At 43.3% G+C, this 113,935-nt stretch overlaps 2 protein-coding genes and 2 long non-coding RNA genes across 9 annotated transcripts; 2 read left to right on the forward strand and 2 right to left on the reverse strand.

Moving 5' to 3' along the window:
• Nucleotides 1-5,199: 5,199 nt before the first annotated feature.
• OTUD6B (OTU deubiquitinase 6B) lies at nt 5,200-22,684 on the reverse strand. Of its 2 annotated transcripts, none has more exons than XM_048841192.2 (7): nt 22,387-22,684; nt 20,167-20,321; nt 16,213-16,308; nt 13,443-13,755; nt 9,782-9,843; nt 8,825-8,931; nt 5,200-7,660 (listed from the first exon to the last, which is right to left on the reverse strand). In XM_048841192.2, exons 1-7 carry the CDS (start codon nt 22,667-22,669, stop codon nt 7,576-7,578), a joined length of 1,101 nt encoding a protein of 366 aa, XP_048697149.2. In that variant the 5' UTR covers nt 22,670-22,684; the 3' UTR covers nt 5,200-7,575. The 2 variants fall into 2 exon arrangements, with proteins under 2 accessions (XP_048697149.2, XP_074981165.1); XM_075125064.1 differs by having other exon boundaries at nt 20,167-20,359; nt 22,387-22,519.
• A 9,453-nt stretch (nt 22,685-32,137) lies between these two features.
• LOC125632656 (uncharacterized) lies at nt 32,138-43,693 on the forward strand. Its single transcript, XR_007355384.2, has 3 exons — nt 32,138-33,163; nt 41,702-41,811; nt 42,656-43,693. It is a non-coding gene; the product is annotated as an uncharacterized LOC125632656 (long non-coding RNA).
• A 7,715-nt stretch (nt 43,694-51,408) lies between these two features.
• Nucleotides 51,409-52,338, reverse strand: LOC125632654 (uncharacterized). Of its 2 annotated transcripts, none has more exons than XR_007355381.2 (2): nt 52,179-52,338; nt 51,409-51,706 (listed from the first exon to the last, which is right to left on the reverse strand). It is a non-coding gene; the product is annotated as an uncharacterized LOC125632654 (long non-coding RNA). The 2 variants fall into 2 exon arrangements; XR_007355382.2 differs by having other exon boundaries at nt 52,116-52,338.
• PIP4P2 (phosphatidylinositol-4,5-bisphosphate 4-phosphatase 2) lies at nt 51,872-113,279 on the forward strand. 4 transcript variants are annotated; one of them, XM_075125067.1, is made up of 8 exons: nt 51,872-52,133; nt 68,582-68,727; nt 70,697-70,803; nt 73,025-73,148; nt 84,826-84,878; nt 103,324-103,414; nt 111,705-111,818; nt 112,575-113,279. In XM_075125067.1, the coding sequence occupies exons 1-8, from the start codon at nt 52,028-52,030 to the stop codon at nt 112,629-112,631; spliced, it is 798 nt and encodes a 265-aa protein (XP_074981168.1). In that variant the 5' UTR covers nt 51,872-52,027; the 3' UTR covers nt 112,632-113,279. The 4 variants fall into 4 exon arrangements, with proteins under 4 accessions (XP_074981168.1, XP_074981169.1, XP_074981167.1 ...); XM_075125066.1 differs by having other exon boundaries at nt 51,874-52,133; nt 68,579-68,727; XM_075125068.1 differs by lacking the exon at nt 84,826-84,878 and having other exon boundaries at nt 68,579-68,727.
• The last annotated feature ends 656 nt before the right edge of the window (nt 113,280-113,935 follow it).

The raw sequence follows: 113,935 nt of genomic DNA on the forward strand, positions 1-113,935 counted from the left end.
TAAGCCCCAGAGTGATCACGAACCAGGAAAAATATGCAGGCAAATGCCTACCTTGAAAGTGGGGCCTGATCTGGTAGGCATGCTCAGAAGCCACCGACTGGATTGGGTTCCATTCATAATCTGGCCAGAGGAAGATAGTGTTACCATCCACCTTATAAATACCACTTTACAAACCAGTATTAGAGCAGATGCCTGGCATGTTGGAGACTAAGATTCAATTCTCCCTACAAGCAGAGAGAAAGAAGGGATTTGAACAGGGATTTCCCACATCCCAGGTGAATGCTTTAATACTGGGCTAGAAGTTATAAAGTGGACATCTCATCCAGCTGTTTTGTTTGGAGTCAGGCATCTGCCTAGCTCCTTCTCACAAGAAACAGCTTACATACCTATGCCATTTGACTCCAGGAGGGGTTCCCATTCATGGATCACTAGGCAGAGCTAGGCACCTACCTGCAGTGGGTATTTAGGCACTGAACTCTGAAGAGGGACAGGACTTTGAAGACACCGCTCTAGTTGGCATCTCCCATTAATTAGTTGAGGCAATTCCCCACTGAGGATGTAGGCTTTTGTGGACCACATTCTAAAGCACTTTTCTCTCTATATTCATTGTAAAGGGAGCCTAGGCACCTAATTCAGGCTTTGTGGATCACAGTGATGTTCCTATGACTTTCTAGGCAGCTAAAAGGCATTGTGATGCTCAGTATCACAGTGCCCAAGTCTCTTTATGAATCTATCCTTTAGGGCTTTTCCTCACAGCTTAAAATGGTGATTTTTTTTTTAAAACCGTTGGATAACTAAGGTGCAAGAGCTATTCTGAGGTAAAAAATACAGTGAGGCTGAAACTCTTGCATTTCAGCACTCAGGAAAAGATCCGAGACAACGTTTCTGAAATAAAATCAGAGGGCAATGAACGTGTGTGCGCGCGCACCAAAGTACAGATTTAGTGTTGAAAATAGGGCTGTCGATTAATTGCAGTTAACTCGTGATTAACACAAAAAAATTGTGATTAATCACAGTTTTAATCGCACTGTTAAACAATAGCATACCAATTGAAGTGTATTAAATATTTGGGTTGTTTTTCTGCATTCTCAAATATTTGATTTTAATTTACAACAGAATACAAAGTGTATAGTGCTCACTTTATTTTTTTATTACAAATATTTGCACTGTAAAAATGATAAAAGAAATAGTATTTTTCAATTCACCTCATACAAGTACTGTAGTGCAATCTCTTTCGTGAAAGTGCAATTTACAAATGTAGATTTTGTTACATAACTGCATTCAAAAACAAAATGATGTAAAACTTCAGACCCAAGAAATCCACTCAGTCCTACTTCTTGTTCAGACAATCACTAAAACAAACAAGTTTGTTTACATTTACGGGAAATAATACTGCCAGCTTCTTATTTACAATGTCACCTGAATATGAGAACAGGTATTCGCATGGCATTGTTGTAGCTGGCATTGTTAGGTATTTACATGCCAGGTCTCCTAAACATCCATATGCCCCTTCATGCTTTGGCCACCGTTCCGGAGGACACTGAAAACAAGAAGCAGACAGCATTATCTCCTGAAAAGGTAATTAAACTTGTTTGTCTGTGTGACTGACTGAACAAGAAGTAAGATTGAGTGGACTTTTAGGCTCTAAAGTTTTACATTATTTTCACTTGAGTGCATTAAATGTTTATTATAGAAACTGTATGGCCTAATATACAATGGAAAGAGACTAAAAGAAACAACACTTTCATTCAGGGCTTTACATACAATAGGCCTGAGGTTTAACTCTGTAGAAAGTTTTTCTAGATTACCAAAATACTGTTTTGTGTGTCCAAATCCGAGAGAGATATTTCACAATGGTAGCAAATTGTAGTGAGATGTCTCCCCATCTGTCACAATTTGTTACCCCTGCATCAGAGGATTGGGAAAGATGAGAGAGAGTAAATTGTGACAGATGGATCCCCACCCATCACCACTTACTATCCCTGGACTAGATAATGGGAAAGGGAGAGGCTGCAAGTTGTGACAGGCCAGTAAAAGAACACCTAGATGTCAGTAACTGCTACCACTAGCAAACTGTGCCAATAGCAGTTTGTAACTACGCTGGGCAGGGATCCCCTCACCGTGCAGACAGTGGCAGGACCCAGCCCCATCCCAGACCTTGGAGACCCCTCACATGACCATGGGAACAGCCACAGTGCAATGCTATGGATGTGGCCAGGGAAGCACTAGTGGGGGGCTCAGGAGGAGCCCCCACCTCCCAAAGGAAAAGGGTGCATCTGGGGGAGCAGCAGAGCCTAGTAGTCAGTGTCCTCTACCACATCTAAGCAAACCAAACACGGGAACAGCATAACAATGTGCAGTACTAGCCACGCTGGCTACTACTGAAGATAGTGTAAGGAGTTGCAGTGTTAAGGGGAAGGTGAGGGATGTGCGGCTGTGACATGGTGGTCTGGTGCTGTATGGAGTTACCTTAATGACAAGTTAAGCAGAAGAGACTTGCTGAGCCAGTAAGTGAAGTGCACATGCCACCCTGGACATTTAAAGCCATACGGACCAATGTTTTCAAATTACTGTAATTTTCCCAATATTCCCAAATGCAAACCTCACCCCCTCCAGTCCCATAACATCCCCACTGCCCTCCAATACCTCCACTGCCATCCACAGTTGTTAACTTTCACATGGTAAATAAGCACCCCGACTTTCACAATAAACCAAAAATCAAGCTAATTCCATTTCAAAACAAGGCCAAAACAGGCCAATCCCTAAGAACCCCAACACTCTATGTGACTAGATCTCCCCGGCGTGCCGTCTGGGACTGTGGTGAGCCCTCTGTGCACCCCTGATTCTCTTCCCCCGCCTCTTGCCCCTGCTTGCCACGAGCCGATCAAAAAAAGAAGCAACAAGCCAAACAAGCTACAAGCCAAAAACCAGCCAACAAGCAATTTACAAGCCAATTAAGCCAAAAACAAGCCCAATTTCTGTAGGGTTTTTTTTTTGTTTGTTTGGTTTTTTTTTGCAGGTTTAGCATGTCTTCTGCCATCTCTTTCCCCCACTAATACCCAGTTCAGTCTCCCTGCCCACCCTCCACACCTTGTACTCCACAGAACACTTATCAAGGAGAGCAGAGGTTAGGCCCCACACAGCAGGGCTATGATAAGCTTCCATTTGTGGAAATAGGGCTGCAACACCACCTGGGGAAGCAGAGACAAGACATTTGCTCTCAGCAGGTGGTTTGCAGAACAGAACCATGCAGGCCCACCATCTCCCTTATGTGCCAAGTCTGAGGAGAGGAGCGGGCACATTATCCCCCCTGCAATACTCTCCCACTGCACCCATAGGTTGGGGGAGAAAGGAGCATGAACCCACTGCCTGCTCCACAAACCCTCCCTGCTGCAGAGTCCTGGGGTAAAAGGGGCTGTTCCTTGCTCCCTGCTGCAGCCACAGCCTGTGGAAAATGGGGCATGGCTGGTATGTCAAGGTCATCACCCACTCACACCCCCTGCCTCCATCTCATGCTAGCAAGACTCTGTGTTATCTCAGCTCTGCACTTCTAATCTACCCCCATCCTGCCATTAGCTGCTGAGCCTTTGGCTGACCCCGCCTCTCCCACACTCCATTGGCAGAACCAAAGCAGAGGGCAACTATCACCACCTCAAATGTTGGGCATCAACAGCCACACATGTGCATCAGTCTGTCTCAGACTATGTCTACAATGGGGGGAAAAAAACCCACAGCAGCAAGTTTAAGAGCCCAGGTAAACTGAATCAGGCTCGTGTCACAAGGCTAAAAGGCACAGACATTCCGCCACTCAGACCCACATTCCCCGTCCCACCCATTGTGACTCCGCTATACAGACTACAAACTCCTCAGGCAGATCCTGGTTGTGCAGTGTCTAAGACAATGGGGCCCTAATCTCGGCAGAGCGCTCTCAAACATAACCCAAGGCCTACACCTTGGTTAAGAACATTACAAACCCAAAGTTTATATTTGATCTGCCCCTTAAAGTACACGATGTAAAGAGAGAACATGGCTGTAATGACCAGAGCATTTTACATACCAATAGTCAAGTCACCCTATTTGCATCAAGTAACAAAGATGAACAGCAATAGGAAGCACAGGTCATTGGTAACATGCCAACAATGTAGCAAGAGGAGGTTTGGAGCCAGATAGCATTGAAATGCCTTGTTTGATGAGCTGACTGTGAATTTCATTAATGTTCTGTTCACTCTGTTTTTCAGTGATAATACCTGTAATAAAGAGATTAATGTCCCATGTTTAGTATCCCACTGACCATCTCTCCCCACTGCAGTTTTATAATCTTGTAGCCAGTTTTCAACACATATGAATGCGCAGCCTGAACCAAGTCAGCCTGAATTAATTCTGGGAAAGTTTGATATGATGTTTCATTGAAATGCTTCACTAAAGTTCAGATGTATGGCAACCCCTTCAGCCACTAATTCTGTAACTTTATCAAAAACAAAAAAATGTTTGCCTGGAAAGAACAGGAATAATCTAAAAGCACTGATTTATGCGAATGTTTACAGCTTGGCTAAACATGGCAAAAAGGGGACATGATTAGAGCCCTTCAAATCCATGGATATTCGCAGACCATTTTTGGGAACCGCGGCTCAGATGCGGCTATAAATTGCATATCCGCATAGGGTTCTAGATATAACTTTCTATGAGTATTTGAAGGGTGAAACACCAATCAGAAAGTGCAGGAATATTTTGTGGCACAAGGGACATAACTATAATAATGGGATAAAATGGAGACATTAAATATGTGAACTGAATAGCAAGAAAGATCTGCGTTGAAGTCTATAATTTTAGAAGCGTCAATGGAAATCATGTAAGCCATGCTTTAATATGCAGCAAAAAGTTAAAACGCAAAGTGAAACAGGGAGTTTTTGTAGTATCTAGCTGACCACATTTCACGTAAGATGGGAAAATTCTATAATATGCTGGAGTGGATGCTACTGAAAAAGGCCATGGCAAGTACAACTGGTGACATTAAGAGATAACATTGGTTTAAAAACAGGAGAAAAATGAGCTTTTGGATCTCTATTTCTTTAATAGAGAGTTGTCTTCTTGAATGGAACTTGTGGTTGACTAAGACATGACGATGTTGTAGGATCATGACAAACGTGAAAATCATTAAGTTCACTAGTTTCAGAGGGAACAGGAAGTACTGCAGAGAAATTCTGTGATAGATAATCTATTTCAGGACAAACTGATAAGTGGAAATCTTATCCAATTCAATAAATACAAATAAGTTTCTAACTTCTTAATTCAAGGCCCATACAGCATAAGCAAAGGTCCTTTGCTCACTATAATTAAATATTCTTTTGCTTTGTACAAGTTGAAAACATCTTAAATTGGACAAATTGTTGGATACAGACATATTCCAGAATTCCAATATCATCTTTTTCCCCTTTCAATTAGTGACCCAGGAATAAATTCTGATGAAGCCTCAATTAACTGACCATTATTCAGCTACATAAATCAGCAAGTGCACGCCTAATACATCAATTTTAGGTAACACTAAAAACAGTATATTATTATATTATGGTGAAAATCTTTATGGCATTGAAGAAGATTTCTATATTAACTCTCTCTCACTAATGCATCCATTTCGAGTAACAGGCATTGCAAAAAAAGTCTGACTCCTGCAATAAAGACATCAATTGGGTTCATCCAGTTATTACAATAAATACCAAACAAATAAAGATTGCCAAATGATGTTATACCTGGTTAACACTTGTTTTGCCTGGCAAGCTCCACGCTGTGAAATTCATAATCAAACATTCTTTATGTGGGAAGACTGACTATAAAACAAATAAATATGGCATTTGTAAAGTCCTCATTTGCATCTCTTTCACAAGACCACAAAGTGCTTTCATTAAATGACCCACAGAAGAAAAATAGTTGGGTTTGTGTCTTACTTTTTTGAGATATATAAAGAAGGTATGAAGAAATACCAGGAATGTAAATTTGTTTTCTGGTTTTACTGTACAATTCAGATGTCTTGGATGTGGACTATAAACTCTCTCAGCCCTCAGCTGAGGGGCAGCACTGTTACATCTTTAACAACTGCATTTTTCCCAAACTGTTTATGCAGCCAGTTAAAAAAAATCAGTGTAAAAAAGTTTTAAACAGTCGATATAAAAAAATAATTTCCTGGTATTAGCAGGCTTTCCTTATATATTTCAGTCTTCTCTGTGTGTCATAAAGAAGCAAAACAGACAATGCAAACCCAAATTTCTTTGCAGGTCATCTTTAAAGTTACTTACAAGAATTAAGTGATCACAATTTTTACAACTGTTTGCAAATGGCTATATAAGGCAGCGTCTACACTACAGGGACTATAGTGGCGTAACTACAGCGCCATAGTTTTGCCGGTATAACCCCATAACATAGATGTAACCTACGACAGAAGAGTTTTCTCCATTGCTGTAAGAACACCATCTCCTCGAACAACATAAGTAGGTTGATGGAAGCATTCTTCCAGCGATCTAGCTACATCTACACCAGGGATCAGGTCAGGATGGCTATGGTGCTCAGGAGTGTGGATTTTTCACACTGCTGAGCACCATAAGTACATTGACCTAAATTTAAGTACAGACCACACCTGAGTATTGTTAACGGCATTCCAAACTGCAGATCTGATGGAATGGCAGTACTATAAACAGTATGTTTGGATTAGTTCACTAAGTCTTCATCTGAAATGACAACATTGTAAAGAAAAATAAATTACAAAGGAACGAAAAGTTGAATGTCCCCTGTTCTACAGGTGGGACTAAGTGGACCGGCAGTCCCATTATCAATTCTCACCCCTGTTCTGTCATCTATGGCCATAAGCAGAAATGCCAGTGGCAGAAGACAAGGCAGTTTTCGAAACCTGATTAAAAAATTAAGAGGAGAATCCATAAAAACAGAAGTTAGGTTTGCGAAGTTTTGAGTCAGATAAGGATAAGATATTCAGCATCACTGGCTTTGCCTCTGGCTCTTATGTAACTAAAGTATTAGGAGGGTCCTTACTATTGTTTAACTATGTTTTAGCTATGCCTTGTTGGGACTATTAAAGCAGTATCTTTACGGTCACTCCAGTCTAGAATATTATTTAACAGTCATTTAAATGCCTTAATAAAATCTCCATGATCACCACAATCTACTTGAAATGACCTATAAGAGCCTGCAAATCATGTCAATTCTTCAGTAGAAATGCACAGAAGCAGGAAATTAAAAAAAAAACCCCACAAGCTACCTGAAACATATACTATTGATCTTTTCACTGTGGCAGAGTATGCTATGTAAACCAAAATACACAAACTATGCAAGTTACTCTGGCTTACACAGCCAACATTTTATAGAATATTTTCTAAAACATGATCTAAATCAGCAAAGTCTAGGTACTGTTTTAAACTGCTATTTCTAATACGTAGCCAAATCTTTTGTCTCTCTTAAAAGTTCCTTCCCGTTACTTTTGTTTTCCAGTCTGCTTGGGAACCGTCCACAGATGAAGAGCCCAAAGTGTCAAGCAGCACCCATTATCCATGTGGACTTATGACTTGTATACTAGCTACCATTTTCTGGAGCAGTGTCTGTTAGCAGTTTTACAGAATTATAATGCTCTCCTAATCCATATGCATGTCTCATATACCTAAAATCAAAACAAAAAAGCCATTTAAAAAAATTAATATTTAACTAAAATTAAAACATACATAATACACATGTATACACATACCTACTTTCTACTCTCAAATAGTTTAAAGACATTCAATTAAAGTTAAAGACAGCATGGAAAAATGTATTATCCTGGAAACCATGGAAGTTTGACTGCATGTTTTCATGAGGAAGGAGTGTTTCTTTAGTTTTGCTAATAATGATAAAACCTACATCATTAATGGAGCTTTTATATAAAATAATACGTTAAATCCATTTATAATTGTGACTAAAATAGCTTTTCTTGCATAACTGAAGGCTGCTAATGAATCAGTCAACTGACAGAAAAGTGACAGACGTCTAATTTCCCTCTAAGCTGTGTAGCTGCACAGCTGCCTATTAAGCCTTGCACAGGGGCTCAGGGCTGCAGTGGGGAGATGCGCCCCTCCCCACCGGCCCAAACATGGACTTGCAGTAGCGGGGAGAGGCACCCTTCCCCGCCGGCCCCAGTACGGACTTGCCGTGGCTGGGGGAGAGGTGTCCCTCTCCGCCAGCCCCAGCATCGACCTGCCCTGGACTTGCTGCAGCCAGGGGAGAGGAGCCCCTCCCTCAGCCCCAAGCTGCTGTGGCGAGAGAGGGCTGGGGGGAGCCTGCATCCCGAGGCAGCCTGCACCCCAAACCTGTCATCCCCGGCCCTACCCCAGAACCCACACCTCCCGCATCCCAACCCTCTGCCCAGCCCTGACCCCCGTCCCACATCCCAACCCTCTCCTCTCCAGCCCCAATCCAGAGCCCTCCCCCCCACACCCCAGCCCTGAGCCCCCTCCCACACCTCGAACTCCTTGGCCCCACCCCCATCACATGAATTTTGTTATGTGCACCAATATGAAGGTGATGTGTCACACATCACCTTCATATTGGTGCACATGACATTCATTCTGCACATGGATGTAAAAAATTAGAGGGAACACTGACAATAAGCTTCTTTAGTTTCCTAACCTGATTTATTGATGGCTATTTTGCATTTTCAAGCCAACTCATTCTGTAAAATTCTCTAGTCAGACAAGCTAGATGAAGTTTTGCAATCACTTACTATCAGTCCTTAAATACTCTCCTGTGGGAAAAACAAGATTAAAAAATAGGAATAAAAATATCTACTTACACTAGTATTAATGGTTTGCTTGAATATTCTTCACCAACAATGATGGGAGGAGAATCCATTTGCACTACTTCAATTGGTTTTTGCAAAATGTGTGATAGAGCCCTTAGCTTTAAGACAGGAAAACAATATACTGAGAAGTATAATTAAATACCATGAAAAACACTTAGTTCTAACACACATACCATTAGGTCAGTTTAAGCCTGAAATTTAGGGGTTTTTTTAGAAGTGAGATTTTACAAAAATCTTCCTGTGGTTAGTTTTTAAATTCCTACGAAAAGTTTCTATGAACCATCTCCTGCTTTGTTGATAAAAGCAATGCAGCACAGTGCTAGTTCTCAAGAACTTGAGAGAGCAACTAGTCTATTTTCAATGCTGAAGGGGAATGAAATGCAAAAACAGAGCAGAAGTGCTAAAAAGTTTTTTATTTCAGTATTAATTATAAATCTCACTAACTACACTTTGCTGTATGATAGCTTGCTGTGCTGTGAAGTATGTTGACCCTGTTTAAACAAAGAAAATAAAACCAACTTTCTGTCTCTATTTTTTATTCTTTCCCTCCATGTTGTCAACCATCATATGTAGAACAGGTGTTTCTAAAGTTTTAAAGACTTAAGCTGCTGCGAGCAATACAGACACAGACAAAACTGGTAATGCTCTGAGAAAATATATGACCACAATGTAAAGTTTGTCAAGAGGTTAAAAAGGGGAATAATGATACTTACTTACTTTCTTTGTAAAGTGCTTTGAGATATACTGATAAAACACACTATATAAGAGTAGGTATTGTTATATTTCTTTACAACCATGCTTGATTAGGCCTCCAGAAATTTCTCTATTACAGAAAATCCCCTTCTTTGAACTGGAGAAGGGGCATTTCTAAGAATTTGCATCTAAAAATCCATTAGTTTTCAATCACTTCAGAGTTTCATCAACAAAAATAAACAGTACCATACTTACTTCCAGCTGACCACCCCATGCAGCTGTGTTGACTATATCATCACAGTACTTTTCAAACTCCCCTGCAGGAAAAAAATAAATGGAGTAAACCTCTCAGTAAATCTCTTTCCTGGATGTGGGTGGGTGAGGAAGATATTGATGGGATAAATTAAAAATAAATTTTGGCCTGGAAAAGTAGAACACAATGTAGGGGAATAAGAATATGTAACTGCGGGGAAAGAGAAAACAAATAGCAAACAGACACCTACGACAAAGGAAGAAGTATAGTATGATCTCTTGTTGACAAGAAAAGAGGGAAAAGGAGAGCAAAGACAGGAAAGATAATGTAATAAAAATACAGGAAACAGCAAGTTATATTTTAAGTACTTCTTGAATACATTTTATGGACAATATAATCTAATTAAATATTGTACCCAATAAGTGGTACATAATAGCTTTAAACTGCAGGAGTCATAGCTTTGGGACACAGCATGCAGTGGAAGTATCTTTCTATCTAATTAGTAGGCTTGGCTCTTGTGCAATATAGATGTCAGATAAATTTTTCAGGTCCTGTAACTAGCTGCAGTTCTACTATGTTTTTCTCCAGACTGACTTTTATTTTTCAGTAAACTGAAATATTTAGAATCCAGAGAACATTCCCTTCTATGCATGTCTCCAGAAGACAGTTTTAAGGCAATCCCCAATCTTACTTGCAAGTAAGATCTGTGCTCTTATAAATTAAAAGAATAATATTAGCTGACCTCTTCATAAAAAACACTAATAAATATGTTCTGGGTGAAGAATAAACTGAACAAAATTACACACTGCAAGACAAAAAGCATTTCTTGGAGAAATCACCCGTCTCAACAATGAAAGAAAATCAGTTTGGATTTCAAAAAGGCTATCACGGTTAAAGATTTAATGAGGCAAACTGAAGGTTTATCTATTTTGATACCCAGGAAATAAACCTACCAATAAAATCATAGAATCATAGACTTTAAGGTCAGAAGGGACCATTGTGATCGTCTAGTCCGACCTCCTGTACAACGCAAGCCACAGAATCTCACCCACCCTCTCCTGTAACAAACCTCTAACCTATGTCTGAGCTACTGAAGTCCTCAAATCATGGTTTAAAGACTTCGAGATGCAGAGAATCCTCCAGCAAGTGACCCGTGCCCCACGCTGCAGAGGAAGGTGAAAAACCCCCCAGGGTCTCTGCCAATCTGCCCTGGAGGAAAATTCTTTCCCGACCCCAAATATGGTGATCAGCTAAACCCTGAGCATGTGGGCAAGACTCACCAGCCAGACACCCAGGAAAGAATTCTCTGTAGTAACTCAGATCCCACCCCATCTAACATCCCATCCATCACAGGCCATTGGGCATATCTACCACTAACAGTTGAAGATCAATTAAGTGCCAAATTAGGCTATCCCATCATATCATCCCTTCCATAAACTTATCAAGCTTAGTCTTGAAGCCAGATAGGTCTTTTGCCCTCACTGCTTCCCTTGGAAGGCTGTTCCAGAACTTCACTCCTCTGATAGTTAGAAACCTTTGTCTAATTTCAAGTCTAAACTTCCTGATGGCCAGTTTATATCCATTTGTTCTTGTCTCCACACTGGTACTGAGCTTAAATAATTCTTCTCCCTCCATGGTATTTGTCCCTCGGATATATTTATAGAGAGCAATCATATCTCCCCTCAGCCTTCTTTTGGTTAGGCTAAACAAGCCAAGCTCTTTGAGTCTCCTTTCATAAGACAGGTTTTCCATTCCTCGGATCATCCTAGTAGCCCTTCTCTGTAACTGTTCCAGTTTGAATTCATCTTTCTTAAACATGGGAGACCAGAACTGCACACAATATTCCAGATGAGGTCTCACCAGTGCCTTGTATAATGGTACTAACACCTCCTTATCTCTACTGGAAATACCTCGCCTGATGCATCCCAAGACTGCATTAGCTTTTTTCACGGCCATATCACATTGGCGGCTCAGTCATCCTGTGATCAACCAATACTCCGAGGTCCTTCTCCTCCTCTGTTACTTCCAAATGATGCGTCCCCAGTTTATAACAAAAATTCTTGTTATTAATCCCTAAATGCATGACCTTGCACTTTTCACTATTAAATTTCATCATATTACTATTACTCCAGTTTAGAAGGTCATCCAGATCTTCCTGTATGATATCCTGGTCCTTCTCTGTATTGGCAATACCTCCCAGCTTTGTGTCATCCACAAACTTTATTGGCACATTCCCGCTTTTTGTGCCAAGGTCAGTAATAAAAAGATTAAATAAGATTGGTCCCGAAACCAGTCCCTGAAGAACTCCACTAGTAACCTCCTTCCAGCCTGACAGTTCACCTTTTAATGTGACCCATTGTAATCTCCCCTTTAACCAGTTTCTTTTCCACCTTTCAATTTTCATATTGATCCCCATCTTTTCTAATTTAGCTAATAATTCCCCACGTGGAACTGTATTAAATGCCTTACTGAAACAGAGGTAAATTAGATCCACTGCGTTTCCTTTGTCTAAAAAATCTGTTACCTTCTCAAAGAAGGATATCAGGTTGGTTTGACATGATCTACCTTTTGTAAAACCATGTTGTATTTTGTCCCAATTACCATTGACCTCAAAATAGAAAGGTAATTTAAATTTAAGAAAGGAAGTTTAGCCTAAGACAAGACAAGACAGAGCCGGCCAGAAGTGCTACCGTGCTGCTAACAACACTGCAGCAGTACCTGTAACACTGTCTCTCTCTCAGGGAGCTAATATGAAGAGGCAGGGAATATGAGGATGCTAGCATCACAAGAGGTGAACATGAAGACTAGCTAATTTTCACAATACTGTTCTAATACTCAGCTCTACAGTACATGTGGTAACTATGTGAATAACACTTGACTCTGGACTCTCTAACGGCCATGTTAATAGGAACAGCAAAACATACCACACTTTCCTTTATCCTGGTTCCACGGAAGCTTAAGCTTTAATTGAAAAATTTTTTGTAGAGTGATTTTTTGGGCTATTGAAACATGCTTAAAGGCTCCCTTCTGCTAAATGCCTATTCTTGATACAGGATATGAACAGTACCACTGAGCATCTTTAAAGAAAGAGCTATTTTGCTTTTGAGGCATAGATGGACTTGAAAGCCATTGTCCAACTAAATCTTCTTCATTATTTCATGCCAAGGTCAATTTACAATGTATGTCTCCCAGACAGCTTAATCAAAGGCATATTTTTTTCCAAAACAAAATTCAACAGAGAGAATAGTAACATTGATCCCTGCAGGATTTCAACTGTAAACAAGATTATCCTTATGTTAGAGGTCCTATCTACATTACAATTTCAGCTCACTCATGGAACACGATTACCGCACCATTGTTACCTGGTCAAGCTGTAACAGAGTTCCATTTTATATCATAGATGAGGTTAACTGTGTTACATAACCAGGCTGAAGTTACCTTTCCTACATGTAGACAAACATCTTCAAGACATTTGCTTAGTTACAGAGGACATTACGATCCTGTCTACACTACCAAACAGAAGTATGACATACAGATCAGTGGACACCCATGCTGTAACTGGTCACAAGTCAGCTATAACTAATACTGATAAGCTCCAGAACTACTGGTAACATTTGTAAAAAGACACTTTTTAAGAACCATTTATTAAACTATAATTCTTACCTCGGCTATACATGTCTCCTGTGTTGGGATTTGTTAGAAACGGCAGGAAATCATCAACATGACTTTGCATATACTCTGCAGTTTGACTTCTCAGAGTTGCAACAGTCCAGGAGTTTTGCTGATTCTTGAGCTGGTCTTCAATAGCTCGGTACATGCAGTGGCCATCTGATGGAATCTGTTTCATCTCTAACTGCCTTGTTGCCAATATCTGGGCAAGCGTTTGACTTTCAAGATGTCTGGCTCCTGTTAAATTTTCTATCTCAGCTTCAGCTATCCTTTCTTCTCTTTCCTTCTCCAATGCAGCTTTCTTTTCCTTGGATGGAAAACACAATAAAGAATGCTACAAGAGGATGTTCATTTCAAATGAAAGTTATATGAAAAATAATGTTCAAGCTTACAAGAGGTCCCAAGTGTCTGTGCAACTGTTGGTTTGCTGCTCAGATCTATGAAATTCAGAATTTTGTTGCTCAGATTTAGGTCTGTGTGTTCATTACCACTGTGCCACCGAAGGAAGGTCAGAATCTTTCCAGTTAATAAATATACTGAAATTCACCCTTTAGGAAATAATAACCTTTGTATAGTATATTAGCAAATTAGACTAACATTTTCCAAGTTGGTGCCTAAAGTTAAGTGTCTAAATCCAAAAACAGCTAATCTCTTGTTTATATAGGTGCCTAACTTTAGGCATACATTTGAAAATTATGGCCTATGAGTTTATCTTGAAGCCATGCTATACTGAAGCATCATATGGATATGAGTCAACAGTGTGCCATTGTTGCCAAGAAGGCCAATGGCATTTTGGGATGTATAAGTAGGGGCATTGCCAGCAGATCGAGGGACGTGATCGTCCCCCTCTCTTGGACATTGGGTGAGGCCTCATCTGGAGTACTGTGTCCAGTTTTGGGCCCCACACTACAAGAAGGATGTGGAAAAACTGGAAAACTTCCAGCGGAGGGCAACAAAAATGATTAGGGGACTGGAACACATGACTTATGAGGAGAGGCTGAGGGAACTGGGATTGTTTAGTCTGCAGAAGAGAAGAATGAGGGGGGATTTGATAGCTGCTTTCAACTACCTGAAAGGGGGTTCCAAAGAGGATGGATCTAGACTGTTCTCAATGGTAGCAGATGACAGAACGAGGAGCAATGGTCTCAAGTTGCAGTGGGGGAGGTTTAGGTTGGATATTAGGGAAAACTTTTTCACTAGGAGGGTGGTGAAACGCTAGAGTGTGTTACCTAGGGAGGTGGCGGAATCTCCTTCCTTAGAAGTTTTTAAGGTCAGGCTTGACAAAGCCCTGGCTGGGATGATTTAACTGGGAATTGGTCCTGCTTCGAGCAGGGGGTTGGACTAGATGACCTCCTGAGGTCCCTTCCAACCCTGATATTCTATGATTCTACGATCAGTTCATGAAGCCAAATTGCAGGAACATAAGAATTTTGTAGAGCAAATACTGTGAGACACATTGCCTGTTTCACTTTGTTTCACTAGAGGACTTATTTTTGTGTGTGGTATTTCCAAGATTTTCATTTTACCATCTGATCTCAAGTTAAGTGGGCTCAGAAGTTAGTACTTTGATGGAAGACCTTCAGAAGAACTGCAGAAAGAAGCACTGGCAATTCAGTAGATAGCACTCTCCTAAGTCATTCATCTTTTGGAAGAGTTATAAAATGGGAGCTCTGAATACCTGTAGTCCTTAAAAATCTCAAAATATTTTTTGTGTGAAAAGAAAGATGGATAAACTTCAGTGTCCTGGCCAATTCCAGCTAAGATAATATACTGGCTACCCAAGTGTTGCCTCTGCATATTCATTCTTGTGGGGTACTTCCTTTTCTCAGAACTACTGAGCTTTAAGAACTATGCAGGTAACCTACCAATTAGAGTTGGCTAAAACTCAGGAATTCTGGTTTGTGGGAAATTTTGATATTTAGTTTCATTCCAAATCAGAATGAAACAAAATTTTTCGAAGTTTCCCACAAATCAGAAATTCTGAAAAATTTCATTTCGGAAACATCAAAATGTGGTGTTTCTGAAATAGAGTCTGTTCACTGGGACTCTGGCAGGTTGAAACTGACAAGAATTGTTCATTTCAGTCAGCAGCTGCCAACTGGCTCCCATGACCCCACTGAGGAGTCATCAGCTGGATTTCCCAGGACTTCCAGGCTCCCTACTGCAGAACCAGAAGCTGAGAAGCCCAGAGAGTCCTGGCTCAAGTAGAAGCTCTCAGGGCTTCCTTGTTCTCTGCAACAGACCAGAGTACAGATTGGCTAGAGCCAGGGCTTCCAGGCTTCTAGCTCCATGGTAGTAAGACTGGGAGCCCTGATGATCCTCAGGGTTTCCAGACTCCTGGCTCCAACATAGGGACCCTGGAAGCTTTGGCATGGCATAGCTGCCCTGGAACCACTGCCCCTGGATGTGCTGGGGTCCCTGACAGAGATGCCCTTAAATCACAAACCCTAGAATACTGGGGTCCCCCAGCAGCCTGCCAGGAAACCAACTTGTGGTTCAATTAAAGTTTGCCAAATCCAAGATGGGTTTCTTGAATTAGCATTTTCTGATGGGAATTTTCTGACAAAAGTTTCAAGCAGCTCTACCACCAAAGCTGTGTTAGACTTGGTAGAGCCCATTGGGAAGATGCCTGCATTTCTTTAGAGATTTAAGTAAACTTAATGGAACTAGCAGATGTTGAGCCTAGACATAAGTTAGTAAATGTATACTCTGGTGTGAAAACGCCAGCACTTCTTCGCAGAAAATATTGAAACTGGTGTCATACCCGCCTTTTCTGTGCTTTTGATATTCGAGGTTGCTGTATCTGTTGCTCTCTTTCCTCAAGCTGAAAACTTGCAATACTATCAGCCACAGAATCTAGCTAGAGGGAAACAAAATTTTAAACATTTTAGTTAATATGAGTGAGAATGGAGAATTACAACAGATCCTTGGAAATGTCTCTTAAATACGTTTCAATCAATACCAGGTTACACTTTTAAATATTGAACAGTATTATCAACGTTTAAAATATTTTAAGAGAAACCATTTTAGCTTACTTTTATTTGTAGGAAGGCAGCCAATACTTTATTCTATTATCTATTAACTTACCATATTTACTCCTTGACCTAGACACCCTCCCCCCCAACCTTTTATTCTTTACTATCAGGAATGTTAAGCCAATCCACTTAAGAACACTTTGATTGAGAACCATATAGCATAATGTGTAGTGAAAATTACACTAAAGACAACCTCCAACAGTAGACTCAGTCTTAAGGCATAAATGGAGCCTTTACCTGATCACCTGAACTGCAAACCTTAAAATCCAATATCACAAAACTTTAGAATTTGAGACAGTTAGTCAACATAATTAAATCTGCCAATGTCACAAAAAGATACGGTTACATACAAGTTATGCATCCAACTTTCCTGAATGTTAACCATGCGATCCAACAGTCTCTTAAGACTCTTTTAAATAAAATCTCATCATTAGGACATATTAGGCCAGATGGAACTGTAATGTTTTTGCCACACTTTGCAAGGTCCTCTGAACTGAGCTATACCCCTGTATATATTAAAAGGTGCGGGCTTTACCTTCTCTCTACAGCCCTAGCTCATTTACTGCACAATTGCTAAATTTTTCAGTATTGTATGCAGTGTTGTGGTAGCCATGCTGGTCCCAGGATATTAGAGAGACAAGGTGAGTGAGGTATTATTGGACCAATAACCGGCAGGGGAGACAGCAGGCTGACTGACCTATCCTTAGGTAGTGCGGGAGGAGGACACCCTTCCCCCCACATCAGCCTCCAACTCAGACATGACAAACTCACAAAAAAAACGCAAAAATTGGGCTTGTTTTTGGCTAATTGGCTTGCGAGTTGCTTGTTGGCTATTTTTGGCTTGTAGCTTGTTGCTTTTTTTTTTTTTGGATCGGCTCTTGGCAAGCAGGGGCAAGGGGGACAAGCAGGGGGGGAAAGAGTCAGGAGGGCACAGTGGGCCCACCACAGTCCCAGACTGCATGCCAGGGGAATCTAGTCACATAGAGAGTTGGGGTTCTTAGGGATTGGCTTGCTTTGGCCTTGTTTTGAAATGGAATTAGCTTGATTTTTGCTTACTGTGAAAGTCGGGGGGTTTATTTACCATGTGAAAGCTGGCAACTGTGCATCCCGCTCTGCTCGGCACAGCAGTCTCTCCTGAAGCAGCCCTCTCTGGCTGCCTATGGTTCTGCGATTCCCTCCAAATTCTCCCACAGCCTCCTCACTTACTCCGAGCAGCATCCTGAGCAGCTCTGTGAGCTCTCAGTGCTGAGGAATGTCAAAGTAGCACAGCAGTCACACACACACACACTCCCTACAGCAGCAGTCTGCCTGCCCCTGTGTTCCTAGTGAAGGGCAGAACAGGAGCATTCCACGTTAATGATTTGCTCTCTGTTCCCCAAAAGGAGCATGCTCATCTGTCAGATACTTCCAGGAGCTTTGAAAGGAAGGGAGGTGTGCATGCCTGCAGGGCAGCAGAGATCAAAACAGTGAGTCCAGAGGTCATGGCAGGCATTGTGGGATACTGGTGGAAGCCAGTTATGTTGACAAAACCAACAGCAGTGTCTACACTGATGTTTTTTCGCTTTAATTTTGCCACAAAAGCTTTATGCCTCTCATTAAGGTGGTTTTGTTTTGTCAGCAAAACAGCATAGTTTTGCCGCCAAAAATAGCTTTGTAGAGCATACACTACCCCTGTTTTGTCAGCAAAAGACAGCTTTTAACGATAAAACTTTGTCGTGTAGACAAGGCCTTCACATCCACTACTTTTATTTCCCTCTTCTGGCATTCAAAAAATGGGATAAGGCCTTCTGCAGGTTCTTATCCATGAGTGGATAGGGCAATTAACAAGACTTATCTTACAATGGCCCACTTAATTTTTGATAGTCCTTCTGGTTGCGGGTGATGATTCCCATGCCTGGGTTCACACTTCAGATCAGCGGCACTGCTATGGGTACCCGCATGGCCTCACAGCATGCCAACATTTTTATGGCTGACTTAGAACAACACTTCCTCGGCTCTCGTCCCCTAACACCCCTACTTTACTTGCACTATATTGATGACATCTTCATCATCTGGACCCATGGAAAAGAAGCCCTTGAGGAATTCCACCATGATTTCAACAATTTCCATCCCACCATCAACCTCAGCCTGGACCAGTCCACACAAGAGATCCACTTCCTGGACACTACAGTGCTAATAAACGATGGTCACATAAACACACCCTATACTGGAAACCTACTGACCGCTATTCCTACCTACATGCCTCCAGCTTTCACCCTGACCACACCACACGATCCATTGTCTACAGACAAGCTCTGCGATACAACCGCACTTGCTCCAACCCCTCAGACAGAGACAAACACCTACAAGATCTCTATCAAGCATTCTTACAACTACAATACCCACCTGCAGAAGTGAAGAAACAGATTGATAGAGCCAGAAGAGTTCCCAGAAGTCACCTACTACAGGACAGGCCTAACAAAGAAAATAACAGAACGCCACTAGCCGTCACCTTCAGCCCCCAACTAAAATCCCTCCAACGCATTATCAAGGATCTACAACCTATCCTGAAGAAGGACCCAACACTCTCACAAACCTTGGGAAACAGGCCAGTCCTTGCCTACAGACAGCCCCCCAAACTGAAGCGAATACTCACCAGCAACCACATACCACACAACAGAACCACTAACCCAGGAACCTATCCTTGCAACAAAGCCCATTGCCAACTGTGCCCACATATCTATTCAGGGGACACCATCACAGGGCCTAATAACATCAGCCACACTATCAGAGGCTCTTATGCGGCGGCGGAGCCAGGTGGGTCTGTGTGCTGCCCCGTGGCTCTGTGTGCTGCCCCATCCGCAGGTGTTACCCCTGCAGTTCCCACTGGCCGTGGCTCCCGGCCAATTGGAGCTGCGGGCGTGGCGCTTGGGGCAGCGGCAGCATGCGGAGCCCCCTGGCTGCCACTATGTGTAGGAGCCGGATGGAGGACATGCCGCTGCTTCCAGGAGCCGCGCAGAGCCACAGCATGCATGGAGTGGGGTAAGCCCTCAACCCTGCTCCCTGGCTGGAGAGTCAGAGCGGGGCAAGCCCTGGACCCTGCTCCCTGGTGGGATCTCAAGGGCCAGATTAAAATGTCTGAAGGGCTGGATGCAGCCCCCAGGCCGTAGTTTGCCCACCCCGATATAGGAAGTGCTCAGAGTTCAGGCACAAATTCTTGACAAGAATCACAATACAAGAACCACATCACTGAACCTCTCACAAAAGCAGCATCAATAAACTGACACACAACTAGATTAGGTATTGAGCATGAAGACATACTATGGGAGCTAAAAGTTAATTTTTTTTTTAAAAGCAAAGACAGACAAGAATGAGCTGCTAACACTCTTAATTGGACATATGATTTTGCTCTTAAAACTCTCTCAAAAATAATTTGTTGATATGGTTTTTTCTATAGCACTCATTACCCTCAGTATCTGAACACCACACAAGCTTTATTATCACCATAATCCTGATAGAGCGGCAGCGGGGGGCGCGACGACGACGACTGGGTTCAGACCTGAAATCTATTAATCTATGATTAAACCCTTTAATAGTTCTATCCTCAGTTACATATATATACAATTACTCAATTTCAATGAAAGCTGATTGAAGTTCATATTTGCTCCCAAAACCTTACAGATAAGACTAAACATGACTAGTACCTTATTCTGCTCAGGTAAAGTTTCCTTTAGCTGCTTCAGTTCTTCCTTGTGCTTCTGTTCCATTTCTGCCTCCAGTTTGGCAACATCATCAATCAATTGTTTTCTTCTCTTTTTGTCATTCTTAGGAACAGCATTTTTCATACCTTGAATTTTCGCTGTAGGAACACCCAGTAGAATGATCAATGGTTTACCTCTAATAAATGAAATATGCTAAATTTATTGGTGCAACTGTGACTAAAATTGGGCTATATAAATAAGGTAATCAAGATTTGACATACTAGTATGTCATAACAGTTAGGTTATGAGACTGCCTAGCAGGATTACTACATTTTAAAATAACTATACATTCTGAAAGATACAATTATCAACCCCAGGGAAAGCAAGAAAATATTCCAGCCCCATCATTATTAAAGTATTTGCTACCTGTATGGAACTCAGCCATAGCCTTCTCAAAATTATATGGGGCTAAAATTTTCCATACTTTGCCTCAGCAAACTGTTTATTTTGAAAAGCTAGTGAAAAGTCTGTTGAAATTTGTTTGCATAACTCAAATGTCTGGAACCAAAAACTCTGAATTTGGATTGTTTTACAATCTCTATTGAAGAACATAAATATTCAAGACTTATGAAAGTTAGTTCAGTATTTTTAAGATAATGAACTATGGGTCCGATTCTGAAAATACAGACCATTCAACATCACACATCTGAGAAGCCCCACTGAATCCAATCAGAACTTAAAATATGTACATGTTTGCAGGACTGGGGGTCTACAGATGGGCTCAAATCAAAACCCTGCATTCCATTACCCCCATACTTCAAGGATGCGCAAAATTAAAATTATGCAGATAGATTCAGAGCACTATAATGAGTGGGGCTGAGATTTTGAACAAATCTTGGAGTTTTGAAATCTAGATGTGAATCCTACTATCTGAGCCACTCTGTTATTAATATTTAAATGGAAATCAACTTAGAAAAATCACACATCTGTGATTTGTTTTAATATACCTATTATAACAATAAATTACTATAAATGAACAGTTTTGGTTTGTTTGGGGGTTTATTTAAGTATTGACTTTGGTCCTTTGACAGTACTTTGTGTATGGTCAGCTACCTCGTTTCCTCTTTGGTTTGGGTGGTCTTTCACACAATAAGATATGACTGTAAAAATCACTGGGAGATGTAGTACCCTATAACTCTTTTTAAATTGATTAGCTTTGCGGGAATAAGATTTTAAGATTGGCATGTTTGCAAGTGGACATTAGAACTTTTTTTGTAACTCCCTTTACCCTAGAATAGCGTAGAAGACCAGACATCCTCAGTTTCTCTTTTTTTAAAATTAAAAACAGAAATGAAGTGCAGGGGTAGCAAGCAGGGAAATTGCCTGGGTCCTGATACTTGTGGGTTTCATTGTTCATAACTGCACCAGTAGTAGTTTTTGTACCTTTTATTCAAGTTAAGTGTTGTCCATAATGCAGTAAAAAAGCTACACAGAGATATAGACTGGGAGACAAATTCCTGGGCCCTAACCCTGCCTCTCAAAATGATTCACCAAGTGGGGAAATCACTTCACCACTCTGCTTCTCTTTCTTCGTCTGTAAAAAGAATTATTTCCTACTTCCCAGAAGGGTCTTAACGTTTAGTTAACACTCATGAACTGCTTTGAAGTGCGACGTACATGCTGCACTGCTACCTGCAGAGAAAGCTAGCTCTGGCAGCAGCACAGCCTAGGGTCCCAGCACAGACGTGGTGCCCCCCACCACTGTTTCCTTCTAAGCCGTGCACGTGCGCACACGCACACAGATCCTAAACCCCACAAACACGGCAAAACACCATGCGCACAGAAATTTGCACAGAACCATAACAATCTGCACAGAAGAAATTGTTTGCGCACATGGCCTGTCAAAAATTACAGGCAACACTGCCCGCCACCCTTCCCAGGCCAGACCATGAGCTCTCATCTGCCCTCTCTGACTCCATGTCCGGCACACACCCCCTCTTCCCTTCCACCCCCTTTCTACCGCCCCTGCCCCAACACCCCGCACACACCCCTCCGCGACTCCCGCAACCCCACGCCCTGCATTCACCCCTCCCTCCATCCCCCCCGCCCCGCACAGACACCCCCGCCCGGCTGCGCCCCCACGCCCCGCACACGCGCCCCTGCCCTTGGGCCCTCCCTCTCCTCAAGCCCCGCGCCCGCCCGGACCCCACGGCCGCTCCTCGCCTTGCAGCTCCCGCTTCTCCCTGCGCTGATTCCTCACGAGCAGCTCGAAGTCGCCCGCCGCCGGCTCCTCCCCCCCGTGCTCCTCCATGACCCCGAGCTCGAGCCGGGCGGCGGCCCCGCACAGCGCCACACCGCGCCCCCAGGCCCCAGCACCGCACCCGACGTGAGAGGGAGACCGCCCCGCTCGCGCGCAGCCGGGAGCGCGCACGCAGCCCGCTCCTCCCCGGCCGCGCCTCTCAGGCGTTCGGAGGCTGCCCGTGGGACGCGCGCCCGGGAGAGCCATGGGCAGGGATCGTTCCCAGGCGGTCCTAGCGCCGCCGAATGCCGGGGCTCAGTGCAGCGGGGGTTCCTTTGCCCCTAGGGGCGGCTCCATCGGGCTCCCGCCGCGCCGGGCGCCAGGCTGTGCCGCTTGGTCTGCCCGGGCGCGGAGCCTGGGGTCGGTCGCTCAGAGCGGGAGAGACCCGACCCGCCTCTGTTTGACAGGCCAGTGAGACTCGTTCGGGGTTTGTTGGGTCTGTCTCCCCCCCCCCGCCCCCTGGCCGCTGATATCGGGGGTGCGGGGGAGAAACGCATTATAATCAACGCCCCTAGCAAGTGCTGGGAAGTGTCAGAGCCACGATTTCCCCCCCCCCCAAAAAAATTTCTGTTTGCCAGCAAGGGCCGTTTTTCTCGGGGGGGAACCCTTCATTTTGTTTGTAACAGTTCAACCAGTTCTAGAACAGTGGTTCCCAGCCAGGGCTCTGGGGGGACCGCGATCGTGTTTCAGGGGGTCCGCCAAAATGAACCAGAGATTAGGGCCACCATTAGACTCGTTGGGGCCCCAGGCAGAAAGCCCAAGGCTCATGGCCGGGGCCTGAAACAGAAGCCGGAGTAACAAGGCCCCAGGCAATTTCCCTGCTTGCTACCCCTGCCCTGGCTTTTAATCTACTGGCTATACAGAAGTTGTTGCGGCACAGGTGGGCCCTGAAGTTTTTATAGCATGTTGGGGGGCCTGGGGACTCCAAAAGGAAACAGTTAAGAAGAGAAAGTTACTCACCTTGCAGTAACTGAGGTTCTTCGAGATGTGTGTCCCTGTGGGTGCTCCACTCTAGGTGACGGTGCGTCCTGGCGCCATTGATCGGAGATCTTCCGTAGCAGTGCCTGGTCTGGACACATGCACTGAGTTGGTATCTCCCGTCTCGTTGGAATCTTCCTGAGCGCGTGCGTCCTGCACTCTCCTCAGTTCCTTCTCTACAGTGGAGAAATCGTACTAGTACTCCAAAGTAGAGGGGTGGAGGGCGGGGAGTGGAGCACCCACAGGGGGACACATCTCTAAGAACCTCAGTTATTGCAAGGTGAGTAACTTTCTCTTCTTCTTTGAGTGCTGTCCCTGTGGGTGCTCCACTGTAGGTGAATGTGAAGCAGTACCCACTATGGTTGGTGGGATTTTGGAGTTGTATGAGGGACAACGGTAGACAGTACCGTATGACCAACTATGGTGTCTGCTATGGTATCCTGTGTGATAGCACAATGTTTGGCAAATGTGTGGCAAATGTGTAGTTGTCCACGTGGCCACCTTGCATATGTCTGTAACAGGTCCGTTTTGGAGGAAGGCAATGGATGTTGACATTGCTCTAGTAAAATGAGTCCTAACACCCTCTGGTGGTTGAACATTCTGACTCTGATAGCAGGATCTGATGCAGACTGAGATCCACTTGGAGAGTCTTTGCTTAGAGATAGCATCACCCTTTGATCTCTCGGTTGTAGAAACAAATAGCCTAGGGGATTCACAAAATGGTTTAGTTCTGTCAAGATAGAATGCAAGAGCCTGTCGGACGTTGAAGGTATGTAATGCAGCTTCCTGTGGAGTCGTGTGAGGCTTGGGATGGAATACAGGTAAATGTATTGACTGGTTAAGGTGGAAGGTAGATGCCACCTTGGGGAGGAATTTGGAGCGGGTTCGTATAGTAAGCTTGTGTTTAGAGAAAATGGTGTAGGGAGGGTAGGCCATCAGGGCACTTATTTCACCAACCCTTCTCGTTCACGTTATGACAACCAAGAAAGCCACTTTCATGGACATGTGGAGCAGGGATGAGGTGGCCAGGGGCTTGAAAGGGGGTTTCATAACAGCGCAGAGAACTAGGTTGAGACTCCAGGAGGCTACTGGTGAATGAATCTCAGGGTAGAGATTCTGCAGGCCTGTGAGGAAGCGTTTCATGGTGGGGTGGGTGAAAGTGAATAGCCGTCCAGAATGTCATGGAAGGTGGTAAGGGCTGTGAGGTGTACTCTGATAGAACTGAGCGAAAGCCCATCCTGTTTAGTTCAAAAAGATAGTCTAAGATGTCAGGGAGGGTTGCAGTCTGGGATATTAGGCTTCTGTGGAAGCACCAGATGGAGAAGCGTTTTCACTTTTGCGGGTAAGTCTTAGGAGTGGAGTCGCTTCTACTGTGCAGGAGAACATGCTGGACCTGTTCCAAGCAGGCTAATTCGTGGGATTGAAACCACGAAGGAACGACGCCGTCAGATGAAGTTTCCAGAGCTGCAGATGAAGAAGCCGACCGGAGTTCTGGGAGAGGAGATCTGGTCTGTTGGGGAGAGTCCGGGGAGGACGGATGGACATGCGTAGCAGGTAAGGATAACATGTCTGCTTGGGCCAAGCTGGGGCAATAAGTATGACCTGGGCCTTGTCCTCTGTGATGTTGTGTAGAACCCTGTGTATGAGTGGAATCAGTGAAAAAGCGTACATGAGGGAGTTGTTTCAAGGAATGAGGAATGCATCCCCTAGAGATGCATTTTTGAGTCCCGTTCTGGAGTAAAATAGATGGCATTTGCAGTTTTGAGGAGTGGCAAACAGGTCTATCAACAGAGTGCCCCAGTGGGAGGAGAGCTGTCAGAGTAACGTGGGATGTAATTCCCATTCGTGTTCCTCCGAGAAGTGTCTGCTGAGTGTGTCTGTGGTAGTGTTGTGACACGCGGGCAGGTAGGAAGCGGTGACTTGTATGTGGTGTTGTATGCACCAATTCCATAGTTTAATGGCTGCTGTGCATAGGGAGTGATATTGTGCCTCCCTGCCTGACAGCTCTGAGTTCTAGGAGATTGATGTGCAGACGCGTCTCTGATAGGGACCAGCAGCCCCAAGCCTTGTGGTCGCCTAAGTGCACGCCGCAATCTATCTGGGAAGCGTCCGTGCTAAGCATGAGTCCTGGGGAGTGTGGATGGAGGGGAACACCCATGCATAGGTTCTCTGGTTTTGTCCACCAATGTAGGGAGGCCAATGCATTCGGTGATGGAGTCAGTGTTATGCAGAAACTATGTCTGCTGGGTTGGATGAATGGATATATGGAAATAGGCGTCTTGTAGGACGAGGTCTGTGAACCAGTGCCCTTGTTCCAGCATGGGTATTATTGTGTCCAATGTGACCATCTTAAATTTTTGTACATGTACCAACTTGTTCAGTCTGCATAGGTCCAATATAGATCTCCAGCCCCCGCCTTTCTTTTGGGTTAGAAAGTAGTGGGAGTAGAATCCTTTTCCCCGATGTTGCAGTGGTACATGTTCGACTGCACTTAGGTGGAGAAGATGAGCCACCTCCACGTAGAGAAGGTGCTCATGAGAGGGGTCCCGAAGGGGAAGAGGAAAGGGTGGGCGGGGAAGATAGGAAAGGGATGGAGTAACCTAATTGAGCTATTTCCAGGACCCAGCAGTCCTGTGTGATCAGTTGCCAGACATGGTGGAAAGCTTGGAGGCGGTAGCCAAATGGGCAAATAGGCGGCGGAGTCAAGGGGTGGTCGCACAGACCCCTGACCAGCACTTCAAAATTATTTGTTACCCGATGGTGGGAAGTAATTGGTTTTGCCTGTGCCTAGGAGGTCTGTTGCGGTTTTCCCCAGTGTCATACAGTCTGGACCGTGTCGGTGATATTGTTGTGCACTGGGACTCTGATAAGGTTGATACCGTGGTCTCCTGGGGATGAATAGGTATAGGCCCAGTGTGCGCAAAGTGGCTCTAGAGTCTTTCATAGTGTGAAGGACTTCATCATTTTTTTGTTTGTTTGTTTTTTGAAAAGAGTTTATCTTTGTCAAAGGGGAGATCCTCCACTTTGGACTGCAAATCTTTGGGGATACCGGATGCCGAGAGCCAGGAAGAGCGGCACATCACCACGGCAGTGGTGCGGACTGCTGCATCAGCCATGTCCATGGACACTTGTAGTGCCGTCCTAGACACCAATTGACCTTCGACGAGGACTAACTTGAAGTCCGCTCTCCTGTCCGGTATATGGGAGGCAAATCAAAGAGCTTGTTGTAGTTGTCATGGTCATAGCTTGCAAGGAGGGCGGAATAATTTGTAATTCTAAATTGTAGAGTAGAAGAGGTATAAACCTTGCGGTCCAGGAGGTCAAGGCGTTTGAGTCCTTGTCCTGCGGAGTGGGCCGGTAGTGTGGCTGCTTTGTTCTCTGCGTCGCTGCATCCACCACAATAGAATTGAGTTGTGGGTGGGAAAATAAGAAATTGATGTCCCTTGCGGTCATGTCGTATTTATGTTCAGCTTTCTTGCATGTTGGTGGAATGGAGGCGGGGTCTGCCAGAGAGAACCAGCTGGTTCTAGGAGAGCTTCCTTTATGGGTAGTGCTATCTTCGAAGGTGCAGAGGGTTGGAGGATTTTGAGAAGACTATGTTCTGTCTCCTGGACTTCCTCCAAAGGGATGTCCTGGCTGAGTGCTGTTCTCTTAAAAAGTTCCTGGAATTGCTTAAAGTCGTTCACGTTTTGTGGAGGTGGAGGCATGAGGGCGACTTCTGCGGCTGATGGTGAGGCAGGAGCCGGTAAAACCAGGAAGGGTTCATATCCCATGTCTTCAGGAGGGGGTTCAGGAGCTCTAGATGTTGATAGAGCTGGGGATATAGGCGTAGTACGAGCTTGCGGTCTGGTAGAAGGGGCGCAAGGAGGAGTGGTGGCAGGAGCCAACCATGGGTACCACTGAGGCCAGGGCACCGGGCAGGAAAAAGTTGGGTCCCGGCCATGGGGCACAAAGTAGGGAAACTGAGGCTGATTGTTATGATGCCCCATGTCTTGGGGTATGTATGGCTCCAGTGGAGGGGAAGGCTCAGGCAGGGAAAACTCTGCCTGCTGCTGTGTGCCGTTCTCACGATCAGTGAAAGTATCCAGGTAAGGTGGTGAGAGCTGCTGTTCAAACAGTGAGTGCTCCATGTCTAGGAGCGGAGTCAGGCTTAGGGGCCACAGAGATATCCTGCTGATGCAGGAATTGTTGCTGTTCCCTAGGCTGGTGTGCTGCAGAGCATGAAGCGTGAGCTGGAGCCTGGAGTGATTTTAGTTTCACTGTTGCAGGAGCGGAGAGCCGTTTGTCAGAGCCCCGCAGGGGGTCTGAGTCTGCTCCGGGGCTGGCAGGCAGGCTCGCTGCCGACATGCTTGTCGGCACTGGGTCAATTGTCAGTGCGGAGAGAACCGGTGCCGAGGAGAGCTTCCCGCTGCGGGAAGTCGGGTCCCTGCTTTTGAGCCCTGTGTGAGTTGCTTGTGAAGTGCAGGGGCGGTCAGAGTTGCCTGCTCTCAGCGCTGACAGCCCCAAGGGTAAAGACCCTGCGGGAGATCCTTTACCCTCTTGAGTGTCTCTGAGAGGAGACGTTAGGGCTTCTTGCCTCTTCACCTGAGAGGATGAAGCCGGGCTCCCGGTGGGTTCTGACCTGGCAGGGGAGCCTGAGGGAGAGGGTTTATTGCCCTGCTCCGTAGGCAGCTGCAGAGCTTCTTGCCTCTGCTCCAGAGAGGGTGAAGCCGGGCTCCCAGTCCGTTCGGACCTGGCCGGGGAGCGTGAGAGAGGGGGTTTGCCATTGCCCGTCTCCAGAGGCAGCTGCAGGGATTTCTGCATGAGAAGCATTTTCAGCCGCAGGTCCCTGTCACGACGAGCCCTGGTTGTGAGGCTCGTGCAGTGGACACACTTGGCAGGGACGTGTGTCTCGCTGAGGCACTTCACACAACATGAGTGTCCATTGGACCTTGGCATAAAATTCTGACTGGAAGTGCATTTCTTGAATCCTGAAGCCCCTGGCATTATTCCACTAATAATGCCAGGGGAGAGTGTCTCAGAGGAAGACAAACTTGAAGAAAAAAGTTGTTGTTTTTTTAAACTAAGTAACTATCCTAAAGAAAAGGAAACAACTGGGATGTTACTAACTAACTATTTCAATGTTCTTCCTAATTGTTCCCTTCAGAAACCAGGGAAGAGGATCAGCACTGCCCCAAGTCCCGTCTTCAGCCGAGGACAGTTGTGAAGGAACTGAGGAGGGTGCACGACGCACACACTCAGGAAGATTCCAAGAAGATGGGAGATGCTTGCGTCCCGACCAGTCACTGTTAGCGAAGATCTCTGATCAACGGCGCCGGGATGCACCATCACCTAGCCCTGGTCTACACTAGGACTTTAGGTCGAATTTAGCAGCTTTAAATCGATGTAAACCTGCACCTGTCCACACGATGAAGCCCTTTATTTCGACTTAAAGGGCTCTTAAAATCGATTTCCTTACTCCACCCGACAAGTGGATTAGCGCTTAAATCGGCCTTGCCAGGTCGAATTTGGGGTACTGTGGACACAATTCGACGGTATTGGCTTCTGGGAGCTATCCCAGAGTGCTCCATTGTGACTGCTCTGGATAGCACTCTCAACTCAGATGCACGATTGTTTGCTGTTGCTCTGATGCAGGGAGGGGCGACTGACGACACGGCTTACAGGGTTGGCTTACAGGGAGCTAAAATCAACAAAGGGGGTGGCTTTACATCAAGGAGTATTTCAGGCAGGACTTCACGGAGGGTTCCAATAAGAAATGGTGCACCTAAGTAATTGTTCTTATTGGAACAAACAGGTTGGTCTGGCCTCTGGTTGATACATGGCTAGATTTACCTCGCTGCACCTTCTCTGTGAGTGACTGCAGTGTGACCTAGAGGAATGAGTCCCCTAGACGGGGGGCAAAGGGGGGGGGTTGCAAATGAGTACAAAACAGATCTGGTCTATTTCTTGTTTTGATACACTCCATCTATCTTTTACATCTTTGACTGGCAGCAGACGGTGCAGAAGGACTGCATGCCATCCACATCTCATGGCTGCTCGGCAGAAGATGGTACAATAGGACTGCTAGCCATCCTCATCTCTTGCCTGCCCAGCAGAAGATGATGCAATAGGACTGCTAGCAATCTGTATCACCTGCCTGCTCACCATAAGATGGTTCAATAGGACTGACTGCAGGACTAAAGAGAATGACTTGATCAAGTCACTCCAAATTTAGTCCCTGTGCCCATGTCTGCCCAGGTGCTCCTGATCGACCTCACACAGGCGACTAGGAGCACCTCGGACATGACGATGACTGCTATCAGTCCTATTGCACCGTCTGCTGCCACAAGGCAATGGGTTGCTGCTGCTGTGTAGCAATGCAGTACCACGTCTGCCAGCACCCAGGAGACATACGGAGACGGTTACCTGAGCGGGCTCCATGCTTGCCGTGGTATGGCGTCTGCACAAGTAACTCAGGAAAAAAGGCGCGAAACGATTGTCTGCCCTTGCTTTCACGGAGGGAGGGAGGGAACGGGGGCCTGACGATATGTACCCAGAACCACCCGCGACAATGTTTTAGCCCCATCAGGGATTGGGATCTCAACCCAGAATTCCAATGGGCAGTGGAGACTGCGGGAACTGTGGGATAGCTACCCACAGTGCAACGCTCCGGAAGTCGACTCTAGCCTCGGTACTGTGGAAGCACTCCGCCGAGTTAATGCACTTAATGCACTTAGAGCATTTTCTGTGGGGACACACACACTCGAATATATAAAACCGATTTCTAAAAAAATGACTTCTATAAATTTGACCTAATTTCATAGTGTAGACATACCCCTAGAGTGGAGCACCTATAGGGACAGCACTTGAAGAAGAATCCATTCTAGAATAAATCAACAGCATCATTTGTTAACCTTCTTGCTCAGTCCACTCATGTCCATGGGTTTATCTTCACTAGGGAAAAAAATGTGTCTTTAACTTGACTTACCTGACTGGAGGTAAAAGCCTAGTGAAGATAGGGTAGCTTGTAGTTTTCACACGTATCATAAGCAAGCACTGAACTCATCCTGCTAAAACATGTGAAAACTACAAATTGCCTTGTCTTTTCTAGGATTTTATTTCAAGTTTGCTAACTCAGTTTAAGAATACACCTTTTTTCCTAGTGAAGGCAAGTCCCAAGTGTCTTGAGTCCTCAGGTGGTGGGATATGGTACTGTGTGTCACTCCAGAGCAGTTATGTGATTGTGTGATCAAAGTCCTTAGGATAAAGGCCCTATCATGCTAGTTGCTCAGTCTCTGTCCTGAAGAGAATGGAAACCCATTTATAGACATTCATTTGAGTATAAGTGCACTTTGCCAACAAATTCCTTGGTGCTATCACTAAAATTCTTCTTTGGAATATCACCATAGATGGGCAGAATACAATCAGTGAATTTTGATAGTTTCAGTTGTTTTTAAAATGTTTTCAAATTTGGCAAAGGTTATACAGTAGAGAAGTTTATTTCATACTTAACTGTCATGGCAGTACTATAACCAACAAATTTCCTACGGGGTGAGCTAAAATGTATAATGCAAACAAAAATGACAGAAACCTTTAAAAAACATTAGTCCAGATCTTCCGATCCTCACATGGCAAAATATGCCTATGTACCAGCAGCACATTTCCAATTAGACACAGTAGGCACATAGGGTTGCTGGTGTTCTAGGAGAACAAGTTGCTAAGCATGCAATTTTCTAGCCCAATTGGGCTATTTTTAGCTGCCAGCTGCCGGGGGTATTAGCAGTTGCCTGTTACAGTATTTGGGGCTATTTTGCTGCTGCTGGTGGCAGTGATTAGTTCTCCAGAGGAAGAGAGCCTCCTGATCTGTCCCACCCCCTGCCTAGACGCCTCACAAGCCTCTAGTCTCATCCGATGAAGTGAGCTGTAGCTCACAAAAGCTTATGCTCAAATACATTTATTAGTCTCTAAGGTGCCACAAGTACTCCTTTTCTTTTTGCGGATACAGACTAACACAGCTGTTAGTCTGAAACTAGTCTCACGTTGTGCCCCCTCCTCTTAAGTGACGTTTGCAGCATGCACAGAATTCTTGAGGGAGGGAAGCAGATTTTTTCCTGCAAAAAATTTGCTACAGTTCTGCCTTTTGCCCACGAGGGGCCGCTGCGGTGCCAGAACAGCCTGAGCTGAGCTAACGGTCTGCAGCAAACAGCTAGCTGTGCCTAGGGGCACGTAAGGTGTAAATCTGGCCCTGCTAGATACATTAACTTCAACGGAGCTATGCCAATCTATAACAGCTGCAAAGGTAGCCCAGTGTCTACAAATATTAAAGTACAAAATTATGATGTTATGGACTGTACCACTTGGTAATTGACTATGAGATAGGCTAAATGACCCATGATATAGGAGAGCACAATGTGAATATGTAGGTCCATGTAAGAAGCCTGTAGTTATGAGAACATACCATTAAAAATTGAGCATTTGGTAACTGCTTCTTTCTCCAACACAGCTGTTAGTCTAGGACCTATAATTGAGATGTTAGGTCAATATTTTCAAAAGTAACCATTTATTCTGAGAGGTTTCAGAGTAGCAGCTGTGTTAATCTGTATCTGCAAAAAGAAACGGAGGACTTGTGGCACCTTAGAGATGAACAAATTTATTTGAGCATAAGCTTTCGTGAGCTACAGCTCACTTCATCTGTAGCTTATGCTCAAACAAATTTGTTCATCTCTAAGGTGCCACAAGTCCTCCTTTTCTTTTTGCATTTATTTTGAGTGCCTCAATGTTTCAGTGCCCAACTTGAGAAATATTGGGCCCTTTGAGCTTGATATTTAACAAATGTGGAATACTGAGTAAGGACTGGGAAGAAAGCTAATAGTGTTTCAATATTTTAAGAGGATAAATGAGATAACTTGGGTAACGGGGAATCAGTTAGACTGACATTGTTCCTGGACAAAATCAACAATTTAGGAAAAAATAATTTTTTTGTTTGTTTGTTTTTTCTTTGCCTTCTGGTTTCGGAGCCTTGATGGGTCATTTGAGTCATATTTTGTCATGTTTGGGTCTCAATTGTAAAGGCTAGAAACTTAAAAAAATTCTCACATAACCACTTGACTCCAGAAACTGGAGCTTTAAGAACCCCAATTATTGCAAGACTCACAGTAAATTTGTGAAAGCTGGCAACACTAAGCTCATCTCAGTCTTCTGAAATCAATGCCTATGGTTTTTCTAGAGCACTCAAAGCCCAGTTGTGGGTGGCTCTAAGGAAGTTGTGAACATGTGGAAAAAGCAGGAACCCCTTTAGGAAAAAGCAGTCTGGGTGGCGAGTTGTGTAGGCCCGTGGTGCCCGTGCTTCACCAATATGAGAGCACGGGGACCCAGCTCCACCAAAATTAGGGGCTGGGTCTCTCCTCCGGCCCCGCCTGCCACCCTCACGTGCCTCCCCCAGAAAGTTCCCCCCCAGCCCTGCCTGCTGCCCCTAGACAATTTAAAAGGGCCCGGGAGGGCCGCCACTACCACCGGCAGTGCAACAGGGCTAAGGCAGCTTCCTGCCCACCCACTCCATTTCTGGAAGCAGCCGGCATGTCCCGCGGGGGGGGTGTCTCCACACGCTGCCTCCGTCCTGAGCTGTGCCCAATGGGAGCTGCGGGGATGGTACCTGCAGGCAGCGGCATGTGGAGACCCCTCCGGCTCCCCACCTAGGAGCTGCTGCCAGAGGGGGGTGCAGGTCACTTCCGGGAGCCACCCAAGGTAAGCACTGCACCCCTCACCCTTTCCCACACCCCAACCTCCTGCCCAGCTCAGACTCAACACCCTAACTCCCTCCCAGAGCCCGACCCTGGCACCTCCTCCCGCACCCCAACCCCCAGCCTAGACCCTGCACCCAAACTGCGTCCCAGAACCTGACCCCTCCCACACCCAAACTCCCTCCCAGAGACTGGGGGGAGGACTTGGACCCATTCTGGGCACCACTAAAAATTATATAAATCTGCCACCCCTGAAAGCAGTGACAAGCTTTCTACCTTAATGACCAGTGCACATCTGTTTACATTTTTAAAATTATGTTTAAGGCTCAGAAACCAGAAGTCAAACAAAAAAATATTATTTTTTTCTAAATCCTATGATTTTTAAGTTAGTCTTGTGCTTTTTTGGAGCATGTTTTTTGTATTTTGGGATTAGCAATATTGTAAAAAATTTGTCATCTTTAATTTTGTCGTTGCAGCCCTGAGCAAGATATTTGGCCCACAGTCCATCCCCTCCCAGACCCGTGAGGCTGCAATAACTTTCACTAGGCTAAATTTTCCTCTGCTTGCCCCCCTGAGTTAGGGGAGTGGCAAGCTGTTCTGCTATAAAGAAGCAGGTTGGTGCAGACAGACACGTATTCCCATTACTTAATAATCTTTTCTGATTGCATGTTAGAGAATGGGAGCAAACCCTAAATACTCAATAAACTGCCACTGAAATATGCTGCAATTAACCCATTTGAGCATTAGCTAGTTACTGCAGTCCCCAGTCCAGAAATAATTATCACTCTGCAATTACTCCTGACAGATAAGCACTTGGGAGCTGCAAGAGTTGTATTTTACTCAGATATACAACAGTTAAGGATCCGATCACTAACATAAAACCTACATATAACTAAACATGTTAACATTGGGAACTTTAACATAGCTTATATCATACACATGTAAAAGGATGGTTATATTTCATATTCTAGGTCACAACAGAGGGGATAATTCTCTTTCCATTTTGGGGGAGGCTGAAATTTTCCCTTTAAAAATCCATTAGCATGGGGGGGGGGAATGCTAATAATTAAATCAATACATTTAAAAAGCTAAGACTACAAAAACAGCATGTAACTAACTTTTACTACCAGACTTATTGATTGGGAGAGCCAGCACCATATGCAGGGAAGTACAGATCTCCCAAGGCTGCTCAAGTACCCTCAGACACACGAGTGCAGACCTCTCCATTTCAAAGGATAGAATGTCTTATGAGACCTTTGCTGTTTCCAGCACATAGCAGGGAAAAAAGCCCCATCTGCACTAACTGTGCAGCTGTTAAGGCCCCAATTCTGCGAATGACCTCTGTACCTATGCTCAGGAAGAGAGCTGAAGAGTATGAACTCATTCAAAGTAAGTTAATTCTTTACTATGGTTACCATCAGTAACATAATAAAATGGAGACTGCTGGATTAGATCCACAGCTTCAAGGTGAGAGTCTCTGATATGGAGAGAATGATGATTACAATCCTATTATCCTGGATTTACTCAAGGACAATCAGAAGGTGTTTCTCCAAAAAGTCAGTAAAATGGAGAAAGGTTATTTTCACCTCAGTAGAATCCCTGAGATAAAGAGAGTCAGGTGAGGAAATACTGGGGAGTCAAAGGTATACTGAGTTGCTGAGATTCTTATTAGCCTATAGCTCTAGTCTGTTTGAAGACTCACAGATGAAAGGAATCTGTGAGGTCATTTACTAGTAGATGTGTCCAGTTGTTCTGGAAATAAAAATATTAGGAATAAAATCTATAGATGTTAGTGGGAGGTTGAAAATATTAGGTTTGATAGTGGAAGGACTGGAATCTTTTCATATTTTCAGAAAATTATTTGTTTAATAAAAAAGATTCGTGATGGAGCTTCCCCATACAAAAAGGAATTCAATCAATACATAAAGTGTTTGTCATTTGTACTGTACCAGCTTAGTGACAAAAAAAGAAACCTTATCCATGTGTTGGATGTGGTAAGAGGAAGAAAGAGCAGCAGATTTAAGTCTGTAGGCAGTTGAAGTATAGGTATGGAGCAGAGGTGGATTAGGGGTTTGTGGGGCCCTGGGCCAGAGCAAGTGGGGGCCCCTCCTCACCCTTTCCACCTGTACTTCCTCCCCCCCACCCCCCAGCGCTCCTGCTAGAGAAATGGGGTCAGGGTGCAGGGGCTGGAGCAAGAGTGGAGTGGAGAAAGCCCCTGCACCTCAACCCCACTCCCTGGCAGGAGCACCGGAGTGGGTCAGGGCATGAGGGTGCCCCAATTGGCTGGGCCCCTGGGCATGGGCCCTGTTGGCCCAGTGGCTAATCCACCACTGGTAAGGAGGAGCAATGCAAATAGGATGGGGCTAAGTGCCAGGATATGGCCCATTATATATATTTTTGTCCATCTAGTGCTCTTGAAAGAGGGAGAACACTGCCACTCTATAATAAAATAGATCCTTGTCAAGCTAGGATTTCACAAACATTATTATGCGGGGGAGAGGGCTGGTAGCATTGCCTATTATTAATGTTGAGCTATACTTCCCATTATAAGCACCTTTTTTCAGTTGCTTATTACTTTTCCATACCTGAACTATTTGGACTGAAATTTTCCATGCCAGGTGTCTCCTCAAGCTGAATTTTTTAGGAAAGTTTCCACCACAATAGTTGAGCCATTTACAACAAGGATAGAGAAAAATACATTTTGCCATGTTAAAACAAATTCTGGCAACCTTTCCTTTGAACAGCCCTAGCACCCCTATGCATTGGAGAAGGCATAGGCACCAACTCCGTGGGTACTCCAGGGTTAGAGCACCCACAGAAAAAAAACAGGGATGGGGAGGAGCAGAGATGGGAAGAGGCAGGGCGGGGAAGTGGGTGGGGGTGAGGCCTCGGACGGAGTGGAGGTCGAGCACCCCTGGCACAAGGAGAAAGCCAGCGCTTGTGGGAGCAGGGACTTGAGGTTTGGTGAGGGGCTGGAAGTCAAGGGTGGCCTTTGCATCTGGGATGTACCTTGTGCAGTCCCTGAGAAAATCCACCAAAATGTGGCCAAGTTATAAGCCAAGGAAAAATCTGTAGAGACTTCTTCGAAAGTAGTGCTAAAATTCCTGAAGATTTCATCCTTGTTAAGTGAGCCGTAGTGCCATAGCTCCTAGTGCTAACCAGACTGAGCATGCATCATCCTCGGCGTGACTGAGCATGCTCCATCCTCTCAAAGCTCCCGCCCGTAACTGGGCTCTCAAGAGCGGCAGAAGTTCCCTAAAAGTGGGGGGCCACTGGTGCCCTCCCCGCCGCAGCGCCCCTTCCCCCCGAGGCCCCGCCCCCGTGCCACCCCTTCTCCCTGAGCTTCTGCCCTCGCGCCACCCATTCCTCCCATGGCCCTGCCCTCATGCCACCCATTCTCCCTAAGACCCCACCCTTGTGCCACCCCGTTCTCCAAGGCCCGGCCGCTGCACCGCCTCTTCCCCAAGGACCCACTCCTGCGCCACCTCTTCCCACCCCCAAGACCCTGCCTCCCACTCGCTCCTCTTTGCCCCTCCCCACCCCGTTGCTCACCCTTATGGCGGGTAAAAATTGATGGAGCCATGGCCCCCTGCCCCCATTCCAGTACCCCTGACTGGACTGTGCATGCACCCTTCGTACAGAGCGACTGACTATGCTCCAGCCCCTCACAGCTCCTAGCATAGAGCAGAATGCACATGCACCATCCTCAGAGTGACTGAGCATGTTGCAGCCTTGGGTTGAGAAGCCAAGTGGGAATTTCCTAGAAATGGCAGTCTCTGGCTGCTCTGGACCAGGGTGGCACCAGGCACTGGAGCTGAGTGTAGAGAGCCTGACTCTCCTGTGCTCTCATTAACACCCCAGCTGGCACCAAGGAAGCATGGAGAAAGAAACCATCTGCCTCAAATGCAGAGGGGACAAGAACCAGACCAGGGAATGAAACAAGAGAAGATTGGGACAAGGAACCTGTTTGGACTGGGACTGGTTGGACATGGAGAACAGGACTGGGAGCCAAAGTGCGGAAGAGGAGGCTGTGAATGATTGGGCAAGGAGATGGAAATTGGAAGTCAGGGGGGTAGGGCAGAGGAGGCTTGAAATGATTTGTCAAGAATACTGGGAGCTGGTGAGGAAAATGCAGGTGACTGAAAGACAGTTGGCAGGAGGAAGGGAACATTGAGATCAGATGAGGAACTGGGGAAAGAGGAAAAACTGAGTCTGGGAGCAGTGGGAGGAGAGACAAATCTCACAAGGAGTTGGGGTATGAGGAGACAACTGAGGCTAGCTCAGCAAAGAGACTGGAACAAGAAGCCGGAGAGAAGGGAGAGTAGAGCAAGGAGCCAAGGAGGTTGGGGGAATTATCAGGAAAATGGAGATGATGGGTTGGGGGCATACAGAGAAACCGGATGAAGAGCTGGGAGGTGGGAAACTGGGGCTGGCTGGGCAAGGATACTGGGGACAAGGGGTCAACGGAGGGGGCAACTGGGACTAGCTGCACTAAGAAAGTGGGAGTGGGGAGAGACACTGGGCCTTAGGTGGGGAGTCTGGAGCGGGAGAGACTAGGACTCGCTGGGCAAGGTGATTCGGACTAAAATGAGGAGCCTGGAGAGTAGAGACTAGGACTGGGTAGGCAGGAAGGATGGGATAGGTACGAGGAGCCAGGGGTGAGGGAGAGACAGGACTGGGACAGCTTGGAGGGATGGGGAGAAAGGGTCAATCTTTGGTGTATCAGGCAAAAGTGTCTGTGACCACTAGAGCACATTTCCTTACAGAACCTGGAATGGAACCAAAGATTCCTAAGTCCCAAAATTCTTCTGCTGACACCAAATATCTGTGAAAAATCCGCTGCGAAGTGTGTGTTTCATCCCCCTCTAATGCTAGTCCACATAGAGGATCACAACCTACTATTACTATCATTTACTCCTTTAGTTCTAGAGGTAGAGATCTGTGCAGGTTATCTAAAGGCTCATGATGAACCATATTGATGTCAATATGATGCCACACAATGAACAGAACAGGTAATCATCAAGTGATCCATCCACTGTCGCCCATTCCCAGCTTCTGACAAACAGAGGCTAGGAACACCATCCCTACCCATCCTAGCTAATAGGTTCACCAATAGCTATCCTCCATGAATTTATCTAGTTCATTTTTGAACCCTGTTGTAGTTTTGGCCTTCACAACATCCTCTGGAAAAGCATTCCACAGGTTGACTATGTTTTGTGTGAACAAGTACTTCCTTTTATTTGTTTTAAACCTGCTGCATATTAATTTCAATTGGTGACCCCTAGTTCTTGTGTTATGAGAAGGCATAAATAACACTTCCTTATTTACTTTCTCCACTCCAGTCATGATTTTATAGGCCTCTATCATATCCCCCCTTAGTTGTCTCTTTTCCAAACTGAAAAGTCAGTTTTATTCATTTATTCTCATACAAAAGTTGTTCCATATGCCTAATCATTTTTGTTGCTCTTTTCTGTACCTTTTCCAATTCCAACATATCTTTTTTGAGATGGGGCAACCACATCTGCATGTAGTATTCAAGATGTGGGCGTATCATGGATTTATATAGAGTTAATATGATATTTTCTGTCTTATTATCTGTTCCTTTCTTAATGATTCCCAACATTCCTTTCACTTTTTTGACTGCCGCTGCACATTGAGTGGATGTTTTCAGAGAAATATCCACAATGACTCCAAGATCTCTTTCTTGAGTGGTAATGACTAATTTAGACCACATCATTTTATATGTATAGTTGAGATTATGTTTTCCAATGTGCATTGCTTTGCATTTATCAACATTGAATTTCATCTGCCCTTTTGTTGCCCAGTCACCCAGTTTTGTGAGATCCCTTTGTAACTCTTCGCAGTCTGCTTAGGACTTAGCTATCTTGAGTAGTTTTGTATCCTCTGCAAATTTTGCCACCTCACTGTTTACCCCTTTTTCCAGATCATTTATGAATAAGTTGAATAGGACTGGTCCCAGTACAGCTCCTGGGGGACACCACTATTTACCTTTCTCCATTCTGAAAACTTACCATTTATTTCTACTCTTTGTTTCCTATCTTTTAACCAGTTACCAATCCGTAAGAGGACCTTGCCCTCTTATCCCATGACAGCTTACTTTGCTTAAGAGCCTTTGGTGAGGGACCTTGTCAGAGGTTCTCTGAAAATCAAAGTACACTATATCCACTGGATCACCCTTGTCCACATGCTTGTTGACCCTCTCAAGGAATTCTAGTAGACTGCTAAGGTGTGATTTCCCTTTACAATAACCATGTTGACTCTTCCCCAACAAATCCTGTTCATCTGTATGTCTGATAATTCTGGTCTTTACTATAGTTTTGACCAGTTTGCCAGGTACTGAAGTTAGGCTTACTGGCCTATAATTGCCAGGATTACCTGAAGGGGGTAAATATTCTTTGTGGGTTCCATGCATAAGGGTCAGCAATGATGAAGATACAAAAGTACTTGTGGAAGGAATGAACAAGCTCGTTATGGAGGCTAACATCACTGGCAGGGGTAGGGGGGAAGGCGGTGAGACATGACATAGTAAAATATAAGAGCAGATAAGTTTGGAGGGAGTAGGTTGTGGAGGGCCTTACAGGTAAGGACCAGAAGTTTGTGCTTGATGTGGTGGAGGAAGAGGAGATAGTAGAGAGACTCAAAAATGAGTGATATGGTCAAACCAAGGGCCAACAATGTGATCTTAGCAGTCGTGTTTGAATGGATATGAATGGGGCACGTGTGTTAGGAAGGCCAGAGAGGAGAAGGTAAGGATCCAGATGAGATTTTTAGTAAAGTGTACAGCGTGGTAAAACATGCTCTACCCAAGAAAAAACATTGCAAAGAGGGAAAAAAATATTACCAGACTGCACTTAGCCAACCTGAAGTGACCCGTGCCCATGTTTGCAGTAGATGCAATCCGTGACCCTGAAACCTGCGTAGATATGGAAAAGATCTGCTCTGCCATAAAGAAACTGAAGTGGGCATGCTGCTGGACCCAACTATATAAAACCTGAACTTCTCAGGTGCTCCATAGAGACCATAATGCAAACATTACACCAACTTTTTGTCTGGCTTGGACTACTGGGAAGGCACCAGCAGAGTGAAAGGAAGGGATCATCATCCTGCTTTATAAAGGGAAAGTTCCACGCACTGAGAGCAGCAGCTAAAGGGCAATAATTCTGTTTTCTGTTCTTGGAAGAGTTTTTAAACACGACCTACTTGCCCAGCTCCAGCATCTCCTTGTGAAAAACCATCCAGAAAAATCGGGCTTCACTGCTGGGTGATCTGCCATGGATGCTATACTTACTCTTCATTTTTTTACCTGAGATCTATCAGATAATTCAATTGCCCTTTGACAGCAGCATACGTAGACTTGAAGGCAGCCTTTGATTCTGTCAGTAGAGCTGCCCTGTGGACAGGGCTGGCTCTAGATACCAGCAGAACAAGCAGGTGCTTGTGGCGGCACGTTTCTAGGGGCGGCATTCCGGCACCGGCCATGACATCCCTAGAAATGTGCCCCAGCCGCCCCAGCTCGCCTCCGCTCCACCTCCGCCTGCTCCCCTGAGCGCGCGACTGCCCTTCCGCTTCTCCCCGCTTCCTCCCTCCCTCCCAGGCTTGCCGCGTGCCAAACAGCTGTTTCACACTGCAAGCCTGGGAGGGAGAAGCCGAGCGGCAGCGTGCTCGGCGGCAGCGGTGGAGCAGAGGTGAGCTGAGGCGGGGAGTGGTTCCTCTACCCCCCCCCCCGTTACTTCCTGCATTCCCCACCCACCCTCGCTCGCCTCCGCTCCACCCGATTCCCCTGAACGCGCTGCCTCTCCCTTGCCTGAGAGGGAGGGGGGAGAAGCAGAGCGGTGGCGTGTTCAGGGGAGCAGGCGGAGCGGAGGTGAGCAAGGGCATGGAGTTGCTGGGGGGAGCCGCAGGAAACAATGGGGGGGGGGGGGAAATGTGGCACACCCGGGGGAGGAGGCGGGGCCAGGGATTTGGGGAAGGGGCGGAGTGGGGGCGGGCACAAAAAAAAGCAGGGATGGCCAAAATTTTTTTTGTTTGGGGTGGCAAAAATTTTAGAGCCGGCCCTGCCTGTGGAAGGCCCTATGAGGCACTGGTGGTCATAACATCTTTCTGAGGTTAATCCAAGATCTACGTAATGACTCAGTGGCCTGGGTGCAATGGAGAACTGTAACGGGACTCCCTCTCAGGTTCAGAGGGAGTAGGGATGCCAGGTGTCTGTTTTTCAACTAGAACATCTGATTGAAATGGGAAACTGGCAGCAGCCGGTCAGCACAACTTCCCGGACGATGGAAGTCAGGTTATCTGCAGTAGCTGGCTTCTGCCAGCAGGGGGTGGAAAGAGCAGCAGCTGCTGTAGCCCAGAGGAGCAGCTCTGCTTAGCAGCTGCTGTTCTTCTGGCCCCCCAGCCTGATGGGGAGAACTGGCTGTCTCCTGGACTGGGCTCCAAAGTAGGTACCAGTGCCATCCGGAGGGGGTGAGGGGTAACCTGTCTGCACCCCCCACCTCACTGTGTTCTGATTACTCCACTGCAGCCCCTCACTCCAGGGATCAACCCCACTGTATCCCAGCCCCTTGTTCCAGCGCTCCCACTCCACTCCTGCTGTACCCCGCTGTGCTCCAAGCCTGGCTCTGCAGGTGTCAGGTGAGTCGCGGAGGATGAGGAAGCAAGTGGCAAGGGTGGGGGTGGAGAGCTAGCAACAGAGGAGGGGACAGGTCGGGCCGGGGCTGGGCAGGGGTGTTTGGTTTTCAGGGGTTAGAAAGTTGGCAACCCAAGAGGGAAGCCATGCCGCCGCACTACATTGCGGTTAGCAGAGTTGGGTCCTGGGCCTTGGGGTGGGGCAGAGCAAGTAAAGCAGTCTGTAGCTATCAGCCTCCTGGCTGGACCAGTGGTAACAGTCTGGCACAGGCCTTAGGGCTTAGTAAGCAGCCAGCTCCAGCTGTGGGGCGGCAGCAGGGGGATGCTGCCTGATTTACTCCACTGGGTCTCAGCCCTGGGCCCAAATAGCCATGGGCAGTCCCACCACTGGGTAAACGGTGAAACACAAACTCGCTGCCTTGCGTCCCTACAGCACAACTGGAGCAATGTCTGGTTTCCCTGGGCTACTTCCTACCCCACTCTGCTGGCATTGGTCCTTCAGCACTGGGCTCCATCTTCCCGCTTCACAGTTGGGCTGCGTCCCCTCCAGTCACTCCCCAGGCCTTCTGCTGCCTTGGTCATTAGGGACTGGTCTGCTCAGTTACTGGTCCAAGATCAGACAGAGGGCTCAGCTTCCTAGCAGCAACATCTGCCTCCTTCCCTGGTCCATCACCAACTGAGCTTCAAAATTCCCTTTATAATTCCTGTCCTTCCCTGTACTTCCTGAGAGGGGGCAGGGAGGACTTAGCTCCACTCACCAAGGGGAAGGTAAAGCGCCCTCACTCTCGGGTCCAGAGAGGCCACTCTGCCTCACTACAAGAACTCATAGGTCCACCATGTTTTTCACTAGAACCAGGGTGAAGAAGGGATGTATCCTGGCCCCAGCCCTGTTTTGCCACACACGGCATTGGCTCCTTGAACATGTCTCTGCAAATATTGGTGTAACTGTTTGGTTCGACTTCTTTTACTGACCTGGATTATATGGATGATCTTGTCCTTTTTGGCCAGGATGCAAACAACCTTAAAGACACACTAGAGAACCTTGAGCACGTGACTGCTGCTTTGGGCTAAGGATTTCTTGGACAAAAACCAAGTGTGGTACAAAAGTTGATAGAAAACATCTGTGCTGCCAGAAAAATTGTGGAAGTACTGGATGATTTCATCTATCCATGCAGTAAATTGTCATCAAGTGGGTGCAGCCAGTCAGATATCTTAAGGAGAATTAATTTAGTAGCCTGCAGTCAAGGCAGCATGCGGAGCCCCCTGGCTACCCCTACGTGTAGGAGCCAGAGGGAGGACATGCCGCTGCTTCCGGGAGCTGCTTGAGGTAAGCACCTCCTGGAGCCTGCACTCCTGACCCCCAACCCCCTGCCCTAGCCCTGATCCCCGTCCTGCCCTCTCAGCCCCTTGGTCCCAGCCCAGATCACCCTCCTGCACCCCAAACCCCTCATCCTCAGACCCAGCCCAGAGCTCGCATCCCTAGCTGGAGCCCTCACCCCCTTGCCACACCCCAACTCCCTGCCCCAGTCCAGAGCCCTTTCCCACACCCTGAACTCTCAATTTCTGGCCCCACTCCAGAGCCCTCACCCCCTCCAGCACCCCAACGCCCAATTTCATGAGCATTCATGGCCTGCCATACAATTTCCATACCCGGATGCGGCCCTTGGGCCAAAAAGTTTGCCCACCCGTGCTCTAAAGTATTACATTGTTTTGTTTTTGAGTGCACTTATGTAACAAAACTATATTTGTAAGTTTCACTCATGATGAAGAGATTGCATTACACTACTTGTATGAGGTGAATTGAAAAATACTATTTCTTTATCATTTTTACAGTGCAAATATTTGTAATAAAATATTAAGTGAGCTCTGTACACTTTGTATTCTATGTTGCACTTGAAATAAATATATTTGAAAATGTGGAAAACATCCAAAAATATTTAAATAAATGGTATCCTATTGTTTAACAGTGCAATTAATTGTGCAATTAATCACAATTTTTTTAATTGCTTGACAGCCCTAAAAATCATGTAAATGGAATTATTACAACAGAATTGTAGAGAGGATTGTAAGTGATGAGATGGGGTAAAACAATAAGTTACTACACAATAAGCACAATTTTGTTCTTTAAAAAATGTGTAAGAGACCCCAAGGAGAGCAGCAGAAACTGCAAACAAAAAGATCATCAGATATGAGGTTGAAGGAACCAAAACAAGCTGTAAATTACAAGTGTGGAGTTAAAAATGTAAATCCTCAGTTCAAAAGGATTTAAAATTGAATCATGGACTATATGGCACCATATGTCTTTCAGTATACCTCTCAACATGCTTTACGAGGTCCTCTATTTAGATTTATACAGTGCATTAAAAAGCACCTACCCAAAGCTCTAGATATCTTGCTATATATTAAAAATGCAGTAACATTAGTGAAAACAAAAGCAAACCCAGTAGCTTCCCCCAAACCAAAAAAAAAAAAAAAAGGAAAAAAAAATCTGACCTCAGCTACAAGTTCCAGCCCTTTAAAATATGGCTTAGCTTTAAGGGCCCAATACTGATCCTATTGAAGTGAGTGGAAATTTTACCACTCATTTCAAGCAGCAGCTTAATCAGGTATGAGGCAAGATTGGATAGGAGCATAAGTAGGCGTACACACACACAGCTGAATAATATCATTCTAAACTAAAAAAACAAAACATTGTGCATTGGTCACCTGTAGCCAGGTTTCTCCAAACCCAGCATCAGACTCTGACTCTGCCTCAGTTTCCCATTCATTCTTCAGAGCTGTTAGGTCACTTCAGTGACTTAACCCTCCAGTTAATCCCCTTAAAGGGCCAACTCACCATGTGAGATCACCACAAGAAACTCCCTCCAGATGAAAGAATCCAAGGGTGAGACCCAAAGATAAAACAGTCATTATATATTTGAGTTTTATACATTGTAGCAGAAACAAGACAGACGAGCACCACTACCTTTTTACTCCCTAGTATGCCAATAGTCCACCTCTTCCAGGATTTAATTCAAAGTCCATCATAAACCCACAGCTAAGTCTTCCACCCTAGACTCTTCCAGTAGCCACAGCCCCTTCCTCTGAATGACTAACCTCTTCCACCTTTCTCCTGGGCTCAGTTGTCAGTCCGACTCTAATCAGTTACTCTTCCTCGAGTATGCAGGTGTTGCTGCACCCTTTCACAGGGTGGCAGTATAGAGGGACCTCCTCCCAATCCACTATGTTTTGTCAACCCTGGAACTCTTAAACCACTAGGCTATTTGCCCCAAAGGCTAAATTTTCCTCATCTTTCTGTCTAGCTCTTCTTCCAAAACACTCCCAGCTGATGGACCACTCATTCCTTGGTCTGCTCTCACTGGAATGCCTGTCTCATATCCATTCCTATTTAAAGCATAGGCTGCATTTATATCTGAGGCCTGGTTTTTAATCATATGGGTCCAGTCCTCAAAGGCATTTAGGCTCCTAACTCCCATTGATTTCACTAGAAGTTAGGAGTCTAAATACTTCTAAAGGCCTGGGCCTCTATATCTGAGTTTTATACATGGTAGCCAAAACCATAGTAGGAGAGTATCACCACCTTCCCCCTCCCACAATCTGACCCTGTGACAGAGTGCTAAGTATGAGTCAGAACTGTGTTCACAGCAGCTCCAATCAGGCAATGCAGGTTGGAGCTAAGGAGAGCTGTGCCTAATTTGTGGGTGGGGCAGGGTAGAAAGGCGAGGGGCAACAAAAATGATTAGGGGACTAGAACACATGAGTTATGAGGAGAGGTCGAGGGAACTGGGATTGTTTAGTCTACGGAAGCGAAGAATGAGGGGGGATTTGATAGCTGCTTTTAACTACCTGAAAGGTGGATCCAGAGAGGATGGATCTAGACTATTCTCAGTGATAGCAGATGACAGGACAAGGAGTAATGGTCTCAAGTTGCAGTGGGGGAGGTTTAGATTGGATATTAGGAAAAACTTTTTCACTAGGAGGCTGGTGAAACACTGGAATGCGTTACCTAGGGAGGTGGTAGAATCTCTTCCTTAGAAGTTTTTAAGGTCAGGCTTGACAAAGCCCTGGCTGGGATGATTTAGTTGGGATTGGTCCTGCTCTAGGCAGGGGGTTGGACTAGATGGCCTCCAGAGGTCCCTTCCAACGCTGTTATTCTATGATTCTATGATAAGGCTAATTAAGCCATTAGCCAGAGCTCACAAATAGGCATAGGAAGAAAGTAAAAAGGGGGAAAGCAGTGACAGGGAGAGAGAGATTGCTTGCTCTCCCCTGCTTGTTAAAGGTGCTATGTATGTTGTGAAGGTGGTGGGACTCATTTATAAATAAACTGCACAAGGTGTTGGACCAGCACAAAGGTCTCTGCGTAGTTTGTTGACCGAGATAGAAGCAGGACCAAGGAGGCCCTGTTACAGACCCCAAATATTAAAATTAATGGCATTTTCTAGATTGCCACCAAAATGAATGTTTGGCAAGTTGTATTTGACATATAAGAATGGCCATACTGGGTCAGACCAAAGGTACATCCAACCCAGTATCCTGTCTGCTGACAGTGGCCAATGCCAGGTGCCCCAGAGGGAGTGAACCTAACAGGTAACGATCAAATGATCTCTCTCCTGTCATCCATCTCCACCTTCTGACAAACAGAGGCTAGGGACACCATTCCTTGAGACTCTTGTTAGTAATTCAAGCCAAAGAGAACTGCACCTTTACTATCTATACTGAAATATCTACAAAGGACAGTACTGAATAGAGAATCTGGAGAATTGCACAAGATCTTCTCTGGGAGTTATGCACACAAAGAGATGCAATAACAGGCCCTATTATTTTTTATGCTGTTGGCTAGATTTAATCACACCAATATCAAAGATAAAACATTTTATTAGTCTCTCTCTAAAGAAATGTATAGCTAAATTGCAGGGAATTTGTTTCTATCATTACATTTTTTAGTGTGGAATCAAAGCCCACAGTAAATTGTCTGATTTCCATTTAATTTTACAACACTAATCCCTGTGGATATTAGTGTCCCATAGGGCCTGATCCTGCAATGGATTCTGTGGAGTCACTTACTTCGATGGGGCTTTGTGTGGGAACAGGGGTCAGCCTGCAGAACCCCAGTTGCAGGACTGGATGCTTTGTTTGAACTCTGAAGATCTTATTTTTACTAAGTTTTCCTAGATCATTTAGCTCAATAATACCTCTAAATTCCCATGCAGCGGATAAAGTGTTTGCATTAAATTGCAAAGGCAGCATGTTGAAATAACAGTGTAATGTTATATTTATGTAATGCATTTCACACAGCAGGAATCCAGAGAACTTTACAAACATTTGTACCTGTACATGAATTGTTTCATCCACCGGTGAAATGTGGCAACTGTTTAATGAACACATTGCACTAAACAGCAGTTTCAGCCAGAAAGTGAAGAAGGATGGTCATTCAAATTGAAATGACAAAGGAAATTTAAGTAGGCAGAATAATTATCCAAACTGGAATTTGGCCAAGATGCTGCTATGCTTGTGATAAGTGCCATGGGATCTTTAATGATCAAAAGCTGTCAGGACCTCTGTTTTAATTCTCATTAAAATGATGTCAACTCACTCCTTTTCACAGTCCCCTCATAGCACCATTCTGGTGCATTGGCTCATTCCTTAGGACTTGGCTACACTTGCGAGTTACAGCGCAATAAAGGAGCCCTGGGTGCACTAGCTCACTACCTGTCCACACTGGCAAGGCACGTAGAGCGCTCTGACTCCGCAGCTACAGCGCTGCTGGTACTCCACCTCAGCGAGTGGAATAACCTTTGCTGCGCCCCCGCTGGAGCGCCACGGCACCAATGTGGACGAGGTGTTGCATTACTGCGCTCTGATCAGACTCCGGAAACATCCCATAATCCCCTTAAGTCAAGTGGCCACTCTTGTCATTGTTTTTGAATCACTGTAGGAATGCGGATATGACCTTTGGAAGCTCTGTTTCTGACAGCCGACATGCTTATCTGTTCCGAGACAAAGCAATCATTAGTGTGAAATGCTGTGTGTGAGAGAGAGAGAGGCTGGAGGGGAGGGGGGGGGTCTGCTGCTACCTGAACTTACAAGACAGCATGCTGACATGCTCTCAGCCCCCCAAAAACCCACTCTCTCTCCCCGCACATACACACAACACACTCCCTGTCACACTCCAGCCCACTCACCCCCATTTGAAAAGCATGTTGCAGTCACTTGCATGCTAGGATAGCTGCCCATAATGTACCACGACCAATGCTGCTGCAAGTGCCGCAAATGTGGCCACGCCAGTGCGCTTGAAGCTGTCAGTGTGGACAGACTGCAGCCCTTTCCCTACTGCGCTCTACAAAGGCTGGTTTAACTCAAAGCGCTCAACATCTGCAAGCGTAGCCAACTCAGAGAGAAGAGTGCCACCTAGCGAAGTGCCAGAACCAACCTTGGATCACCCTGGGTTTTTCTTGAACATCTTTCATCTAAGAACTAACATTATTTCATTTTTTAGATCAAAGACCAAGAGGGCTTAAATGATAAACAGGTAACTTAAATCCAAACTGCTGTGCTCAAAATAACTGTGTAATGTTGAAAAAAAACAACCCGGAGATGTAACTAGAAATCAGAGATCAAATAAAAAAATCTAGGATGCCAAAACATAGAAGATACATCTAAAAACCAAGGATCAAATGAAATTCATCTAGCTAGACAGATGTAACAGAAAAGAAGAAAGCAGAAAATTGCTCAGAAACAGCTAGTATAGTAACGTTTGACTGAAGTTACTAAATGAATTGAATGTTTTTACAGCAGGAAAGGATATACATACATATTTATTGAGTTGTGAACTCAGATACAAAGAAAAAGAGGAATCTTGAGAACCTGTAATGTGATTAGGTGGAGATGAAGCAATTAAATTATGTTTTTGAAAGGAACTAGTACTTTCCAGGGGAACAGGGAAGGGTTCACTGTGCTCAAAATAACTATGTAGTGTTGAACACTCCCCCATCCTACCCCCCGAAGATGTAACTAGAAATCAGGGATCAAATACAGTGTTTGTAATACACTGACTAATACAAAGCTAGACTAGAAAAAAATGTACATCGTGTAAGCAGTTTTCCTGCCAATCAAGGTTACAGTTTCCAATGAGAATTATTTCAGATTTGGGACTGTGTGTTACTTTTATACTTACTTAATAGGCAATTATTTAGACACCAATCATTCTCCAGGTATAGGTCAGTATAATGAGATGCTTAGCTACAATAATTGTTGCCCATATACCCAGAGTTCAACTAATTAACAGATCTGAATTGTAATGTAGTTTTCCATTTAGGCAATTGGCAGTGATATTAGGGTTTTTAAGTCTTTCTCTGAGGCATGGAAAAATGCAGTGGATGGGTCTCACACAATCAATTTCCTGTAACTGCAGTGCACTGGGCATTGGTGAACCTGCCTATCTTCTACCTCTTTTTATTTATCCTTTCTAGCTATTGTATCTTTCACAGTACAGCAGAAATGGTAAAGGTGTGTGGCTGGAAATGTCAGTTCCTTTATTAGAAATCCGTATATTTATTGAAAACTGGGTACTTGATAGCAGGGCCACAGTAGGAAGCTGCGCTGGAGGTACATTTCAACTATAAATATTGAAGACCTATTATTGAGATTCTGATATTAGCCTAACACTATCTTAGAACACCAACGAGAGTTGGGGTTAAGCAGCATGTTAGCCCAGATCCTCAAAGGTATTTAGGCATCTAATCAATGGGAGTTTAAAGGGTCCTTGCAGGAAAAGGCTCTAAAGTCTACCCTGATCCTGAGCAGTGCTGAGAACCACCAGCTCTTATTTAAATCTATGGGAATTTGGGTTGCTCAGCACCTCTCAGGATCAGTCTAATTTAATGAAAGGACAAAAACAAAATCACATGGTTCAGAACTATGTAGCCTTGAAGTTTGCCTCTTGAAAAGTCAGTTATAGCATTTTCAGAGGGGAACAGAACACTCCAGAGAGCACAGTGTTTGGAGACGACAAGAGGGCACTTGCTGGGTGAGGGAAAAACTTGGCCTTCAGCCTGGTTCCTTGCCAATATGCACCTAACCACCAGGTTCCCTGTCAGGTATTATTCTTCACATGGCAACATTAGAGCTGGTCAAATATCAGAATTTCCATTCTGCAGGAAATGCCAACATTTCAAAATTATTTTTCATCCTGAATCAAAACGATTAGTTGAAATTTCTCGTGAAAGGACAATCCTGAAATACTTCATTTCAGAAATGTCAAAATGTTTCAATAAGGTTGAAATGTTTTGTTATGTTTGAATTGTTTCATTTAAATTTATAATTGGCTATCGTATCATATTAACGAGTCAAATGATAAATTCAAAATGAAACACATCATCCTTATTGAAATGAAACATTTCAATCTCAGTTAAGTGGAAATGTTTTGATAACTTCTCATCTAAAATTTTGACAAAATCAATATGTTCCTGTGAAATGTTTCTATTTCCTTGAATCAGCATTTTCCAATGGAAAACTGTTCTGTCAGAATTTTTTTGGCCAGTTCTAAGTAATAAATCTTATAAAATAAAATTAAGAGGGAAGGAATCTACTAGCTAATGAAATCGCTGTGTGTGCATCCAACTTCAAAGTTCAGGATCAGGACTTATTATCCTGTTGTTACAAAAATGTAAGAGCATTTTCCCAATTCACACTTCAGGAAGTTCAATTGTCCTAGATAACCACACTTCTGGGATGGCTGATGATACTTGGCAATCCACCTAATGCCTCAGGCATATGATATTATCCAGAATAACTGCACACCTTCTTGTGTTATCACTTACATGCCACACATTAGGAGGGCCTTGAAATCTCTAATCTGTGGGTAATGTATCAAGATGACACAGTGTGACAAGCATACGTCTCTTTGCAATCTAGGGCAAAAAATACAATAGGAAAGATTATCCCCAGTTCTTCAGTTGGGATTTCCAGCTGGTGCCTGAGTGGGATTTCAGGCAGGGACAGTATTAAGTGGTGCCTTGTGTCCTCAGGGAGTTCACTGACACCAGAAGAGGAGACCCTTCCCAGATGAGCAGCAGACTCAAATGACAAAAAGAGTATGAATTTCCTTACGCATATTTAAAACTGTAATAAAGGTCACTGATTTGCTATCATCTTCATAAGCACATCAGTATTTACAATCACAGGGAGGAAACATCTGCCTCCTCATCAGGTTTTTGAAAGATGCAATTGAAAAAGTAGTAACAAGGCCAGCTACTACATGGATCAACTCCCTTTGCTTTTTGTTATTTACTCTATCTTTATCTCTTTTTTTTAGTTTATTTTTAAAAACATTATTTTTTTCATGGGATCTTTAATTTTGTGCAGACACCCCCCTGCAAACTGTCATATAAAAACCTTGAGAGTGAGCGAGAGAGACATAACAGATCAAACCACTAGTAAAAAAGCAGAGAGTGAGAAAATACTAATTTTTCCTCCTTTGTTTAGTAAACTTCCAGATGAAAAAGCAAAATGTACCCATCTCTTTATCTCCCCATGCTAATGGTGTCTGCATAGAATTCTGGAATGAAAATCTTATTTATAATGTTAGAGAGACAAAGTGGGTGAGGTGCTATATTTTATTGGACCAACTTTGGTTGGTGCAAGAGACAGCTCTTGACTAGTGACAGGACAGTGAGAGAACAGGTGTAGCAAGCAAGGAGGAGGGGGGTCCTGTGTGTGTGTGCGGGCACCTCATGACAAAATCCCAGGTGCCAGGGCTGTCCTCTCCTGCTGCAGTGGTGGCCTGGGCAACCATAGGCTTCTGGCTCCTGCTCATGTCCCAGTTTCTCCCGGGAGAAGAGCCTGCACACCAGTTGCTCCTTCCTGCAATCCTCATCTTAAGGCTCAGGCATCAGCTACCCTGGAAAACAAAAACAGCTGCCACATAAGTTATCCCCCTCACCCCCATCAACTCCGGCCGAGGCTGCAGGGAGTGGAAGCTCTGCCCTTCCCCATCCTCCGCCTCTTTAGCTTGTGACATAGAGAGGGCCAGCTAGTCCCACCCCCTCCCCTTCAGGTCCCGCTCCCTCTCCTGGGCCCGCTCCCAGTCCCTCCCCCGTCTTCTAGCGCTGCTGGTCCCGCTCCCCTCCCCCCCGCTCCGGCGCCGTGTGACACGCTCGCGCGCCGGCCGAGCGAGGAGAGCGCTTCCCCGGGCTGAGCCTGCCCTGCTGCCGCAGTAGTCATGGCTGCTGACGGGGTGGACGAGCGCTCCCCGCTGCTGTCCGCGCCCAGCTCCGGCAATGTCACCCCCACCGCGCCGCCCTATTTACCGGAGAGCAGCCCCAGAGGTAAGTCCCTACTGCCCCCCCCGCTCTCCGGCCAGCCTTTCCAACCTGCGCGGCGGCGGGGGGCCCCTGCGGGGGCTTCTCGGCGTGCCCCGGGGGCGGGGGTATTGTCTTGGCGGGGGTGGGAAAGGCGGCACGATGAGTTTGCAACGTGCCGCATTCCCGGCTCCCCCGCAGCAGCCATCAGTGCATTGTTGCCGGCGGCGAGTCAGACCTGCAGAGCCGAACGCGCATCGCTCAGCAGCCTCTGCTTGGCCGAGGCAGGGGCAGGGTGTGTTTGGTGCACACGTTGCTCCCGTGCCCTTGAGAGGCTGTTGCTTAAAAAAACAAACAAGAAAAACCATGCAATCTGTCTTGATCTTCATTGAAAGCCTCCTCCACCGCCCCCCTCCCCCGGGCCCATCTGCTGACTTGGGGGTTCCCTGTTTCTACGACCCACCAGCAAGTCATATTTTTTAACCTCCGTTCAGATCTCAGTAATTATGGTTATACTGAAAATCGTTTTTTTTTTTTTTTTTAAATCTGGGTGGGATATTGCATATTTAATTGGTCTTCATTTAAAAATCCACGCACCTTTTGGTGCTGCTTGTGAAGCACCTCTTAGTGAAAAGTGACACCAAACTTCTTGTGGAGCTGACAGTACCTTTCAATATCTTCTGCTTCAGTTGTCTTGACAGGAAATAATGCTTGCATTATTATTAGGCTTCGAGAAAATCGCGTCTGATTTGTGCCTGATTGCTGACAGCTGCTTTTGATGGGACTGCCTGGCCTTGAGGAGGGGGACGGGCCCTTGTTGGGCCTTGAGACAAGCAGGCATGTGTATAGTTTATTGAACAATAGGCTGAAGGAGGAAAGGAATAAACAAATGGCAGTTTCTCAGGTAAAAAAGCAATCTCACTTTCTTTATTGCATGGACATTTGGGCAGCAAAGAAAAAACTGAGAAACAATGGATAATGCTTTAAAAAAGGTAGGGTAGAGCATGTTTCTGGCAACACTGTTCACATTTGAACTTTTTTTTTAAGCTAATTGTTCACAACTTCAGAGCAGGCTTGAACAGGTATAGTTATAATAGCAGATTCACACGTTAGAGTTTGAAAAGTAAATTATTGGACTTTAGTCCTTCCATTAATTAGAGGTGGGATTAAACCAAAGGATATTTTAACTGCGAATAACTAAATTCAGTATGGTTAACTGTTGGAGACAGAATCTTACCGGCAAGCATATCTTAAAGAATCAAACCGGAACAAATGGAAAAAAGACATAAAAAGACCCCATTTAATTCCCAACGGTCATTGAAGCCTTGTACCAGTAGGCACCAGGTGGTGGAATTCTAGTCTGGTGGGCAAACTGGTACCAGAGAGTAGCTCTCTGTACAGTAGCATCTATACCGAATAAAGCAGGGTGGATTTGATTTAAATCATGATTTAAATCACTAGTCAGGAAGACCTGATTTAATCATGGATTTCTGCATAAAAGTGCATTCTTGTTGGTTGTTATAACCTTAATACATATTCTTCACAACTCAGAGATAGATGTAGGTTTCATTTTTAGAAGGTGCATGCAATACATTTTTAAAGTGATTTATTTTGAAAACTTTTCAGATTAGTTTAACAGCTATATCAGAAAATGAATGATTGTTTGGTTATTTAATTTACCAAACGTAAATGAAGCAGATAGTTCACGTCCCAATGACTTCATAAATATCTCCAATTCAACAGGTTAATCATTAATATTTGGAGGATTTTCTCGCCATGCTTTATTAGGAGGAGAACATTACCAGACACATTTAAATTGTTTTATTTAACTAAAACAACAGTTATATATTCTGGATTTTTTTTCTTCAACAGCAAACATTTAATACTTTAACAAAGCAAGCATATGTTTTTTTGAATTTAGTTAAACATTCAAGTTTTTTAAAATCAGGTTTGTTTTTGTTAAAATTGTTTTTAACTAAAATAGTTAAATGAAATATTTAAAAAACAAATCAAAAATTAAATCAACTATGTCAGCCAGGTCAACATGAGAAACTTAAAATATTGGCTTCTGCAGGTAACTCGGTCGTCTTCACCTTCATTTTCCTCTTTCTTCATAATCTGGAAAAGAAAAACAAGCTTTCCTGCTTTTTCAGGTCCCAAACGATTTCTCAATTTGGAATGAATTAGTCCAAAGGAAGAAAATATTCTTTCTACACTGGCAGAAGAAGCTTCTTCTGTTAAAAGTGAGATTATCACTTCAACAGTCTCTGAATCTAAGTGCTTAAGTGACTTTCACCAGTTCACTGGTCTGACTTTCTTTGAAACATCATCAGCAAACATATATTTCTTGAATGGTTCACCCTTAGCTCTGAAGTTTATTATAGTTGGCATTATGGAGGGATGATTGCTGGAAGTCCATGCCATAGCCAACTTCTCTTCTTCAGCAGTTAAGGTTTGACCCTGATACCAAGTATTGAGAATATTTGCAAGAAAATGAACTGGAGATAGTGCTTGTCCCATTCGTTTTTTTAATGCTTGTAATTTAACTCTGAAGTCTTTGGCTAGGAGGTGCATCAATGAGCACTGCAACCGTATGTTATTAGCTTGGGACTCTCTTCTAAATTTCTTCTAGTCTTGGATACATTTGCAGCATTGTCTGTGACCAAGCTGGGTACTAGACATTTGAATTTTTTTTCACAGTTTGTTATAGCTTTTACTGCTACTTCTTGTAAGTATTCTGCTGTGTGTGCATTTCCTGATGTATCAATTGTTTCTGTAAGGAAGACATTCCCTTCTTCTGTTGTCACATAAGCACATGCAACAGGACATTGCTCCACCCATTAAGACTCAGGTTAAGGATTTCACCCTCTAGATCTTTTGCATACTGCTAAATTTCTCTTTCATACACTTTATCCAGCAATTTGCCTGCGACATCTGCTCTGTTGGGTGGACTGTTGGGTAGACTTTTGGGTGGACTGCTCTGTTGGATGGTCTTAATGACTGTACCATGTTAATGAAGTGTGGGTTCTCAATCATACGGAAAGGAGAGTTTGTTGCATAAACAAACAGGGCAATTTTTTCTTCAATTACCTCTTTTTGTAATTTGCTGATTCTTATCACAAACTTATATATGGTTGTTTCTGGATGATAGAGATTTTTTTTTTCTTTTTGCTACAGGTGATATACTGTGGCTGTGTGACATACATGATGTGATTGAAACACTGTCATTGGCAGATAACTCTGAAACTATAGAAAATGATGGTGATCTTGAAGGGGGATAGTCTTCAGAATCCTGTATGTTTAGGATGGATTTTCCTAAACAAAATAAGTCAATGCAGTTATTTAATTATTATTACCATACTGCTCATTTAGTATTACTCATTGCATTCGCTGACACTCAGTACTACTTTAAAGGTGAAATTGTAAAAGGAAGATCTGCCTATTTCAGCTATTTTTTATCACAACTGCATCTAAAATGATAGTACCGCAGAGTAACAACTATTTTTTTGCTCAAACATGAGAATTCAGGAATAGTCCAGAAGGAAGACAGGCAGTCCTTAAGAAAGAAGTATGAAATAAAAAAGTTTACCAACCTGAAGATCCTGCATGTTCACACATGTTCCTTTCATCATCACCAACGCAGCTTCCTCCTGAGAATGAGCACTCCTCTTGATGTTTCATTTGGGCAACCAGGCCTTGCATTTATTTGTTGCACTGTTTGCATTTTGCACGCATGCCTGTCTTACCCTCAGGTAGAGGAACTTCATTAAAATATTCCCAAACTGTATCTCTTTTATGGCCTGCTGCCATTATAGGTTTTCCCTTGTAGTAAGAGAATGATATGGTAGATCTCAAATTAATGAAGGCTACTCTCAGAAAGACCTCAAGACTTCTGTGATATGCTGCTCAGTTTCACTTCTGTTTCTACTGCCTGTCCCTCCCTTCTCACATTTATCTCCAGACTTCTTCTCCTTGTCCAGATCTATTCCGCCCCCAACAATCTTCTATTCATTGAACTTTTTGAAACTTTGCACTTTTAGAGAGAGGTAAGGGATTGATTCTGGGTACACAAATTTGCAGAGGGACAATAGGGTCTGTTATTTCTCACCTCTATATATCATTTATTTATTTAAAAACATTTTTGCTGTTAAAAAAGCATGTTATCTCTGGAGACACAAATCCGCAGTTTGAGAACTGCAAAACTAAGCATCTCTGATGCTTTTACTAAGTGTCTTCTTGACTGAGCACTGAGTCTCATTGGGTAGATAGAAAGATTAACCTAAATAATCTATGCAGAAGCCCCTGGAACCCCATAAAATTGGATCCCGAATCCATGAACTGTTGGAACTCATTTACAAAACTTTTCTTAAACGTTGTATGAATATATTGTCTCATACTGTAGAATTAGAATTTATAATCCCAATTCCATGATGAGATATCTTTGAGCTATAATGTATCTTTATCTTTAGATAGATTTTTTTTTTTCCCCTCAAAAATCAGATTGTTTTATTTAAATTGGATTTTTTTGATAATCTGATTTTTTAAATTTATTTTTTATTTTTTTTAAAAAATCATTGATTTTTATCCACCCTGGAATAAAGTGACTAACACATCATTGCGAGTTTGGTTTTGCAGGCCACACCCAAAAAAAGAAAGTTTGATACAGTAGGTCATTGACTTGTGAATCTGGGATCCAGATTAATGCTGTGTTGTTAAACTCTCTTCCATAGGAGTAATAAAATTGGCCTGTTGGTAAAGGTTGAATGTGCAGTAAGAGGGAGTTAATTTTTACTTAAGAAAGTAACTTAGATTTGGAGCTAGGAATAGTAATAAATTTGATCTAAAATTTAAATGTAATTATGAATCTATGGTTTGCAAAATCATTGGTATAGATGTTTTTTAAACTGGTTAAACCTCTTGAATGAAACAGAATGTTAGAAAAAGCTCAGACTGTCTAAACTAAATGAGATTAGTTCAGTGTTAGTGGCAGCATTTAAAGTATGAGGTTCCAGTCCTACTCAGGCTGGCTTTAATAGGAGCAGATTTGGGTCTCTATTTTTACCAGGTTTGTTACAAATTAGGATCTCCAGTTTTCAGGTACAGATTAAACAGTAACTAAATATAAACCAAAAAGTGATTTATGTGAGAATACACTCTAGATGGGAGTACTAAAGAAAGTGGACAAATGCTGCAGGTGAGCAAATATATATTTTGTATACTGTAATCTTTAAACTGTCAGAAAATCAGGGCTGGATATGAAAATGTAGCTCTGCTGTGCTCTTGGTTAACATTAACCATCATCTACCATTCTTAATTGCACAAACCAGTAACAGAGGTCATGGAGATTGCATTTTCTTTCCCTGGGATCTAATTATGCCTTCACTCCTTATATTTGTAACCTCCTTAGCTTTAAAGTATATAGGTTTTCAGGCATTTTGAATTCTCATATTCAGTTACTTTTTTCCTAGGAGTCTTTGTTTTGTAACTATTACTCTATGTACAGTTCAGAGTACTATGTACAGTTCTATGTACAGTTCAGAGTACTCTATGTACAGTTCAGAGACTTAGGTTTGGACCTAGATATAAACCTATGTTGTAGCACTTTTCTTAAACCTGGTTTTCCTGCCAGTTGATATTGTTACTTAATAGTTTCTATGATGTCAGTAGTGAAAATTTGTAAGAGAGCCCAGCGCTTATATTTCACGTTCAGATGGTAGGAGGAATCAACAAGCTTGAATGATTTTGACGTGTAATATTTTTATTAAAACACTCTATACTCCTCCCATAGAAAAGGTGCAGAATCCCTGTGTTAGTAGGGTCCTTAAGAATTTTGTTGTGCTAAGTATGTATGCCAGATTGCCTGTAAAAGTCACTTACATGAAAGTCAAAATTATTTTGTTTTGCTAGTATGGCTTAAAGCAGTGTTTCCCAAACTTTGTTTACCTGCCGTGTCCGCAGGTTCAGCCAATCGTGGCTCCCACTGGCTGCGGTTCGCCACTGCAAGAAGTGGCGCGGGCCGAGGGACGTACTGGTTGCCACTTCCCACAGCCCCCATTGGCCTGCCGTGGCGAACTGCGGCCAGTGGGAGCCATGATTGGCCGAACCTGCAGACGCAGCAGGTAAACAAACCGGCCTGGCCTGCCAGGGGCTTTCCCTGAACAAGTGGTGTCCCAAATTTGGGAAACACTGGCTTAAAGGAATAGTGAAAATTTGCTGGCATACAGTATATAGGCTAAGTTGCTGTAGCTTACTAGTTAATTGCTTCTCTACCTCAGTTACCCTTGAGGAAGGCAAGTTGCTAGTTAAAAAGAAAATGTATACTATATGGCTGCTGAGCGCACTGTAATGTATACACACAAGAGTTAAGGTTGCACATTCTGCAATCTGAAACTGTTAAGCTACACACAGCTAGATAGGCTGGCCCATACACCTCAGGAGACTTGCAGGAGAAACTCCTCTCTCTTGTATGTCTTAGGAGCTGCAGAGATGCTGAAGCAGGAGTTCTTCAGTGGTGAGGTGCCAAAAGTAGATCATGGGGGAGCACCCAGTGGATCGCACCTGCTGGTTGAGCAAGCAAGAAAATCCATAGATCACTAGGACCCAGCAAGAGCGCAGGCAGTCGAAAGAAGGAGACGTTCCCACCTTCGGCTTTCACCCCCTTTCACCTAGCACCAGTCAGAGATCAGTTCCTCTGTCCCTAACTACCCTCGGTTCTAGGTCTAGGGATGTGGTGTGCCAAGGAGCCTTGGAGCTTGCTTTCTAACCCCTCAGAGCAGTGCCCCCTAGTCATAGAATCATAGAATATCAGGGTTGGAAGGGACCTCAGGAGGTCATCTAGTTCAACCCCCTACTCAAAGCAGGACCGATCCCCAATTAAATCATCCCAGGCAGGGCTTTGTCTCCAGAGCTGAGTGCAGGGCTGCACAGAGGTTTTTTGGGGGTAGGGGCAAAAGCTGAAACAGAGGCCTCCCACCGTTCCAAAAATTCCCTAGGGTGCAAAAACACTGAGGGGAAACCTGGGTGGGGAGCAAGCAAGCCCATTCTGCACTCCCCTCTTTATGGCAGCTCCTGTCCCAAGGGACTGGGTCCAGCTCCCTGCTCAGTGGATTGTGACCTGGAGCATGGAGTTGCAGTGCCACTCTATTTGGGGGCCTTTTCAAACAGAGGGCCTGGGGCACTGCCCCTTTTGCCTCCTGCCCTGTCTGAGTACATTAAATATTTGGACATGTTCTAATTAAATACAGTACCCATTAGATAGTACACAGCTGATTTATTCCTTTAAATTGGAGAGGATGTGGCTTGGAGGTGTAGCAGCACTGCTTTGTGGGGAGGAAACTGCTGCTGCTTTCCTCCACCTTTGCTCCTAGCAATCTGTGTATTTTTCACCTAGGCTAGCAGGCTTAGTTTTCAGGCTAGTAGATGCTGGATACACTTTTCAAGTGCTGGCAATGTCTTAATTGTGTTCTTATTTTTATGAAGTCTTCTAAGAGGAAGAACCACCTTTTTAATAATGACAGGTTTCAGAGTAGCAGCCGTGTTAGTCTGTATCCGCAAAAAGAAAAGGAGGACTTGTGGCACCTTAGAGACTAACCCATTTGTTAGTCTCTAAGGTTCCACAAGTCCTCCTTTTCTTTTTAATAATGAGGACTGTGTGGCTGGTGACAAATCCCCAGGGCTCAATGTGATGCATTGGAAGCATCGATAGGTAAGGAGCATCTTCTCTTCACACAAGCAGCAGGGCAGGATCTTTCAAAAGCACACAGAGTGTGGTAGGGATTGTCGTATCCCAGAAGGGCCTGGTTTGCTGAGTTAGGGAGTTGGAAATGCCTATCCCACAAGTGTGCGTGCTACGGCAAGCAGAGAGTAGGCATGCATATTCCTACTGAGAGGAGCAGCAGAATATATTATAGAGGAATAATCCAGCAGCATGCCTATGACAGAGGATGCATTGGGCCGTGGTTCTACTGGCCAGGGCAGGATTTAGATTATAACCTCTTACTGGCAGTTGTTATTCTGCAGTGCACATTGAGGGGAACCTTCTTCTGGACCATCTCCCAGTCACTAACTGCCTGAGTCCCTAACAACCTGTCTGCCTTATTTTGTGGACCACCATCAATGGCTCTGCAGACCACTGGATGGCTGTAGACCAGGGGTAGGCAACCTATGGCACGCGTGCCAAAGGCAGCACACGAGCTGATTTTCAGTGGCACTCTCACTGCCCGGGTCCTGTCCACCAGTCCAGGGGGCTCTGCATTTTAATTTAATTTTAAATGAAGCTTCTTAAACATTTTAAAAACCTTATTTACTTTACATACAACAATAGTTTAGTTATATATGATAGACTTGTAGAAAGAGACCTTCTAACTGTATAACAGGCATGTGAAACCTTAAATTAGAGTGAATAAATGAAGACCCGGCACACCACTTCTGAAAGGTTGCCGACCCCTGCTGTAGACTGTAGTTTGAGAGGCACTGAAATAGAGCAATAACTTCTTTTTCTCAACGTATTCTTGGTTACCTCCATATACACTTCCCCCTTTCCATGCCCCTTTTTAGGCCCAGAATCACAGCACCTACCTGTGAGGAAACCTGGATGCAGATCCCTTTGGAGATGGTCTCTGCTTTTCTGAATGTCGGGCAGAGGAAGATTTTCAAGAGTAATGTGAGATATGGCTTCCTAGGAAGCCAGTACGTTACCACATCCACAGCATTCCTATCCTGGGGAGAAAGGGACCCACCTCCTAGCTTGAACTAGGATACTCTGCATTCTGCTGTCAGAGCATTCTGCTGTCATTGCTGATCTGATATAGCTGTTCATAGAATCATAGAATATCAGGGTTGGAAAGGACCTCAGGAGGTCATCTAGTCCAACCCCTACTCAAAGCGGGACCAATCCCCAACTAAATCATCCTAGCCAGGGCTTTGTCAAGCCTGACCTTAAAAACCTCAAAGGAAGGAGATTCCACCACCTCCCTAGGTAACGCATTCCAGTGTTTCACCAGCCTCCTAGTGAAAAAGTTTTTCCTAATGTCCAACCTAAACCTCCCCCTCTGCAACTTGAGACCATTACTCCTTGTTCTGTCATCTGCTACCACTGAAAACAGTGTAGATCCATCCTCTTTGGAACCCCACTTCAGGTCATTGAAAGCAGCTATCAAATCCCCCCTCATTCTTCTCTTCCGCAGACTAAAGAATCCCAGTTCCCTCAGCCTCTCCTCATAAGTCATGTGTTCCAGTCCCCTAATGTTGTTTGTCTTTTGTTAGAAGTAACATCAAAAATGTAGCTATAAACCATAATGTCAATACAAGAATCAGATTTCATTACATGTGCTCTGAAAAGATCTATGGCTTGTAAAAACAAGATTTGCTGGCAATGACTGGATATCAGGAATACTAGGCCTACGCATCTGAACTGTTTTACTGCTGTCAGTATATGGTATCTTACAAATGCCACAAATATTTAGTCTGAAATTCAAACTGTTAAAAAAGCCATCTATAAGTGCTACATTAATGTACTTTGAAAGCTGTCTGCATTTCTATTAAGAGTTCATGACTGACAGACTGTAACCCAGCTAGGGAATCTGTTTGTCTTCTCCTCACAATATACTCTTTGCTGAAATTTAATTCCTGGTACTGATTTGTTTTTGGAATGCCTCTAAATGCATTTTTTAGCACAAAGATTATAGGCCCAATATTTCCTTAATTTTTTTGGTGGATATTTTTGCCCAGTTTACAATCAGCCTTGTTGTTCTAGCTCAGATGTGAAAATCAGGTCCAGTGCCATTCTAAAAGATAATCATAATTTATCCTGATGTATTGGAAGTAGCTGATGGGGCAGGATACTAGAATCTGTGCTGCTCACCTGGGAGTCAGACAGCTCTTATATAGGGCTTTGGTAGCGATTCTTTCCATTACAGGTCTTATTTGACCAATCTCAAGTCTCCATCAAACAACTTCTGCTGCAGTGGAAGAAGATTGCTGCTTGTGCTGGCTTCCATCAGGCATAGTTGCCAGTATTTAAAAGGGCATGCAAGGACAGTTCTCCAGGCAAACAGCAGTTCTGTGGGCTGGTAGGCTCCCAGACACTGGGAACTTTTGTGTGCATTCTGGTGATCTCCAGGACTTAAAGTATTTTGCAAACAATTGTCACAGCACAATAGCTGACACTTGTTGCCACCCTTCTTTTATGGAAGGGGAAAATGAGGCTGAGATTACAGCCTCGCAATGAATTGCTCTTGGGGCTAGGATTAGAAGGCAGGAGTCCCTTTGTGACTCTTCCCAGTGATACCCAGGATTGGGAGGCAGCTTGCTATCACCTGCCCTTAGCATGAGGAAGTCTTGTTTGTACCTGGCAGGGGCCAGCTCCCAGCCACAGGCAACACCTGCACACCCTTCTCAGCCTCTGTGGACTCTGCTGTCCCTCATGCAGGCTAGCAATAGGCACACTCCAACCCCTGAGTCCTCCAAGCTTCACCCTGTGGTGTCCAGCCCCATAACCACTGGACACTCACAGAATTAGCAGGCCCACTGTTCCCAAAGGAACAGTACGCTGCAGCTTACTAGTTACATCTTAGAACCTAGCTTTGCTTAACACACAGCATTCAGATATGTTTAGAGAGAGAGAGTAAATATAACAAAGAACAGAGATTCAAGTGATAGCAAACAGAAATATTGGCAACAAAGGGTCACATGTAAAATAAAATCAGAACGTGCATTCTAGAAACTAAGCTTAGCTAACGTGATGTCCTCTTGTCTAATAAGGCACTGCTTAACCAAAGTCTTTCACACAGCATTTTTCCACCAGGAAAGCCGAGATCCTCCTTTTATGGGACCAAGTGCGCTGGCAGCTTTCCTCCTGATGAAGGATGCCCTTGCTTCTTTCTGCACCCCTAGATATATTAGACAGTTCTTTATTCCTAACCTATATAGGGCCCTACCAAATTCACAGCCATGAAGAACGCGTCACGGACCGTAAAATCTGGTCTCCTCCCGTGAAATCTGATCGTTTGTGTGCTTTTACCCTGAACTATGCAGATTTCACAGGGCAGACCAGCGTTACTCAAACTGGGGGTCCTGACCCAAAAGGGAGTTGCAGGTGGTCACAAGGTTATTTTAGGGGGGATCGTGGTGTTGCCACCCTCACTTCTGCACTGCTGCCCTCAGAGCTGGGTGGCTGGAAAGCGGCAGCTGCTGACTGAGGGCCCAGCTCTGTAGGCAGCAGTGCAGAAGTGCGGGTGGCAGTACCATACCAGGCCAGCCTTACTTCTGCGCCGCTGCTGATGGTGGCTGTCTTCAGAGCTGAGCTCCTGGCCAGCAGCTGTCGCTCTCCAGCTGCCCAGCTCTGAAGACAGTGCCACCGCCAGCAGGAGTGCAGAAGTAACAGTAGTGGTACCGCAACCCCTCTACAGTAACCTTGTGACCCTCCTCCCCCAACGCTTTTTGGAGTCAGGAGCCCTACAGTTACAAAACTGAAATTTCAGATTTAAATAGTTGAAATAATTAAATTTACAAAATGGACCGTGAATTTGGTAGGCCCCTACCTATATACAGTTCCCACCCAGCCGTTCACCTCTTCATTTCTTCTCCTGAAATCCTCACCCTCTCATCATTAGCGTTTGTAAGACATGCAATTCACAATTGTCAGCTAGGGAGATGAGTCTCTCCCACCTCCTGTCTTGTGGAACCTGCCTTAAGGCACACTACCTGTGGGTGACCTGCCTGTAACTCCAATGGCCTAAGAATGTGATTGGCAATGTGAGTATGTATATATATTCTTACATATTATCTGCACATATGTTTCACAAAGATAATGGCTTCAGTAGAAACCTTATATGACCCTCTTTGGTGAACTAGAATGTAAATACCAGACCCAGGGGGTCTCTCTAACCACTGAATGTATCAGATGAAGTGAGCTGTAGCTCACGAAAGCTTATGCTCAAATAAATTGGTTAGTCTCTAAGGTGCCACGAGTCCTCCTTTTCTTTTTGCGAATACAGACTAACACGGCTGCTACCCTGAAAGCTAACCCTTATGTGTCACTGTGATTTCTACCAGTTTGCATCCAAGGATCCTTGGGTCTCCCCTTTGTTCTTGTCTTCAGAGCCTGCTAGATGTGATGCCTTTTGTTACTGAGCTAGCCCTTCTTTGGCTACAGCTTCCTGCTCAACAGATGAGCCAGCTCTGCGGTAGGCAGCTTGCCTGATGCTGGAAAGGTGTTTATGGGAGCAGTAGCAGCAACAGCCCAGACACCACCACCTGTCTGATTTTTTCCAGCTTTCAGTCATGTACAGTTTTTTGTTTTGTTTTAAATTACACTGATCTATTTACAATGCGCGTGCAGTAGAAAATATTGCCAGACTCCAAACGTATTTACTTTGGGTTTTTACGGATTATGGTATCTTTTTCTGTCTCTACTAGTGGATAGTCTTGATCTGAGAATGTGGAGAGCTTTACTTGTGTCTCCAAATATAGGCATGCTCAGGCATTAATCCAGACGGCAGTGCAGTTCTTCAGAAAACAACCAATTATTAAAATGTTCTGAAGTTACTCCAAACTCTTCAAAAGTGTATTGGTTTCTGCAAAGGGTGATGGCAAGGCTGAGTTTCTGAAAGTGAGCCTATCCTAAATAATGAAGGGCCAGATTCTGCTCTCAGTTGCACTGGTGTAATTCTGGAGTAACTCCATATTTGTCAGTGGGGTTACTCCAGAATTTTGCCAGTGCAAATGATGATAGACTTGAGTCTTGAAATTTACAAAAATTATGTTTTGTTTTATTTTTTCAGAGTAGAGAGACATTTAACATGCATGCACCCAAAAATGCAAACAAATTGAAGGTCTTGGGTAGCTTGTGTGTAGGCTACACAGCAAAGAAACAGACTTTAACAGCATCTTAGAGGATTGTGATTTCTCATCATGAGGAAATGTGTTGTAGGTTTTTTGTGTACTTCAGTACCCTACCTGCTCACAAAAATGGAGGGAAAGAATGAGGTATAGTGTTAGGGTTTCCAACTTTGTAATATTTAAAAACCAGACACTCCAGCAGGAGTACCAGCACCTCCCCTGCTCTGCCTCTTCCCCCAAGGCCCCACCCTGCCTCTTCCCTCCAAGGCCCCACCCACCATTTGCTCCTCTTCCCCTGTCTCACCCTCAGGTAGGGAGGGACTTGCCTGCGGAGCTGGGGCTGGGAGTTGCAGGCTCTCGACACAGGTAGGAGGCAGCCCCGGCTGAGTAGGATGATCAGGTGTCCGGTTTTGGCCCGGAACACCCGGTCAAAAAAGGATCCTGGCAGCTCCGGTCAGGGCTGCTGGCTGGGCCATTGACTGTCCAGTTGGCGGCACCGCACAGTGGGGCTGGCAGGCTCTCTGCTAACAGCTGCACCATGCTGCTCCTGGGAAACAGCCAGCATGGGGGCGGCCAGGGGGTTCCGCGTGCTGCCGCGCCCGCAGGCATAGCTCCCGTTGGCCGGGTCAGGGCAGGGGACGAACTCATGCGATTTGTGAGCGCTCAGCAAGTGGCTGTTGAGGAGTCGTGGCGCATGCCTCTCCTGATGCTGCCGGCCCTCTTCTCCTCGCTCTCCTCCTGTGGCTGGGCTTGAGCTGCAGCATGTGCCCTCACTGCCTTGTGACGAACTGTGGTGTGTCGCCCCATCACTGGCACCCAGGAGTTTGAGATATGTATCCCTGTCTCCAAGTGCTGGGAATAGGGCTGCATCCTCCTCACTGCATCCCTCCCCGTCCCATCCCCCGCATCCCTATCCCTCGCACCCCCATCATTCCCCATCCCAACCCCCCCCGCACCCTTATCTCCCCGTCATTGTATCTCTCCCCATCCCATCCTTCCCTGCCTCCCACATCTACCCATCCCATCTCTGTACCCCTTACAGCGCTCTCCCACCCATCCTTTCCACCTCCCAGATCTGCCACCCAATGTTCTTCACCCCCCACAACCCTGCACCCCATTCACCTCCATACACTGCTGCACTCCCATTATGCCTCAGACACCCCTGTGCCCCCCACATCCTCATGCACCTGTAGCTTTCTGCCTCCTCATCCACCTCACATACCTCCCACACCCCCTCCTCTCTTCATCAGTGCCCCCTCTCCCCCTCGCCCTGCTCTTGTCCCTGGCCTCTTTCCCTTCCCATCCTCCCTCCTCCACCCCCACCTCCGTCATCTTTTCCCTACAGCCCATCCTCCTCCCTTCCCAGCTGGATGATTTAGGCAGCCCCTGGAAGAGTGGAGTCCTCCCGGGCACCATCATAATCAGAGAGAGAAAACAAAAAGGCAATAAAACCAGACAATAAAACTCAGCCAGCAGCCTGGGGCCCAGGTAGAGCAGAGCTCTTGCAATGCCACGCGGCCAGCCTCCAACCTCTTCGCGCTGGGGCACGACCTTAACGCCGGGTATTTGAATCACACATTCCATCTCCCATGTTCAAACTGTTGCAGCTCCTGGCCTTCTCCTGCTGTCTGTTTGGACCCTGCAGTGAAAATGAGCACATGAGCGAGGGTGGAGGATTGCAAGCGATGGAGGGAGGTGGGATGGAGTGAGTGGGGGCGGGGCCTCAGCGAAGGGGCGGGGCCTCAGCGAAGGGGCGGGGCCTCAGCGAAGGGGCGGGGCCTCAGCGAAGGGGCGGGGCCTCAGCGAAGGGGCGGGGCAAGGGTGTTCGGTTTTCTGGAATTAGAAAGTTGGCAACCCTACGGCTGAGTAGGGAGTTGGTGCAGGTGATGACCCCAGAGCCTCCCCACTCCCCTGCCCGTGATAACTGGACTTCGGGTGTTCGATCAGTCCTAAGGATCTGAGGGAAAAGGCGGGGCAGTATTTCCAGAGCTGACAGAAAAAAAAAGAGATCTGACCGGACTTTCTGGTTGAAAACCAGATACTTGGCTACCCTATATAGTGTCTCCACAAGCTAAAACAAACTAGTAGAACTAAATTTGGGCCTGTCGGCTTGAATAGTAGCCCTTTAATTCTTTACAGCATCTGCTGCTTTGCTGAGCACTGCTTTTTTGTAGGAATATGTTGTGACTCTTGGTTTCTTTGAAACATTTGTTGATTTGGCTGTGAACTACTGTATAGTTTATTCAGTGTCTCTTGGCTCCATGCTTAAAGGGGAGCTCTTTTGTACACATTTCCTACTTTATGCTGTTTTCAAGCCTTGGGCTTCAGTAATTTTTATCTCTTCCTCCTCACACATGCACATATTTAATGCTCTTATTTCAAGACACTAATTTACATAAAAAGTGACTAAAATAGACTCAAGCTATTATCTCCAGTAAAACTTTACTTAGGACTGGGTCATGTGTTCAAATGAATTTTACAGTGTTACTGTGATGTGTTAGACTGTGTTTTCTATTGCCTACTGCAATTCCCTATTTAAGAACACATGTATAAACTGTAATGGGGACCTAGTACCTTATTGCCTTCCTGGCTTTTTACAGACACTGGGGTAGAGAAAGGGAAATCTTGTAATTCAAAAGGGCAGAAGGCCTTTTTCTTCCCTCATCGTGCTGAGCTGTTGTTTTTAAATGACTAACATTTCCTTTTAGTCCATTACATAAGCTGCATTTGCATTTACACTCCCAGTCAACAGAATACCTTTCCCTAAAACCCGAAACTTGTCTGCGTGACTGCTGAAAGCTGGAGCCCCAAGGTTGGTCAGTCCAGCCTACTACTGCCAAAAACAGAATTGTTTTCCGGAAATTTCCATCAAGGGACTAATCCGCATTTTTAAAGGGCCCAAATCCGTGAGGCGCTAAGTATTTGCCACTCCCTTTGACTTCAGTGGAAGTTGAGGGATCTCAGAACCTTCAGGGTGTACCTTAAGCAACTTGCGGGATTGGGCCCATAGCTCTCACTCTAGGGGAGCTATTCTTGGGAGTCAGCAAAAATTTCCTTTCTTTTCATTTTACCTGATTTCTTCTAGCATTGCCCTTTTGTATGCCACACTAAATATATCTGTCCCAGTATTGCATCCTCTTCAGGTAATATAAATGCTTGCCAGGACTTTCCCACTTACCCAAGCTATGCATATTTTATTTATCTGTTTTCATTTTCCCTCCAGAAGTCAATCTTTTTCACCCCCACCCCTCAGTCATTTTTTTTTTGTTTCTCTCTGAACTCTTTTGAATTTGGCCACATATCTCTGGTATTGAAGTGCCTGGATACAAATGCAGTATTTCAGAGGCGGACGTGTCACCCCTTATCGCCTTCCTAGTATGTGATGTGATGATTCTGTATTGTCAGTATTCTATAGTATGGTTATAGAACTAGGACTAATGTATCAATACAGAATATTAGGGGAAATCTGTAAATCAGTTTTGTGATTACTTTAGATAAACAATAACACCAACCACTAACTTTCTGATTCTGTGTCTTAAGTTATTGTGACCATTGGAAATATTTTCTGCTGTAGAATGACCCTGATCACCCTGTTGGTTTGGTTATTGAACTGTTTCATCATTTCTTTGCAGCAGAACTCCCCCCTCCGTATACTGCCATTGCCAGTCCTGATGCCAGTGGTGTTCCTGTAATAAACTGCCGCGTGTGCCAATCACTAATCAATTTGGATGGCAAGCTTCACCAACATGTTGTTAAGTGCACAGTTTGCAATGAAGCTACGGTAAATGGGTTTTTAGGTTTTCCATTGTTGTTGATATGCTCTATTACCTTCCTACATAACAAGGAGTTATGTCAGTATTACTGATCACCTAGCATGTTTATTCAAGGGTTATTGAATACCAAGGGTGGGCTCGTATCTGTTAGCAATGAAAATGTACAAAGGCGGTAAAGTCTTCAGGCTTCTAAGCCTACTTGTTTCAGGTGGAATGCATGCTGCTTTCCATCTCTTAGTAAGCGGGAATTCAAAGGGTTAAAAGAGTCCGTTAAAGCAGAAGCTACCTCCCTGATGTTTTAGTGAGAGATGAGACAGCATGAGATGATAGGCTTTGCAGGGAGGGGTTGAGGGAAGAGGCGGGGCAGTATTTCCAGACCTGACAGAAAAAAAAATCAAGGTGCCTTAAGTATTTTAGATGTACATTAAGGAACACAATGCCTAATCTACCCAGTGGACTACATATGAATACTTGACTGAATATGCACTATTTTGTTAAATAATACTCTAAAGACTTTAGTTTTAAATATTGTTTAGAAAGTTTTGTGCTGTATATATAAACTCCACCCTTCCCCCTCTTATTTAAAAAACAAGTTTTCTCAGGACCTGAAATCTATACTGTCCTCTTGACATACTTATAAAAGCAACCAATGGAAGGAACACTATGATGATCTAAAGAAAAGGAGTACTTGTGGCACCTTAGAGACTCTGAAACCTATGATCATCTAGTTTCATCTTTTGGATAACCCAGAGAAAATTAAGAGAACTTAAAATATTTTTTAAGATATATATTTTTAATTTGTTGAAAAGGAAAGAGGGAGTGAGTTGTTCTAGCAGTAAAAATGTGCTGATAGCAGGAACTTCTGAGAGAGAAAAAATGCAGGTCCTAGCTTTAGGTGTTTGTGATTATCTCTTAGAGAACGAACAAGCTACCTGATTCTCTTACTATTATTGATTTAATTTATATTACCACAGCACCTAGGAGACCTCTCATGCACCAGGACCTTATTGCGTTAGGCTCTATACAAACACAGGCAGATATTTCCGATATTTTGTTCTAAATTATATTGTAACTTCAGTCTATCCATTCTGTTAATTATTTTAGTCCAGATTCTTAAGGTATTTAGGCACATAACTCCCAAAGGGTCTTAGCCTTTATGACAAATCTTGCTCCCTTACTTATGTGAATATACCTATTGCAGTCAGTGGGATTAAGTTTTAGAGTAAAACAGGTAGGCTTTGTCTCTTAAGCAGCAGTATTTGTTTAGAAAACATTTCAGTTAATGTTGAATAAAACTAAACTTTGTAGGGTTTGAACTCTGTATTTCTAAAATATGAACTAGACACTTTGTCCACCAGGCTACAAACTCCTTGGTTGCTTGCTTTTGTTTGTTTGTTTGTTTTTATTTATATATATATAATATAAAAGTAAAAGAATATTTTTCTCTCAGTAAAGACTGCATATTACTTGACTGAGGGGTGTGTGTATATAATAGTGAGTATATAGACAGAGTGAGAGAATAATGAGGGTAAACCCTTTGGAGATATGGTTATTTTAAGCATTCAAGTGACAGTGTGTGACATATAAGTGTTTTTAGGATTAATTTTATAAAATCAAATATAAGGGCTACAAAGTTCAAACAACATGCATTCACTAATTCATGCAAACACACACATGCATGGAACTGGGACCTAATTTAAAGTTATGCTTCCTCAGCTAAATAGTGAGAAACAAGCATTTTCCTACTCTTTAAACTAAAGTTAGGGTGCTGATCAATAAGTTTAATTGTTTGTTGTTAAAACTTTAGCCCTGTCTCCTGTCATGTTCTGTCCTGTAAGGAGAGAACCTGTACTTCCCCTTTCTTAACTTGGATTCATGTCATATCAGTTACTCTGTTTAAGATACTTAGGAAACTAACAAAAAAAATTAGTTTGCTCTTTTGTATAAAATTTCTGGTGGTATTTTTTTTTTGTCTAGCCAATCAAAAACCCTCCTTCAGGAAAGAAGTATGTTAGATGTCCATGTAATTGTCTTCTTATCTGTAAGGATACATCTCGGCGAATAGGGTGTCCGAGACCCAACTGGTAAGACCTAAAGAATCTTAATGACAGATACCATGGTGATGTGAATGTTATAAATATTTTCATGTCATTGTTAGTCATTCATTTATGTTCTGCTTTCGTTAACACTACACAAATATTTGTCCGTGGATCTGTGTAGACCTAAATTTAGTGGATTCATTATGTTAACGTATTCAAAGAAGAAAACTATATTACTTGTGCCATAATAACTATTTCTCTAACATGATTGATAGTTTTGAGAATATTTTTTAATATATTTAATATGGAATAGTATATTGTAGAAGTTGTATAAGGATTATATGAAGTGAATAGCATACAATATAGTGGGGAAACAACTTAAAAGTTCTGGGAAATACGGTGCATAATTTCCTGCAAGCTCAGTTCTATGGTAATTCCATGGGAAAGCGTTGAACACGCAACTTGCACTATAGTAACTCTGTTGCTTGGTATCGGTGAATAACTTGACACACTTGTTAAATCTTTCATTGCAGAAATCCCTCCTACTCCTTTCTCAAAAAAAAAAAAAATTAGTCAGTGAACATATCTGCTCTTTGTTTAGAAAAACTAGTTAATATAAAGTGATCTGATGTTTTATGTGAATCTTTAGAATTCTAAAATAAATAAGAGACGTGTCTGGACACACCAGATGCCACTGCGTACTTTAACACAATACGTGAAATCCCGGCCTCATTGAAGTCAAGGATTTCATCCAATAAATCTAAGTAAGCAGGAATCCATAACACATAATAATGTACTGGATAACCAGGAAGCACAAAAATAAACGAATTTCCCTCATTTTGTTAAAACATCAGTCCCAATAGTATATGCTGCCTGGCCTGTCATGCTTGCTTCTTGAAGGAGAGCAAGATTGGGAGTGTGCATTCTGTGGGAGAGGGCCCTTCACAGAGCATGCTGTGCCGCTGTTTCTTGCCTTCCACACTGAAGGGGGTCTGTCCCAACCTGAGCTGTGGCAGCATGGCATGGGGAGGGATGATGTGGATTACGTGATTCTTTGTGCATGCATTTTTGCTTCATATACTGTCATTTTTGTTGTATGTTCAAACCACGTGAGCAAACTGGAAACATGAAATGATACAGTATAGTTAACTTAAAAATACAAAGCCAAGCATGTGACAAAATTGACATTAAATGGTCTTTGAAGCTCAAAATTGATTTTTTTTTCTAGTTGATACAAAGTGGGCTATTTAGGACTAACTTAATGTTAAATGACTTAGTATATAGAAAAAGTTTTCCTTTAAATAGAGTTTTCTCTTAAGTGGGCTTAACTGTACTGGATTCCTGGTATTTTCTGACCTTCTGCATTTGAATGACGCTATGCCAGTTCTCATTCCCATTGCCAACTCGAGGGTGGATGTAAAGAATGGCTAATGTCCTCTAAGTCACCCTCTGTGGGGGTCCCAGGTGAGCAAACCTCCTGGGCAATAAATAGGGATCTCCCACAGTCTTTCAAAGCCTCATGCTGTGGGATTTACAAAACCTGGTGTTTTCTCCCATTGTGCGTGTGTGAGAGAGAGCTTGTAAATCAGGCATATTCTCACTGCTTGCCAGAGCTGCCAGCTGAGCAGCCTGAGGTGAATGTTGGACATGCCCTTTGTGGGCAAAGACTGTTGACACAGAAGAGGCAAGGAGGCTGCCTGGCCTGTCTTGGCTTGGAGTGTGTGGGAAAGAGGGAGAGAATCGTATGAGAAGAAGAAATCTGCTTGGAGAAGGGGGGAGGAGGGATGCTTGATTTTGAAGGGAATTGAAAGGAAAGTTTGAATGGTTAAGGATGTTGGCTGGAAGGCCGAGAGAGAGAGTCCCGCTCCTGCTGTGTGTTTCCCCAGCCATTGCTACATATCTCTGCTCACAAGCCTGAATATCTGGTCATCTCACCCAGACTTTCTGCACTCTCAATACTTCCCTCTTCATGAGGGTCAGTGTCCCAAGCTGGACTCTGCCATTTGCTGGCTAAGTCTTCTTGAAATTGCTGCTATTTACACTTGTATAATAACCTTTCAGTAAAAAAAAAAAGTGTCTTCCTTACCTGTTTGGAAAAAACTAATACGAGAGATTTAAATTGGATGCACGTATAATAAGAAGTAGGTTCTACTTTACAGTCATAAAATATCTGGTAAGTTCTTGCAGAGCTAATAACCTAAATGCATCATCCCTTCCCCTCGTTAGTGTAATGACATGGCATATATGTTTAATGTTCCTACCACAGTAGACGCATCATTAACCTTGGTCCAGTGATGTTGATTCCAGAAGAGCAGCCAGCTCAGCCTGCCTTGCCAGTTCAGCCAGAAGGTACTCGGGTGGTGTGCGGACACTGTGGAAATACATTCCTGGTAAGTAACCAATGTGCATTGTAATGTCAGGGTTTTCGTGTACACTTGGAACTGGGGTTGTGGTTCCCAGCTCAAATAGATGCGTCTGCACTAGCTCAAGCAAGTGTGCTAAAAATAGCAGTGTAGCATGGATGGCAGCTCAAGGCTAGTTGCCCAAGTACCTATCCTGTCCCCCGGGGCATGTACTCAAATGGTTAGCCTGAGCCACTGCCTGTGCTATCCCAGCTATGCAGCGTGGGTATGTCTGTGTCATCTGGGAATCACACCCCACCTCTAAGTGTAGATGTAGCCGAAGGGCTAAATTCTCCTCTGTTACATCAATGCAATATCACTGAAATCAATGGAACTCCTTCCAAGAACCTATCCCACTTGGACAGTGTGGATGTGGAACCAAATCCCTTTGTGAGTTGATTAAGACACAGATATCACTTTGGATATGCAGTTTGTATCGGAGTATTTACTTGTGCTTCTTCAAGAAAATCCCGCAGTATTCTCTCCATCTAGGAAAGGGTCAGGCCCATAATCAATATAATACTGATGGAAAACTATTGTTAAAGGATCTGTTGTTGTTACAATCCAGTGATGATTATATTCTGCAATAAGTAAACTTGTGTAATTGTTTGTATTATAGTTCATTTTTCAGATGCTCATAACTTTCTGAAACTTTCACCTCTGGATAAAATTCTCCATGCTTAGACTCCAGTTTTGCAAAGATTTATGCACATCCATAACTTTTATCAAGTGGGTAGTCCTTTTGAAGCTATGCTCATGTGTAAATTTGTGTAGGACTGAAGCTTTAGTTTGAAGCCAGAGGTAAAAATTCATTTGAAAGATTGAGCAAAAAGTTCAACTGTTTTAGAATAGGAGGACTGGGGAAAGTATTTTTTTTTCCCTACTGTACAAACATTTTTGCAACCATTTGTTGATCAGCCCTGTTGTCATAATGCTTAAAGTTTCAATGTTGAAATTGACTGTAGATATAGTCCTTGTAGAGATGTAATGCATAGCCTTACGCTGGAGGAAATTAACTTTGATTTCACCAACATATTAGGGTTTGAAAATTATGTTGTGAACGTGCATAGTAGACAGCTAATGCACTTTGCAACAAATATGTCCCTATGAAAAATGGCCAGTGCAGGTCCTTGAAGCTAAACTGTTTTCATAATCAACTGACCAATGTCACCTTGCTAAAGCAAGGGCTCTATCCAAAAATGTAAGGTGTGCAAGGGCTACAGATAGACTTCTTTATATCTGTAGCTAAATGTAAAGGGGATGAGGAAGGGCTTCAGCTTGCCTTGTAATGGGTGCAAGAGAGGGGCTCCGTTGTGGCAGTTTTGCTGCAGAATGTGTTTTTTTTTTTTGTGTGGGTATATTTACAGATCAATTAAAGTGCACGCTAACCACCTTAAATACTGTTGCTGTTTAAATGTGAGTTTGCAAGGTGTGCTGTAAGTTCTAAGGGACACTAGTTAGGGAGCTGGATCATGGATTTACACATGCTATTTGCAAGGTTTTTTTTGCAATGCTAAGGTTGTGAAGTCTTGGAGACAGAAATTCCTTCTATTGACTCTTCTTTTTTCCATTTTTTTTCTTAAAAATAAATTAAAAATCATACCTAGTGCAACCTATACCTCCCCTCCCACCCAAAATATCCAGTGTTAAGGTTTCACAGTTAAACATTCAGAAATCCGTACATTTCAGCTTGTATGCACAACCTTAACTCGGACTGCTTCCTTGTAATTACAGGAACACAGTATTTCTTAAATAATAGGATATCACTTTTAAAAAAGACTTCAACCTTCAAGATCAAATTCTTCTAAGGGCCCATCTACAGTACACATTTTATCAAAGATCACCTTAGAACATGGGTTGACTTTTGCCTACGTAGATAGTTTTAATTCAGTTTGGGACTGTGTTACGGAATCCTTTTAGAGCTCTGACATGATACAAAGAGTACAGTCTGGTATATGATTCTGTGACATGGTTAAAATGCTGTTTGGCTCCATCTACATAGGCAAAACAAAGCAGTTATTAAATAGTCATTGTATTATGTTTTAATGCATTCTCTTGACACAATAATATTTTAGTGCAGACAGACCCTTACACTGCATTGTTTTATTAGAAACAGTGGTCTATGCAATCAAATTCTATTGGCTAACGTGCCAGACCCCGTATTCAGGTGTTTTTGCAAACACTGAGATTTTAATTTTTTGTCCACTCTGCTGCATCTGTAGGAGTAATGCATATTTGTAAGCTACATAATTTACTATGGGCCTTCTTTTGTTGGAGAGGAGATGACACCCCTTGTGGTAAACTAGTATATCACACTTAGGCCTTGGCTACACTTGCAAGTTAGAGCGGATTAAATCAGCCCTGGGCACCCTAACTCCTGAGGTGTCCACACTGTCAAGGCACGTAGAGCGCCTGGACGCTGCAGCTGGAGCGCTCCTGGTAATTCACCTCCACGAGAAGCATAAAGCTTGCTGCGCCCCGGCTGAAACACCTGGACGTCAGTGTGGACAACAAGTTGCATTACTGTGCTGTGATTGGCCTCCGGAAATGTCTCATAATCCCTTGAAGTCAAGTGGCCTCTCTTCTCATTGTTTTGAACTCGGCTGCAGGCATGTGGATATCCCCTTTCAAAGCTCCGTTTCTAACAGCCGACTGCTTATCTGCTCTGGGACAAAGCAAACCATTAGTGTGTAATGCTCCTGCTGCAGAGGTAGGTGTATATGTGTGGTGGGGGTGGGCAGGGATGGGGGCTGATGTTGGGGTTTCCCTCTTCCACTGTCTGAACTTACAAGAAGCCTGCCAACACACTCTGCCCCCCAAAACAGTCTCCCCCCCACACACAACACACTTGTCGCCCCCTCCCCCCCACTGATTTGAAAAGCTCGCTGCAGTCACTTGCACACTGGGATAGCTACCACAATGCACTGCTCTTTGTGGCGTTGCAAGAGCTGCTAATGTGGCCATGCCACTGCGCTTTGCAGCTGACAGTGTGAACACAGGGCAGCGTTTTCCTTGCTGCGGTCTCCAAGGGCTGGTTTAACTCCCGGCGCTCTACATCTGCAAGTGTAGCCATGCCCTGAGTAATGCTTTTTTCCTGACTTGGTTTACAGTTGCAGAGCAAATAATACCTTTTTATAGTTACTGAGCAAACACTTTATAACATGGGATACAGAAATTATAAGTGAGAATAATACATGCAGCAACTCACAAGTATTTCATAAAGTCTGAACACATTTTTATAAATCTAATACCTATTTTAATAATACATGGATGAGCCAGACTGCTTTCCTGCTATGCATTTGTCAGTGTTCAGCTGAGACCTTGGCACAAGCTGTTGTAACCTTTGGGTGGGCTTGGGTTTAAAGTTTCACTACCCTTCTCCTAGTGCCTAAAAATAAGTCCCTCAGAAAAGCACATGGAGACCCAGAATTCAGTCATTGAGGATTTTCAGGAAGGATTGCACAGCGTTAACCTCCCCACAACCAAATCCAAAAGAACAAAAGGAATGACACTTAATTCTTAAGTACAGATTTGTTATAAAATCTTATAATAAAGCAACAACAATAATAATAAATAACTTGGCTACTTTATAATCCTCAGACATTATCTTCATAGTTCTACATAAACATAAATAAAGAAAACAAATTAAATCTAAACAGGTCAGTCCCCACAGAAACACAGTGAGAAGAAACTCAAGAGTTCCCAAAAGCGTAGGCTGCGTTCACCTGAGTCTCAGTTACAGTCTTTGATCACCACAATCTATACATTCTGCTGAGTCAAAAGCACTGCAACATCATCATCTCTTCTCTTGCTTGTAGAAACCTCCAGCTGGAGTCCGTGCAGACTCTTCCTTCTCCTCTGCTGAAATCACTCAGTTAGCTAATCAGCTGACTAATTAACCAACTACTCAATTTAAGTATATATCTTAAAAAAAAAAACAAAACAACCAGAACGGAGAACAGCAAAATATAACGGACTCTTTCCCCACCATCACATTTCAATAGGAGAAGAGTTGGTGAATCATACTAGTTGAGACAATATAACTAAAACAGTTTAACTAAAATCATATAGCATTTGAAGTTTACAATTAACATAAAAGAAATTAGTTTCCCTCCCAATTTCCCCCTTCTGTAATTAACATTGCCAGGGCTTCCCTGTTGGGAGGGTTAACAATATCACTAACCTGCTGTAAAGTGATTCAGAGTTAGAGAAAACCAGTCTGCTTTCTGCTCGTGTGGCTCAGCTTCTCCCAGTCCGCACAGGACACGTGCCTTTTGTAAAGCAGCTGCCCTGACAGACTCCATGGGGGCAAGTAGAGTCCAGTTACAGGGGACCTATTGAGCATATCCAAAACTTCAACACCCAATTCCAGAAACTTCTGAGTGTGGAGTGCTAATGGTGCATCTGCCTAGCAACAATGACCCTGACACAACTCATTCCTGCCCACCCCCCTGTTCTCTGCAGATCTCTTAAAGACATCTCTCTCTATTGGGCACACGGGTTACACTGGCACCTGCTGTGCCAGTGTCACAGATAGAATCAGACCGCCATCTTGTAGGTGGGTCCTCTGGATGTGTAAATAGTCCCAAAGCCCTCTGCTTACCTCTGGAGACCCAGCAAATGCCTCTTCAGGTCCAGTCTCTTGAGTAGTACCTATAGTAGACCTTATTAGTCAGAAATTTCCACTAAAACTGGTTTAGTTACACCAATACATGTCTACAGTGGTGTAGTTAAGGTGCCAGCAGTTGCTGCCATTGCGTCCACTAGACTTTCTCTCATTGCTTCTCACTAGACAATAGGGCAGACATATACACCAGAAATTGCAAGAGCCTTTTGTGTGCTAGTGCTTAGGTCTGGGAAGTAGGAGTCAAAGTTCAAAGTCTCTGATCTCTGACTGTGCCGCCTGAAAAAGTATCATTTGAAGTGTTTTAGGTATTTTTTTTAATATAGCAGTGTTTATTGATCCATGGGTATATACAGTATTTACAGCTGGTTAAAATATGGCCCAAAGCTTGTTCTGTAAAGTTAAGGGAAACTGTCAACTTGATAATCTTGAAACTGACTAATTTAAAAACAAGAGTTTCTGAGAGACTAGGCTTAAATAAATAAATAAAATTAAAGAAAACCAGGACATAGTATTTAAAGCATGTGAAAGGATTTTCTTTTCCATAGGGATGCTGTCATAAATATAAAGGGAAGGGTAAACCCCTTTAAAATCCCTCTTGGCCAGAGGAAAAATCCTCTCACCTGTAAAGGGTTAAGAAGCTAAAGGTAACCTCGCTGGCACCTGACCAAAATGACCAATGAGGAGACAAGACACTTTCAAAAGCTGGGAGGAGGGAGAGAAACAAAGGGTCTGTGTCTGTCGGTATGCTGCTTTTGCCGGGGATAGAACAGGAATGGAGTCTTAGAACTTTTAGTAAGTAACCTAGCTAGGTATGTGTTAGATTATGATTTCTTTAAATGGCTGAGAAAAGAACTGTGCTGAATAGAATGACTATTCCTGTCTGTGTGTCTTTTTTGTAACTTAAGGTTTTGCCTAGAGAGATTCTCTATGTTTTGAATCTAATTACCCTGTAAGGTATCTACCATCCTGATTTTACAGAGGTGATTCCTTTATTTCTATTAAAAGTCTTCTTGTAAGAAAACTGCTTTTTCATTGTTCTCAGATCCAAGGGTTTGGGTCTGTGGTCACCTATGCAAATTGGTGAGGATTTTTGCCAAACCTTCCCCAGGAAGTGGGGTGCAAGGGTTGGGAGGATTTTGGGGGGAAAGATGTGTCCAAACTGGGTTTCCCAGTAAACCCAGTTAGAGTTTGGTGGTGGCAGTGGAGATCCAGGGACAAAGGCTAAAATTAACTTGTGCCTTGGGGAAATTTTAACCTAAACTGGTGAAAGTAAGCTTCGGAAAAAGAAAAGGAGTACTTGTGGCACCTTAGAGACTAACCAATTTATTTGAGCATGAGCTTTCGTGAGCTACAGCTCACTTCATCGGATGCGTACCGTGGAAACTGCAGCAGACTTTATATACACACAGAGAATATGAAACAATACCTCCTCCCACCCCACTGTCCTGCTGGTAATAGCTTATCTAAAGTGATCATCAGGTTGGGCCATTTCCAGCACAAATCCAGGTTTTCTCACCCTCCACCCCCCCACACAAATTCACTCTCCTGCTGGTGATAGCCCATCCAAAGTGACAACTCTTTACACAAGCTTCGGAGGTTTTCATGCAGGTCCCCACATCTGTACCCTAGAGTTCAGAGTGGGGGAGGAACCTTGACAGATGCTTATGAGGGTTCTTTCAGAAAGAGGGTAATTGACTCTACATAAAGTTTATCAAATGCTTAAAGTCAAATGTTTAAAATACCTTTTTCTTCTTTTGGTTGTAGTTATCTTAGGTGTTACTTAACTTTTTACCTGATGTAGTATTCTAGGCAGATGTGGTTTTCATGTTGACTGTGCCCCTGTACTGATTTACTCATTGAAGTTTTTCTTTAAATACATCATCTGTAGTTGAAATACATTTTCATAAGATGACATTCCCATCAGTATTTCAGTACGTCCATTCAGTGAATGGGGCTATTGTCTCGGCAAAAGCTTCTATTTTAATGAGAGAAATGGTATTTCCCAGCATGAGACCAAATCTCATGAGGCAAATTATGGCTGAGAGAAAACTCAGGTTTTAGTAGAATCTTAAAACAAACACCATTGCAGTGTTGTTTTAAGGTAGAGTCTGTAATTTAAATCAATGACTTTGTTTTAAAACAGTAGGGTTAATTACCTGTTAAGATAACCAGTACACACTAACATTAGAATTTACTTTAAAACAACCTCCCTGCACTCTCATACCTCCATTCATTGGCTCCTAAGAGAATCTGAATTTCTCAGTCTGAATCTGTCTCATGTCAGGATGACAGTTTCATGTTTGATTTCCATTTTAAATGTACTGCAAACACTTTTTTGTTGCGGGGGTGGTATGGGGGGGTGGGTGGAGTTGAAGTAGGTGGGGCAGTTCAGTGATTTGCCCTTCCTGGTACCTAATGTACTGTTTACAACATTGCCTCACAAGTTTAAAAACAAAAAATGGTTAATACTGCCTGAGAAACTCAGATTTGCAGTGAGCACCATTGACTGGAAAACATCACCATGATTTTTCTGCAGTTTTCCACTTTCCACAGTCTCAATGGAGATTCAGAAATGGGTGTTTTCTTCTTTTATTTCTAAGCGAAATGGAGTAGCTGAACTATCAGATGAGTGGGTCTTTGTTCTCATCACATGCTTAGGATACTGAGGTTTTGTTTTTAATCTGTTGTAAAACTCTAACCCGATTCACTGGTTGGTGGCTCTGTAACACTAAAGTGGCTAAATGCAAGATGAAAAAGATAATGTGGGGGAGAGAATGAAAAATTAAGTATCAAGAATTTTTTTTAGCAATTTAACACAAAGCCAGTCTCGTCACCATCTTTACAGCATCACTGTAGCTTATAGGCAATATATACAGAGTCAAGAAAAACATTATTTCATGCAAAAGAACCATATGTTACATTCCTTCATTAATTTCACCACTTGCTAAGTGGAGTTGTTCTCATTGGTATGTTTCTAGAAGAAGATTGTGCTGGCTGTTCATAGTTGTCATTTTTGAAGAAAATCTTCTGTGAATGGACAAGTTTCACATTGTGCCTTAAGGGTGGCAAGACTCAGGCCTTCCAGTCTGTAAAATTAAGCAACAAACCTTATGAGACTATCTTCATTTCCACTTTGGATTCTACCTGTAAAAACTCCAAGAACAGCCTTTCCTCTGTCCATTGCTTTCCCGTGTCTTCTGTTTTCTCTGTTGTGTCTTTTAGGATCTGATCTCAAACTCAAATCGCCACGAGTGCCACATGAGGACTAATACATTGGCCCAAGGGCTGCATCACAGACACCTTTTCACACAAAGATACAAAAGCCCCTCCCCTTGCCCCCTTCCCCGCCCCCATTCCAACCACTTCCCCAAAACCCTGCCCCTGCCCCACCTCTTCTCCGCCTCCTCTACTGAGCGTGCGGCTCCCTGCTCCCCCTCCCCCCCGGAAAGTGCTAAGCACTGCCAAACAGTTGTTTGGTGGCGGGAAGCGCCTGGAGGTAGGCAGAGGAACAGGGATGCAGTGCGCGGGAGGTGGGAGGGGAGCTTGGTGGCCACAGGAAATAACTCCGGGGGGTGAGGGGAGCTTGGTGGGCCGCAGCAAATCACTCTGTGGGCTGCATGTTTGAGACCCCTGTGATAGAGCAAACGGTTAAACATGAGTGGTTCCATTGAGCTTGATGGAGCCACTCACTTGTATAAATGTGTGCAGGATCAGACCCTTAGTAAGTTCATTAATACCATCCTCCTTTTTGTCTTGTATTGTGCCACATGTATTCTTGGATCTTAATTATTCTGAGAACTGCAGTGACTGGGGAAAAAGGCATATAGTAAAAATCTCATGAATTTGTGTTCAGTTAAACTGTAGTAAAATTATTTGTGTCCCCCTCCCCCCCTTAAAATGGAGTAGATTAAGTTAATCTTTTTGTCCTTTAAAAGGTTTTAATATACTCCTGTTCAGTAGCTCTAATCTCTTAATGAATGGGCATATTTATATGCTTTCTAGGCTATATTTAATTATAAGATTATTCATTAATGTTCTTCATGTAATGAAATGCACCTAACTTTGCAAATGGAGTTAATGGTCCTGATTCTCCAGTACTTTACACCAGTTTTATGCCATTCTAACACCATTGAAGTCAGTGGAATTAAACAGGTAAAGCTGGAATAATGGAGTAGAGATTTGGTTCCAGTATCTGGGAGTGCCAGATAGCAATTTTAAGCAGGGCTATGGGAGTTGGGTCTCTTGAATTCTATTCCCAACTCCAGCACTGACAGTTCTGAAAGTCACTTGGCTCGTCTGTGCTTTAGTTCATTCATCTAAACTTCTGTTGCCCCCAGCAATGTAGTATCTGAGTACCTAGATTCACCCACATCACAGAAGTGTTGAGACATAATTAGTGTTTCTAAAATGCATCAAGATGTGTAGATGAAAGGTGTTGTAGATACATGAGGGATTTATATATTCTCAGTTTCCACTTGGATCCTGGAGGGGGCAAATGGTGATAGATCTTTTCTAAAACTTGATGGCTGAGTGTAAAAGCTATAAATTAATGTTCTAAATGAACCCTTCAGAACAGAACAAACTTAAAGGGTCAATTGGTGGAGTAGTATGTGGGTTGGGAGTTAAACATGGAGAGTTAAATCCCAAGTGACAGAAATGTATACTACTACTAGTACTGTGCTACTAGTGCTGTGGGCCTGATTCCCTCCTACAGTGAAGCCCATTCACATTATTCTGACAGCATAAAGAAACCCTGAGGTGTGTGGAAATTACTCTGTCAGAGTGGGGAAAAGGGGTCTTGGTATAAATGAGAATCGGTCCCTCTATGTTTAGAATAGTTTAGTGAATGAATGCAGATTTCTCTGAAATGTAAGACTTTGTTTTGATTTTCTTCTCATAAATGAACTCTGTGCATAAAACTACTGTAAAGTGTTGGTATTGGATGTCAGATTGGCAAAATTCGTTTCAGTTAAAATAACCAATAAAACACTCCAGTTAATGCTCTCAGTGGAAGGAGAAAGCTGCTATTCAAGTTTAGAGCCAAGGCATGTTTGTGAAAAGACGTAGGAGTCTGGCTTACACACAAGTTGCACTCTTTACTTTTCCCATGGCTAATGAAGTATTTCAGAGGTGTATCAGAAGAAAAAATAAATTAACAAATTCGTAAATCCTGCTAATGGTACCAATCAAAATATAAAGACTGAATGAAAACAAAAGTGGGATGTGTCAGCAGCATATCGACTATAGATAGGATAAAAACATCTTAAATTAATGCTGAAGATATAAAATGAAGCTGGTATCCTTGCAACAAAAACATCCATGAAGAAACTTTTGTAGTCTTAACTTCATTGTCACCAAGACACACTTATTTTTATCAGAATTCTCTCTGACCCCAGGTTACCATAGAAAATTGTGACTCTGATAACCAATCTCACCTATTTCCCCAGAGGGATTTTAAATTATAACCGTGACACAGTAAGAACACTTATTCCTCGAGAAACTGGAACTCCAGGTCCTCTTCCTTCCGATGTTTCAATGATTGATGTGTGTGCTAGTGGTCTCACATGGCTTATTAACAGAAATCCATCTGAGTGAGATGATCAGGAATCTATTTAGGCCTTTTCCACATTAGACCTTCTAAGTATGTGTAAAAGCATTCTTCACGCATTTAAATGCTGTTGTGGTGTTGCTTGCATTTACATGCAGTATAATTATAGGGCCTTGGTTAGACCTTTTTTTTTTTATAGCCGGTTTGCACCGATATACTGCCACTCACTTCAGTAGAGTTACTCCTGATTTTACATGGAGATAAGCATCAAGGCCATAGTCTTCAGAAGCTATGCTATAGACTTACTGGGAATTTGTAGCATGACAGTTGCCTGAATTCTCAGGGTGGAGGGGGCCAGGCAGACAAATTATGCTAGACATGTTGGGAAATAGTTGTCAAGTGTTGTTCTGCTCCCATTGTAGATATGGGGCCTTATGTGTATGAGAGGAGCAGTAGGACAATAGGTTGCATGTTCAGGAGATATCTAGGACTGTGAATTCTTACTTGCTACCTCCATTTCACACCAGCAAACATTTTACACTTTTCCCTGACTAATGTGAACAGGGATTTTTTGTCTGATAACGATGCTGACAGAACAATGCTAACACATCAGACCCCTGTCCAGTGCACTAACAAGGTTCACAGAAAAACAATTCCTATCTCCGCTGGTTAAGAGAAACTTGCTGGAACCACTCTAGTAGTAACCATTGTGTTTTGACACAGAATAGCATTGTAATTATTGCTGGTTCACATTTAATATGTGAGACCTTGTTTTTGCTACACTATCTGTAACTATGTCAATATTGTTCCCTTTGTAAGGGCTGTATCACAAATGGGATTTTGCTTTTATTTTCTATATGGAGCATTCTGAATTTACTGTTGTGTTTCTCTTGATAATATAAAACTGATTTTTTTTAAATGGTCTCTGTTAGAAAATGCACAACACATTGCCTTTCTCCTCAAAATGAATCAGTTCTGTTTCTTTCCCTTTACTGAATCACTGCATGCAAAAAATATTAAAGCTGATTATTAAGAAAAGAGGTTAAAAGGTAAAAATGGGGGGGGGGAGAGGAAGCTTCATTAGAAACTACATGAATAATATTTTGAACAGAGGGATGTTCCAAAGAAAATACACTTGTTCTGGTTCAGAGGGTGTTCGTAGTTTTAGGATTGGGAGAAATGACCTGATTAATTATACTACATTGCATTCTCTGCTGTTGTAAATGGAACCCAGGCTACGTCAAACAAGCTCGTAACAGTTAGGCAAGTCATGGGAAATTATTTAACATGGAAATCCCAATCCAAGGAGTGCAGCGTTGTTGCTGGCAAAAGGGCATCCCATGTACGGAATAAAACAAGAAACAAGTCAGATTAAAGCATGAGAAGCAAAATGTTTTTGCAGTGATCCCCAGTGACATTTAACATGAAGTAAAATAAACACTTTCTCAGGCTAGAGGTTTTTTTCAACTTTTGTTTCTTCTCTTTTACAGTGGATGGAATTGAGGTTTAACACTTTGGCAAAATGCCCACACTGCAAAAAAATGTAAGTGTCCTAAAAATGCTAAGTTTTTTGGAGAGACATTAGAAACAAATTTAAAGTAGTTAAACTTATGTCAGATATTATTGATGGAGAACAAGCTGACATGCAGATATTTTGTTTTCTATACCTGAGAATACCAAGACTAAAGAGCATGGTGTGTGGGCCAGTGAACCCTCCCCTCGGTATTCCCTACAAGTTTAACATATGCAGGTTGGATTAGTAACTGCTTTGGTTGTCATTGTCTCTTTCTTCCTCAGACGGCTAACAATAGAAAGAGATGGATTACTACAACTAACAGCAGCTTACATTTTTATTTAATGTCTTTGAAGCTTACCATTTCATGCAGTTAATCGGGATGTTGCATAAATGTACAATCCACCTTGCTTTCAGTTTGAGAGCAATAGGAGAAGAAAGGAAAAATATTTATTAATTTGGAAAGTATTTTTTTTCTCTCTGTTCCCAAATGCAAAGCTTAATTCATATTAAGTGTCTTATTGCAATAGCTTGCTTAACATTTAATATTTATGAAATAATTTCTAACTTGTCTACTATTTGGTAAGGAGTGAGAAGTTACATCAAGGCTGAACTTTTAAGAAGGAAAGTTAAGGAAGCAAACCACATTTAAAATATATATTTAGAAAGTAAGTTTAACTTTTGCAGCAATTGGTTGGGCATGGTAGTAATTATCTTCAAATGGCACAAAAATTATGCAAAGTATCAGAGGGGTAGCCGTGTTAGTCTGTATCCACAAAAACAATGAGGAGTCCGATGGCACCTTATAGACTAACACATTTATTTGAGCATAAGCTTTCTTGGGTAAAAAAAACCCCTCTTCTTCAGGTGCATGGAGTGAAAATTAGAGATGCGGGCATAAATATACTGACACAAGAAATATACTGTGTCAGTATTTTCACTCTATGCATCTGAAGAAGTGGGTTTTTTACCCACGAAAGCTTATGCCCTAATAAATATGTTAGTCTATAAGGTGCCACCGGACTCCTCGCTAAAAATGATGTCTCCCAATGTTGCCCAGAATGTATGTTCGAAGCAAGATGATTGCAAATAAAGGGCATGAAATTAGAGGTGAAAATATTACTTTAACTGACTTATTTCCCATGCTAATGCTATTCAGAGGATCCTCTCTTCCCTTGTTATATTTATATTACTTCCAGTAATGGGAGTAGTATGTTGCATTGATAAGGGGAAATACCACCAGCATTGGGTATATATTATATGAAAGAACAGGAAGATGTCTAAGGCAGTGGAGAGTTTAGGCCAAGACTTTAACATTTAGGTACCTATACAAGTGGCCTGGCTTTCAAAAGTGCATGGCTCCCTGCACTGGAGTCATTTTGAGACAGCCAGCACTTTGGGGGCACACTTCTGGAAATCTTGGGCTCAGTACATGTGACTGACTGCATGAGTAGCAGGCATTTTCCCATTTGTCTAGGTCAGTGGTTCTTAAACTGTTGGTCGGGACCCCAGAGTGGGTCGCAGCTCCATTTTGATGGGGTTGCCAAGGCTGGCGTTAGATTTGCTGGGGCCTGGGACCCAAGCCCACTGCCTGTGGCTGAAGCATGAGGATTTCAGCCCTTGGTGGAGGGGCTCAGGGTTACAGGTCCCCTGCCTGGGGCTGAAGCCCTTGAGCTTTGGCTTTGACCCCTGCTCCCCATCTGGGACAGTGGGGCTTGGGATTCGTCTTTGGCCCCCCTACCCAGGACAGTGGGGCTCGGGCAGGCTCAGGCTTCAGTCCCCCCTCCTGGGGCCAGGTAGTAATTTTTGTTGTCAGAAGGGGGGTCATAGTGCAATGAAGTTTGAGAACTCCTGATCTGGGCCAATGAACCCTGGAGTCTGCGTTAATTGTCCTCCATTTGCTGTCCCTGCTCTAATGTATTGGCAGTAACTACAAAGAGACTTTCTCTTCCGAACTAAGTACTACATTAATCGTGGTTAGCAGTTATATTTTAAAAGTGACATTTATGGCTGACCTCCAAGTCATCTCTCTCCTGATACTATCCCAAAGCCCAGTGGAATCAAATATTTCTTTTAAAAATGAACCAGCATGATGGTAACAAGTATACCACCTGATGTTATTGCTATAATCCTCATCCTCTCTCCCCGCTTCTTTGTTGTTGTCTTTTGTTGTATAATCTCTCTGGAGCAAGGACTTCTTAAAGGGACAAGCACACCTATGGTCCAGTATACATAATAAACCTGGACTTTTACTGAAACTGTTTTAATGTGCAAGCTGCAACTATCTTGATGGATAACAGAGAAGTTTTTTGAAGGCATGGAGTATTGTGGCATAACTTTGTATCAAGTGCAAGCCCCTAGCCTTAGGACTTGAGGGGACACAATCTTAAACTTCGTAGCTGTAGCTTTGTATTGTTTGGTTGGTGGACCTCTTCATGCACTTGAAGGGGGGTTTTGGGGTGGGGAAGGGAGAGGGGGTTTGTAATTCTGTCAAGAAAAGATCAGTTCCTAAAGCAGGGATTTTAGGGTATAATTTAAGTGACTAAGGCTCCTAACTGCCTGAGTTATTTTGTAACTGAGACTGACTGCTGAATCATTTGAGCACTTTAGCAAATATGAAAATCTGACTTAGGTTAACAACATAACTTCCAGTGGCGAACACAGAAAGGATGGTGAAATTAACAGCCACGGACTCACATTTGAATGTGTTTCTTTTATGCACTGTACAAATAACTTGCAGACACCAGTAGAGACCAGGTTGGCACCCAGAAAAATGAATTCTAATACATAAAATTGTGCCCCATAGAATGTAAACACTTTTGATTATATTTTTGAGAGTGCCTGTAGTATTAAAATAAAGTTAGGTTTGATATATTGAAAGAAACAAAACAAGCAGTTAAATTGGATTCATATGCAGCGTCTTCACAGCACAGATGGTACCAGCTTTTTATGTCTGGCTGTTGGGAAAACATGCTGTTTTGGGCCCGTAACTGTAAATGTTTCTTGCTTTTTTTCCTCTGATGTCACAAGTTTAACAGTCAGTTTTGGTGGAAGGGGGAGTGGGATTTCACTTCATATGACAATGAGTGCCTGCAGGATGATTCCTTGTAAAGTGACAGAAACCATTTATAAGATGAAAATATAAATGCAGAGAGCAAAATGGTTCACTTCCATTTAAACTACTTCAGTAAATTGGCATGAACAGCCTGTGTATCTGTTGAATCTCTTAATGAAGAAGCAGTAATGAAAGCTCTAAAATTTATACTCGCTCTGGCTAATATAAGAAGTTACTCACAGATGATCTATGGTTCCATCAGAACTTCAAATACAGCTGTGTGAGGGGACCCAGTCACAATACTGTTCTGTTTTATAGTGTCCATGGGACCTTGAAAGTGACCTTGCAAAGAGGTGTAAATGGGTTTTGCCTTTTTCTTTTTGTTTCTGTGCAGTGTATTTTTAAACAGGTCTGAAAGTTATTTTTTTGTTTTTAGCTCCGCTCTGGGGAAGAAATGTGTGTGAGGAAATGAAGTTTCCTCTCCTTGGTTTTTTACTTTATAAATTCAGTACTTGTCTACCCTCTTCTTCCTGGAAGATTCTCTGGACAACTTGAGAAATGATAGGATTATGAGCTCACAGTTACCAAGGAAGAAACATGATTAGAGGGGAGAAGGCTTTTTATTCAGATTACTTAAAGCTCTTTTGTGGTGGGTTTTCGCCCCTCTTAAATCTCGTTTGTCATACTCCTGAAGAAGAAGTCTTTGATTAAATACTCAAAAGTCTTGCCCCTTCATTTAAGAATGGAGAATTTGCTTCTTCTGGACCTCCATAGAGAACTTTAGCAAAAATAGGAAACCTAGTTTGACACTCCTGCTATTCTGAAGGTGAAGAACAGATTAAAAATGGAACCATAGCTAAGGTTTTGTCTATACCGAATCTCAAACCTTCCTGCACCATCAGACATCCGAACACGAACAAGACTCTGCCTATCCCGGGCTGCTCTTTGCATGACGGCTTTTGTTAAATCCCATAAGTTTTCCCTGTCTAAATAACGTTCAATGGAGGGAATCTCTCAATCATCCCTTTTGCATGTTCTCCAGCCACCCAATGGCATGCCTCCCGTAGCAGATGGTCTGGATTCGTTCTTAACACATCTTCTCTTCTAGATTACTTTTGGACATAAAGTTAGTTATTTATAGGAAAACAACAGTATGGAACTGTGTTGTGACTGGTTATGGAACAACTGTGATGGAACTGATTTCTTCCAAAATTTTTGTGCTTCCAGTGCAGATAGAGCCTAAACTATGAGGGACAAAGTGTTTTCAGATAACTTTTCAAATAGTGTTATGAAGTTACTGTTCACATGGTTCTGTAATTTGGGATATGACAGTATCTAATTTTTCTATATTTAATGCTTTTTAAAAAGTGTAAGATCTGTAGGAAAAAAATTCTTCCATTTATTGAGGTATTGTAACCGAGTTGCTAAGACCATATACTGGGAGTCAAAATAACCTTTATTTTTATTCCCCTTGCTGGTATAGATTTGTGTATGACCTTAGACGAGTCACTTAACTTCTCTAAGCCTCAAATTCTACTGTAAAAATGAGAATGTTGGTCACCCTTCTGTTTCAGTTGGGTAAAAAGATGTTCTGTCTTTTCTCCCCTAAAATGTTGCATAAGGTTATAGCTTTATCTCTTCTCCCCGCTTCTTATTTTATTGGGCAGGGAGAAAAAAAACAAACCCCCATAGCTATGGAAAGTAAAGGCAGAAGACCTAGGGTTGTTTGTGTTAAGTTTGCAAAATCAAACACTGAAGTCAGGAAACATTAAAAGTGAGGATTTCTGCCACAGTGTGAATGTAGAATGTGAGTATCTTCTATTCCTGCCATTTTGTTAACAACAACTTTCACCTAATTATAGGTAGTCATTAATGGGTATCTTGAAATATACAGGATCTACAATGTGGTCAAGCTAATGTAAGAAAAAGTTTAACTCTTTTTAGGGGTTTCCTGACTCTTGAGTACTTGATTTTGTAAGTTTAACATTCCATTGTCTAGTTTTTCACATTTATATAGGGGTTTTTTGGTTTGTTTTAAATAAAGTGCAGAAGTGTCTGTCTTCTGAAAGAAACCTGCTTATTATTACTACTTTCACACTCAGAAAAAGTGTGATATAGCACAGTGGTCTCCAACCTTTTTATGCCCAAGATCGCTTTTTGAATTATTAAGAGCAACCCGGAATCTGCCCTACCCCTTCACTCTCTCCCACCCTCAATCGCTTTAGCCAGGCTGGGGCATGGGGTTGGAGTTCGGGCTCTGGGCTGGGGCCAAGGGGTTCGCAGTGTGGGAAGGAGCTCCAGGCTGAGCCTGGGGCAGGTATTGGGGTACAGGAGGGGGTGAGGGGTGAAAGCTCTGGGAGGGAGTTCAGGTGCAGTAGGGGGCTCCAGGCTGGGGCAGAGCATTGGGGTGCAGGAGGGGGTATGGGGTGCTGCTCGGGGGGGGGGGGAAGGGGTCAGGTCAGGGCTGGGGCAGGGGTTTGGGGTGCAGGAGGGGTTATGGGGTGCTGGCTCTGGGAGGGGGCTCAGAGGTTTGGGGTGCAGGAGGGGTTATGGGGTGCTGGCTCTGGGAGGGGGCTCAGGGCTGGGGCAGAGGTTTGGGGTGCAGGAGGGGTTATGGGGTGCTGGCTCCAGGAGGGGGCTCAGGGCTGGGGGTTGCGGTGTGGTCTCCTGCCGGGCGGCACTTATCTCGGGCATCTCCTGGTTGGTGGCGCAGTGAGGCTAAGGCAGGCTGCTTGCCTGCCCCAACCCCATGCCACTCCCGGAAGGGGCCAAAGCGCCTCTGCAGCCCTTGAGGGGTCAGTGGGTGGCATGTTGCCACAGTTCCCTGTTCCCGGCCAATGGGAGCTGCAGGGGCGGCGCTTGCAGCAAGGGGCAACACTCCGAGACCCCTGCCTCCCCACCCCCCACGGTGCCGCACTGGCTGCTTCCAGGAGTGGCTTGAGGCAGGGGCAGGCTGGGAACCTGCCTTAGCAGCAGCGCCGCTACACCACCAGAGATTGTGACTGACTGGGAAAGTCTCTAGGATTGACCAGTCGATGGCGATCGACCGGTTGGTGATCGCTGGCCTAGCATTTAAGGTACTAACCTGAGACTTGGGAGACCCAGGGTCAATTTCCTGCTGTCCCACAGATTTTCTTTTTGACCGCAGGCCTTCTCTTTAAAACAAACGAAAAACAACCAAACCAACTCTGGATTTTCCCTTGAGGTATAGTATTAACCTTGCCTTTACTTTTGTTTTTAGCACAGTTTATTTTTTCAAAAATCCTTTAGGTGAGGCTTCCAGATGAAACATTCTTTCAAGAACAGCTAGTGTGTCAAGAGCAGTTCTGTTTGACTGTGAAGGAACCATTAACTGATGGTTTCTAGTGGTCAGATGTGTAACTTCAGCCCCTGGCACCTTGAGATAAGGCTAAAATTGCTTGTATCACAAGGCAGTGTATTAGCTTGAGGAAGCTTTTTCTTGTACTCAGAACATTTGGAAATTTCTTGTAGATAAATACAAGTGCAGTAAAGCAGCTTAAACCAATCCATTTGAAAGCTTCCCAAGAAGACTGTTTAAAGAATTCTAGTCACATGTTAACCATGTGAGGCCTTGCTGGGGTTTTAATTAGCTTCAGCCGGGAAGTTGCTGTTTTGTCCTGTGACAGTCTATTAACTGTTTAGCTTTTCTTTGTCTTGTTGTACATTTCTGTTGAGAATTTATATAGGTATAGCAATATCCAAAGGAAGCCTCATTTTTTCAGCTTCAGCCTTGAGTCACTTGAAATATGAGAAAATCAATTCTAAAGTTTTACTCTTGTTCCTTTAGCGGGAAGGACTACCAGGTTTAGGAGGTGCTTAATTGAGAGTGGTATGATATATGCAAATCATCCCTAGTTAGGAGGGACAGTCCATATATTTTAGTAAAATATTTACAGTTCTCCCTCTCTGGCCCTCCAAGTTGCTTTCTGTATTCACTGTCTTATGAAGGAATTAAAAAGTGTGCCCCTATTTTTCTTACTGGATGTTCCTATTTGTAGCTTTCAGTATTGACAAAGATACTCTATTAGATATCTACCTGGTGAACTTTTATCTCCCAACATTGACTTTTAGTTCAGCTTTAGTGTGCAGAGTAGTAAGATGTGTGGAACCAAGATGGAATGTGGCAGAAGGATACAGGCATTGCTCCCTTTTGGCTCTCCCATGGCTGCTAGCTGCCTGAAAGGACGCCATGTCTTTCTCTCCCATACCCCAATGCCAGCAATATATAGCTGTGTACATACATTGTATGCCTATAATATGAGGTATATGTTGTCAGCCATGCCCCCACTGGCATGCTCTGCATCTTTTTTAGGGAGCTGTAGTTGCAATTGTGAGATAGGTGCCACAATGTGCAGGCACAAAAATGGTTGGCAGAAGTATTGTGTGTGTGCTTTGCACTGATTTTCCGAAACTAAACTGCTTAGTGTGGTCAGTGTTGCATATCATGGAAGGGAGCTGAGGTCCTCCTGTACTAAAGCATGTCCAAGTGTTTTCTTTGGAGTGCGTGGCCTCTAGGACAACTGTGGGAAGTGCCAGATAAGAACTGAGACAGAGACTATCAGTGGGCATACTCATGTTTTTGACCTGCATGGTGGGACTGAAACTATAGGATATTAAGAAATAACCTGTTGTCACAGATTATCTCCTCGCTGAAATCAGGTCCTTTCCTTGCTCCTGTGAGTGTAGTAGATCTAGTCTGGAGTATTGGATCTGGACTTCTGTACTTAGAGACAGAGAGCCAATAAAATACCAGAAAGTTTTGGGGATATTGCTTCACAATCACTGGGATATCTTCTTAGTGGTCTAGTATAAATTTATAAAGGGCAGGGGTGTGGGTTTTTTTTTTTTTTTTTTTTACGACCAGTAACACCAGGACATCTGAAATACTGCTCCCTCCTCTATCGTCCTCAGAAGTCACCATGGTACACAATGTCCAGCAACAGTGGTGGAAGGCTTAACTGAAGTCTGATCAGTTGCATCACAGACAACTCTTAGCTGTTTCTGGAGTGATCAAGGTGAGGAGACTTTGTTTCCTCCTTAGCCATAGCATCTGTGAAATCCCAACTCTCAGGAGTGTATCAAGTTACTGATGGTTTCTCCTGTCAGAATTTAGTTAAATTGTGTGTTTCCACACAAGGGAACGGTCAATCTTTTTCAAAGATAAGATTGATTAGATTCAGCTGAACTGGCTCGTTCACGAGAAGTGTAGGAATAGATTTGCAAAGATGTGGTATTTGCTGGTTTATTCTCCCAGTTTGGCTTACCGAGTGTAGATGTTTTTGGGGAAATGTTACCTTTGGAGATTGACTCTAGTCCTTCATATCTGCCTGAGAACAAAGGGGAGATTTGAATCCCATTATTAATGTTGCTTCCTTTTGAGGAGGACAGATATCCAGCTCATTTAGACAAGTACTGGCTAGGTCTTTGTTCAAGAAACCTTTTTTATAACGTAAGAATGGCTACACTGGGTCAGACCAATGGTCCATCTAGCTCAGTATCCTATCTTCCAACAGTGACCAATGCCAGATGCTACAAAGGGAATGAACAGAACAGGACAATCAAGTGATCCATCCCCTGTTGTCCAGTGCTGGCATCTGGCAATCAGAGGTTTAGGGACACCCAGAGCATGCGGTTGCACCTCTGGCCATCCTGCCTAATAGTCTTTGATTAATCAGGGGGCAAAGATCGGGGGGGAGCCCTGGCCCACCCTCTACTCCAGGCTCCAGCCCAGGGACCCTAATAGTATCAGCTATGGTAGCTGATCTTTTAGAAACAGGACATGTACAATTCCCTGGGCTACTTCCCCCACAGCAGCCCTCCACTTCACCCTTAGCTCAGGGCCTCCTTCCTTGTGCCTGATATGGTGTGTACTACTCAGCCTCTCCAACAGCACAACTTCCTCCCACAGCTCCTGACATCCACCCACACCTGTCTGACTGGGAGGCTTTTAACTAGTTTCAGCCAGCCCCTGGTTGGCTTCAGGTGTCCCAATCAACCTAGCCTTCTCCCTGCCTTCTGGAAAATTCTTAATTGGCCCCAGGTGTCTTAACTGACCTGGAGCAGCTGCCATTTCACTTATCCTGGTACCAGGGATTTGTTTAGCCTGGAGCTAATATATCTATCTCCCAGTGGAGATAGATATATTATATATCTATAGCCATCTGGCCTTGCCCCGTCAGAGTTTGTATTCCATGACTGCTTAGTTTGCTTAAGAGCCTTTGGTGAGGGAGCCTTTCCCGGTCAAAGGCTTTCTGAAAGTCCAAGTACACTATATCCATTGGATCAGCCTTGTCCAAATGTTTGTTTGACCCCCCTCAGAGAATTCTGATAGATTGCTGAGGCATGATTTCCCTTTACAAAAGCTATGTTGGCTCTTCTCCAACAAATCGTGTTCATTTATGTGTCTGATAATTCTGTTCTTTACTATAGATTTTGTCCATTAACAGCTGCCCACGTACCATCCTCTCTCCAGCATCTCTTTTTAATAAGAAAATGTCATGGGGAAAGTGGTAGTGTTAGCTACAGTTTATTCCTGTATTCCACATATTGCACGGATCCCTGTTGGTCTTGTTTCAGGCTGGGGTACCTTCCAGGACCAGTTTTATTACTGGTGTTTGATGTCCCTCTGGTAATGGACAAGGGTAATATCTGTAAATTGACGTTAGTAGAGCTTTCAGCAGTTTCTGATACTTTTAACCAGGAAGTATTGTTGGCTGTTTCCAGGATTGAGTGAGGATGGATGGAGGGGTTCTGTATTTGGGTTTAGTTTGGGGGTTTTGTTTGGTTGGTTCATGTTCACCCTTATTGCTTAAAACATGGCTGCTAAGATGGGAGCAATAAAATGCTTCTGCATGACACTGGATAACCTTATAGAATATCAGGGTTGGAAGGGACCTCAGGAGGTCATCTAGTCCAACCCCCTGCTCAAAAGCAGGACCCATACCCAATTAAATCATCCCAGCCAGGGCTTTGTCAAGCCTGACCTTAAAAACTTCTAAGGAAGGAGATTCCACCACCTCCCTAGGCAACACATTCCAGTGTTTCACCACCCTCCTAGTGAAAAAGTTTTTCCTAATATCCAACCTAAACCTCCCCCACTGCAACTTGAGACCATTACTCCTTGTCCTGTCCTCTTCTATCACTGAGAATAGTCTAGAACCATCCTCTCTGGAACCCCCTTTCAGGTAGTTGAAAGCAGGTATCAAATCCCCCCTCATTCTTCTCTTCTGCAGGCTAAACAATCCCAGCTCCCTCAGCCTCTCCTCATAAGTCATATGTTCCAGACCCCTAATCATTTTTGTTGCCCTTCGCTGTACTCTCTCCAATTAATCCACATCCTTCTTGTAGTGTGGGGCCCAAAACTGGACACAGTACTCCAGATGAGGCCTCACCAATGTCGAATAGAGGGGAACGATCACGTCCCTCGATCTGCTCGCTATGCCCCTACTTATACATCCCAAAATGCCATTGGCCTTCTTGGCAACAAGGGCACACTGCTGGCTCATATCCAGCTTCTCGTCCACTGTCACCCCTAGGTCCTTTTCCGCAGAACTGCTGCCTAGCCATTTGGTCCCTAGTCTGTAGCGGTGCATTGGGTTCTTCCGTCCTAAGTGCAGGACCCTGCACTTATCCTTATTGAACCTCATCAGATTTCTTTTGGCCCAATCCTCCAATTTGTCTAGGTCTCTCTGTATCCTATCCCTGCCCTCCAGCGTATCTACCACTCCTCCCAGTTTAGTATCATCCGCAAATTTGCTGAGAGTGCAATCCACACCATCCTCCAGATCATTTATGAAGATATTGAACAAAACCGGCCCCAGGACCGACCCCTGGGGCACTCCACTTGACACCGGCTGCCAACTAGACATGGAGCCATTGATCACGACCCGTTGAGCCCGACAATCTAGCCAACTTTCTACCCACCTTATAGTGCATTCATCCAGCCCATACTTCCTTAACTTGCTGACAAGAATACCTTTTCATTTTTTGTCCAGATGCCTAGCTGTCATGGTGCTAACTATAAATCACTTAAACTTAATATAAAGGGTGTAAAGTTTGAACAAATGACTCTTCTTGTTACTAATCAGAATTGATCTGTCTGGGCTAGGGGAATCTCAGAAGTAAAATTTCCAATATTAGCAGCCCCAAGCTGATACTTTTAGGGTCTTGTGTATGGTCTCTAAGTTACTCATAGGTAATAATAGCAGACTCCAAAGGTTATTTTGGATAATATGCCAGAAATTTTGGGTGCTATCCAAACTTTTGAGTTCTCCATCCTGCACTGATGCAAAGAGGTTTTCTACCTTAAATAAAACTGTAGCACTGTCTTGCTTGTCTATGGTGGCTAACAGTTTTGCTTGATTGTTGTGTGCCTCTCACCTCAGGGCTTGCCGTACTGGAATAGAACAGCCAGGCCAGCAGAGGAGCTGTGAGATCTGTTGAGTCTATAACCAGAATAACTTCAAAAGTGTGTGTGTGTTTATGGGGGGAGAGTGTGGTAGTGGAGAATAGCATTAAATATGGGGTGTTGAGGGAACAGAATAATATTTTAAAATATTCAGACAAAAGATTCCATTTTAGGCAAGGTTTACTTTTGGCATTAGTTCTCTCATCCCTACTACTACTGCCATCTCCCAAAATAAAATTAACCAAGGCATCAAGGGGCAGAGAGCTGACTGAGTTAGACAGCTCTTTAGCAACAGGCTGCTTAATCTAATCTTGCCTAGCTTCTTCCCCAGCCTGTAATATTGTGTATTAAAGGTGGATTGCTGAAGTAGGGTTTTAGTCAAACTTGTTTAGTTTGGCAGGTCTGAAGACAAGGTTCCTGCCCCCAGAGTTTTCAATCCAGATGACGACTAATAGCCCAAGGATTTGTTTGCTTTGCTTGTTGACAATGATTTGTACAGTTAATTTAATTTTCAGATGCATCACAAGAATGTAGGAAAGAAAAATGATTTGTCACATGCTCTTGGCAAAGTTATCGAGTTGAAACTTGTCGAAATGTTTGTGTAAACTCTAAAGGATTTTGGTATTTAGAATCATCATGATCCTCTTATATATGCAAATATTACATTTTCATGTTTCATGACTGGTAGAAAAACTGTTTTATGCTTTTAGGAAGAATTCAAACAGAGTTATTCTGTCAGTGAAAAACTCTGAACAAGTTATTCCAGGGAATTGTTTATGTAATCGCAATGTGAAATTTAGGAGTTCGTTAGTGTTTAGAGACTCTCCTCTCTGTGAAGATAGAAACTGATTTTTAGTTTTGCCATTTCTGGATTGTCTTTTATTAACAGATCTAAAAGAATCTATTATATTGTAGCCTCACAAGTCACACTAAAGTCTTTAAACATAAGGTTTTTTTATGCACTCAAAAAGAGACACTTACCTTGGTGTACCTCAAAACTGAATAAAGACCTTATTTTCCCTTCTAAATTTAGGTGACCTAATTTTAAACTCTGAATTTACCAGGCTTTTGCTGGGCTAATGAATGTAACATTGAGGGTAGAAAGTGTTGTCATAAGAATGGCCATACAGGGTCAGACCAAAGGTCCATTTAGCCCAGTATCCTGTCTTCCGACAGTGGCCAGTGCCAGGTGCCCCAGAGGGAATGAACAGAACAGGTAATGATCAAGTGATCCTTTCTCTGTCACTCATTCCCAGCTTCTGGCAAACAGAGGCTAGGGTCACCATCTCTGCCCATCCTAGGTAATAGCCATTGATGGACCTATCCTCCATGAACTTATCTAGTTATTTTTCTTTTCTTTTTTTTTTTTTCTATTTCTGTCCAGTGGTTAGAGTTAGGGTCTTGAAGTTGGGACTGCTGAGCTTTACTCCTACTTCTGCCTTTGACTCACTGTGTAACTTTGCACAAGATACTTAACCACCATCTGAGGCAGAGAAATTATTTTGCTTTGTAGTCTTAAATAGTACCATAGGTGTGCCTGGTATGTTAGACAAGTCAAAGCGCCAGTTCCTGCCCTGAGGAGCTTCCAATCCTAATTTAAATTTAACACAGCATGGTTGGACAATTTAAAAAAAAAAAAAAAAGCCGGGGAAGGGAGTATGGGGGAGTGAAGTCTAGGAGTGTGAAATATCCTGAGAGATTCTTATTGTTCCTTACACATTTTCCGTCTGTTCTGCTTATTTGGTTAGTGTTTACAAATATTAAAATTTGGGAGATGGTGTCCGAAATAAGATCTGAAATGCTGTTTACCACAAATAGGTATGTCTTGTCTTTGAGAGACGGTACATTAGGATTTATACAATGGTTTTCAAAGTATTTAAAGATCTTCTGATTTAAAAAGTGCGGTGGAAGTGCTAAGTGTTGTTACAACATTAGTGCTACACTTGGTGGTAATAGTCAATCCAAGTTCTAGATATATACCCTACATTCAACAGTAAAATTAATCGTAGGACTGGAAAGGACCTCGAGAGGTCGTCTTGTCCAGTCCACTGGACTCAAGGCAGGACTAAGTATTATCTGGATCATGCCTGACAGGTGTTTGTCTAACCTGCTCTTAAAAACCTCCAATGAAGAGATTTCACAACCGCCCTAGGCAGTTTATTCCATGGTTTAACTACTCTGACAGGAATTTTTTCCTAATGTCCAAGCTAAACTTACCTTGCTGCAATTTAAGCCTATTGTTTCTTGTCCTATCCTCAGAGGTTAACAAGAACAATTTTTCTCCCTCTTCTTTGTAACAACCTTTATGTACTTGAAAATTGTTATCATGTCCCCCCCTCAGTCTTCTCTTCTTAAGCAAACCCAATTTTTTCAATCTCCCCTTATAAGTCATGTTTTTTTTTTTGACATTTTATTCTTTTTTTTCTTCCTCTTTTTTTGCATCAGTGTTACACTGTTGACTCATGTTTAGCTTGTGATCCACTATGACCCCCAGATTCCTTTCCACAGTACCCCTTCCTAGAAAGTCATTTCTGATTTTGTATGTGTGCAACTGATGGTTCCTTCCTAAGTGCTTTGCATTTGTCCTTATCATATTTAATCTTATTTATTTCAGACCATTTCCCCAATTTGTCCAGGTCATTTTGAATTTTAATCCTATCCTCCAAAGCACTTGCAACTCCTCCCAGCTTGGTGTCGTCCACAAATTTAAGTGTATTCTCTATGCCATTATCTAAATCATTGCTGAAGATATTGAACAGAATTGGACCCAGGGCCGATCCCTGCAGGATCCCACTTGATATGCCCATTCTCTTACCACAGTGGGCACTGATAGTTCCCAGTGGAAGTTGAGCCTGAAAAATAAAGTCCTGATTCTGTAATCTGATCCATACGGGGGATACTTGTACCTGTGTAGAGCCACACTGTTAATGTCTTAATGGAAAGTAAATCCTCCACCCTGCTCCCCAAATCCACTGTCACCTTATAAGGAAAATCGTGGAGCCCATATTAGTGCTCCTGCAATTTTAATTTTATTGTCCAGTAAATTGTTCAGTTAAAGCAGGGGTCCTGCCTCATACTGAGAAAGAGGGACGATCAGCGAGTTATCTCAAGTGCCTATACACAAATGCAAGAAGCCTGAGAAACAAACAGGGAGAACTGGAAGTCCTGGAACAGTCAAGGAATTATGATGTGATTGGAATAACAGAGACTTGGTGGGATAACTCACATGACTGGAGTACTGTCATGGATGGATATAAATTGTTCAGGAAGGACAGGCAGGGCAGAAAAGGTGGGGGAGTTGCATTGTATGTAAGGGAGCAGTGTGACTGCTCAGAACTCAAGTATGAAACTGCAGAAAAACCTGAGTGTCTCTGGATTAAGTTTAGAAGTGTGAGCAACAAGGGTGATGTCGTGGTGGGAGTCTGCTATAGACCATCGGACCAGGGGGATGAGGTGGAGGAGGCTTTCTTCCGGCAACTCATGGAAGTTACTAGATCGCAGGCCCTGGTTCTCATTGGAGACTTCAATCATCCTGATATCTGCTGGGAGAGCAATACAATCCAGGTGCACAGACAATCCAGGAAGTTTTTGGAAAGTGTAGGGGACAATTTTCTGATGCAAGTGCTGGAGGAACCAACTAGGGGCAGAGCTCTTCTTGACCTGCTGCTCACAAACCGGGAAGAATTAGTAGGGGAAGCAAAAGTGGATGGGAACCTGGGAGGCAGTGACCATGAGATGGTCGAGTTCAGGATCCTGACACAGGGAAGAAAGGAGAGCAGCAGAATACGGACCCTGGACTTCAGAAAAGCAGACTTTGACTCCCTCAGAGAACTGATGGGCAGGATCCCCTGGGAGAATAACATAAGGGGGAAAGGAGTCCAGGAGAGCTGGCTGTATTTTAAAGAATCCTTATTGAGGTTACACGGACAAACCATCCCGATGTGTAGAAAGAATAGTAAATATGGCAGGCGACCAGCTTGGCTTAACAGTGAAATCCTTGCTGATCTTAAACACAAAAAAAAGAAGCTTACAAGAAGTGGAAGATTGGACAAATGACCAGGGAAGAGTATAAAAATATTGCTCGGGGATGCAGGAGTGAAATTAGGAAGGCCAAATCATACCTGGAGTTGCAGCTAGCAAGAGATGTTAAGAGTAACAAGAAGGGTTTCTTCAGGTATGTTAGCAACAAGAAAAAAGTCAAGGAAAGTGTGGGCCCCTTACTGAATGAGGGAGGCAACCTAGTGACAGAGGATGTGGAAAAAGCTAATGTACTCAATGCTTTTTTTGCGTCTGTCTTCACAAACAAGGTCAGCTCCCAGACTACTGCACTGGGCAGCACAGCATGGGGAGGAGGTGACCAGCCGTCTGTGAAGAAAGAAGTGTTTCGGGACTATTTACAAAAGCTGGACGAGGACAAGTCCATGGGGCCGGATGCGCTGCCTCCAAGAGTGCTAAAGGAGTTGGCGGATGTGATTGCAGAGCCATTGGCCATTATCTTTGAAAACTCATGGCGATCCGGGGAAGCCCCAGACGACTGGAAAAAAGCTAATGTAGTGCCCATCTTTTAAAAAAGGGAAGAAGGAGCATCTGGGGAACTACGGGCCAGTCAGCCTCACCTCAGTCCCCAGAAAAATCATGGAGCAGGTCCTCAAGGAATCAATTCTGAAGCACCTAGAGGAGAGTAAAGTGATCAGGAACAGTCAGTATGGATTCACCAAGGGCAAGTCATGCCTGACTAATCTAATTGCCTTCTATGACGAGATAATTGGCTCTGTGGATGAGGGGAAAGCAGTGGACATGTTGTTCCTTGACTTTAGCAAAGCTTTTGACACTGTCTCCCACAGTATTCTTGCCAGCAAGTTAAAGAAGTATGGACTGGATGAATGGACTATAAGGTGGATAGAAAGCTGGCTAGATTGTCGGGCTCAACGGGTAGTGATCAATGGCTCCATGTCTAGTTGGCAGCCGGTATCAAGTGGAGTGCCCAAAGGGTTGGTCCTCGGGTTGGTTTTGTTCAATATCTTCATAAATGATCTGGAGGATGGTGTGGATTGCACCCTCAGCAAGTTTGCAGATGACACTAAACTGGGAGGAGTGGTAGATACGCTGGAGGGTAGGGATGGGATACAGAGGGCCCTAGACAAATTGGAGGATTGGGCCAAAAGAATCTGATGAGGTTCAACAAGGACAAGTGCAGAGTCCTGCACTGAGGATGGAAGAATCCCATGCACCGCTACACACTAGGGACCGAATGGCGCGGCAGCAGTTCTGCAGAAAAGGACCTAGGGGTTAGAGTGGACGAGAAGCTGGATATGAGTCAGCAGTGTGCCGTTGTTGCCAAGAGGGCCAATGGCATTTTGGGATGTATAAGTAGGGGCATAGCGAGCAGATCGAGGGACGTGATCGTTCCCCTCTATTCAACATTGGTGAGGCCTCATCTGGAGTACTGTGTCCAGTTTTGGGCCCCACACTACAAGAAGGATGTGGAAAAATTGGAAAGAGTCCAGCGGAGGGCAACAAAAATGATTATGGGACTGGAACACATGACTTATGAGGAGAGGCTGAGGGAACTGGGATTGTTTAGCCTGCAGAAGAGAAGAATGAGGGGGGATTTGATACCTGCTTTCAACTACCTGAAAGGGGGTTCCAAAGAGGATGGATCTAGACTGTTCTCAGAGGTAGCTGATGACAGAACAAGGAGTAATGGTCTCAAGTTGCAGTGGGGGAGGTTTAGGTTGGATATTGGGAAAACCTTTTTCACTAGGAGAGCGGTGAAACACTAGAATGTGTTACCTAGGGAGGTGGTAGAATCTCCTTCCTTAGAAGTTTTTAAGGTCAGGCTTGACGAAGCCCTGGCTGGGATGATTTAGTTGGGGATTGGTCGTGCTTTGAGTAGGGGGTTGGACCAGATGACCTCCTGAGGTCCCTTCCAACCCTGATATTCTATGATTTTATGAAAGCAAAACTGACTTTTTCCTGTCATGGACGCTACAGTGGGTTCAACTATGTTGTCAAAATTTGATGCTTCTCTCCAACAATCGGCTCTCACTGAGTGGGCTCAGTGAATACAGAAGACAAAGGGGAAGTTGATAGTAAAGAATATAAACCAGAAGTTAAGAATTGTAGAAAATTGACAAAGGAACGCAAGGAGCAAAAGGAAGAATCTATTACCATCAGCGTTAAGGACAATAAGAAGTTTTTCCAATATATTAGGAAGAAAAAGAATTCTGACAATGGCATTGGTTCATCAGTAGATGGAAGTGGAGAACGATAAATAATGATGCAGAAAAGGCAGAAGTGTTCAGTAAATATTTCTGTTCTGTATTTGGGGGGAAAAACAGATGAGTCTCATTATATGATAACATTCTTTCTGTTCTGCTACTGTCTCAGGAGGATGTTAAACAGGAGCTACTAAAGTCACACTTTCAAATCAGCAAGTCCAGATAGCTTGTGCCCATAAGTTTTAAAAATGCTGGCTGAGGAGTTTGCTGGACCATTAATGTTGATTATTTTTTATTTATTTATTTTATTTTTAAATAAGCCTTCGAGCACTGCTGAAGTTCCAGAAGACTGCAAGAAAACTAATGTTGTGCCAATTTTTAAAAAGGGTAAATGGGGTGACTGGGTAATTATAGGCATGTCAGCCTATCATCGATTCCAGGCAAGATAATGGAGCAGCTGATATGGGACTTGATTAATAATGAACTAAAGGAGGGTAATATAATTAATTCAAATCACCATGGGTTTATGGAAAATAGATCCTGTCAAACTAACTTGATGTCTTTTTTTTTTTTTGGGTGAGGGGTGAAATTACAAGTTTGGTTGATAAAGGTATAGTGTTGAGGTAATATACTTCTGTTTCTGTAAGATGTTTGACTTGGTACCACACAACATTTTGATTAAAATCTAAAGTGATATAACATTAACATGGCATACATTAAACGGTTTAAAATTTTTGTCTGGATCTAATCTAATAAACATTTCATGTACAGTTCCTCTGTCGGAAGTGCACTCCCACGAAGACGCTGCTGTACATACATTACCATTGGAATGATATGCATCTTCATTGGAGTTGGATTAACTGTGAGTAATGCACTTAATTAATTTTCAGTGGGTCTCCTCCCTTTTCCAGCATTTAAGTAGAGTCTCTTCAATTTCTACCTCAGTATTGCCTGTCACCATCCCATTAATCACGTACTTATGCTCTGGCATGCAACTTTAAAAGGCTGGTGGGCTCTTTTAAGGTGGTGATTAGAGCTGGCTGGTTTCAGAGTAACAGCCGTGTTAGTCTGTATTCGCAAAAAGAAAAGGAGTACTTGTAGCACCTTAGAGACTAACCAATTTATTTGAGCATGAGCTTTCGTGAGCTACAGCTCACTTCTGGCTGGGACACTCTATTTCAGTTCCATGAGAAACTTGGAGGTTTTGGAAAAAAAATTATTCCTGATTTGGGATGAAAAGCCAAAACCTCAACATTTTTTGCAGAACTGAAATTTCACAGTGCTTAGTTTTGGAAACTCTGAAGCATTCCCTCAACGGGAACATTTTAGTGTTTCTGAAACAAGGAATGCTCCTTGGCCTCCTGCCAGGTGAGGAGCTTGGAAGCCCGAGCTCCCCAGCAGCCTGCCATATAGGCAAGAAATTAGGCTTCTTAGGTCTGGTTTCCATCAGCCCTTTCATTGAAATTGACCCATTCCAATAGAATGTTTCAATTTCACAATTCAGCTTTTTCCAATAGAACATTTGTGACCAGCTCCAATTGTGATATTGATCTAGCTTCAAGAGACTGCCTGGAAGCCATGTAGGCTAAACCTTCCTGTCCCTGAGGGACGGGAGTAAAATATATATAGTCTGTAGAAAACTTCTGATAGAGTACTATGCACAAGACCACCTTTAAGGCCACTGAGTAAGTGTGACATACCAGCATACAGTCCAGACTAATGAGCAGTTATGTTGCTCCTGCCCTGCAACCTTGGGTGCCTTACAATGCCTTGCTGAAGTAGCTCTCACCTGAGTCGCTCACAAACATGCAAGCCACATCCTGAGTGTCTGTATGTTCCTCCCGCCTGCCAGCCACGTTTGGGTTACACTCTGGTTGTCATCAATGGTGGCTATACTGCAGGGTGACCCCATCACATCCCCAGTCTTAGATTTTCTCCAAGAAACATATGTCCTATGCTGCCCAGCCTTCTCCTGGACAGTACAAATTATATTCCGTCAGTTATTCCTTTAAGAGATGGATATGCACACAACTTGTCACCCCAAATATTTACCCAGACACTTCAATTTGAATACTCTGGATTAGATAAACAGTAAAGTTTAGTAACTACAAAGAGAGAGATTTTAAGTGAATACCAGTAATGAGGCATAAAAGTCAAAAAGGAAAATAAAGATAAAATAAAGGAAAATCAAGATAAAATGTTTACTAATACCCAACTTAACAAACTATATCAGATTCAAACAAAATTTCTCACCACATGCTTTCAGCAGCTTTACTGACCAAACCCCTAAAGGTCAGGTTTTGTCCCCCAGAGTACTTTGTTGCTTCAGGTGCAGTGAATATAATGGTCAGGGGCAAGGGTGCCTTAGGACGTTTGTCCCTTCTTTTTATTGTTTCAGTCCTTCTCTTGAAAAACATTTCCAGCTGGACACTAGGAGACAAAGAGTCTATGGAGAAGAATGTTCCCTGCTGGATTTTGAGCTTTCTTTTTGTTTCCCTTCCTGCGTGATGACGCGTTTACTGCTTAAGTGCAAATTAAGCAGAGCACACCTTTCTTTGTTTTGGACAGACTTGTTTGCTGCCCTCTGTTTGGGCAGGGATGTGGGGTTTGAATCATGTGTTAATAACACTATACAGGCAAATCTTATAACTTTACATACAATGTTGCCACGTATCAGGACCATACTGACCAGCAAATTACAAGTTTTCAAAGGGTACCTTACAAGACGTGCCTTCTAAAATTATTTCAATAGTGTTTAGGGTATGAACACAGGGTGTATACATTCTGTCACAGTAAGATAGAAGATATAATTTGCAAAAGGAGCCTATGTAACTGGAGAGGTAAATAGTTAAACAACACAATGACTGACAAATACAATGCAGACAAGCACAAAGTGATACTTACTGTAAGAAAATAATTTTAGCTACTTGAAAGAAATTGATGGATTCTGTTTTAACTGTAACAATTCATAAAGATCAGTGAACACACCTGGTCAGTGTGCTGTAGTGGTAAAAAAAAATCAAACAAGCTGTTAGGCTATATTAGAAAGGGACATAGTTTAATGTTGCATATATTGATATAGCATTATATATATTGATGGTACTTTCTTAAAATGGATATAGGAGAGATGAGAAGAGGAGCAAAAATTATGAGAGACATGGAAAGATTTGCACATGCAGAGAGGTTTAGAACATCAGATGTGTTTACAGGTAGATGTGTAAGAGGGCCAGATAGAGAGATGTAAAATAACAAAAAGTGCGGAGAAGGTAATCTTGATGTTCTTACTTAGCCTGTCCAATAAAAGTAGACCAGTGCATCATGCAGTGAAATTAAAAGGCAACGGCAAGAATTTGGGCTGTTACCACTCAAGAAAGAGATCTTGGAGTCAAAAAAACAAACAGAATGTTGGGAATCATTAAGAAGGGAATAGATTATAAGATGGAAAATATTGTATTGGCTCTGTAAAAATCCATGGTATGCCCACACCATGAAAACTCTGTGCAGATCTGGTCGTTCCATCTCAAAAAAGATATATTGGAATTAGAAAAGGGCAACAAAAATGATTAGGGGTATGGAACGGCTTCCATATGAGGAGAAATTAATAAGACTGGAACTTCTCAGCTTTGAAAAGAGCCAACTAAAGGGGAATATGATTGAGGTCTATAAAAATCTATAAGGAAGTGTTATTTACTTCTCCTCATAACACAAGAACTAGGGGTCACCAAATGAAATTAATAGGCAGCAGGTTTAAAACAAACAAAAGGGAGTATTTCTTCACACAACACACAGTCAACCTGTGGAACTCTTTTCCAGAGGATGTTGTGAAGGCCAAGATCATAACAGGGTTCAAAAAAGAACTAGATAAGTTCCTGGAGGATAGGTCCATCAGTGGCTATTAGCCAGGATGGGCAGGGTTGGTGTCCCTAGCCTCTGTTAGCCAGAAGCTGGGAATGGGCGACAGGGGATGAATCACTTGATGATTACTTGTTCTGTCCATTCCCTCTGGAGCACCTGCTGCCTATTAATCGGAAGACAGGATACTGGGCTAGATGCACCATTGGTCTGACCCAGTATGGCTGTTCTTATGTTTGCTCTAGCCAATTGGAACAGTGCCCAAGACTAGAGGAGGACAAAAAGGGGTTTCGTCCTGGGGCCATTGGGGACCAAGCTGACCCCTGATATAACTTACACCAGCTGTTCACAACATCAGGGGCTGTTTAGGTAGCCAGGGATCAGCCCAATGCACCAGCAGCTTAGCAATGCGCTCTGTGGTATCATTCATTGACAGGTGATATCGCCGCCTTCTTCATAGGCAGGTGGAATCCTCCACTAGCCAGCTAAACTGGCTTTACAGCTGCTTTGTGCTGGCAGATAGGTGCAAAGCAGCCACAGTGTGACCACGATTCTGGCCTAGCCAGTGTAAAACTAGTAAAAGGAAATGCAAGTCTCTTCTCCAGTGTATCACTGACCCGTAGAGCTCATTGTTACAGGAATTGAGGTCAAGAGTTTAGTAGGATTCCGAAAGGATTAGAAAGTTTATAGATCAATAAGAACATCTACATTTACATTACATAACTTAACAAAGTATAAGGAATAGAAATCCGGGAATAAGCCAACAACTAACCAAAATTCTCCCATTGACAGTTTATTTAATAACAATTCATGGTGGAAGCTATATACCTTTCTCTGAGACATCTGGTATTGGTCACTGTTAGAGACAACAATACCTTAAAAAGATTACTGGAGTGATGCAGAATGGCAATCGCTACGTAATACCAATAAATATAATAAATATTGACGATAATTAGTAGTGATGCTACTGCATATTAGTAGTCATGCTAGGCCCTCCTTAGTTAGTTAAAACCACCTTTCCGTTATTTTATCATAAGAACATAAAAATGGCCATACTGGGTCAGACCAAAGGTCCGTCTAGCTCAGATCCTGTCTTATGACAGTGGCCAATACCAGGTGCTTCCAAGGGAATGAACAGAACAGGTAATCCTCATGTGATCCATACACTATCGCCCATTCCCAGCTTCTGGCAAACAAAGGCTAGGGGCACCTGGCTAATAGCCATTGATGGACCTCTCCTCTATGAATATATCGAATTCTTTTTTGAACTCTTATAGTCTTGGCCTTCACAACATTCTCTGGCAAAGAATTCCACAGGTTGACTGCATTGTGTGAAGAAATACTTCCTTTTGTTTGTTTTAAATCTGCTGCCTATTAATTTCATTTGGTGACTCCTAGTCCTGGTGTTATGATGATTAAATAACACTTCCTTATTTACTTTCTCCACACCAGTCATGATTTTATAGACCTCAATCATATCCCCGCTTAGTTGTCTCTTTTCCAAGCTGAAAAGTCCCAGTTTTATTAATCTCTCCTCATACGAAAGCTGTTCCATACTCCTAATCATTTTTGTTGCTCTTTTTGCACCTTTTCCAGTTCCAACATATCTTTTTTGAGATGGGGCAACCACATCTGTACGTAGTATTCAAGATGTGGGCGTATCATGGATTTATATAGAGTTAATATGATATTTTCTGTCTTATTATCTGTTCCTTTCTTAATGATTCCCAACCTTGTTAGCTTTTTTGACTGTCGCTGCATATTGAGTGGATGTTTTCAGAGAACTATCCACAATGACTCCAAGATCTCTTTCTTGAGTAGTAATGGTTAATTTAGACTACATCATTTTATATGTATAGTTGGGATTATGTTTTCCAATGTGCATTACTTTGCATTTATCAACATTGAATTTCATCTGCCATTTTGTTGCCCAGTCACCCAGTTTTGTGAGATCCCTTTGTAACTCTTTGCTGTCTGTTTGGACTTAACTATCTTGAGTAGTTATGTATCATCTGCAAATTTTGTCCCCTCACTGTTTACCCCTTTTTCCAGATCATTTATAAATAAGTTGAATAGGACTGGGCACAGTACAGACCCCTTGGGGACACCACTATTTACCTCTTTCCATTCTGAAAACTGACCATTTATTCCTACCCTTTGTTTCCTATCTTTTAACCAGTTACCAATCCATAAGAGGACCTTCCCTCTTATCGCATGACAGCTTACTTTGCCTAAGAGCCTTTGGTGAGGGACCCTGTCAAAGGCTTTCTGAAAATCAAAGTACAGTGTATCCACTGGATCACCCTTGTCAACATGCTTGTTGATCCCCTCAAAGAATTCTAGTAGATTGGTGAGGCATGATTTTTCTTTATAAAAAACATGTTGACTCTTCACCAACAAATCATGTTCATCTAGGTCTCTGATAATTCTGTTCTTTATTATAGTTTCAACCAGTTTGCCTGGTACTGAAGTTAGGCTTAGCAGCCTATACTTGCCAGGGTCACCTCTGAAGTCTTTTTTTAAAAATTGGTGCCACATAAACAAACCATCTTCCTATCTTGTACAGAAGCTGATTTAAATGATAGGTTACATACCACATTTAGCAGTTCTGCAATTTCACATTTGAGTTCCTTCAGAACTCTTGGATGAATACCATCTGGTCCTGGTGACATATTACTGTTTCATTTATTAATTTGTTCCAAAACCTCCTCAAATGACACCTCAATCTGGGACACATCCTCAGATTTGTCCCCTAAAAAAAATGGCTAAGGTTTGCGAATCTCCCTCACATCCTCAGCTGTGAAGACCAGTGCGAATAATTCATTTAATTTCTCTGCAATGGCCTTCTCATCCCTGAGTGCTCCTTTAGCATCTCAGTCATCCAGACTGATTTTGATTCTTTCTCTTACTTCAGTAAACTTACATTTTATCATTTATAATCCTGTGATTCTCAGACTATAATTATTTTAGGAATCTAGATGCAAGTCAGAGAAGGAAATATAGAAAGAAATGTTTTTCCACTTCTTGTGAAGTTCCCAAACTTTTTCCTATGGTGGCTTGACCCAGCAAATTTTGTTTTGATTCTGTGGCCTTACTGATGAATTGTGCTTTTTGTTATCTAGAAGTCAATAATTAATTGGTGTTAACTAATAGTTATTCCAAGTTCTATCAGCTAGGTTAACTCTTGAGTTATTCCATAACTAGGTCTGTTGTAGCACAGAACTTGGCCATATCCCTCCGCATTGGCTAGCACATTATTGACATTCACTTCTATTGTCAGATGTTTATGCCTTCTTAGGGTCGCCACATCCAATTCCTTAATTTGATGTTTATGCTTCCTACTTCCTTCAAGTTCAGATGCAGCACAGGTGACCTGCCATCTTTTTGGATCCAGTCTTCTGGATTTTGAGTCTGCGAAGGCTTCTCCAAACAATCATTCTTGTATTTCCTGTGCAGCAGTGTCCTGCCAGCCTCTGCAGACAGCTCAGTAGTCTCACTCTGCTAGTCGTGTTGGCTGCTGCCACTGAGAGAGGCAGGCAGCAGAAGGGCTGGTGCAGTTTCAGTGGGGACTAGCAGCACAATATAGTTCCACCCTGTTCTCCCTGGCAGTGGTGGAAAGGGAGGGGAAGAATTTTTTTAGTCTAGAGAGTTGCATAAGGTGTATTCTTACCCTGAGAGTGTTCTGTCAGAGAGGGCTCACAGGGGAGGATGTGGTGCAGTACTGTAGAGAGGTTAAGTAGGAAGAGGAACAATTTTCAGCTTAAGGGCATTGGGCTGGGGCGGGAAGACTTCTGAGAAGTAGGAGGGTTGAAGAGGGTTAGGGGAGATTGAGTCAGGAGGGAGATGGGAAGTTTGAGAGCAGGGGAAAATGGGGCTGGCTGGTATGTGGATGGGAAGGATGGAAGGGTAACAGCTAGATGTTGGGAGAATTGGTAGTATGAGACAAGAATGTGGTCACAGAAAGATACTGTCTCCTCCCATGCTGCTGTCTTCTATAAAGCTTCCAGGTTTTCATCCTGATATGGGGATGGTGCTTTTTTGTTCCCATTTCCTTACCAAATTCCCTTTCCTCTCACTCTGATGCTTTTCTGTGACACCCCAATTGCAGTGTTCCAGTTTTCTCCTTGAAAATCTGACCCACCTGCTGGGATGAAGGGATATAGATTGATAGTGTAGCCTCACCACTTACTGTGGGAGCCAACCACCATTACTTTTCATCCCATTAAGTATTGGCCCAAATCTTGGCTAGTCAAAGTGAAACATTCCTTTTGTAAACCAGACCGGAAATCATAATCCAAACTTCCCTTTCCATCTGAGATCCAGGACCATAAAAGGTTTCTCTCTATCTGCCATTTCAGCCCCAATATGGGGCGGATTTCTTCTGTTCTCTCCCATTTACAAGGCATCTTCTCAGGAATGTGGGTTCTGTTTCTAGTGTGCTGTAGCTATGTATCAAATTCCTGCAGTTTCTCTCCCCTTCCTGTATACTTACCTATGTCTACCCTAACAACCTTAAACCTGTACCTCAATCCACACGCTACTGGGAAAAAAACAACCTTATCCTCTCCCCGGGCACCTATTTACCCTCCAATCTCAAGAGCTGAACACAATCACCTGGCACGCTACAGTTCATACTGTCACCAGTGAAATGGGAAAGCTGCTCCCATGGTTTGCCAATAGAGGTTGGTGCTCCTATGTAGTATCACTGTAAATATCATCCAGTCTTCTAGGGGTGAATGTAGCCCGTTTCCTCTAAGGCTGAGGAGAGCCCCTTAGCAACCAAACTCCTTCATTTCTATTACATGGTGGGGAAGAGAGGTTTGGGAATAGGGTTGGGAACATAAAGGGTCTACATCCTTGTCCCCAGACTGCAGAACAGTAATGGAACCTGTAGTCACTACTGCAGCCTTTGAATGACAGCAACCCCACAGCTACCTATTGCGGTGCAAGGAGCTCCCTGCACAGGCGTTGAATTTTTCTCTTTATGAGCTTACTGACACCATTCACTTGCACAGTATAACTGCCCTGGTTCTGTGACGGCCTTTTGCACCCTCAGATGAGTAGTGGAGGGCTGGCCTGTAGTGGAGGGAGTGAAAGTAAGAAACTGTATGTAGTTTAAAGGCCATTTCTTTGAGTTTTGGTACGATTTTTAAATATTGGCATTGTTGAGCTAACATAAAACATCTTCATGGGACTAAAAAAGAGGTACTGTGACCCTTGACAGTGCCTATTAAGTTTTTTTTTCCCTCTCAAATTGCTCAGACTATTGTGTTGCTGACATTTGTTTTTCTTTTTTTTAGGTTGGTACGCAAGATTTTGCCAGACGTTTCCATGCAACATATGTTTCTTGGGCTATTGCTTATCTCTTAGGCTTGATCTGCCTTATTCGAGCCTGTTACTGGGGAGCCATAAAAGTTAGTTATCCAGAGCACAGTTTTGCATAGGCTTATAATGGTAGATTATAGCAGGTGAAAAAGTCTAGTGATTCTGGATGCTACATGTTAGACATTTTTAAATCTTTTCCTTTAAGGATTCCATTACAAGTAGTTTTAAGACAGGGGATCTTTTAAGAACAAATGTTCATTGCACTACATTATATGCAAATAGTTTGTTTTGCTGCTAGATTCCCAAGCTCTGAATACTAAAGCTTTGTTTACATGTTCATGCACCTGTCTTAAAGGTATTGTTGAATTTAATTCCAACAAACAGTATTAAATTTTACGTTTCCTTTTTATTATGTTAAGATCATTATGTTAAGTGCTATTGTTTGGGTGGTCAGTAAGTACTCAGAAGCAACAGGTGTTTATAAGTGTTTCTACAATAGCTTCACATTTGTACTTACGTTTTCATTAAAACTGTATTAAAGTGGCTTGCTTTAAAATCTAAGCAATAAGCAATTTGCTTGAACTGCTTACTGTAACTTTTACCTAAGATCATAGTGACCTTATTCAGGAAGTGAAATTTACGAGTGTACTTTTGAAGACTGACACTGTTGCTAGAGAGACAACATTTGTAAACACTGTATGCTTTCCAGTTTTCAGGTAGAGAAATGCAATATTTTGCTAATCCAGTTAGAAACAGAAATGTCAGTTTATCCATTGTTGGAATTCAACTTGGATAAATTTTTTTTTCAAGGATCCTGGGACTTATTAATGTTTCTTTTTTTACAGGCAAATCCTAAAAGCCATGTTTGGATTTATGGAACTTTGCTCTGGTTGTGTGTGTGAGTTCCTTTACAGGGTTGAAGGGAAATGTTTCATATGACTTGTTTTATAATACTTAGATGTCATTTAGCTAAACATAGGGTGACAATGGGTTACCTCTTACTTTCATCTGATCATCGTAAACTTTTCCCGTTGGGAGAATTTTGCGCTGGTCATTGCAAAAGGAGGTACTGCTGCAATATGAAAATGAGTAAACTGTTACTCTGATCATTCCACCAAAATATAGCTTGTCAATTTGACATTGGCAATTCATTCAAGAGAATGCGGAAACTGAAACCAGTTTAATTTTCTAATGATGTATTCACAAAGGATTAAGGGACCAGTTCTTGTACTGCCCATCTTTACAGTTTTAAACTAGTGTTTTGCTAAATTCAGAAAGAATGTCCTGAGCTCTTTAGAAGACAATAGTTTGTAGATAATGGGGTTGGGGTAAATTAATGTGGATGTTCCAGGGATACGTATATTATTTTAAATTATCTATGTTCCTGTTAGGACAAAGTGACATTCAGATGAGGATTTGGAGCACAATAAATGTATTCTTCAAACTGTAAATGACATGTCTTTGTATGATGATAAATGTACAAAAGCAGTAGCTCAGGATTGCAATGTACCTTTTAAAATAAACTAATAAAGATTATTATTCAAAGTTAATACCCTTTCCTTCTATGTAAAGGATGCATATGTGCCTAATTAGAAGAGTCTGACCAAATGGCATGGGAGCAGTGCATATGTCTTTTACAGAATGTGTGTGGTCACTCCCTTACCTGAAAGTGCCAATCTAAAGAACAGGATCAGGCCTCTAAAAGAATTGGTACAAGCAAGCTAGTAAACCATTCTTGTGAAAGGGAATGTCTAGCTGTTGTGGGGCCAGGTAGAAGATAAGTCCACTTGCTTCTAATAGATAACTTATAATGCCATTAGGCATTTGAGACAGCTGTCAAAACCTCCTGGGACTTCCTATGACAGGTCCCATCCCAGCTCATAAAATATTATTAAGTTAATAAATAATAATCTATTGGCCCCTGTGTGGATACACTGATATGATCAAAATAAATGTTGTTTGGTACTTTTCACTTGTGATATTTGGAATTCATGATTAACTTTTAAAAATATCTTGCAGTCAGGTTAAGTTTTCTTTTTGAAAACTTCATAATACGACGCTAGTGGTCAGCTCTCTAGCAGTCTGACTGGTTTTCCAATATTTGTTTTGGTGTTTTTAGGGATAACTTATATTCCCTTTGAGATCAGTGGGAGTTGAGCCAGTAGAAGCTGGATAAGGCCTCAGTGTAACATATTTATATAAAAAT

This window comes from Caretta caretta, chromosome 2 (assembly GCF_965140235.1).
Source record: "Caretta caretta isolate rCarCar2 chromosome 2, rCarCar1.hap1, whole genome shotgun sequence".
NCBI lineage: Eukaryota > Metazoa > Chordata > Testudines > Cheloniidae > Caretta > Caretta caretta.

Bases quoted from the DNA above. Each gene is read 5' to 3' on its own strand.
- OTUD6B (XM_048841192.2), bottom strand. From the start codon at position 22,669: ATGGCTCTCCCGGGCGCGCGTCCCACGGGCAGCCTCCGAACGCCTGAG. The intron at 13,756-16,212 runs GTATGACACCAG...TTTCCATCCAAG, and splicing joins CAAAAGCACAGAAAAGGCGG to GAAAAGAAAGCTGCATTGGA. The intron at 9,844-13,442 runs GTAAGAATTATA...TTTTTCCTGCAG, and splicing joins AGGAGACATGTATAGCCGAG to GGGAGTTTGAAAAGTACTGT.
- PIP4P2 (XM_075125066.1), top strand. From the start codon at position 52,028: ATGGCTGCTGACGGGGTGGACGAGCGCTCCCCGCTGCTGTCCGCGCCC. The intron at 103,415-111,704 runs GTGAGTAATGCA...TCTTTTTTTTAG, and splicing joins TCATTGGAGTTGGATTAACT to GTTGGTACGCAAGATTTTGC. The intron at 111,819-112,574 runs GTTAGTTATCCA...CTTTTTTTACAG, and splicing joins GTTACTGGGGAGCCATAAAA to GCAAATCCTAAAAGCCATGT.